This window comes from Microchirus variegatus (genome assembly GCF_963457635.1).
Source record: "Microchirus variegatus genome assembly, chromosome: 4".
Lineage (NCBI taxonomy): Eukaryota > Metazoa > Chordata > Actinopteri > Pleuronectiformes > Soleidae > Microchirus > Microchirus variegatus.
In genome coordinates, this window is record NC_139805.1 from 25,944,772 (window position 1) to 26,088,950 (window position 144,179).

The 144,179-nt window shown below is 41.0% G+C and overlaps 1 protein-coding gene across 1 annotated transcript; it reads right to left on the bottom strand.

Annotated features, from left to right (window-relative positions):
• Positions 1-6,615: 6,615 nt before the first annotated feature.
• LOC310926157 (uncharacterized protein) lies at positions 6,616-110,595 on the bottom strand (the record flags this gene model as incomplete). Its single annotated transcript, XM_083888258.1, has 6 exons — positions 6,616-6,931; positions 25,919-26,122; positions 32,290-32,495; positions 89,899-89,946; positions 99,986-100,107; positions 110,538-110,595. The coding sequence occupies 6 exons, from the start codon at positions 110,593-110,595 to the stop codon at positions 6,616-6,618; spliced, it is 954 nt and encodes a 317-aa protein (XP_083744384.1).
• Between the last annotated feature and the right edge of the window lie 33,584 nt (positions 110,596-144,179).

Sequence of the window (144,179 nt, forward strand, 5' to 3'; positions counted from 1 at the left end):
CCTCTTGCCCGAGCAACATTTCTTCTCAGAGCTAATTAAATCTGGAAATAAATTAGCAACATGACGCTCCAAATATTAATTCCTGCTAGAAGATGACTTCACTTTCTAATGAAATTAATTAGCTGCACTGGACCCTCAATCAGATGCCAGGCGCTGTCCGTGAGCATAGACCTCATGTAATCTAGCGCTCGGCTCGGGGCCCGAGGGCAGAAATTTACAATTGTAATGAACACTCTTTAACTGTGTGTCTCTCTTAATATACCAAATGAACATGTAGATCTATTTATGCCAAGGGCTGCCTCATTTATAAAGGAGAGGTAAGACCAGCTAGTTAAAACTTTCTCTCTCTCTCGCTGTGTTTCTTTATTTTTTTAATATATATATATATTTTTTTTTTTCTTTCCCAGGAAGAATGTGCAGAGCGAAAGAGCACAGAACCACATCGCTGCCAAAAGCAATGCCAGGACCAGCTTCAGCAGCCTGTAAGGTTCCACAGGCTGTGCCTGTGCGTATGCCAGCCTATTACAGAAGACCCTCGTGAATTCACCCCCCTACTCTCTCCTGGCAGCGTTAGGGGACGACGATGTCCACGCACTAACATGCATTTTCGAGTCCTCGCCGTCCCCCGTCGCGGATGCATACAGGAATAATTTTACTGTATATTCTGGGGGCAGCGTTGTAAAACAAACTTCATTATCGACCATCACAGCTCTGTACAAACAGACGGCTCCAAAAATCTGCACCAAAAAAAAAAAAAAAAGGATTTAGGATCAGGATTATAAAGATAAGATCAAGATGACATTTTAATGAGTCCCCAAAGGGAAGAAAGCATAAATGTGAAATAATTATGGCTTAATCCAAAAATTGCCCTATGATAATTGCTGTAAAATTACTGTTCAGGTCAGAGGTGTAATTTAAATTCAGGAAGGAGTCTTTATTGTTTTGTATCTTTCATAAAATGATGTGTTGACACAGAGGGTGTGAACAGCTGGGTATACCTAATGTACTCAACAAAAATATAAACACACAAACTTGAAATGGTGAACAAAAATAGAATGTCATGACATTTGCTCAGATTCTTGATGCATTTGTTTATGGAATGATTTGTTTTGCTCAAACTCAGTAGTCCAGTGTCACTTGGCCTCTCCTATTGACTACAATCTCAGATTGAGTATTTCAACTCACAAGAGTCATGGAGCATGGCAGAGTGGTGGTCAATATGCGTGACCAGTACACAGACACTCCTTATGGTCTGGTCAAAAAAAGGGCACACCAAAATGTGGACTTTGACAAATCATGAGGGAGCATGCCATTGTCATGCTGAGTGCTGGGTTGAGCGTTACAGCTGCGGCAACACAACTGAATGACGCCGTATTCACCAGACATCGTCACCTATGGAACACCTTTGGGATGTTCTGGATAGACAAGTTCCCCAGAACCGGCCGCCAACTTCAAGTGGCTCTGCAGGAGAAACGGGACAACATCCTCCAGGCCACAATCGACAAATTGTGAATTTGGACCATTGACCCCCATTGTGTTCTTCCTGTCATTATTCCAGGACTTTTGAAATTGATCCTAATGCTCATAATTAAAGCCACTTTATTGATAAAGTTGTACTGATATTTTTGGATAGTTACTCTGTTTTGTCACATAACAATAACTACAAGTTTTTCTTTGTGTGTTTACATTTTTGTTGAGTGTAGATTATCTCAAGGCACTGTGCGTAATGATATTATCACAATACGCTTGTTGTGTGAATAAAAGAGGTCAAGTGTGGGACAGTTAAAGGGATAGGGATGCATGGGGACCCAAGGAAAACCAGATTTTAAACACTTAGCATAACGTGTGCAGCCTTTTATGAATGGAAAACCAAGTTTACTTCTCCTTTTTTTAACCGCTCACCCTCACACCAAAGTACAGGGAGATTACTAAACGAATCATCAACTATTTTGATAATGGATTCATCGATTTGAAGCTTTTTTCATGATTAAAACAAGATTTCTAATTGTTTTAGCTTCTTAAATGTGAATATTTGCTTCATTTCTTTGGTCCATGTGACAAAGAAATCATTAAAACTGAATATTTTTGGTTTGTGGACAATAGAAGTCATCGGAGAACATCGTCATTTCCAGGTTTGACAAACACTGATCAAGCGATGACTATCAGCAGCTCTATCCAAAACACTTCAACTACATATATCTTCTGTTCACGTAAATCTGAATTCTGTGAATGATACTAACCAGAAAAATCAGTTTACAGCACCATATTTTCAAATGAAAACACCATTATTTGGCATTTTAACGGTACATAACGGTATCTCACAAATCTGCAAGACGTTTTATTGCCATATTGATATTTTGTCCCACCCCTAATTGACACACATCAGCAAAAAAAAAAATCCACAGCACTAACCTGAAAAGACTGTGCGCCACAACGTGTCCACTTGCTTGTTTGCAGACTGTTTTATTTGCAGTAATTAAGTCGGGACAAGTCTCGTGCTCACTGACAATGATCAATACGCTGCACTCTCCATTATTCAGGAGCTGCTCAGCACATCAGCCGTCTGACACACACACACGCAGACGACTGTATCTACTGTACAGTAGGTGCTCGGTTCTCCACACTCAGATTCTTGTTACAGCCTAATGGAGAAGAGCAACATGAAGTGTGTGAACCTTCATATCGGTCGGACGACAGAAGAAGCTGCGGCCTTTGTGTTTGAGTGTGTTTTCTCACTCACAACAAAAACAGAAAAAAAACAACAACAAAAAAAACGCCTGTATGTGATGCCTTTAAAATTGAGATAATTGTGTTTACTGGGCACAGACGTGACAAAATACACACACAAAAAAAGCGCTTCTCTTTTGATTCTGTCAGTTTTTCAATAATTAATGCTCTCCTCTGGCAATTTTGATCCAATAATATGTAAATACAGTCTCATCCCATTATGCAGAGCATTGATGAATGTGACAAAATTCCAAGAGATGACAGTCCGGCTCACGCAGTCGAGGGCAAACATCACAATACGCTAACGACCCGACGCTCGCTTTTAATGTCGCGCCATCTGAGACTTTAGAGAATTTGAAATTAAAGGTACAGTCGGCTGGCACGACAAAGCGGAGCCCCCCCCCCTCATCTGGGTGGAACACTCACATCAGTCACGATGCAGCCGTGATGCGGCCCGAGCTTAAAGCTAGTTATAGCTCACATCAAAGCAGCGCCAGCATGCCCAACAGCTACTCCTGCCATTTGGATCACACTGAATCCCATCCTTTTGGTTCCATGTTTCAAACTCTCCTCTCTCCATGCTTAAACACCATTAAAATGGAAAAAAAATAAATATTGTGCATCAGCTGTGGACTTCGTTAGTTCACAGATGCATCCTTGTTATCTTGAATGCGTAAACAAGCGCCGCGCGAGTACAGTATCTGCTCCTCTGAATTGTCAAATCTCCGGCGCAGAGCGCTCCGACACAGTGGTCAAAAACATGGACGCAATTAGGACACAGAAATGTCTTATATCAGCGAAACAGTGCAGCGGCCTTAAAAACAGAATGATCTTTACTTGCAAACGTGCTTATTTCAGGTGGTTTCAATTTCTTCTGCACTCTTAGAAATAAGGGTTCCAAAAGGGTCCTTCTACAAGGGCTAACTAAGGTTCTACCTGGAACCATTTGCTTTCCCGAAGAAAGGGTTTCTCAAGGGTTCTTGGTAACACTGGTGGTTCCAGTAAGAACCATTTTGATCCAGAGAACCCTTTAAAACGAAAGTTACGTATGTAACTACGGTTCTATGAATCCTGGATGACCGCCAGAGGCGGTGCTTTAGCACTGGAATATCTCCATCTCGCGCATGCGCAGGTCGAGTGTTTATACCAACAAAGTCACCCATGACCCCTGATGACGCCGGCTAGCCTATATCTTCCGGTGACATCAGAGGATCTGTTCCTGCAGAATCTTCTCGCGAAACCACGAGGATTCTGAGTGGCAGAACGCTCTGGCGGTCATCCAGGATTCATAGAACCGTAGTTACATACGTAACTTTCGTTCTATTTCATCCTTACTGACCGCCAGAGGCGGTGCTTTAGCACTGGATGACCATAACAACAAAGTCACGAGGAATACCAGTACGTACCTCAGTGAGAGTAAAGGGTAGAGGCGGCAACGGGGCCGCACCCAGTGGGTGGGGGTGGCCACATTCACCCTATAGAATCTGGAGAGGGTAGCTGGTGATGCCCACCAGGGGCACGCCGTGCAGAGCCGCCCATGATGTAGCGACAGCCCTAATAGAGTGGCACCTCCCCCGGATGGCAGGGGATAACCACCGTGTTTGTACACCTGAGTGATGCCGTCCATAATTCTGTGTGAGAGTCGCTGTTTGGAGGGAGCGCGGCCTTTATTAGGCGCCGTAGTAGAGAAACAGCTGTTCTGACCGTCTCAAGCTCGCGGTCGAAGTTATATAGACTCTTAAGGCCTGGACAGGCCACGGCCGTCCTGACCTTTTTTCCCCTGCTGGGAGGATAAACTGTGCCAGGTTTGACGATGACAGAACCTGGGGAAGAAAAGCCCGTATTCGGCCACAGAGTGACCCCTGAGCCATCAGTTCGACCTCAGACATGAGTCCCTCACAGAGAGAGCATGTAGCTCCTCAACACTCCTTACTACAGTGATGGTGAGGAGAAAGGCAGTCTTCAGCTCAGGGCCTCAAGGGGGGGGGGGTGCGGTTGCAGCACCAGGGGCAGACCCCAAGCCAGAATTCTCTGTACCCTTGGTAGTTGTAGCCTTGAGGCTTCCTTTAAGGAAAGGGACACGAGTCTGTGGCACTCCACGGTGTTGTCATCGACCTGAGTGTGTCAAGAGGAAAAGACCGCCACATAAGCCCTCCCGTCCGCCATTCGGGAGTGGCTGTAGGAACGACAGAATTGTTGTAGTTGTATAGTAGACGGGGTCCTCGCCCCTGTCGGAACACCAGGCAGATGGTTTACACCTGTTCACATACTGCATTTGGGTAGAAAGCTCCATAGTTTTCAGCGTGGTACATTGGGCTGTGTCTGAACACTCTGCCAAGAGGTCGTGCCCTGCAGTGGCCGACCCAGAGCTGGAGGCAATGAGGGTCAGGATGCCAGACCTGGCCCCCTAAATGAGACAGGAGATCCAACCTGTCGGGGAGACGCCGCGGTGAGCTGCAGCAGAGCCTGAGCAGCAGAGGAAAAACGTGTCATCCCTGGCCAGAAAAGGGGGGGGGGGGCACCAGTAGCAGGTTGTGGCCCTGCTGGAGGACCCTCTGCAGTGTTTGAGGAATCAGTGGCTCTGTGTGAAGGCATAGATAAGAGCTTCTGGGCGATCGTGGGCGAGGGCATCCTCGCGGTTGAGAAGGGCTGGCCTTCTCTGTCAAGGAGAACCAGAGGGGGGCAATGGGTCGACTCCTCTGTGGCAAAGAGATCCACCTCTGCCCTGCCGAAAACATCCCAGATATTAAATACCACCTCTACATCAGAGTGTGTGCAATTATGTCAGAGAGATGGTTGAGACATTGTCTGACCGTACTAGCACATGCCTCTACTGAAGGAACTGAAGAAAAAGCTGCAGTGCCATGTGCACTGCCCGTAGCTGTGAGGAATACATATGTGTGACAGTCTCCTGAAGGGATGTAATGGAGCCCATGGGCGTGCCCTGAAGAAGAAACAATCTCACCCTCCGTGGGGCCAGAGCAGGCCGAGGTGGCAGGAGGCCAAGGAGGCAGCGTTGTGATGCCTTAAGCTTCCTGTGCTGGTGCCACTTGGCATACAAGTGGAAAACTGTTCGGCCACCTCTGAAGGGGGCGTAGTGACAGTGGACCTAAGGGAGCCACAAGCTGTTAGCTTGCCTAAGAGGCGCATATACTGGGCGTAGCGCAAGCAGCGGCCCTTCTGAAGAGGAGAAGGAGGCTGAGGATGTCGTCCACACGCCGAGGTGACGGACAGGACTTCATGGCAACGGCATCCAGAGTCAACCCCCTAGAAAAGTGTACTCTGAGAGGGTACCAAGCAGCTCATTGTGAAAATCACTCTGAGGATCTTCATGCCCTGCGACTGCAGGGGTGAGAGGGCTGCTGCCACACACCTGGCAAACACCAGTGGTGAAGGGAGAGGCCGAACGGGAGCAGTGAGCACCCCGGACTGATAATGGTGGCCCTGAGAGCAAGCTGCAGAAAATGCCTGGTGCTATTGGGACGTGAAGTACGCGTCCTTCAGGTCCATTGAGGTAAACCATTCCCCTGTAAAAGCCAGTACGCAGAAAATGCAGTACTGAGTATGTGGAACTTCGTGACCTTCAGGAACCGGTTGTCCCCTCAAGTTGAGTGATAGGGCGGAGTCCATCGTCTTTCTTTTCCACGAGAAAGTAAGTTGAGTAGAACCCCCTGGTGACAGGGGTTTTTTCTGCCTGGTCACGTATAATGGTCATCTTGACCAGGCTGTAGGTTGGGGGTGTCGGAACTGAGATTTGTACTCGTAGGGTTAAGGTGGAATCACCTAAGTGCCTGTGGTGAAAGCAGCCCAGTAGCTGAGCTGCTGCTGGAAAAAAGAAGCCGATAATCAGCCCCAGACTCTCCCCTGAGCTAGCCACTGGCGGCGAGTCTAAACAGTGGGGGATCTGGGCTGGTTCACGCCTGAAGAGGCACTGGCGGGAGCCGGCTGAGCCTGCGGGGCCATGCGAATGGTGGCACCCATGGAGTTATACCCGCCACTGCTGGCTGGGGAGCGGGAGCTCACCCCAGAGATGTGCGAGGCAGCATCTTGGGGAACCACATTGGCCCCATAGTTGGTGAACTCGGTGGCTGAAGCCGCCACGGAGAGCACATCTTCCTCCGGTTCGACCGTGGCAGCGGGGAAGCGGAAAAATCCTCGTCCACTGCACCGGTCCCAGAACTGGACAGCTATGAAGAGGGTCTTCCTGCAGAGAGGCCATACAGGTCGTGTAGGAGTGGTCACCAAGCATGGTGACAGTTGGCGTCTGTAGAGTGGAAAAAACAACAGATGCTGGGAGAGGGAGCGAGAGCACTGCCTTCGCCAGCATAGGTCAGCTTGCTGCGCCAATACGGACTGTCACCACCGAGCAGACGCAGCTCGATGTGGCTGTTACTGACGGTAAGTAGTATACACCTGTGATGGGAGAGGGAGCGAGCACACTGCCTTCACCAACAGGTGTCGCACAGCCGAATACAGTTAGGATTAGTGGACACTTCTGCTACCTGGAGGGCAACAGCACCCGCCTATGCTGGGAGTGGGAGCGAGAGCACTGCCCTCACCAGCAAAAGGTCGGCTTGCTGCGCCGAATACAAACCATCCCCGCCTAGCAACACAGCTCAAGATGTGGCTGTTACTAGAGGTAGTAGTATACACCTGCGATGGGAAAGGGAGTGAAACACACCGCCTTCACAACAGGTATCTAATACAGTTAGCCTTAGTGGAACACGTCCGCTAACTACAGGGGACTAGAATGAAGAGTACAACCAACGGTGTATCATCATCATCATCAACACAGTAAAAACCCAAAGCAAAAGCGGTACTCACTGTACAGTTACTCCCAGATAACTGTAGTACAGATGTCAGGAGAGGGAGCGAATACACTGGCTTCACCGACATATGTATAATGTACCGATTACACATACGCAAGGTCAAGCAAGCAGTGCTGACACTAGCGCCCGTAACTAAGAACCACAGATGTCAGGGGAGAGAGAGCACACACACTGTCTTCACCGACACAGGAGAGTAAAAAAGAGAGACAGTACACATCGTACAGTTACTCATACATACAGCAGAAGTACGAAGTTGGAAGAGGGAGCGAGTACACTGGCTTCACAAACATACCACCACAACGAGAGGTGGGCCGGGTACAACCAGCTGTGTACCGATTACACAGACTCTAGGTCAAGCTTCTACGGATATAGCAGAAATACAGATGTCAGGAGAGGGAGCGAGTACGCTGGCTTCACTGACATTTGAGGCTACAACTGGAGGTGGGTACAAACAGCGGTGTAGCGATTACGCAGACGCTAGGTCAAGCAAGCAATGTTGACCGCCAGCGCAACAACCAAAATGTCGGGAGAGAGAGCGCACAAGCTGTCTTTACCAACACATGAAAGAAAAAACAAAGCGCAAAACGGTACTCACTGTACAGTTACTCACAGATAACAGTAGTACAGATGTCAGGAGAGGGAGCGAGTACACTGGCTTCACTGACATGTATAATGTACAGATTACGCAGACGCTAAGTTAAGCAGCAGTGCTGACACTAGTGCCTGTAATTAAAAAACACAAATGTCGAAGAGAGAGCGCACACGCTGTCTGCGCCGACACATGACAGTAAAAAGGAGAGAGGCAGTACACGTTGTACTGTTACTCATAGATACAGCATAAGTACGGATGTCGGGAGAGGGAGCGAGTACACAGGCTTCACCAACATACAACTACAACGAAAGGCGGGTACAACCCATTGTGTGGCGATTACACAAACTTTGTGTCAAGCCTCTGCAGGTATAGCAGGTACAGATGTCGGGAGAGGGAGCGAGTACGCTGGCTTCACCGACATATAGAGTACAACCGAAGGTGGGTACAACCGGCGGTGTAGCGATTAAAGCAGTGGTGACCGCTAGCTAGAGACGCCAATGTCGGGAGAGAGCGCACACGCTGTCTTCATAACATGGAAAAGTACAGATAAAAAACGGTACAAGCTGTACAATTACTCACATATATAGTATAAGTACAGATTTCGGGAGAGGGAGCGAGTACGCTGGCTTCACCGACATAAAGTACAACCGAAGGTGGGTACAACCGGCGGTGTAGCGATTAAAGCAATGCTGACCGCTAGCTAGAGACGCCAATGTCGCTGTCTTCATAACATGCGAAAAGTACGGATAAAAAACGGTACAAGTTGTACAATTACTCACATATATAGCATAAGTACAGATGTCGGGAGAGGAAGCAAGTACACTTTCATCACCGACATAGGATTACAACTGTAGGTGGGTACAACCGGCGGGTGTAGCGATTACACAGACGCTTGGTCAAGCAGGCGCCCTTAACAAGAAACGCAAATGTCGAGAGAGCGCACACGCTGTCTTCATAACATGGTAAAGTACAGATAAAAAGCGGTACAAGTTGTACAATTACTCACAGATATAGGAGAAGTACAGACGTGGGGAGAGGAAGCGAGTACACTTTCTTCACCAACATATGACCGCAACGAAGCGGGCTTACGATCAGCTGTGTACCGATTATACAGCCGCTAGGTCGAGCAGACAATGCTAACTGCTAGCGCCCGTAATTAACACACATAAATGTCGGGAGAGAGCGAGCACAACGCCTTCACCGACTTAATTTTACAGAGAAGACATATTCTCAAAGGAGGCGAAAGACGCCTGGTATACTCAGCCAGTTGTAGCGTCGGCTGATCCGACTTCTATTTCGGGGTGTTCACGGCGAACCGTGACGAACCTCCCGTCTTCGCTCGTCGCAGCCCTTGGAGGGCGAGCAGCTCGCAGCTCCGACAGATTGTCACAAGGCTACCAGCGACGGAACGGCAATGGAAGCTAGAATTTCGCTGACATGCGTCTACCTGCGAAAGCGAGAAGAAAAAAGGAACAGATCCTCTGATGTCACCGGAAGATATAGGCTAGCCGGCGTCATCAGGGGTCATGGGTGACTTTGTTGGTATAAACACTCGACCTGCGCATGCGCGAGATGGAGATATTCCAGTGCTAAAGCACCGCCTCTGGCGGTCAGTAAGGATGAAATAGAACCCCTTTCCTGAATAAAGGGTTTTAAAAGGGTTCTTGGTGGAACCTTTATAAAAAGGGTTCTCCTATGAGGACATTCCGAAGAACCTTATATGGTTCTACTTAGCACTTTTATTTCAAAGAGTGTACTCTTAGACCTCAAAGCTCTAATCACACTGCCATTCTTTCATCAGTGTGAGAACAACAAGGTATCACACAGCGAGTGTTTACTTGATCATGAGAGGGTAACTTTTCTAATTAGGCTCTATGCGTTTGGCCAGAAAATGTATTTGAGAATGTATATCTGTCTATAAATCTATAAATTCTGTCCATCTGTCAATCACATCACTGTCCAAAGGGAGGTTTTGGCTCAGAGTTTGGTTGAGAAACGCAAGAAATGAGAAAGTAACGTGGCCATCGCCTCCTCAAAAACAGGCACATTGACACGCTGAACAGGTACTGTACTACTGTACTACTGTACTAGCTCCTATACATTCAGTGATGATCCATGCTGTTGTCTTTCATCTGTGCATAATCTGTCCCTTTATAGAAGGAGATGGCGACCGTGGATGAGATCAGTTCAGATCAGATCAACGCAAGAACCCGGTAACTAGTAACTTTGGTCCGTGTTGAGAGACTGAAGAGCTTCACACATATCCACTCTAAGAAATAAGGGTTCCAAAAATGTTCTTCTACAAGGGCTGAGGTTCTACCTGGAACCATTTGTTTTTCAAGGGTTCTTGGTAACACTGGTGGTTCCAGTAAGAACCAGTTTGATCCAGAGAACACTTTGGAACCCCTTTCCTGAATAAGGGGTTTTAAGAGGGTTCTTGGTATCACTAAGGGCTCCGGGTGGAACTTTTATAAAAGGTTCTTTTTTTATATAAATATTTTTTGGGGCTTTTTATTGCCTTTAATTGATAGTTGTTAGTGGCGATAGACAGGAAATGGGGAGGCAGACATGCAGGAAAGGGCCGTCCGACGCGGGATTCGAACCGAGGCTGCCTGCAGTGAGGACTATAGCCTCAACGCCTCCCGCCTCTATACGCTGCCCCTAAAAGGTTCTACGTGGAACAAAAAAGGGTTCTCCTATGAGGACAAGCCGAAGAACCTTACATTTTATTTCTAAGAGTGAAATAATAAAGAAAACTGGAAAAGCCATAGTTGGAAATGCTCACTTCATAACTAAGTATCCTTCTGTGGAGATTTGGGACCAGGCCATTCTTTCCTAGTTTCACTGTACCGTTCATACTAAACAAGGGTCCAGGTCAGTCTACTATTCCACACATTTCTCACCTGGAGTATGTCTTTGTTTTGTATGTACTTGTGTGTATCCTGTCCTGTTTCCATGATTACCATCTCCTTCGTAGTCTTTTTTGACCAAAACAACCACCCAGTAGACTGGAAAGTGTATGGAAAGGCACTGAACTGCAGGGGCTTTGCGTTAGTCGATTTAGGGTCAACATGAACCTCTGCTGTATTTGGCAGAAGAAGAATTGGACTTTCCTCGGACCCTCGCACACCTCTGCAGACATGTAAAGCTTGATCTGAGCCTCAGATATACTGTACTTTACCCTTGATCCGATGTAGAACTTCTTGAAACCTCTTCAACAGACCATGACCGTGATTAACTTTAAAGGTCATTTCCAAAAGCTTTCAGGAACCATGTGAAGAAACCTGGTTGAATGTTTGAATGTGATTGTACTCGGGAGTTGAAGACTCTACTCTACGGCAGCCTTGCTCAGTGACCCGAAAAAATATGCGCTATGCTTTGCTAACCCCCTGACAGCGTACGGGAGTCATCCGCACATGTACCTAGCAGATAAAACAAGCCGTCTGCGAACAATAACACATCAAGATTCCCTTAAATGAGTCTTAACATGTCTCTGGCTGCACCTTCCGTGACCTACCTCAGACAGGAAAGGTTAATCCATGACAGGGTTAAAAACCTATCTAACCTCTCCGGTCACATAACATCCCAATTACTTTAACAATCTCACAGTGAGTGAGGGAGGGAGAGAGGTGAAGAGAGAGAGGGAAAATACAACAGATAAAAGTCTGTCTCGGAGTAAAAGATAAGTTCTTATCTTAATCTAATGACTCCGAGGCCTTAATTTGTCAGAACGCGCTCGACTGCAAGAGAGGGAAGAAAAAGCCAGTTACTTGTACACAGTGTTAATAAGCGACATCTCTCAAGTGTCGCTGGAGAAAGGATCATCGGTGGCAACGGGAGAGATGCGTCGTAGATGGAGGTTTTTTTTGTTTTTTTTCTTCTTCCTTTTTTTTTTATTTCTGCTAACAGTTGCTAATTAGCACCTCATCACCCTCCAAGTAGCTCCATACTGTGGAGACGCCAGGCACCAAGTATTTATAACCCGACTCCAGTGACGGAGGAGATAAACAGCTCCATGTGGCCACTGGCCAGATCAGCCGCTCGGTTATGAAGCGATTCATAGTCGCCTTATTCAACGAAGCAGGGATTCGTGAGGGAAAATGGTGTCGTTTAAGACTCATTTTGTGTGAACTTTGGGGTCGTAAATTAACATTTCAGTAACAAATTAGCAAAATGACATAATTATAATAAGAATACATTTATACAGTGCTTTTAACAAATGCTCAAAGACATTGTTTTGTCGGTTGGTCGTCACATTTCTAATGGAATATGAATATGAATTAAAGCTGTAGTAGGTAAGATCTCTAGAAATATAGTTATAGGTGCCATATGTAAGAATGTGGCCAAAAACAGTTACTACATTCAAATTCAAAATACCGAGGTTTTTGAGGTTTTGTTTTTTGACTTAACTGGCAACCCGTGGTTGCTCGGCAGCTGAGACTCTACTGACTGCAATGATGGTAGACGGCGGTAGGTGGCGCCACATGCCAAAACATGATTTGCAGTCTGCAAAATGTTTTTTTTTTAGTTGGATCTGTAAAATTAATGTGTTTTTCCCAAATAATTTACAGTCAAGTATGAAAGTGTGAAACGGGGAAGATCATAGGAACATGCCCTTAGTTTTAAAGATCTTAGCATTTAACATAACAATTTCTTTCTTTCAACTTTGTCATTTTAGCTTTGAATGATAAAAATGTTTATTCAAATTTGAAAAAAGTTGCTTTGCAACATTCACATGGGCAGATTATTATGGATAATTCATGAAGAAGCCTTGATTTATATGCTACAATGGAAGTTTTAATGCTATTTACCACGAGTTATGGAAATGAATATTATTGGAAATATTTGATCCTATAATCATGTGTGTTGATCAGCGTTGCCTAGTTTTGGTGGATTGCGGAATGTACTTTATTATAAGGACAGCAAAACGTGGTAGATTTTCCCAAACCTGACAACAGAGTCTAGTTCTTTCTCCTATTTCTTGAATTACATTATTAAAAAAAAGGGTTATTATGAAATTACAGATCAATATCTCCACACCTTTAAGTCACAATTAAATATCAATATCATCATAATGTCTTTGAAATATTTGTTTTTACTCAAACCACTGCTGCGTTAACCCTCCCGCTATTGCTATGTGTGTTTTCATTTACTGCATGGATAGATCTGTTGAACCTGGCAGTGTTAGCGACATGCTTTGCTAGCGGAGCTACACGGCACCAGACTGACGTAAATGACACACACACACACACACACACACACACACACACACACATACAACAACATGCCTCTCGAGCTGCAGTGTCTTTGATGAGACAAAGAAAATAGAATGTGTGCGCTGCGTGAGAGCAAATCTCAATAGATTAATTTGAAGTGTTCACTGAATTGTGATTCCTTTTAATTAATGATAGAATTAACTGCTTTGTTAATGCGCTCCTGGAGGAAATGAGCTGCTGGCAAAGTCTGCAGCAAACAAAAGGAGGACACATCTCTCTTGACATTTACACAAGTGTAACTTTGCCAGTGTCAGAGTGCAGCCGCTCATGTTGAGGGAAATTTGTCTTGAAGGAATGTTTTTTCCGGCACTGTTCACATTAAAAAAAAAAAAAAAAAAATCTGATATGAATATTTTGAAAAGGGAGACGTGAGAATGATGTCTTTGAGCAGACTAACAGCATTTCTGCTCATCTCTATGAACAGCTGAATACAGGTACATTAAAGGAAGCTGATGACACTAAAATGCCTGTTTTGTTGTGTTTCTGATCAATAATTTCACAATAATCTTGCTTTACATAATTATAATGTAACTAAAGTAATCCTCGAGAGAACTTGATTTCTGCACCTCATTTGGACTCAGTTTAGTTCACTTTTTTATTCTTGTGTTTTTAATTGGTATTTTCATGCTTTGATTTGTGTTTCACATTTTTCTTTTTTTACCGTCTACTTTTAACGCTGTGTGTGTGTGAGGCTTTTATTTTGTAAAGCACTTTGATCAACTGTGGGTTATAATAATAAAGTGCATCACATTACATTTACAGCCTTGAATAAAAGTGGCCAGTGACAGCAGACTTTGATTTTGGACGTTCAGAGAGACAGAGCGCCTCCTATTGACTGTTCTACTAAGCAAATACGCGCACACGTGCCTTCTCTCATTGACAACAACTGCATATGCAAAGAAACTAGTGCTGTCAAACGTTGACGCGTCAACTGCGTTTAACTGCGTCAATGTTAACGCACAACGCGTTTCCATGACGACTGACCGGAAAAAGATGCGCGTGACGTCATGTTTACATGACTCCGGATTGTTAAAATGAGTCTCTAAAGTAACGCTAAACTTTAAAAAACAGAGGCACACATACGCAGTACACAGGTACGCTGGTTATTTGTAGCACTGCTCTTTTTCTTTTAATAAACAGACCGCTCCAGTTCGACTGTAGGCGTGGTAACCGGCGCTAAAAGGAGCTAATGCAGCTAACGAGGTAACGGAGCTAACTGGTAAACAGTGCCTGGACTCCAGTGTCGCGGCACGTAGACATGACATCATGCGTGTCTTTTTCCGGTCAGTAGTCATGGAAACTTGACGCGCGTTAACCTTTTGCACAGCACTAAAATAAACCTAATGAATCAACAATAACACAATGAGGGCCTTGGGTCATTTGTCATCATCTGGTGGAAGGAGCTCAAGACAATGAGTAAACTAAATGTTATTATTTAAAAACCTGCAAATAGGACTCAACAATAAACTGTTTCAATCAGCGATCCAGTAAACGCCAAGTTTAAAGGGGCTATATGTAAGATAGGCAACTAGAGTTTGAAAATGGTACTGCAATCAAAATAAAAAATACTGGAAAGTGTTGTCCCAGTCCGCATCTTCAACAGTTTGAGGATCAAAATACCACAAAAAGTATAAATCTGCTTTACACCCCGGTTTTGCCATTCTCTATCACACCAATTCACACGCCGCCAGCGCCAGAAATCAAACCCACAACCTTCAAGTTGAAAGACAACTCTCTCTCTACCGATGAGCCACCGTCGCCCCCGTGAGGATGTACACTTGTAGTGTGTAATATAGATCTTAAATTGTGAATAACGGCTGTTCAATTGTCATCAGTGACGCCAGTGTTTCATTTTAACATATTTATGACTCAATAAAGTAGATTTCTTACATACAGTGTCTTTAAAGTCGCTCCGACACCTTTCCTCACTTAATATTGAACATTTGCTTAAAGCCGTTTGCCTGTTTTGCAACACATCTCCGACATGTCGAGTCTCATGGAGTATTTGTTCTGAGTGGATTCTGTGTTTAAGAGATTTTTTTCTTTTTTGACAGCGTTCTGCTCGGCGGATGATTTTGTGCTCGGTAAAGAAACGGAGACAGAAAATCATTGCGATTTCACAAACGCTGATATTGGAAGTGGAATTGAGTGAGTGCTACATGCTACATCTCTGCAGCGGCTTTTAACACATACTAAATTACTCTCGGTGTCCACGCCCATACTCGATATAAATCCATCAAAGCTGAGAGTATGTGGTGGTTCTAGGTCTGTGTGAGATGATAATACTTTATATTTTTTCAGCCAGTCATTCAGGAAATTTAATGGAGAATTGAAAATGCATCTCTCGACTGAGTTCTGATGTGCATCCAAGTGGAAGAGCAGACAATAGTGCTCTTTAAAAGGGCGTGTGACCAATGTAGCTCCAGAATACATTTAAAGCTGTGGTAGGCAGTTCAGTTGTTCAGGTTTAAAGGGAGAGTTCAGGTTTGTGTAAAGACTAAGTCGAGCTTAGTATGAGATTAGACTGCGGGTGTTTGCCTAGACTTCCATGGGATATTGACACTGACCAATATAATATGGTTCGCCAAGGGAAGGGTGCCAAAAAATCAATTTCTCGGCACATAGGCGAGAGGAGCTGGTAATCGAACTTCTTAAAATAAGTTGGAACAATAACTTCCATCACACAAATAGACAAGCAAGTGTAAAATGTTGTGCATATTTCTAACGACGACGACTCTTGTGCAGCCAGGAAGGATGACAATCCGGAGGAGCTTTATTTTAGCTGGTGTCCGTGCTAGCATTGTAGGCATCTTATAATGGAAACACAAAAAAATACATCCAGTTTCATACCAATCCTCACCGTTCCACTCAGTAAAAACACAACTACAGTTTACGTAGACTCCACCGCCCACCCACTCACACAGAGTGAGAGAAATAAGTAGCGTTTTCTGATTTGTTGTATTTCTGTCTTTTAACATAGCATTGCAGAACAAAATTGGAGCTGCATGGGGAAGGAAACAGCAGCAGCTGTGATTGTACACGCAGGCAAAAACTCAGGCAGCTGTTTAGTGAGTGCTTTATTGCTGCTGACAAGGCACGCACTTAGTTGTGAATTAGGTGAGCTTTTTTTAATTAAAGGTGCAGTACGTAATGTGGGGTTATTAGCAACAAATTGAACATACTAAACAATAGGCTACGTGGACAATGGAACTTTTGCCTAGCATCCGTGGCTTCCGGTACACTGGACTGCTTCCGGTAGATCGTGTGGTAATTGTGATTTCCCAGAGATGCTAGTGAAGTTTTACGTCGTAGTCAATTTTATTCATTACATTGGCGGATTTCGGATACAAGAGAGATCGCTTAAAAAAGTCAGAACGGCAGCCCTACATGGTTGTGTACCCCTTTGTAAAAAATTGTCTCGGTACAATAGTATGATAAACTTTCATAGGTTTCCGGTGGATGTGTGTGTCCGCTAATTTTGACTAATAAAATTGACTCTACGACTTAGCACTCCACTAGCGTCTCCGGGAAATCACAACGACAACACAATCTACCGGAAGCAGTCCAGCGTACTGGAAGCCATGGTTGCTCGGCGGAAGATCCATTGTGCACGTAGCCTATTAAGTGTATCGTCACTTTAAAAAAAATTATCATAGTCTTAGAATAAGGCATTAATAACTACTTTAGGATGGAGGCGTGTGCCACCATGTTAGCTTTGGTTCAGACTTTTCCTTTCGCATTTGAAGATGGCTCAACTGACAGGAGGAGCAGGAGGAAACCGTGTTGGTGCAAAATGTCACCTTGTAAGAGGAGTTCTACCTCCACTGACCCTCCATAAAATACTACTAATAATAATAATACTACAATCTAAACACTTAACAGCTGCATATTGTGTTTAAGAGCAGGGCACTGGGGCAGCCATACGGGCATAATATCAGTTAGCAGGCGACTTTTTGCGCTGGCCTGTCAGGCATGATGTACGCAGTGGAGCGGTATCTTCTCCACCAGAGCTCAGATAGTTTTGATATTTTTATTAGCATGTCCTCAATCATAAATCACCACCGCTGAAGTGAGGCCGATACCTTCTCTTTGCACTTCATCAGATTACAGGTGGAAGACAAAGTTATCGGACACCTCGCCACATGTCTCGCATTGAGAGCCACCGCCACAGTTTGTCCCATGTTTTTGCGCATACAGACTCAAATTCTGCTTAAATCCAAACATTAGAATACAATATACATACAATTATGTAAAATGCCTTCACCCCCATACTACGGTGGCGGGGAATCAAGAGCAGCACTCCGTCCTTCATGTGCTTTTATCAAAGATGAAGACGAAAAGCACTCGGACAGGCGGTGAGTACTTTCTTGCAGTGTCAGGATGTGATGTCGCTTTAAATAACCTCAGAGGACATCATTTTTTTTGTTATTGGGCATCTTGTGATGTTATCTCCTCAAAGGAGATGCATTAATGCATTGTTTAAGCGCAAGGTTGTGTCCATTTGCATCACAATAGGATCTTTTTTTTTGTTACTCCTCAAGAACAGTGGCCTCGACTGCTGTTGAGTCGTTCTGCAGCCACACACATTTTCATGTCATACTAAGTTGCCAGTGTGTGCAAAACTGTCAGAGTCTCTTAAAGGCTCTGGATGCTATGTGTAATCCCTTTAACACAAGGCCGGGCAGATCTCCTGATCATTGTTGTAATGGCGAAGCTCATGCCACCCTACATCCTGTGAGCTTGCACAAGGCAGCTGGTAATTCGTTTAATTTATTCAACTCGACCCGCGGTGGATCAGGGCCACGTCGCGCTCTTGTTGTGCCGACGGCCCCCGAACACGCGGGCAGATGCTCACGCAGCCTTTGCCCTACAGATGCAAATCTCAAGGTCAGACGAGGCTCGGTTAGGACGACACCTGCCTGTAAGAACACGTGTAGAACTGTTGTTTATAACCGATCAACGGCGAATAAATCTACCCCGCTTTTAACTAATGGCCATAGTCTCACACAGGGGAGGCATCGACTAAAGTGCTTCTCATTCACTTTGAATGGAGCAGTGGTGCCAAACTGCATTATGGATCCATTGCTTCGCTTTGTTTGCGTTGTGTGCGTCAGAGGTTGACAAATGTTCAACTGTCCGAGCAGCAGCAGCAGCAGCACGACCAAATCACGCCACGTAGAGCTGAAATGATGAATCAATTATTAATCGATTACTAAAATAATCGTCAACTATTTTGATAATCGATAATCGGTTTGAAGCTTTCTTTCATGATTTAAACAAGATTTCTGATTGTTTTAGCTTCTTAAATGTGAATATTTTCTTTGTTTCTTTGCCCCACATAAACAAAGAAATCAATAAAACTGAATCATTTTGGTTTGTGGACAAAACAAGACGTTCGAGAACATCGTAATTTCCAGGTTTGACAAACATTGATCAACGTTTTTTAAAATTTTCTGAACTAAACGATTCATCGAGAAAATAATCGACAGATTAATCGATTACCAAAATAATCGTTAGTTGCAGCTCTAACGTCATGCACATACACCGACAGGTGACAGCCAATCAAATGCTTTTACGCTAAAACACGACACAGGGGCTCTTGTACAAGATAGTAGTTTTCCTCGTTGCCAATGTATTATTTGTCGCCGTCTAGTCTACGTGTCCAAAATGTGCTGCACTGTACTGTGTGAATGTTTGAATGGCTGAACAGTGTAAAGCAGCTTTGAGTGGTCATCAAGACGAGCACTACTCTGTTCAACGTCGATAACTCCCTCCAGCACCAGATGTTAAGCAAGCATTAAAGCAGTGTGTACATGAATAAAGCATACCTTTGTCTGCACTTTCAAAGGTACAATCAGAAGGTCCAAGTGAACTCTGACTGAGAGCTCCAAGAACACATAGTCACCACCTATTCCTCCATGTATGCTGCTAGCATGCTGACATTATTGCTTGTCCAGCCCTCAACTTATAAAATGTTTTTGAACATCTGTAATCCACTCTCCTGCACTTAAGTCCAGAGAGGAAATAAGCATTTGTAGCATGCAAGAACACAGAATCTGGTCTACTACTGCCTTATTCTGTAAATGTGTGTGACTGAAGTAAATCTGAACCTAGAATTTGAACATAAATTAATAAAATAACACATCTGCACATGGAGGCAGCAGTGGATAAATACAGGAGCTGCACAGGATAATATCAAAGTAACACAAAAGGTACCTTTTTTTGGTATCATTGCTGATTCAATGGCACTCAACCCTATTTTTGTTGTGGTAAGAACAAAGGCTGTCGTAGTTTGTTTAATATGTAAATACTATCTGCATTTCGTTTAATCCTCCTCCACAGGTAGGCAACTCTAAAGCAGATCTCCCATCACTCACAACCTGGGACATTTGGCACTCTGACACAGGGGTTCAAACCTGTGTGCTGGTGCTTCAAAGCGAAATATCTGGATCACATACGTCTGAAGCCCTGCAGGTGCATTCAAACTGAATCTGAGCAGAGCGGGAAGCTTCATCTTTCCTGATGGACACGGCTACTCATTATGAGGTGGACTTTGTCTAATGAGCTTTGATTTCATAAAGACCTCAGCTGGAGTCAAACCTAATATGAGTGTTTCTAAACACGTTTGGTTCAGGTTTGAAATCAACTACTTTTTTGCCAATAATTGTGTTGCTTCAATGGTCCAACCTCTCACATCCTCCTCCTGCAGGTTAACGTCTATATGTTTAAAAGGAATGTTTTATAATATGGAATGTAACTGTAAATGGAAAATGTGAAGTTGTACTTTCCAATTGCAACTTGCCCTTTAGACATATTATGCTTTGTACTACAACCCAATGCAGGACTATGCCTTTCACACACAAGATTTGAATCTTTTAAACTGAAAAAAGATTTGCAACTAAAAACTACAAAGCAATTTAAGGAAGTTAATAGAACTAAATAACAACTAAAAAGAGTATAAATTTGTTTCGGTAATATGAATTACTGTAGATATTTTAAGGCCGATTGCTCTGACTTAAAACCCTCTTACAACCAAGGGTTTAAGGGAGAGGAACTGGCAACCCTCCAGTTACGAGCCAAGTTCCCATTCCGGTTGTCCATGGGCTGCTGAAACACTGAATACATTAATAGTGTTAAATTCAATTAAACAAATCAATGCTAACAGGCTAAAATGGAAAATGATAACATATAAACAAACCTTAAAGCTACCCGGCTAACAGAAAATGCTCACTTGTTTACAGCAAAAGCTAGCATGCTAACAGAACACTCAATGGACACAAAACATCAGATTGCATGTTTGTTTCTTTTGTTATGTTTTCCTTAATTTTCCTTTGGAAATGTCTGGAATGATGTCACAAAGTGCTCAAAATTTTTTTTTTTTTACCAAGGTTACACACTAAGAAATCAAAGTATGAGACTGTACCTAAAAATGTACAAATGCTTTGTCGCTCCAGCACTGTACCCTATCTCAGTGTGTACCAATCAGTACATTTTTGTACCAGGACATAAAGGTACAGTGCTCGTACCCTTACTGGAGCGACAAAGCATTTGTACCTTTTTAGGTACAGTCTCGTACTTTGATTTCTTAGTGTGTACATGGTTAAAAAGAACATCGTTTTATCATATGTGCTGGATGGCGTCACGCTCATATCGTGGGCATCTGCCGCTCAGATGGTGGAGTAGGTGGGCCATTAATTACAGGAGTGGCGTCCAACCTTCAGATCCTGTTCTCCACATAACAAAGTGTCCTTGAGCAAAAAATGCTTTGGGCCCAAATTGTTCTCTTCAATAATTGTAATGTAAACAAGTGTGTTTTGTCCTGTCAGACAGGATGATGAGGACAGAAGAAGACACCAGGGCCTGTCAGCACTCAGATGCTGCTGTGTCGCAGGACGGTCATGTAACCTTTCAGTTTGCCATTTGCAGCGATGCCCTGTCGGCGGGGTATAGATGTAAGAGGAGCCACTGGAGGGGTGCACTCTCTCTCTTTCTACTTGCCCACCTGCCTGTCTTACCACAGTCTGCTACGCCATGTGGAGCCCCAGATGTTGTCAGCAGAATAATCCACACTCATACACTCATGAAAGTGTCCATCTGGCCCCTCATGCACACATTAAGCCCTGGAACCACACAGGCACGGGGACACTGGGAAGTCTCTGCAGGCCTTGGTACTCTGGCATTTACCAGATACAGCAGTGAGATAGATACGGCTGCTGAGTGGGGAGTTGCTAATTCTACGGAAAATGATGACTTTTCTGACCATTAGATTTAGGATACAAGTCAAGCTTGAGCTGAAATTGTACTGCGTTATAGATTCAAAACAAGATGAAGCATTATCACGTGAAATATCATCTAAATGTTCACTTTAGACAACTAAATTTAATTTGTTTCCAATTGCAATTTGATTTGAGAACACTTCATTTTCACCACTGTCCTGTCAAGGGTCACATGGCGGGGTCATGGCTAGCACTGTTGCCTTGCAGCTGGTTTGCGACCCAGTCCGAGATTCTATGTCTTCGTATGTTGGCTTTGCGATGGACTGGTGACTTGTGCAGGGTGTACCCCACCTTTCACCCTATGACAGCTGGGATTGGCACCAGTGGCCCTCACGTGGAGGATAAAGTGGTAGACAAAGAATTAATTCTGTCCATTCTGTCTCAGCCAACTTCTTTCTGTATTTCTGCTACTTGCTTGGTATATTTTGACCCAAGACTGAAACACTTGCAATGGTATCAAACACCCTAACATAAAGTCTCGATAAAAGACTGCTTGAATGCTTAAATATTCAATCATCCATTTTCTACCACTTTATCCTCCACTAAAGGGTCACAGGGAAGCCAATCCCAGCTGACATGACAGGAAAGGCGGGGTACACCCTGAACAGGTTGCCAGAGTCCATCTCAGGACCAACAACATACAGAGACGAGATCTCTTGCTGCGGGGCAACAGTGCTATAGCCACTACTCTGCTGTGACCCGAGTTGAGGATGCGACAACGGTTCGGTGTACGGACGACATAAGCTCTATAAGCGAGAGGTGAAACAGAGATGGACCGGAGAGGATCGTCCTACACAGGTCGTTCTCAGAAAGATCAGACTCAGGAGTATCTTTTTACATGAGCTGAGCCTCGGGCTCATGCAGATAAACAGGAGAAGCATCAACAACAAGGCCTGTGTTTGTTCTACGATTTCATGCTGTGAAAAAGGTCCATTACGCCGGTTTTATTCAAGAGCTGCTCGAGCATCACATGCACATGTATGAGTTAAACTCATTGACAGCTTGCTACTGATTTGAGAGACAAAAACACAACAAAACAACAAAACTGGTGGATGCTTTTGTACAATACTGCTTCTGAAAGAAAAATCCTTTTGGACTGAAATTAATTCAACACAGACATCAGACTGAGGCCTGCCCCAGTTTTTATTTGTTTCCACAAACAGTACAAAACCTTTAATACTGGTTTATAGTATAATTATTCAGTCATTTCAACATATTTATACACATATATATATATATACATATACATATACATATACATATATATATATATACATATACATATATATATATATATATACATATATATATATATATATATATATATATACACATATACATATATATATATATATATATACACATATACATATATATATACACACAAAAAAGTATCCTATACTCAATACCATATTGAGACCATATTCAATCAAGTTGTATTTGACCTAACAACCTTCATACCGGTCAGTTTTTTACAGCACATTTGGAAATAAAGTCCTAATTTTTAGCTTCTCTAACTCGGAGGAGTTAACAATTACCCATTGTCTGAGCCCTGGTTGCATTATGGGTAGTTGAATTGTAACTAACAGCCAGATATGGACTTATGGACCATGGATGCTGTTGATGGATATTGTACAATATTCACCTTGGTGAACGTTACTGGAAAACGAAGCAACATTTACTAAAATGTAAAAAACAATGTTTATTTGCGCTTTGATCACTGAATCAAATAACGAACAAGTCGTTGAATGGGAAGCTTAAAAAGGCTCCGAATCAGATTATTGTTTGCAATCAAATAAAGTCATAAATAAAGGTTATTTAATGAATTTGTTTCAGTAATGTGTTATTATTCAAACATAATGTGAAGGCCTTAGAGTCTTGAAAACACATCAGTATTTTCTTTTTATAATGGAGACTAAAGCAAAGCGATATCAGCAACAGCCAAATTGTTATTATTTTAAACATCAGTGTCTGCACAGAACATGCATTTGTCAGTGTGGCTGATCACCTGTGTCATATAATAGTGCTAATGCCATACATGCTCATCAGTCAACCGGCTGTATATTAAAGGTGCAGAACATTTAGGTGATGTTGTTTTCACTTAAAATGAAATAATTATGCTTAATTATAAGTGTGCAATCACCTGATTGTATGAATTGTTTTTTATCAGTCTTTATACCACTCGTGAAGCCGCCATTTTGGACCACCGTGTTTTTACAAATGCCCACGATGTACAAACTAAAGGTCGTTTTGATGCTTGTTGAAGGTTCTCCAACACACATGAAAGGGAAGAGAGAGGTGAGGCAGATATTCAAATGCGACAAGCGACTTCACCACTAAATCACACACTGTATCTTTAATCCACAGCTTTAAATAGTTTATTTGAAATGCTGTAAGTTTGAGGTTTAGTGGGTGTCGAAATTGTCAACACTAAAATAAAACACTGTCTTTAAATAAATGTTCCAGTTTCTGGAGCTCAACTGTATAATTTCCTGTACTTGGATTAAACATGAGAAACACAGCTAGGTCTGCTGCGAACGAAACTTAAGACATGTTTAGCGTGCTGAAAAAAGCACTGTAAATGCAAACTGAAAGCTGTTCCATATGAAAATAGTCCACACACGATATGATTTTAATGCGACATGAAAGCTACTTGTTGGCACGTCCTCCGTATGATAACGGTTTTTATGTTTTCAGAACTCGTGTGTCTCACCGGGAAGCTTTTCTCTCATTTTCTGCAGCAGCAGCAGCAGCAGCAGCAGCAGCGGTGGGACAGACGTTGCTCTCGCCCCCGTCCTCGTCACCACTTCACAGGCTATTCAATTAGCAGGAGAAGCATGGGAGATGGAGCCATAATGGAGCTGATGAGATGCACAAGGACAGGTGACACTAATCAGAGCGGCGCCCCATTGTCTCTGTGTGGGCATCATTAAGGAAAGAGAGTGATTTCAGCTTCTCTCTTTTCTTTTTTTTCTTTTTGCTCTCTGAGCCTGATCACACTCATGAAAGCTGTGTGCATTCTCCTCCTTATCGGCAATTTGTAATATGAGAGAATACGTTTGCTTAATAAAGTGCAAAGTTTTGACATTGCAGCAAAAACAAGAGCATTTAATATCTTGAAAATATGTGATTTGCTAAAAAAACCAACATATTTTACTTTACAAGGGCACAGCCATCTTAGCTGGTGAAGTCACCAGAATGGTATTCAGCTCTGTTCTTTGTTAACTTGTAGAAGTTCAATATGTGAGGAGAGAAAATGAGACGGCAAAAACAAAAGAACCAAAGTGTGGTCCTGTCCTTTTGTCTGTGGATGCTCAGATGAGTTTAACCACACCAAGTGGAGTGCTGCTAAATGACTGCGAGGCTAATGCTGCGTTCAAACCAGACGTGGCGCAAACAAAGTCACTGCACAGACGCAAGTAGATGTAAATGTCACGTCGACCACGCAGCGATGCACCACACATCAATCACTCCAACGCTTGAGTTGAACATTTTCAGTTTTGGCGACACGACGCTATGACCAATTAATGTCACGATTCTCCGGATGATGTCATGTACTTGCCGGCAGCTAGACTCTGCTCAAAATGGAGTGTGTGGGCACCCGGGGCTCTATGACACAAGTTGCCATATGTACAGGGACTAAAAACAAAAAGGAACGCAACATAACACTGTGGCTACTAGCTGCTACTGTAGCCAGTATTTGCCGTTAGCTGCTACTGTGGTCGGACGCAAACTTTAAGCATGCTAAAGTGCTAAATTCATACAACACTTGTGACACAATCTCCGTCTTCAATAGCCGCTTACATCAAACCACAATGCCACAGCGTTTGGCTAGTAATAGTAGCTGCTAACTGCTACATTAGCTGCTAACAGCAAACACAGATCCAAAGGCATTTGGCTAAAATAGGAGCTAGGAGTTGAATTAGCCATTTATCAAGCCTAAATCAACAACTTCTACTCACAAAGAGAGCCAAACCATTCAAAGATGGAGTTCTACTAGCAAAAAAGTGAAATGCTTGTCCTAAGACGAAAATAAAATGAACCACAGTCGTATTATTCACTGGTTCATCTCCATTTAAAATGTAAAATCTCATTAATGCTACACAGATATACTGACATGACTTCTTGAATGGCTGTGAGACACAGCTAATACGCAGGATTCCCTCTGGCCCCGTGTTCCGTAAACTCCGGGCAGTGGTTTAGAAAAGGCCGAGACACCCACTCTTCAACACGTCCACTTTCCTTGTGTCCACTTGACTGGTTGAGGCCGCTGATGGTGCATGACCTGCTGTTGCCGAAGCGGCGTTAGAGTGATCCCAGCGGCCCGGGTGAACTCCGTCTTCCTCGGAGCTCCTGGCCTGGACTGTGAAGGAGCTGTGCTCTGCCTGCCGGTAACGACTGCTGAGGTAACTCGACAGACATCTGAGATTAAACAAAAACATCAGGGTACAACCGTTAGGAGGGAACCGTCTGCTTTATCCAACATTTTTCATACAAGTCCAATAGTCACTAAACAAGACTCACCTAATAAACTCTGTGCCTTCTTAAAGCCTGCCCCAAACTGGAGGCCAGATATTGATCCTGATCTGGCCCTACCAACAATCGCTGGGTGCCAATTTTAGGTTGATTTGAACAGATTATCTGGCCTAATTATCCTGTAGTGTAAGGGGCTGACAGTTGTGATTTTAACATCTTTGAAAAATTCAATTCAATTTTATTTGTAAAGCGCCAAATCATAACATGCATTATTATCTCACGACTCTGTAGACAACTTCATGCAGAGCAGAGAAACCCAACAATTCACACGAGCAAGCACTAGCCTACTTTTTCCAATTACATAAGCAGAAGCAGAATTGTTAATACAAATTATACTGATATCCACTATTAATTATAGCATAATAATAATGGTGATGGTATGATAATTATGATAATAATGATAATAATAATAATAATAATAGCCTCAACACTGGATATGGATCCTGCAATCTTCAAGATGAGGACACAGCAAGAGAGAGCGAGAGGAAATTGTTGATACAAATTATACTGATATCGACTTTTAATTATAGCATAATAATAATGGTTATGATATATATGATATATATGATAATAATAGCCTCGAAACTAGATCTGGATCCTGCAACCATCAAGATGAGGACAGAGAGCGAGAAAGAAAGGAAAGACAAACTCAGGAGAGAAATATCAAGGTTAATGACATAATAAAGTCACTTTACACAATTATTGACTATTATTTTATGTTTGACCTCACAGAAGTGTCCAAACAGAAGACCAAAGAAAACAAGATGCTCAGTATCTGCACATGTATTCTTCCATCTATAATATTGAATAATACATTATACCTCACTGATTCAACATCATTCAACTGTTTACAACACAAAATCCCTCTCCCGACAGAGTGACTGACTGAATGCATAACCTCAGTCCACAAAATAAACCTCTACTGAGGCAAATCAATGCCTTGGATCAAAATTGAAGCATTCTGCTTGTTTACAACATCTATCATTTGTTCTTATCCAGTGTGATCAGAGCAATTTTCCCTCCCTTAATATAGGTTTGATGGGATAAAGAAAAAGCTCAATTCTCAGAGAATTGGAAAAGGCATTTCTTTTTCAGGCCTTTGTGGTAACTAAACTGTCAACAGATAAGAGAGTCCATAGTATCAACTTGTGGGTAATTTATCTTACAATTGTGCCATTGTTCTTCTCACTTGCAGCAGCTTGTAAATATTGTTTGAGGCCTTTGCTAAAATGTCACAGTTAAAAGGCTTTTCTTCTTCTTCTTCTTCTCCTCAGAAGGGAAATGTGAAGCACAAACACCTGAACGTGCACGTATTTTCAGTTCAGTTCTGTTGCTGCTTCAAAACAAAGCCCTTTTGCTTGCTTGTGTGGACTCACATCTGCACATCAAGTCCGACAAGCGACTCGTCCTCAGGCATTTCCACAAACTGCTGCAGACAGCAGCGTGAGGTGAGAGAGCAGTGTAGGCCACTTTGTATCATGTCAGCGCTCGCGGTTAGACGCCATCTCCACAGTGTCCCTTGTCACCAATCACATCCTTTTAAACCACCCAGGGAGCTTGACACCCCCCCACACACACACCCGCGCGCGCACACACACATATATGCACACACACTCCCTTATCTGTCAATGCTGCTTAAATAATGTAATTAATGACTTAATTAACATTTCCATAATCTATTTTAATAAATCTAACACGGCATAATGAGAGTTTCTAACCTCCAGGCAATGGCATATAAAAATTCACAGAGCAGAGCAGCGTGGTCAGGGCAGCGTCTCAGCATTCTGGCTGCTGCCATGACAGTACAGCAAGGAGAGGCTGCATATTGTGTGAAGGGATGTGCTTCTGTGAATATATCCAAGTCACAGGTTTCTTCTAGACGTTCAAAATGTTGAAAAGAAGCCATGAATGTATAAATGTGTCCTTTCACTTTTCACATTGTTGTTTTCTTAGTAGTAGGCTTGGCAGTTAGGCTAAAACCAACGTAAACAGCTGTAGAGAAGATCTACCTGCTGTTTACAGCTTGAACTTGAACAGTCATGTGATACTTTTTTTGGGTAGTGAGGACCATAGATGGCATAACTGAGTGTCTTTCCATAGCCTAGTTGAGCCCAGCGGAGTTTGATTTGTCCAACTATAGAATCTTCTAAAAAAAAAGGGAACCAATCACTATTTTTTCGCTCTAGTTTCCTCGAGAGGTGAGCTTTTGAACACATCCAACATGGCTGCAACCAAGGGTATCTTTCAATTTGGCTGTTCTTTCCATTTTGGTTGTAGGTCTGTTGTCCACAGAGACATTTTGATCTACGTCCGTTGGTCGCACCTTGGTTGGTCTTGGAAGTGGGAGGTGACTGCACCCTCTCTAGATGTCTATATTTCAGTCTTCAAATAAAATCTCCAAGATTCATTTGGAATGTCATCCCTGGCAAAGCCTGAGCAGGATCTACTAAGACTACAACATTTGATTTTATGGGGCACAAATGCACATTACTACAACATATGAGTGGACACCAGCTTGATTGATAGCTTGTGCCATCCGATAGGTTCCTAGTTGCAGGGCAGCCTCTGTAAACATTCAATAACTGACACAGCGGGAGTCAAATCACTTCAAAATGGGACCTTTTTTTACAACTGGAAGACTATGTTCATTTCTTATATACGGTGTCTATGGTATGGACACAGATTACTTGCCTGGTTGCATTTTTCTTCAAAAACATGGAAGGGTTGGAAAAATACCACCCCCACCCCGCTTCTACCATTCAACAGACATTACAGGATGTTACATCAAGTGCCAGCATTTATAAATGATCACAAGTAAACACACACAAGTCCAAGCGATAAACTGTCTACTTGTTTATCTTTGTCGCAAAGCCCAATCCCACAGACGAGCAGGGTGTAAGGTTGGTTGAGAGATGGGGGGGGTTGTGCCTCAAAAGAACTTCACCCCCCAGGGCTGAAGAGTGACTCAGATTCACCCTGACAGAGGGCAGCAGGAGGTTGGCACATCCCGGGCTGCAGAGGCACCATGGGGCACAATTCTGCGAGGCCCACCAATCTCTAATAAGGGCACCCACCAACCGTTCTCCTCTACCACTAATAATGTCCGCTTCGATTGGCAGCAAACCCGCTTGGTAGAGGAGACACCTCTGATTTAAGCCAATTAATGTGCAGTATTTATGGTATATAATGACGGCAAGTGTTGCATATAACACAAAGTACTTAACGTGAGGCATAAAGTACAAATACTGACATGGGATTGTGCTGAGAACCTTCCTGGGAACTGTATGATGTCTAATATGTTTACTTGTCTTTTCTTGTGTCACTTCTGTGAATCTGGACAAAGGGTTTTAAACACCAAAGCCACAAAATAACACATCATAATGTTCTGTTGGAGGCAGCAGTGGGTTAAAAACTAATGTAAAATTCCCTGATTTTCTCTGAGGACTATGGTTAGGGAGAGTGCACGGTTTACAAAGTGACATAAACATCAGTTTCTAGAGGGAAAAAGCTGTCTAACAGCGAGATAAATTGGTGAACACAAGACATCATAGCATTAAGCTGACATAAATTTGACCTAGTAAGCCTTTGGTTATGTGGCTAAAATGTTTTTTCTTCTCACCGCCATGTTTTACTGAGCTTGTGTGTCTATAACTTTAAGCTTTAAAACGACATAATAACAATCATACTTTATGATTCATAGACATTGACAAGGCAACCGTTAGAGTGACAACACGATTGAACTCCTTTCAACTCTTAAGAGCGAGCGAGTACCTGCAGCCCAACATCTGCCAAGAAAGCATCTCATCCGCTGTAGCTCCTCAACGTGTTGTAAACAAACCAATTTCCTGTCATAAAGTTACAGCTCATTACTAGTGTGCATAAGGGCTTCAACAGCATAATGATGCAGAAGCACATTACCAGTGAAACCATATTTATTAATTACCAGTCCACTCGCCACATTCCTCGCAAAAGGCGGTTAATGGGGAAAAAAAAAAAGTTACGAGACTTGTTGAGTTAATTACAAACAGCTTCTCATTTTAGTTAAGATAAATAGTGGAGGAAGGAGACACACGGAACACAATGGTTTTTTCATTGACCATTCACTTGAAAAAATAGGAGTAGGCATGGGACAATGTGAAAATATATGTTCACAACTATTCAGACCAAAGTAATTGAAAATGATGAGATTTCTTGGTTAGGCCTGGGTCATATTATGTGTCTTCATGTCTGTAGAGCTCTGCTATGGTTATTGGGATGTACAGTAAATGGCATCATTGTGCGGAGCATGAAACATGACAGGGATGTTACCATCATATTTTATCCACAGTAACATTTCATATTCATAATTGGAAAGGTGTAAAACATTTTTAGACAACAACTACAAATATTTAAATAACACAATTAGTGCTGGGCACGTTAACGGCATCAACGTTAATGCATGATGCGTTTCCATGACGACTGACCGGAAAAAGACGCGTGTGACGTCATGTTTTTAACGTGGCTCCAGATTGTTAAAATGAGTCTCTAAAGTAACGCTAAACTTTAAAAACAGAGGCACACATACGCAGTACACAGGTACGCTGGTTATTTGTAGAGCTGCTCTTTTCATTTAATAAACAGTCCACTCCGGTTCAACTGTAGGCGCGCTAATGGTGCAAAAGGAGCTAACGCAGCTAACGGAGATAACTGGTAAACTGTGCCTGGACTCCAGTACCGCGGCATGAAACACTGCGTTACTTTAGACACTCATTTTAACAATTGGGAGTCACTGAAACATGACGTCCCGCACGTCTTTTTCCAGTCACGCCGTTGACGTGCCCAGCACTAAGGACAATATAATAATTTTCTCTGGGTTCTCCAGTTTCCTCCCACAGTCCAACAACATGCAATGTGGGCAATATCGGAATTAGGTAAATTGGTCACTCTAAATTGACCATTGGTGTGAATGTGACAGTGAATGGTTGTTTGTCTCTTTGTGACCCTGCCATGGACTGGTGATCTGTCCACATTGTGACCCCGCCTATCGCCCTACGTCAGTTAAGATTGGCACAGCTCCCCCCTGCGACACCCATGTGGACGATAAAGTGGTAGAAGATGGATGGAGGGATAAATGTTCCCATTTAGAGGAAAATAGATGACAAAACACATAGCAGTGGTAGACAATTGGTATCGTCCAATAAGTTCATGGTTGTGACATGTGTAAAATTCTGTCACGTCATGGTTGCACTCAAATTCGCAAATCTAAAATGTTTTGCAAGCGAAAAGACTACGTCCCCCTTTTTAATGACATTAGGACAGAACCGGGCTGCTGAGAGAACGCAGGGACATCGCTCTTTCGTCTGCGGCTGACGTCATAACAGACGCAGCCCAGCTTTGATGATTTCGGGGGAGATCTCTCTCTTCCAGCCACCAACGCCCTCAAGCTGCCCCCAGATCTGTTTCCAGTGATGTGCAGCCTGAATGAGTCACTGCTATAGGCAATCGCAGATTACATAACCTGGTTTTTTTGTAATCCGATTACAAATACATTACCTGTATTTGTAATCGGATTACAGTCCCCGCCATGTGCTGCTTTCTCATCACAAAGTAGATATTGTTTATGCCAGGAATCTAATGTTTTATTTACAAGGTGGATGTTAATAAAAACAGGCTGTTCATTTACTAATGGTTGAAGGAACCACAGGCATTGTTCCAATTAGCAATATCAAAATGGGAAAGAGGACTAAATGAAAACAAGAAGGGTGGCGGGTGTCGGGGGGTCGAACAACAACATGTTTTCAGAGATGATTATCTGGGTGACACAGACACTCGCCGCTACGTCTTGTTTTGAAACGCACATAAAAGTGAAATATTTCCTGAAAATGTTATTTGCATTTGGATAATGAAAACACATCCAGGACCAGAACCATTATCATCATTTTCATTATTGTACTCATTAGTATTCTGACTGTGCTGTGCAAAGATCGGACCAAGGGCACCGTGACTCTTAAAAAGTACACGAAGGTTAATAAGTACAGGGGTAAAAAAAAAAAAAAAAAAAATGAAATACTTACTTGATTAGCATGATCTCTGTGAGCAGACCAAAACAAGCTGCTGCTATTTTAAAGGAGCTGGGAGGAGGAGGGCTGATGAAGGCGGTCATCATGCAGTGAACTACATAAGGCACCAGACCCAGCAACACCAACACGGTGATCAGCACCAGCCACGTCTGCCACTGGAAGCCGACCGACCACCACGGAGAACTCCACTGGAGCTGGTACTGGATCAAGAGAGAGAAACAGGGACATGGATGTCTGATGCAATCATACTTCATCATCATACTGTTGATTTTTAGAATCAGGAATCATTTATTCATCCAATTTGACACATTTGAAACACAATAAAGTCCATAAATAACATCCACAAACCTTTAGCTAGCACCAAATATGTCACAATCTACATTTGTCCATTAGATAAAAAAGATTCTGTCTCAATCACCAGTTTCAAGTTTTTTCTTCAACACAGCCTTTAGTCCATTTGAAAAAAATTAATAAATAATTAATGTCCTATTCAGAGTCAAATAAACCATAAAACATGATGTGTGATTGTGAAGATGATACTCAATCGATAGCCTGGTGTCTTGAAGACCGTAGACACCGTTTAATAATGCACCTACATACAACAACCAGGTCGACCTGCATCACAACATCATGATACGTTGAAACATAGGCCTGACTCAACTTCTCCTTCTCCCGTTTTGGTGTATTTGTGTAACAGTGCCACATACAGGCCTGGCATATGTACTACAGTACAGTGCTGAAAGCATTTTGGGGCGTTTCCTATTCATTTCCTACAACTATGCAGTGTTCACGGAGAACTTTTAAAAAACCCAACAGAAGAAAAAGATCTTAAGAAGACATATATAGGTAATATCTTCTGTTTCCATATGGATAAGACCTCAATCTACACATTCCTTTAAAGTTGTGACAAGTTCTTGCCAGGAGTTTGTCCCCATTTCTTTGACCTTGCAAATGTGAACCTTCTGGCCTAATCTCAAGCAAGCGTCCATGGTTACCATGTTCTTTGTTGACCGAAACAAGAGTGCGCCATCAACTGGACTGAAAAATTTTGTGCTACAGGCAGCATATGCAGTTAGTGCATGTGGTCCATGACAACATTTACATTACACGGACTGTGACCTTGACTGAAGACGGTAACAAGGGCGTCATTATTTGTGATTGTCTGACTACTTTAGATGTTAGTTAAAACAATAAACTGCTGTGTTTTAAGTGCTGCAGACTCTTGACACACACACACACACACACACACTGCATGTTGGGGTTTTGTTGCTTCCCTCATGGAAGTCTTGGTAATTGTAGCTGGATCCATTATCGGAGAGAGTAAACAAACCCATTATGTCGGAACAACCTCACACCTGTTATGTACATTCAGTCCTCTTTAGCTCAGACTTGGCACTTCAAACAGTTAAATAGAACAAACAAAAAATACATACGTAAACACACATATCAACAGCAAAGGCAGACATGAAAATGCACACATCGGCCCACATTTAAAAACACAGCATAAATGAATGCACCCCAGTCATTAAGTCAGCATGCAAACACTGCCTTAAATCCTTGCCAAATATCGCTTTGCTCTGGAGACAAACCAAACCACTTGAACAGCGTTTGATTAGTGTCTGGAATTCATCTGCAAATGCGCACTTGCCTTGTCCTCTTTCATGGCTGCTATTCATTAATTAGATTCTTTGTGCAACTGAGCTATCCTCAGTGTTTAAGGTTACATCAGGCCCCAGTAAGTGGCTGCCTGATAACAGAATGCATCCATCTTCATTACTCAGCCCTTTCTGTCGAGGCCTGCTCCTCCACAACTGAGCTATGTCAGTAGGTTCTAAGCAACTGATCCATTTCATTGCATTCGGATCCTGAACTTTTGCCTCCTTTGATTTTAGTCACTCTGATTAAATTACTGGGTTGAGGTTTCCAATTCATATCGGGTACTTTGTGGTCTTTTGTCCCTCGAGGTGGATCAGTGGTGTAGTCGGATGAAAACCAGGCACCTTTTTTTTTTCTGTCTTCAGATCACAAGCTCTTTTCACCAATGCACAGTGTCGGATAAACATAACATCTAATTAATTTGCAGCTCCTCAAAAGAAAATGGTGGAAGATGTTGATCAGTGTGGTTCCAAATCCTTAAATAGACAGCATCTTCAAAGGTCTTTTTTGTTCTCCTCCACAAAACAAAGATATTCAGTTTTATCCGTCACTTAAAAGCAAAAGAAAGCAGAACATTTGGAGGGCTAGTTCAGGTCAACCAGTGGCGGTTGCTGATCTTTGAAAGAGGGCATCCTAATTTAAGACCTCTGCACTGGGAACCTGTCTGTGACATGGACACTGTCAGCAGGGACACAAGGAAAATCAGAATTCAACCACAGCATTTACTGACTGGAAAATGGACTGTGTTGCCCTTTTGTACACTGCACACTCCTGCAAATCACCAATTCTAGATTGTGGCACACAGGAGATGTTGACCACCACTGTCTTCATCAGTAACTTCAGATGTGTTATGTTGAGCCTTTAGCGTTTGAATCCTTTAATTTGATTTTCCAATAAGGTACAAACTTAACAAACAAGACAGCAGTTGACCAGCAGCTCCTGTGTCCCCATAAGCTAAAAACGCTGATTTATTTGTATGGAGTTTGGTGCAGGAGAGTGAGAGGTTAACAAACTTCAGTTTCTCACCAGAAAAGTTGTCTCAGAGCAAGATAAAGCAGCAACTATATTCTTAGGATATTGTGGACTTAAGCTGGCAGACATTTTATGAGGTGAGCTTGTTGCTAAATTGCTAAAATATGGGTGAATTTCAGGCTAGAGTCACAGAATCATCGGGAACGTCTCAATAACCCTGAACTTAAATGACCAAAAAAAATGACCTTACATTTATTTTGTCAATTAAAAGATGATTATTAAGCAATAGTTGCCTTAGTTTGAGCAAAAGGAGCCATATTAGTTTTTAAATGAATACAGTTGATTAAAGCAAAAAATGTTAACTATTCTCGGATGATTTCCAACATGTCTCTTGACAGTCTACAGCTGCAGATCACATTCAGGTCATTACATTATTAAAAACTAATCTATTTCAATTAATTTGGAACATGGCAACTAAGAATTCAGAAATGATTACATCTGAAATTAGATTCTTCTCAAATTAATTATTAAATGAATGGCATACATAATCGAAAAGCTACTGTTGCATTAATGAATCTTCTTTTTGCGTCCGGTTGCGTAATGCAAACCATGTTTCCCGTGTTCCTGCTGCAAGCAGAGACTTTTTTTAATTTTTTTAGAGAAGCTTATTCCATCCTTTCTGCCAAAGAAAGCCCAGACATTAAGATAAATGTCTTCACAAACCAAAACACCTGTTTTCAATCTGAGAGGAAATATGAATACACTCCACTCCCCTGGTAACAACAGCGTTGCCACACAGTGAAGGCCTTCTTTTGTTATTAGAGAACATGAGCCTGATAACAGTGGTCAGTGCTTATGGCTTTTTTTTGGGGGGCGACAGAAAGCAATTGGACACTCTTTTGGTGACAATCCTGAAAAGGTGCTTTTAAATGAAGCGGTTAGCGTCACATCCATCAGCGACGTCTCCGCTTTTAGTCCTTTCAAGGTCAAAGCCCGGTTGAATCGGGTTAAAAGCAGCTTGAGATGTGTAGAGCATTCCCTTGGCCAAATTAATTATCTGTGAAGAAGCTGAGTGATGTAACCACGAGGAGACCATCGCATCTGTCTTATCTCCGTGTTCCTTTTGCGTGGAAGCAGATTTTTTAAGTATTTTGGAGGCAAATGATTCAGAGGAAAGGAAAGGAGACGCCAGTGATCCGTCTGTTCCTAGAAAAAACATGATTAAAGATGCACTATATGAGGCTATGTATCACAGAGCCTGGCACACTCACCTGCCCCTTTTCAGGAAGCAACACTGTCTCATCAGAAATTACATTTGCTCTCAGCCTAATCTTAAATTCAAATAACACATGGTAATCCAAACACCACGAACCGAGAGGAAGAGCTATAACTTATAAAGTCAACACTCCATACATTAACCACCGGTTAAAAATCACAGTGTGTTAATTACATCTTGATGTTTTATGACTGTGACCTTTAAACGCTGTACCGATCAATCAATACAGGGAAAGGATGACTACTGGGAATATTTAGATCCACAGATTGTGAAAGTAGGGCACTGTTTATCCAAACACAATCATTATTAATCGCCGGACAGTCAACCCAAATACATTTTGCATATTTGCCACACATTATAGAATAACACATACACACTTGTCCAGTGTGGAGATAATTCATTAGCTGTCACATAAGCACAGGAAAAAGGGATGAGGAAAAAAGTATAGCATTGTGGTCATAAAGTCGTTATCAGACGTCTTTGACCTTTCATTTAAATGACTGATATAAAATCAAACACAGGCAATAATTAGAGAAAGGTCTGAGTATTTTTGTCCACTCGCTCATTATCAACATCACCATTAACAAAATGCTAAATGCTTTTCTCGTCTTAATGACCTCTCAAAGCCGCTTCACACCACAGTTTTGCCATTCACCCATTGACGCACACTTTTCATACGGCACATTTATGTGCAGCACATTTTCTCTCACATCTTTCAAACCCATTCACACGCTGCAAGAACAGCTATCAGGAGCAACGTGGGGTTAAGTGACTTGGAGGCAGGAAGTGTAATTATTACATGTCATTTAGCAGACGCTAAGTGCATTTCAACATGGTATTTTTTTTTCGTTGTCGTCATAGACTTAGACGAGGTAGAGTCGAAAGAGATGTGTTTTTAGTCAGCAGTGGAAGATGTGGAGGCTTTCTGCTGTCCAGATGTCGATGGGGAGCTCATGCCACCATTTGGGTAATGCTGGATTCACAGGTTTTACTGCATGACAGTGGGCAGGTCTGACGATCGGTGCTGGAGGTCGCTATCAGAAGTCAGAGCAGTGTCTCTCATGGCTGACTATGTAACAAGAGTTGCTAATGTCGATGAAGTGATGGTTATGTGACGTTTGCCATGCATTGCTAAGTGCACTTGTTGTATGGTGTATTGCATGTCGTCTGATGTCATGATGTCTTGAATGAGCCTGTCAGGCCCACATTTCTGAGGCCCAGTGGTGAGGGGCTCATTACTGCCACTCGCAGGTCAGTCATGTTGGTCAGTGTGAGAGAAATCTGAATTCGGATTGTATTTGTTTTAGTGCTGTCAAACATTAACGTGTCAGCAGCGTTTAACGGCGTCAACGTTAACGCAAGTTAATGCACGACGTGTTTCCAAAACAACTGACTGGAAAAAGATGCGCGTGACGTCATGTTTACGTGACTCCTGATTGTTAAAATGAGTCTGTAAAGTAATGCTAAACTTTAAAAACAGAGGCACACATACGCACTACACAGACCGCTCCAGTTCGACTGTAGGCACGCTTATGGCGCTAAAAGGAGCTAATGCAGCTAACGGAGCTATCTGGTAAACGGTGCTTGGACTCCGGTTTCGCGTCATGTAAACATGATGTCATGCGCGTCTTTTTCCGGTCAGTTGTCATGGAAACATGTCTTGCGTTAACCTATTGCGCAGCACTAATTTGTTTACAGTTAAAACATGCTGCTGCCAGTAAGCCTGCTAGCCCGTTGCTAGCAGGCTTTTTTGACAAGGTGGTTAATTACCATTTTGTTGAAAATATTATTTACAGTATGTTTGATGGTTTACGGACAAAGATATGATACCATGCTAGGTCGAAATAACAAATGCTACAAGCTAACAAGTCAAAAGCTAAGAGCCACTCTGGATGCTAAACATTTGACAAAGAGCTGCTTATGCTTTAGCTTAACCATTGTCAAACAACATATCCTACAGGACTTTGTTGTTAAGAGTTAAATATATTAACTTTAAAAGAGCGTTCTAGCATGTATGTCACTATGGAGATACACACACAGATATATTATACAGCTTATCATACTTGTTTTACCTCATGCTGTATGTATGTATACTTTTCAGTGTGTAGATATGGGAAATTGGTCTAAACACTGCTATGTTACATTCACAAAAAACTTCATTGTTTGGTAGCTTATTTGCATGTTTTTACAATCTTGCGTCAAGGTTTTTGGAAAAGCAAAGGAAACAATCACAACCACCCAGGCTCTCAAAGCTCGACAGAGACAGGGAAGCCACAGCCAGAGTTGGTTTGTGAGGTACGATGACATGCACAGTTCAGGAGGAGGTTTACCCAACAGTCAAATTCCCCTTCAGATGTCAACACAACGTTATAATTACATTCCTGAGGTTTCAGTGCAGTTTCCTGTGTGGTTTGGGTTGGAGTTTTTCAAATATTACTGTTTATCTGCAGTGAAATTTGGAAACAAACTAATTTGCCATTAGTAAAAGTGGCTGCTAAAATATGCGCCAACCACATATTTTTTTTTAAGGAATGATAATGTAGCATACGTGTACCTGCTTCAGTAGAGATCTGTTTTGATTTTCCCTAAAATGCCTCAGTCCTCAGTAACCTTTGACTGATTATTGGTGTATTGACTAACTTAATTTGATATCCTGAGTTCGGGTGCAACACAAATTAAGTGCATAATACGGAAATGCCAAGAGGCTAGCTCCTCACACAGTCTCCTGTGTACCTGCTGCTTGTTTGCTAACAACACGAATGAAGTTCTACTTAGAAGGACCAGACCAGAAAGTCTATTAACTTATTGAGATTAAAAGCCTGATGCCTTCCCACTCACACATCCGTCCTCCTCCTCCTCCCCCTCCTGCCCGACATCACACCTCCAAAGGAGAAAGGTGATTGATGAGAGCCATCAGGCAGCCTGGAATCTCGTCTCTCATTAGACTCCTTATGCATCGAAGCTGTTCCAACACACGCCAGGAAAGCAAGGCGGGGGGGGAGGGAGGGCGAGGTGGTGTCCATGCACCGACTTTTTAAGAAGATAAGTACTCACCCTAAAATATTTACCTTGTACATTAATCTCTGGGAAATTAATTTGCCATTATACCTTCGAGTAGAGAATTTTTATTTTTTTTAATTGAGAAGTGAGCTTTCCACTCCCTACTCTTCATGCTCAGTGATCTCTCTCTCTCTCTCTTTTGACTCACTCGTGGGACTGCTTAGAAATTAATGTCCCAGAGGGAGCACTGTTTGGACAGTCAGGGTGGATCCTATCATCGACCACTGGGGCTCTCTCTCTCCGGGAGGGTTACCGTAGAGAAAATGGTGCTGCATATTGCACTAATGCAGACATGCTCAATCACATTAATGGAAGTGCAGGGCAATATTATGTACTAATTGCCAATGGATAGCAGCATTACTATAATGCGTTGGTGAATGTATGTCTGCACACCCCCGAGTGGGGTCCTTTCTATTCAGATAAATATCCTCATTATACCTGAGACAATAACCAAGATTAACAGTCACAAACAACGTCCTATATCAAAAACAGTTCCACTTCTGCTGTGGCAGAGTCCTGATTAGCTCGTGGGCTGCACGTTTCTGAGCAGACTGAAAATGTTTTCAAGCCTTTGGATCAATTAAACTAACAAAACAATGCACTGCAAATAAGAAATGATATTTGTCCTTAAGTGGTCGGTGAAAGAGAATTGGCCATTTGCGAGCCACATCCGCAGTGTAGATGGTAATGCTAGGCAAGGCGGGGGGAAAGGAAATGCTAAACCTGCCTGTGTGGTATTAAGCTCTTATGACATAGATTATTTACCCTTGGTAACAGACGTTGCTCAGTTGGGAAGCAGCGTTACATCTTTCCAGGAAATTAAGCCCATGTTGTGAGAAAGGATGTTTCAGCGTATGTTTCCAATCTCACTTGAAATTGCCATTTCACAGAAATTGTCAGTGCGTCCCAAATGTTTACATGTGGTGGCTGCAAATGTGACTCACGCGCTTTAGATACAGATCTTCTTTATTACTTTTTGTAGCTGAATTCTACAAATTTCACCCAAATACCCCTCCACGCAGACCCATATGCAGCTGATTTCATTCATTATGCAATGGTCTTGTCTCTCATGTGTAGTAATGATATAATGTCTGTAGTTATATCCTGCATTTGCGTTAGATCCATATATTTTTTTTACCCATTGGATTCAATAGGTAAACACTGCAACAGTGTAAAAAAGATCAATGCCCGTCCCTTGTTTCCATGGATCACTGAATACCTATTGTATTGGGTCCAATACTTTTACAATTAAATCTGTACCAGCACCTTGAATACGGCACCAGTACCCATTGGTACATTTTTCGGTACTTCACTCTCTTTGTAATAACATAAACTTTAGTTTCAAAGGTTTAAGCTGTGAAACGACTCAATTTGATTAGAACAATGGTTCCCAAATGTTTCAAGTCAAAAACCAACAGAATGGTACCATTATTGGTAGTACCCACATAATTTGGTACCATATAAATAGTACTAGGTTTAGCATCTTTAAGCCCAATTTATACTCCTGCGTAACCTACGCAGAGCCCTCCGTCGTCTCCGACACAAAATATCCGTCACTCCGTCAAGGGACAACGGAGACGGCAAGAGCTGCGATTGGTCCTCAGGACAGGCCGAGCGAAGCTGCTCTGTGCCGGCTCACAGTGCGCACCGAGTGTCCACAGAGGCGGAGCTGATCACCACCGACGACGTCGCTGCCAAACTATAAATACTTCATATCTTAATACACAACCCACATGTTTAGACTCTAAATGGCCAATTTCTCGCCTCAAATTATCTTAAAACTGCGTTCCGTGACACAGAAAAGTGAAAAACGGCCACCGTTTCAACAACAACAGTCTTTCTCTCTCTGACGCCATTGCTCACTGTAGCCAAAAGCACAACAACCTTGCGCAGCGACCCTTACTGGGCGGGAAATTGCAGCACGTATATCTGTCTACGACGCAGAAGTATGAAGGCTCGAGGGGTCTCCGTGGTTACGCAGTCGGATAACGCATAACGCAGTCGGAGAAGTATAATGTGGCCTTTAGTCTCAGTCTTTGAGCACAGGATCATGTGTAGCTGTCAAATGCATATGCAACATCCTAAGTGTGCATTTTTATTTTAGCAGGCAGCATTTTTTAAACTGACTCAAATGTTAGCTTAATTAAAACAGAATGTGCCTGTGAGAACAGGAAGACTGACGTGAATACCAAGTGTCACTTGGTGGATGGTCCATTTCAGTGTCATGGCTCCTTGTGGGAAAGTGAAACACGGTATGGGTTGATGTGCGTCTGTGTGTGTGTGGGAGAGAGGGGAAAGACAGACAATGCATTGTGCAAAAGAGTTTGTGTCTGAGAAGCGGCTGCAACGAGGCGAGTTTGTCTGTGACGGTTGGGGTTTTGGTCATCTGCCATCGGATAAGATATCCTGACAAGGCAATCAGAGAGAAACAAATTCTGCAGCCACACGGGTTCAACTCTGTCGTTCTTCACCCTGATGAGCTTTTGAAAAATGGAGTGCAGTTGAAATTGGTTTTGTATGGGAGGCTTCATATCTGTCTCTTGTCAGGATTATTGCCACCTGTCTTCATTGGCTGCAAAGGTCTGTTAATTAATCTGCCTTCTCCTTCTTTGTGGTCAGAGAGGAGGGGGGAGGCTGCTGAACAGAATGCCGTCCTTCCTTCCCAAGCACTAGTCTGTCAGGTGTACTAATCCAAATAAATACTCATGTAATTTAAGATAAGAGGACTGCGATGTTAGGCAGCATCTCTAATCAGTATCATTAAAATACTACATCATGTCTCTCCTCTCTAATTTTATGAGTGAAGTACTTTAATTGGATATTTAATTTAATTCAGTTAATGAAAGTCCTGGGAAATGTTGTTTGAGGGACACTGATATCTCTCGTGATCAATGGAGCTGCAAATAGAGCTTTTCAGATATCCTCTTCTGAGATCACATGTCTGTCTCCATGAGTGCTACTGATCGGAGCAGAATATTAATGGAAACAACTGCAAAATGACTCCTTTCAAATACATGCATATGTAGACTGAAGTGCCTTTTATTAGATACACCATGCTCAGACAGTGGGACAACCTTTTTGCTTTGAGAGCTGGCTTAGTTCTGTGTGATATACATAAGTTACTGGAAACGTTCCTTGGAGATTTAGGTCTGTACTGACATTATAGCATCAAGCATTTCACGTAGATTTGTTGACTAAAAAAATACACGATACAACTCTCTAGTTCCACCACATGCCTGGGGGGGATCTACTGGATTGATATCTGGTGACTGTGGAGGCCATTTGAGTTCAAAGAACTAATTGCCGAGGTTGGGATGATTTCTGCTGGAGGTAGCCATCAGAAGATGGGTACATGAAGGGACAGCAACAATAGCAGCAGACTAAACTGTTGACATACAGCAGAACGCATCCATGATTTCATGTCACCATTTCACCAAATTTCTGACCCTTCCATCTGAATGTGACGGGAGAAATCGATACTCCTGAGACCGGGCAACAATTTTCCAGTCCTATATTGCCCCGATTTTGCTGAGCCTTTTCCAAATAGCTCCAGTTTCTTGTTCTTCGCTGACAGCACTGGCACCTGTTGTGTCGTTCTTATTCTGCTGCATCAGAGTTGGAGGTCAAGTTGTGTCATCAGAGATGGTCTTCTTCATACCTTGGTTGTAACAAGTGGTTATTTGAGTGTCTTGGTTCATTCTCCTCTGACCTCTGGCAACTGTCTACTCTGTCATACTCTAACCAGCCGTGTCTACATGCTCAAATGCGTTGAGTTGGTGCCTTGTGATTATATATCTGCCTTCAGAAGGGGTCGAATAGGTGTATCTAATATAGTGGCTGGTGTATGCAGTGAGATGGGTTCTATAGGGACGTGATCCCTGATAAAAACGTGTCAGCTGATATTAGCAAAGGTAAGTGGAAGCATGCAGGTAGCAGCCCCAGCATTGATAATTTTGACATGGATAGATTAATATGCCACTGGATACAGATGCTGAGCTTATCAGAGTGTGAGTGCTATTAAACAACCGTCAGCTGTGAAGCTGCAAATGAGCAGGAGCAAACTGATTTACTAAACTGAGAAACTGCGAAACCAGAGGCAAGGAAAAAACAGCTCAATGGACTTCGCCTTTCCTTTCTTTTGTTGCAACAAGGCCCAATCACAATCCCGCAGGAACTCGCCATTGGCCTCAGCCACTGCAAAGTGTCAAATTGATCAAGTGCTAGCAGGGATCGTCTGCTGCAGAGTGTCTGCACCTGTGCATTCCTCTAAGTGTCGAGATCCCAGCGATTCCTGACGTGAAGTTTGAACTTGGCCTGCTGTTTGCAGCTCAGACGTACCCAGACATGCCCGGCTGAGAGCGGCTTGTGTTGTACACACACTCCTGTCACTCTCCGTCGTTTGCCTGGAATGTAAACTACCAGTGTCACACTGCCATTATACACCAGGACGGCACATTTTCTGTTGCAGTGCAGGTGCAGTTTGGGGTGCAGCTCTTAAGTGCTGTGCCAAGTTACAGCATGCAACTGATATATGAGAACAATAGCTCATTGGACTCGACTCCGCGCACAATAAAGTTTTTCTTTTCCTTCACAAGTTTGAACAAAGGAAGTCATCAGATAATGTTTATGACATATTTCCCCTGTGAATGCATGCCAGAGTACCTTTAATCAACAGCACTTTACATATGTTTGATTAAAGTAAAAAATGAGCTGTTGTTTCTCCAAGGACATCTTTTTATGTGAAGAATACTTTTTCATTTAGCAGATGCTTGAGTGCAGAACAGTGTTGTTGCCGCCCACAGGTATAATCAACCAGAAAATTAATAATCATTCTGCAGGACTACAATAAATCATCATGCTTTGGACAATTAATAATGGAGGCTTGGAAGCTTGTCTGATTACAATAGTTATGATGCATATCATCAAGATTTAAATTTAACATTTCACAATGGAATTTCAGACACCAGTGCACATTACTGATGTTTAAATTTGGTGCTGGGGCGGGTCATGGGGGGTTGGAGTGATGCTGTGTATCTTCATTTACAACTCAATCAAAACTGCTATTGCTCTTTTGTGGCTATAAGTTTACAGTCCACGCAACTTCTGATGAGCTCATAAGCACATTACAAACTGCACGTGTAAGCTCAATTTGCCTGACTCCAATGACTACGATTGGACATGTTTACGGTTGAAGAACAACATTTTAAATGGCCAGGCTTGAAAAGGGTGCTTGGATCAAGCTCCACATTAGTCTTCAAACAAACCAGTTTCAGGCAGAGTAGAGGACTGGTCAGTGGTCATGTCAAAATCAATCAAGTAAATCTCAATGTCCGTTTCTCTTCAGTTGCTGTAGTTGAAATATTTGATATCTTTGTCTGTTGTTGTATGTGAGCGTCCTAAAAAGATAGATAGATAGATCGATCTATAGATGCTGTATCTAGCTAGCTGCTATCAGACAGATACCAGTAGCTAGCAGTTAGTGCTAGCATTAGCCCATGGTATGGATGTTGCAAATTAGCCTTTTTAGAGGGTCGCATTCCGTGTTCTTGGTTTGTTAAATCCACAAAATAGAAGCAATGTGTACATTTAACAGGATTATTCACTTCAATTACTGCTGATTGATGTGGTTGAGATGTAAATAGGCAGATTGGCAAAGAACCTGTCTGATCAGATGTCATAGCAACAAGTCGTCCTGAACATCACACTATGCTTTCACCTGTTGACAAATAAACAACTGCAGTTATCATTCATTGTCGACCGCTTTATCGTCCACATGAGGGTCACAGGACAGCTGGAGCCAACCCCAGCTGACATAAGGCGAAAAGTCGGGTCTACACCACCATGTGGTGGACTATAGCAATCAACACAAAAAAAAACAATCCCATCTTTTCCAATGCAACCACATAAATTATTAAAATAAGTTCCTGCAGTTGACAAACTACCAGCATGACCCGAGTATGAACCTGAGCTTCCCACAACTTCTCTGAAAACGCCAAGGTTTCCAGTATCATCGCAGCCCAGGTGTGCAGACGTGTTCCACACTGTGAGGATCACTAACACCGGGTCCACTCAGTTTTGACATCCAGCTTTCAAGAGTCAGAGAAGAAAAGCATGAGGGTCCCATACCTGAGCGGGGTAGTCAGCTCATGGAGTGGACATAAACTTCCCCCAACTGACATGTGGTGTGAAGAGGATTAGTTCAAAGCACTCAGCCTTGGCTGACTCACACTTTGTGGAATCACAAAGTAATCTGGAGGCACATTCACTTAGGAGGCAGCTTGATGATCCCGGGCCAGTGATTTATTCATCTTCGGCACGTTGCGAGGCTATAAGAATTTGTCAAGTTAGAATCCTAATTAAAACTGTTAATCACAGATTCCTGTTTGTTCAGCACTCGAGTGAAATGAAAAATGTGATCAAATTATTCATTGCTCCCTTTCAGACAGGTAAGTCAGCATCGCCCCGAGTGTCAGTGTGCTGCGAAAGTTTACCAGGGCGTGTGGAGACTTTCACTCCTGACTTTTTAATTTACTTGATATATAGAAAATTATAAGTTGACATCAACAATTTAACCACCTGATCAGTTTGGATTTATCTATTTATGCAGATCAGCATAAGTTGAGACATTTACGAAATCAGCTCCAGGCAGTGGAAAGTAGTTTATGCAGTGAAGTGGATCAAAGTGAAGGCTGTAGCTTTAATACACAAAGGTAAAGCAACTAATATTCAATACTGCTCACATACATTTTCCATCTAACAGACTCTCCTAAAAGTTTGAACATTTTTGTAAAATACATCCAACTATTGACCTTATTCTGAATTAAATATCAGCAATGTCTCACTTCAGGGGTTGTGTTTGGTGGAGGACGTGGAGGCTGAACTAAAATGCAGCCTAAAAATGAAGGGTCTTTAACCTATGGGAGCTGTTTTTCCCCCTGAAGAATTTTACATATTTTTTGGATGTCTTCCAATACAGTGATTGAGGAATAATTATACTGTATGGTCATTACAGCGTTGTTAAAACAACAAATCTACGACTGCCATTACTGTACCATTACTCAACTGGCCTGATTTTAAAGAATGTTCTTGGATGTCGTTTGTCATTGTTGGCTGACGTTATCTCCTTTCAAAACATCTTCCCTGGCATGCAACGAATGCACGTCAACAGTGAAACAAATTAATGGCATGAAATTGTAAAGTAAATGTCGGTGCATCCTCACCATTCCCATTAAGTGTGACATGATGAAGACAAGCTGCTCTTTTACTTTTTGGCCCGTGTTCTTATACTGAATAAAACAAAACAGAAATACCAAGGCACGACACAGAAGAAGATTTGCATGAAAAGTATGCACTTATAGACGTTAAACTTAAACATCCATTCCATTCTGTCATCACCAGTGCACAAGAGCATGTCTGGATTTTTGAAAAGACATTTCATTTCTTTCAGTAAAAGCATTCTCAAAGTCATTTCATACAGTTCATACAACCTGTTTGATGGAAGGTTTATAAACGCTCCCAGCTGTGTGCATATCTGAGTGCATATCTGAATATTTTTAATGGTGCATCATCAACAACACACATTTTGATTGGTCAGATGTGAACCCATCAGAAGCGGAGATACTAAAAGATGCTTTATAACTCAGAAAAAATGACTGGATACCAGTTTATGATCACAGGGAATTCATATTGATGCTTTTTTGATATAGTGTGATATATAGTGACTTGGACTTTGGGATTTTTTTGCTCTATTTTCTCCTGTAAACCGCATCAAGCCTTTTTGTAATTTTTTTATAAAGCACTTAGTCTCAACTCCTGTTGTTTATAGTGGGCTTTATAAATACAACTTGAATAGGTGTGCAAACAGCCTTTATAGAGTTCTACATAGGCCAATAATGACTCACAACTATATATTACCACCACATAATATAGATCCAATGTTCCCAACTTCATAATGTCAATATCCCTTTAAATAACACCTTTATACTTCAATACAATACATCTTGTTACCACTAGCCATTTTGTTCACACTGCATGCAGAGTTGGCACCGTCCAATTCACAGTATATGACCTCATTCAGGTTAAGGTAATGAGAAAATGCTGTTTACATGTCAGTGTTTTCATTAGAGCATTGTTTTTTTATTGGGTTTGTATAGGAATGTTCATGTATTGCTAGTCCATGTAAACATAATCAATGCATAACCGCGCTGCCAAGGAAGTGTAAGCACACGCAGCCTTGGCAGCACATCCTACAATGTTGACAGAACAAGTAAATCTTGCATGTGTTGTGCTTTGGCTGTGACCTCGACATGTACCGCGGTCCAGTCCTGATCAAACTGACTCAACCCCTCCAGGAAAAGCCCTTCATTGTTTTAGTTTTCATTATGGGAAGGGAAACCAGCGAGCAACGGGGAGCCTGGAGAAAGGGCCGAGCAACACAAATGGTTGTATCGCTGCCTGCTGTGAAGACCCTATTAAAAACAACGTGGACACCAGCAGGCCGTCAATCTAAAGGCCACTAGTGGACCTCTTTGATGTACAGTAGCTGCCTGATAGCAACTTCAAAAATGGATGAAATATTACATCAGACAGATGTAATAGACAAAAGAGTGGGCTCTGCGCAGTGTTAGAGAAACATCTCCACCTCGTCTTAGAGAAAAGGCTCATTTATAAATTCTGCTCTTTAATAAATATTTGAGTTATGGCTTGAACATGTATTTGATGCTCATGTGCGGCTAATCAAACTGTTCATTAAAGTGCAACGGGAGACACATATGGAACACAACACACACAACTCATCGCATCAACACGAGGCATCTGTAGAGGGGCAAAAATGAGATGAACAGAATGAAATGAATAGAATGATATTTAAAATGTTTTATTTTTTTTTTATGATTTGTCATGAAACTAAATATTGTATTTTGTTTCTGAAAGATGTTACATTCAAGCTTTTCCCAGACAAACCAAGACAATGTGTGGGCAATTGGGTTCAGATAGTGCAACTCTAATATTAAAAACAGAACAAGTGGCTCCATGGGAATGAAAACTGCAAATTTGTCATCATTTAACCATGAATGAGACTTGCAACAAAAGAGGTTCTCGCTGTGTTCCATTTACATCGGAACTTGGAACTGGGAGTGACAAAGTTGGCAACACAAAGGTATGTCGCTGCAGGTATTGTTGACAAAACAAGCATAGCAACATATTAAAAAATTAAACTGTGAAACAAATACGACAGAAGTGTTGTTGGCGTAAATATACGTCGCAGTGTATGTGCGGGGTTGTCGGGGTTGGTGAGTTTGCTCCGAGTTGGAAATTCTGAGTTCAAACTATGACTCAAATTGAAATAGAATGCACCAATTATGTTCATTTAATCATTATTTTTCTGCTGGGTTTATTAGTGGTAGGTAGTTGCCTGGCCTTAAGGTGCATTACCACCACCTACTGGACTGGAGTGTGGATCGGGGAAAAGAAAAGAAAGAAGAGTCGAAGTCTGCTTCCACATAATGGATGTGCCATTATGTGAACTAAATGCAATTCTAAACTAATAAGAGTTTGTAATGCCTGATTGTTTTCATCTAATCAGGTGTTGGTGAATCGGAACCAAATCAATTCAGGAAAATCAGTAGCAATGCCCGGCCCAAGTAAACAGAGTGACTTTGGTAAGATTTTGTAATTAAATGTCTTTCCCAGTGACAGTATGGACTGGAAGAACTAGGTGATTGATTCCCCGATCTTCCTGTTGGGAGTTGATTACTTTGCCACTGAGCACAGAAGCCGTGTTTTCCTGATCATATTGCCATCCTTCGCTTTTTTTAGTGCAATAATTCATAGTATATGAAAAATAAGGAAAACTACAAGGTACTACAAGGAACAAACGAAGGGAGGAAATATTCACGTTAAAAGCTGAGCTGAATTCAATCGTCTGAATGATTTTATTTTCAAAAATGTTCCTCCACATGAATTAATGTATAAAATCAGTCAAAGCAGCTGTCGCTCAAATCCACTTCATCTGTGGCAAATATCCGACCGCTGTCAGCTGAAGGTTTTCCTGCCATTATTCTCCTGTGCGACAGCCGCAGTAGGTGAGTGGGCCCAACTCTAAAGGCCCATCCAGACATAAATGCAGAGCACCGGTGACCTTTAATTTCATTCAGACTGTGTACAAATGACTTCAGCGTAGCCCACTTAAGGAAAAAAAAAAAGCCAGTGAAAGAAAGTCTTTGCAAGATTGTAGCTACTTCGGGTTTCGGCACACTGGCATTATCTACTCCCGAGCTTTAATGACTTCCTGCCGAGAGGAGCCACGGTGAGAGGCTTGGCAGTCAAGACTAAGAATAGCATTAGACACAAGGTTATCTGGGCATTACACTCACTGTAACATGCAATTAACTCTACTCCTCCATTTTCATTACACAAGTATTCATTAATGTCAATTTAATTTTATGCATTGTTCTACATGACCAAAGCCTGATTACGAGGCCCTTGCTCTCCAATATCCCATGTTAACTGGTGCCGGCTTCACTCGCAGCCCGACTAATTGCAATTTAGCCCCAGACAGCACCTCCCTCTTTAGGCTCTCCTTTAATGGAGCAACTGATTCACAGACAGGTAACGATTGGAAAGACAAAGTGCTTCTCTGCCGCTGAATAGAAAACAAATGCTCTGCTGCTAAGCTGTTTTCTTTGTGATAGCACTGAGGTCTGCCCTTTGTATTCAGAGAGGGACAAGAGGTAATACGTTTCCTTAAATCCTATTTGTCTTCAAATTCTATCTCCACGCGGACGTACGAGGACCTTATTAAAATCACACGGGGACGCTCTGAACAGCGGGAGCATCTTACTGACAGATAACAATTTGGCAACATCAAGATTACAGCACTGTTTTTCAAGATTCTCATTAAAAACTATTTGAAAATATTCAAGGACAAAAATGAAGCACAACTGTTGGCTGTTGTTGTTGAATGTTACTTAAACCGAAGCCACTTTTTATTCTTCCTCTGGGTCATTGTTGGGTTGAGCCTCCTTTATCTTAGAAAATGACGGCCTCACCAGCTCAAGGTAACATAATATGGTCACATAAAGCAGAGAATGCCATCAGAGTGATGTAAAGAAATGACAATGAAGGCCAAATGAAAGCATTGCTCTTCTCTCGCTTGCAGGTGTTATACAGAACAAACCAGAACAGACCAGTGGCCTGTTTACGCTAAATCTTTTCAATCTTCGGAACAGAAGGAACTTGGAAAGGTAGCATGGACTTTGTTGCTGTGTTGTGTTGCAGTGGTATAATAAAGCTGGGTTTGCAGAGGGGTTTATGTCCTAATGCTAAAGTGGCCAAGGTTAGCCCCGATTGGAAAAGTGGAGTGGAATAGTTTGGTTATTTAAAAAAAAAAAAAAAAATCTAAATTCTGTGAATGATAATTTGCTTGTCAAATAATATATCAAATTAGGTTTCAAATATGTTGAATTATTACTATCCATTATATAAAACGACACCAGCGCCGGTCAAAAACGACATAAGAATCTCGTTAGCCCAAGAGGAAACATTAGCAACCCGGGCTGCACCTGCTGCCCCAATATCAACTTTATATTGTCATTACAGGTCAATTTTGTGTTTGCAGTTTACATTTCAGCCAACTCGAGGCTCAAGGGCCACATCCAATCAATTACATCTGGCCCTCCACTCAATTTTAGCTATTTAGCTAACTCTGGTATAGACCTGGTTCTGTACACTAACTAAACTAATATGAAGTTGTTTTTGGACAGACGAGATGCTCTGTGGCCCCCAGGTCATTTGAGTTTGAGACTCCTGCTTTTACATTAACATTTAGCATGTTAGCTTAATGCAGCATGAGCAAAAAATTTGCATTTAACTTAAAGTTTGAGTACGACATTCAGGGAAATTTAATTTATTACCCATAGATATGTTGTATACATGTATAAACAATTTAGAATAAGCCTTTTTATGTACTTTTGGCAAGGGTCTTGCTTTGTGGCGGCCAATACCTTTGCGCTGCTATGTTATTGACCTCCACCAGGATGTATATGTTTTCGCCGGAGTTTGTTTGTTTGTCTGTCTGTCTGTTAGTGACCAACATAACTCGAAAAGTCATGGATGGATTTGGATTGGACCAGGAACAACTTTTTGGCGTGATCCGTACATCTGCGCACCGGCAGGGTGTATTTTGTAGGCACTGAGCTGCCTAGCGATGGAAAAGCACTCTCTGAGTGCTTTTCTATTTTTTGTATATGAAGGCCCTTTAAAATTTAGATGAGGATGCTGGGGAAATAGTTAATCTATTCTGCTGTATTGTATCGAGAACTTAAGGTGGAGATTCCAATCAACCAGATAGCGCTAGATGAAATGTCAGGCAAAATGAAGAACTAATTAGTATTCATCCTCTGAGGACTCATGTGAGTAAACCAAATATAATGGAAATCCATTCAGTCCATCGCGGAGATATTTCACTGCGGGAAATGTTGGACTGAGGGACGGGGCAGAGTGACATCAATATCCCCAGAGCCATGTTGGTGGCGTGGTTTAAAAAGAGGCGGCGTCTGACCTTTTGGGTCCATCCATCTGATGGTAATTAGGTGCTACAATCTAAGTGTCTATGAAAGTCTTAACACAACAACTGTTCAGGCTTTGGCTTCCATTCTCCCTCCTCCACAGCGTCTCTCACAGCAGGCAGCAGCGAGGCGTCTGTGTGATCGCTCAGTGTTTCACTCAGGAAATGTGTCTCGTACAAAAAATACATTATAAACCACAAGGTGTTTTATTTTAATATACCTGACATGAAACACATGATTACAGAGAGCAAATTTGAGGTTCACCCTGGGCCAATTGGACTTGTCTTTCATGCACTGATTCACATCAAAGACTCTCAGGCAAAATCTCCTGGAGGCTTACCGTATATGATCAAAGCACTTTCCTCTTTGTAAAGTCTATTTTTTTATACTCGTTATATGTAACCATACAAATCGGATGCATAATTGTGGGGGTAAAAGACATTCTAATTCTCCCAGAAGCATGTTTTGTGCACAAAACAAGGCACGGTAATGTAAGATAATGATTAATGTACTTCATTGTTGATTGACCATTGAAAGGACTCCTCTTTTATTCCTCTGTTTGACAGACTCTGTAAGTGGTAGGGCAGCAATTATTGTTCATTTCTGGACCAGGAATAATCACGGCCTTGAAAAGAAAATTAGATAATAAGAATATAAAGTGTGAAAGGAGAGAAACAGATGAGTGGAGTCTTCAGTCCCAATCAAAGAAGATGTGATTAGCACAGCCGAAAGGATTAGAACATTTTGTTTGAATATAACAGATATAATTACGTTCATGCGAAGTGAAATCGTGTCATAACAATATATCAGAATGAGGTGAGATATGTTTGGATTATGAGTGTGATGTTTTTCTCTTTCTGTCTCTTTTCCTCAGAGTGAATGTGGTTCATGCATTATACTGTTGTTATTGTTGTTACTTTTATAACAGCAAAAAATATATATATGAAAATTATGATAATGAGATTAATGTTTCATTAGCGCTTGCATCAACATACGACAATAAACGGGGAGGAAAAAAACACTTTGATGATTCAATCTATGACGTGTGGAACAGCTCCCACTGACCTGACCAGACCCTGTGAGCTAATCAACAGGAGAGCTCTCCATGAGCTCTGGTAAATTTGCCGCCGCCTCGTTCTTCTCATTATGCCACATTCCTCTCATTGTACATGTGGCTCCATTTAATTTAACGTTAACACTTCACATTCCTGCCTCCTCCAGAACTGCTTTATGGCGAATTAATGCAGAGCAACAGCTACAATCAGAGTCTGAAGATAAAAAGCAGCTTCTCCACCTCTGATGGATACAAACATGATGACTGTCAAGATTGAAGAAGCTTAATTAGGTGCTTTGAATGTAATGGCTTTTGCGAGGGCTGCTGCAGATGATCTTGACTGTCTTTGTGTGTGTACTTTTTAAAGTGTGTTAAGGCCACATTATACTTCTCCGACTGCGTATGCGTTATCCGTCTGCGTCACCACGGAGACGCCTCGAGCATTTATACTTCTGCGTCGTGGTGACGGACACTCGCTGCAATTTCCCGCCCGATCAGTAGGGGTCGCTGCGCAAGGTTGTTGTGCTTCTGGCTACAGTGAGCAATGGCGTCCGAGAAAGAAAGAGAGAGAAAGACTGTTGTTGTTGAAACAGTGGCCGTTTCTCACTTTTCTGTGTGACGGAACGCAGTTTTAAGATAATTTGAGGCGAGAAATTGGCCATTTAGAGTCTAAACATGTGCTGTGTGTGTATAGATATGACGTATTTATAGTTCGGCAGCGGCGTTATCGGCGGGGATCAGCTCCGCCTCTGTCAGGACGCCCGGAGCGCACTGAGAGCCGGCACAGAGCAGCTTAGCTCAGCCTGTCCTGAGGACCAATCGTAGCTCTTGCCGTCTCCGTAGTCCCTTGACGGAGTGACGGACACTTAAAAAATATTTCGTGCAGACGGAGACGACGCAGAGGCTCTTCGACAGTCTCTGCGTCGACGCAGAGTCTCTACGTAGCCTACGCAGAGCACTTTACGCAGAAGTATAAATTGGGCTTTAGATCCACGGTTCTCGAACAATGGGGTTTTAGCTACTAGAAGTAATTGGAGTAATCAGAAATCCTTGCTGTACAGGATATATAGGATAGTGGTGGGCAAGAGATATCGTCTAAAGGCCTTAGTATTAGAGCTGGAACTGAGGATTATTTTCATAATCGATTAATCTGACGATTATTTTCACGATTAATCGATTAATTGTTTGGTCCATAAAATGGCAGAAAATGCTAAAAAACGTTGATCAGTGTTTGTCAAACCAGGAAATGACGATGTTCTCGAATGTCTTGTTTTGTGAATAAATCAGACATAAGTTGCGTTACCAGCGTGAAGCCTATGCGTCCAGACCAGATTTTAAAACCACACACAAAGAGCGCATTGGGTGTGTGTGGACAGCAAACTGAATTTCCGCCCCACCAGTAGGTGGAGTATTGCACCCCGCTCACCAAACAGAAAATAAATTTCAAGAACAGAAGAAGTAGTTGCCAAGGATAATCATTCGAGCGTAGGAATGCGTCCCATTCCATGCGTCCAGACTTGTACCGCCACCCAATGGTGAAGTCAGATACTACAGTACCCTCGCGAGTATACAAGAGATGTATGGACTTGGGTGCATATAGTCAATGGGGACGCAGGATTTCTATGATATCTTGAGAACGTTTTTGCAGGTATATCTCACCATTCGACAGCCTTTTTTTGTGAATCCCTTTTCAAACTGCTCACTCTCGCACACCAAGGTCCATAGAGAAAATCAGCATATGTAACTAGTAGGGACTCAGGTGGCTGCTGCTCTACTGCTGCTTGTTTTGGTAGGTTTGTGACACTTAAGTGAACCTGAAGAAAGGTTCCTAAAAACAGCTAAAAACACAACCTTTTTCTATGGACTTTGGTGCAAGGGAGTGAATGGTTTAATACATTGATTCTCAAAGTGTGGCCCGGGGGCCATTGGCGGCCCGCAGAAACATTTCTGGCGGTCCGCAATGAATTACAGTTGATAGTTTTAATCCAGGAGGTACTAAGCTTGTTAAATGTTTATTGGACATTACGGGATACAGAGTGTAAACAAAAATACTGGGTATTTACCTGGTTTCTATATGGTGAATTTTAGTGTATTATTGGGTAATAAGCAGGTAGCTACAGCCCCCAATTACTAGCTTTTTACCCAGTAAATATATGGTAACAAAAATGTGTTACATGGTATTAACCTGTAATTAGAAAGTAAGAACAATGGCCAAAATACTGGGTAATTACCCAGTAAATTATAAAGCGTTATTATATTAATGCTTAAATTACATTAATGCTTAAATTACATTATATTAAAGCGTATATTACTTAATGCTAAACTGTAGAACTGCAATCTGGTCATTAAAATTATTACAAATGGGATTTCTTTCTGTTTTTTTCTCTTTTTTTTTCCTTTGGCGGCCCTCAGTCCAATGTTGGGTTCCTAAATTGGCCCTCAGGTATCAAAACTTTGAGAACCCCTGGTTTAAAACAACACAATCTTCTGTTCCGACAAAGATGTAACTGTAAAACCCAATAATGTCACTCATGACATTATGATGTCTGTGCTACCACGAGAAATGACAGCGAGCCAGCTCTTACGATATCATTCACACTGTGACAAAAACGATGTTTCCCGTGTTTCCACATTTCTCACTCCTCCTCTCCGATGGTGTGCAGTGTGACCTCGAAAACAAAGCGAATTTAGCAGACGTAAGCACTTTAATCATGGCTGCAAATGTTGATTCAGGAGGAAAGAAAAAAAGTAAATCTCTCCTCGCTACTCATTCCATTCTGTCAACGGATGTCGCGCCATCGTCACCCTGACTGATCGGCGGGGATCGAGTAACAGCTTTGTTCACCCCCCCCCCCCCGACTCCTCCAACTTCTAATTTCTTTTTGTCTTTTAATTAAAACCCAGTCCTTCTTCACCTCCGGCTGTAGTGTAAAGCAGTTTAAGGAAAATGAATGAAGTTGAGCCCGGTGGGGGTGTCAGAGCACTGCTCATTCTCACTCCTCATAAGAATCCAACTGTCGAGAACGAAAACGCTCCCAAAAAACGATTCAGGGCCGCACATTTTCAAACATGAAACAGTGAATACATAGATAAGATGTTTTGTTATTGTTGTATTACAAATTCACAATATTAAACACAGATGCCACTAAAAACGTCCTGGGTAATGAGGCATTTTTCCACCCCAGTCCTACTTTATCCAACATTTGGAAACATCTGGATAAAACAAAACATTTTTCTAAAAATATACATAAAGTATATATTTTCAATTTTAAACTATAAATAATGTACAACTGGTTGCCTTCAAATATGATTCAGTCATCATTTTCAGGTGGTTTGAAATGTGATTCTGTCGTGCCAATCACCCAATAACACAGCTACATTTATGTTGTGAGAGCAGTAAGCAAATAATATTACAGCACACGCTCAGATATTGATATATAGGTCCTCACATGCATATCAAACAACCATGAGCAGTTCAAACAGCTGCAAGCGAGACACAACTAAGCTGTGTGCGCACAGTACAGCCACCACACACTCACAAGTAAAATCCACTCGCAAGAATGAACCTGATTTTTGAATGTTTGGGGAAGGAGGGCACTGGCCCTCTTATGAAGTGACTATAATTGCAGTTTTAAGCCTAATTATTTGTGTTATAGCAAAATCTGTTGTTTGAATAAACCAGGTATTATCTGAAATTAAAGGTAATAACTGTATTTTACGCATGAATAGTATTCATTTCCGGTATATTGTCGCTCTCTTTTGAGAAGTACAAACATCTCAAAAGAAAACTTTTCATGAGTCCAATTGAGGAGATATACTGGGATATAAGACCAATAATATTATTTCGAAGCCATATCACCCACACTTAATTACGACTAGAACAAAACATGCAGCAGTCTCTCAACATATGCTGCATACTGACGATGTATAATTAACATACATATGGACATAATATTTCTGATGATGTTAACGGTAGACCGCACTCTCTGCGTCTCACTTCTCCGGGCCTGAAGTGTTGAGTCGGCTCGTCTGATTGTCCACTGAGAGTTGTTTACATTTCTTCCAAAGCTCCATTTAGTTTCTCCCTGACAAGGTGGAATAAGTGACTTGGCCATGATGGATGGAGGCACCTGTCCTAATGGTGGCTCAAACTGTGCCCACTAGTGCACAATACATTGATAAATTGACAACAGTTGGGACATGCTCTGCTAGCGAGGAGAATGAGGCTACCAGGACATCCGGCTGCTCGCCGTGTTCCCACGTCAGCATTACGGTGCGCCTCGCGATACGGAGGTCCCCGAACAGCTGCATGAGAGGAATGTAACGCTCAGAGGGGAATTGCACGATTAATGTTTGATCTTTGTTGCAGCCACAGAGGGAAGACGGCATAAGATTCAAAGGTCTACGAATCCACCGTGTAGCTTAGAATTCCTTATTTTGAGAAAACCCATCTCTGTTTTGTAATGAAGAAAGCCTGATTGGATCATCAGTTGATTTCCTTTTTTTTTGCAGTGATGAATCCTGCCTTTAATGCTACATCTAACAACAGCGCGTAACTGCATTATAGGGATAGTTAATTACGGTGTGGAGTTGTATGAGGTACATTGTCTTACATATAGACTGTGACACCCATAAGTGGGATGTCAAAACAGTCGGAGACAGACTAACAAATCACTACTACACTACTAACAGAGGAAGAGGGAGCGATGGGAACCCACAAGCAACAGATTTTGTGGTTAACTCTTGGTAAATCATGGACTCAGACTAGATTTACCAAGACCTAATCTGACACTAACCCTTCCAAGGACTACAATGCTATCTATCAAAGCCAGATTGCGTCCATTTGTTTCCCGCCAGACTTTCAGTGACTCTCTGGAGTAAGATTAAGGGAAGTTAATAAGGACATTGAAGATGTCAGGATACTGCTGGTCTGGAATAATGTCCTTTCTGGCCGTTTCCAAAAGCACACAGGGGTATTTTACAGACCAGATATATCCAGTCTGTCAAGTTTTGTGATATATTGGTTGATCTCCATGGATTTACACTGCTGCCTCATTTCATCCAAAGTGTGCTGGCAGCCATGTTTTCACTGAAAATGCTGACTTTGTGTCAGTCTTACAGTCACAGTTCCACCCTGTAAGCACTGGAACAGGCGCTAAAAGCAGACTGAATTTACATTTGTTGTGATGACAGAAACACGACTTAAAGAAAGCTATGTTCCTCTTTTTCTTTCCTTCTTGTTTAATTTGCTAATATCTTAAGCCAGAACAACTCAGTAAGTTGATAAAATGCCAGCTTGCTGCATTGGCACCCAAGTGGCAAAAAATAAATGTATACAATTAAAAAAAAAAAGTGTAAACATGTCAACGAACAAACAATAGCTCCATTTTCCCAGTAAAGGATCTTCATTCTTCACACATAAAACAAAACTGTTTCCATTCAGGACTTAAATTCCCCTAATAATGACTTACAAACTGCAAACGGTTGTTATAAAATCTCCAGATAGTTATGTAATCTTTAATGCTGACTATCCCTCACATGACACATACTGCAGTTGATAATGAGCGTCAGTTACCTTTAATGAGACTCATAAAGCTTCCTTTGGCATCCTCCCTGCTGTCTTTTTTTGCCTTTGTGTGATATGGAGTCCATAACAATCAGCACCGCCCTAATTATTTCTGGCACTCCAAACTTGCTCTGAAGGAGAAAAGACCAATTTGAGGCCTTTAAAATGCCTTAACCTTCTTGTTAAAGAGCCAATTAGCCAGCATATCTACCCATGAAGCCTGCCGTTACACTATTTCTGTCACTTCGTTGGAGAGAAACCCATTTTACACAATTAATGAGGATACTTTACAGCTTGCATTCTCAAAGCCTATAAGCTCTGCCATTGTCTGTGCCAGTTTGTCTCTCAAAACCTCCTGCATGTATGTCAGCGCACAACAACGTGGACCCAGTTTTAAAGTGTGTTCGGTCTAATTAGTACATAAACAACAGAACTTTGAACATAAATTCATACGCTGTAAAAGCGTTTTCCACTAAACAGGCTGAGGCGAGGAAAAGTCATGAAATAAGAAGGGTCAGTCGCCTATCACCCCGAAAATCAGCCCCGACTATCACCCCTTCATACTGACAGAGTAACTTCTGCAAATCTAAATGAAGTAATGAAGCTATTTGGGGAGCCTGACTCTGCAATTACCTCACATCTGTAAGAGTTTACTCGGGTTACACTGGTGATTAGTCAGACTCCCCAGGCCTTGTGTGATCAAATCCAGATGTGTTTGTTTACAGCTGTGGGAGCAAACACATATCTGTGTAATGAACAACAACAAAAAAAAGAGAGAATAATTTCACACAGCAAATGGACCCCGTAACTGATCTGATATATATCCTATAGAGTTTGATACAAAAGCAGCACACACACGGAGAACAAAACCACGTGTAACGTGCATGTGTTTGTCATTGGTCTCCTGAACATGAATGTCATAAACGCCCTCATAATAAAGCTGTTGTCTATTTGCGGGTGTGAAGACACGTGTTCCGTCTTGTCACATGCGTCGCTGCAACCTTCTGTGCTATGGAATACTTCAGTTAACACATGGCGCCGCACATTTTATACGTCTTATATTAAAAATATTCATATTTGACAGGCTGTGTAGTTTTTTTTGGTCAAAATAATACCATTATTTTACTGTTAAATGGATACTTCAGTTCTTTTTCAGCGTGGTTGCCCAGATCTATTCCTGAGACACAGATGCTCACTCTCACTGAGAAGATAGCTGCCAGGAGGACTGGGAGAAAAAAAAAAAAAAAAACGTTTTTAGCTAGTCAACAATAGACTCACCAAGTAAAATCAATACTCATTTATGTCTGTGATTTTTGAGTCGAGTTGCCACTTTTTTTTAACCATTTGACACACTTGTGTTGCTTTGTTAACTCCCTGCACCAAAGTCCAAATTTAACATGATCCACTGCTGCCTCCATCAGTTAATTCAGATGGAATATTTGATGACTTTGGAGTTTAACATCCTCTGTCCAGATTTATTTAAGTGATACAAACTTACCAAATGAGGCAGCAGTAGACCAGCATCTCCTGTGTCCCAGAGCTTAAAAAAAAAAAAACGTTGATTTCTCTGTGGACTTTGGTGCAGGAAAAGGCTGTCTAACAGTGAGATAAAGCTGCAAATATATTCTTAAGATACCATCAATTTAAGCAGACATAGATTAGTTTCCCTGATGCAAAAGTGAACTAGTGCTTTATCTCACCATTCGGCAGCCTTTTCTGGCTGGAAACTTGGAAGTTTGTAAATTGTTCTGCACCGAAGTCCATCGAGAAAATCTGCGTTTGATATGATGATGGCATACCATAATATGACTTTAAATTCATATTGCCCAACCCTACTAAAAAGTTGGACTCTTTTTTTTCTACTTGACTGGCCCCCTCCTGACCACATTACATGCTCGGTGCCCCCCAGGTTGCTATAAAAGCTATTTAAACTTAAATGTTAGTCAACTGTTGGATAACTAAAATACAATACGCCTATATTTACACCTGGGCAGAGCTCTAAGCAAAAAATATTTTCCAAAAGTGATTTTACTGCCTTGCTGTACATTGCTTTCCACATTAAAAATATATATACATGTACAATATGAAAAGTTTAATTCCCAGAGTTTCTCATAGAGTTGCACGTTATTGTTGAAATTATACTTCTTCTAATATACTTTTTCAGTAAGGTTTAAAATAACTGCAGACAGCTGTCCAATGTAAATGTGTGGATGTGAATTTCGTATGTGTGAAATCAAGAAAAAGAGAATACTTGTGCTTTTTTGTGGAGGTGGTGTCTGCGTGTGCACATCCCCTCTGAGACTAAAATCATGTATAAGCCTATTAGTGGGCTTCCTTGACTTTTGTCACTTTCTGTGTATTGTCATCAGAATCAAAATCAGAATCAGGATACTTTATTCATCACTGAGGGGAATCATCAGCTCAGGCATTTTGAAGGGAAGCATTAATTCATCCTCCATGTTTATCCTTCCTTTCACTTCATCAAGCAACATAACCTTACATTAAATGTATGGTTTAAGCTCCTGCAATTAAAAAGCAAATGCAACAAAAGAAAAGTATTCGAATTTGAAATGGAAAAAGAAATGCAGTAAAAGAAAACAAACAAGCATCATATGCATGAGTGGGGTGTCCCAGCCTGGTTAACCAGCACTGAATCAATCAAAGCTGGAGTGGAGGCGATCGCCTATCTTACTACTAATAGCTGCAGGGCAGAAGTTGCACAGCACAGAGCTGGACGTAAAAAAAAACAACAACAATAAAGGTTGATCTATTTTCTTGTTTGGAAGTAATATGAGTTCCTACATACCTTCTTGTGATTTAAATCAAGGTCATTAACTGTGATGTGTTGGAGGATGCAGAAATTGGGACATTAATCCTGAGGAAATAGTTATCTGCCTTGAAGAGGTGTGATCGGAATGCAATGGGTCTGGATAGTAGTGGGTGAAAAATGTGACAAGTCTATGTCACCAGACATTATCTTCCACAACTTTTGCACATAACTCCTGAACTATTCAAGATGTCGTCAAGGGAGGAAAATCTAGGACCATTCCTCTTGTTCCCATGAGCCTCATTTCCTCGGCTATTTATTGTTCATTGCTGAAATTGTCCTCGTGCTGTGGGCCTACTTTTCAAGAAGAGAGACACATAAACAACAAGCTTTACTTGTGTTTTAAGATAAGATTAATGGTGCTATCACAGTATGCATGAAAGCCGTGGAGCAGGCTTGTATAAGAGGCGATTATTTTAAATTTACCCTCTTTTATTTTATCATATTAATCTCCATGTTTCCTCCTCTGCTCCCATTTTTGATTTGTTGCTTATGGTGTTTGCTATAAATACAAAACTTCCTCTACATTCCCTGCTGTCTTGATAGATTTAACATCAATTTCATCAGTTCAGCAGATTGATGTCACACTCAACCTCAGATAGCCTGAGGCCTCACTTTTTATTTTTCACCGTTTCACTTATTTATGTATTTGTTGTCATTTGCTTCATTTTTTTTCAACACTTCCTGCATGAGCTAGCATAGCTTTACAGATGCACCCTCAACTTTATATGGTTTGTAACGTGTTCAAATGGCTCTGTGAGCTAACATGCCAGCAGCAGGCAGTTTGTTTGGACTACAAACTAGCTTGCGCTAAGCTAATGTCACACAGGAAATATTTCAACAGATACAATTTTTTATTGGATAGAAATAGAACAATTCTGAAATTTTAAGGTAATTAAAGAGCAATTAGTTGTTGTTTTAGTTAGGTAGTATATGACCTAAAATGAAAAGGCCGTTTTAATTTTAGCATCATGAGAGGACAACAGGACAACTGCTTCCATACTGTGTTCGGCTTCGCTAAATTCTATAATTTGTCGCTAAACACTTTTGTTAACCTTTGCCGACACCAACTTTGGCTGACAGCTTAACGGAAATAGTCGTGCTGGTTTATTGAAAACTAGAAAGATACCATGAATATTTTAGCTACCAAGGTATCATGACCAATAATGCAAGTCATCTTGAAGGAAACGGAGCTGAAGATTTTGTTTAATATATTAGCATAAACTGCTTAACTAATGGTTAGTTAATAAGCTGTCTCCTTGCTCTGCCAAAGACTCTTCTTGTTAAGTAAATTGATAATAAACCAATTTAATAAAGCTGATGCTAGTTTCCTTCTCTCTTTATTGACTATTATGCACGGGAGCATCACTTACAATTCCCACTAAAATATAAGCCATAGCCTTAACCTATGGTCAGTTGTCATTATGGGGAAACTTTTTAATGTAACATTATCTGACATTTTTATCTACCAAGATACAGGTTTATACCATGACCAGTAATGAGTTACTAAGTTATCTTGAAGGAAATGCGCCTTTAGCTTGTTAGCTAAATGCACCATACATTTTATTTAATCTCTTTGCAGCATAAACTGCTAAACTATTGGTTAGTAAAAAGGATTGAGTGTTGAATAAACTGCCGCCTTCATTCGCTGTCAAAGTAATTTTTTGGTTAACTGAAGGTAACAAGCTCACATGCTTTTTGAATGAATGTATCGACAATGCTAAAAAAAGGTAAATTATAATTGCTAACCAGCAAACCCTAGGAGGAATTAGCAAGTTTATTTTACACAAATTTGACATTGTAATTTACCACATGAGCTGTAATAATTTGTTTTTTAATTACTTGAGGATGACTTGACCAGTTAATAGAAACACCGTGTCCCTCAACCTCCTTGTAGTTGTGATCAAGGCGATGTTGACATGGGAATCCCTTCTCCAGTTACTGGAGAGCTACTGCTCAGATAACTAGAAACTCACTAAAGACAAAGTTATTTATGAGGCATCTCAGTAACTATTTCTTGACTAACCCTAACCAAATAAAAACGACCTTTCTTGTTTCTGCTTTAAACAAAATCACATGTTGATTAACATTCAGCCTTTCCAGCTTCTTGCTCTATTATAAAGGAGAGTAAGATGTTCTGTACGAGTATTAATTAGACTGGTGCACCTGCAGCATGTGGCAAAGGTGAATCCCTTTGTAGGGAATTGGTTTGGTGAATAATGTCTCACAGGTTTAAAAACTCTGAAAAGCTCTTCATGTTGTAACATCTTTACTCTACACATTTTACAGCCTTTATACCAGAGGATTCTGACCTGTAATCGGGTTTAGATTTAGCTTAACTAATCTCCTTTGGTCAAAAACCGAGTTTTGACATCAAGAGAAATCCAATTTCGTACAAACATATCTGGATCTGATCTCTTCGGTCATTTGCATAATCTGTATGAGATTGGATGATTCACCTTTTACATGTTCACAGATGGGATCACAAAAGACTGAACCGATGCATCGGTACACATTTCAAATTTTCCTCCCCCTTTTTTTTCCAACATTCTTAAGTGTCTTTTGATAAAGTCTTAATTTCCTTACTACATCATTATTAGCTTTTGATACCAACGTGCCATCTGGTAAATGTTAAAGCACAAGCAGATAAGAATTCATAATGAATATGGCTGACTCCGTGACAGATTGTAATAAAGGAGAGGGGCTGTGACAATTATCGCAGAGACAGAGCGTGAGGGCATTTGACAATGTGGCAGGCCTGCACTTGCTAATTGCAAAGCTGCTTGTTACGTCTCCACATTCTCACCGACCGTCAGAGTTCCTTTATATGCAATCACATGTTTTTTTCTTAAATGTTTCCACACCTAAAATCTGACTCTCCCTCGCAGTCTGTGTATTTTATCTGAATAGATTTACCACTTTAAATGGGGGGTTTAGCCATATATAACAGAGGACCTATAACACTTTCCCCACCTACACATGGTGAGAATGAATCCAAATCATTCTATTTCACAGTCGTGTCAACTCCTCCCCAGCACCACCTGTCATCAGGATATTTTGCAGCAACATCAGAGGAAACACTTTGGGAGATTGTGAGAGCTGTGAGCTTTCATCAGTGTCCCTTAATTAAATCTCCCTCTCCCTAGGCTGTTCCATGATCTCTGTAAAAAAACACACCTAATTAAAGAAGAACAACCAAATCAGGTTCTGCCTCAGTAAGTTTGTTTATTAAAATGGCATTAGAAAAAAAAATTGAAATATTGTTTTAGTACGACTAAAATCACATTAAAAAAACTAAATTAAAATATTAATTAGACTGAAATTGCACCCAGATCATGTGATTGGGAGTTGAATTATAATTGCATTATTCTATATTGTTTTATCTTTTATCTAATTGAAACTCTTTCTCAATTCCTCAGTATGTCATGTATGTCTACAATAGAAATTGACAAAGGTGACTTGACCTCTGGTCTAAGGGCTCTACATGTGTTCTATCAAACATCTTTCATTCCTATTCATACGTTGCAACACGAGGTAATATGTCTTTTCCAAGGTCACATCATGTATGTAGTCAAATGCTGAAGGAGCCACACATCAATCCTACAGCCTTCTAGTTGAAAAACGACAGTACCACTACCACCGTCACCCTGGGATAAGCTAGTGTGACAATATACACTACAACACTGACAGTTGCAGTAGCTTAAACTGGGCAACTTTGCTAGCACAATTAACTACCAAGTGGCAACCACTTGGGACATCACCCAAGAGTGCTTTCACACCTATAGTTCGATTGTTTTGTAGCAAACAGACGTGGCTACGGTTTGCTTTTACATATGCATTGTTCTAAACCAACCTAAATACACCGCAAAGACCATCGGCACCGGAACCAGACTAACCCCGCTTTCCACTGGGCACAAAAACTTGCCTCTGACCCACCCGGTGGAAATTCGGAGTAATCCCGTATCTCATCTCATACCCATAATGCATTAAACTAAACTACATACCGTCTCGTCCAATTTTGTTTGGTTGCTTTCACAAAAAAGGAACCGCCCAAGGTAGTAGAGCGGATAAAGTGTTCTGAGACCGCTCCTTCAGGCAGGTCTTGGACCGGTTGATTTGGTGCGCACCAAAGTACCGAGATTACAACCACCCCTATGCAAACGAACTGAACCACAGCGTTTGGTGCGCACCAAATGCTGTAGGTGTGAAAGCACCCCAAAGGAACGCAAATGCCAGTTTGGAAACATTGTGATTTGGCTACATTTTTGCAAACTGAAGTTCACAGGTGTCATCTGCTTTATTTTCTATTTTTTTCTGTAAATGGGAATGCAATTTAATTAAATAAAACCCCATCATGTAATATTTAAGACCAATAACTCCTCCACAAAATATTTACTTGTGTTAACCAGCAAACCAGTAGACCAGTGGTTTACTTTTCAGACCAATTGCTACCTGGGAAAATATTAGCTCTCGGTTTGAGAACCATGGCAGTACATCCATTTTGTACGGACCGCCTATGATAATTGCCCAGGTAACTAGCATGTTAGCAGTTAGCTATAGTAGTAGCGGTAGCAGAGTCACACATAATTTCCCCTTTAGGACTTGTATAGTGGGACAAAGTCAGTAATGTAATGGCATAGTCGAGCTATAACACTAGCAAGAACTTAACTGTTGATGCAAACATAATGTCAGTGGCTGGTTTGTGCAAAATTCCTCAGCGCAGGCTAAAACTCATATGTCATTAGTAAATTACACAGGTGCCAGAATGAGTTTATCATCTTGAGAGTGAAAAGCTTCATAATAACCTAAGGAGGTGCTTCTAAAACGCTGCTATCTTTTAAGCTAAATGAACGTGCCACACTGATACGAGATTATCCAGCTTTGGAGCAGACACTGTTGCCCTGAGGCCTGCAGCCAGTTTATGATGCACCATTTTATTCCCCCTCTCTAATCTTTCCAAACTCAACAAGCACAAAGTAAGAGAGAGAGAGAGAGAGAGAGAGAGAGAGAGAGAGAGAGAGAGAGAGAGAGAGAGAGAGAGAGAGAGAGAGAGAGAGAGAATGTGTTGCATGGCTGCAAAAATGTTAACACTGAAATTGAAAAAGAGTGGTTGACAAAAATGGAAGTTTGGGGTTTAGCAGGCAAAAACTGAATTTTCACAGCTAAATTATTCTTATTTCTTACATGGGAAAATAAATGAAATAGATAATTCCTCATCAGTATTTTGTGTTTGCTGTTCTCTTGAAACAACATTCAGAGATGGGAATTCCATTTTAAGGAATCTTCACACTTAATTTTATAATTGATCAATCCGCTCATTATTTTTTCAATTAATGAGTTGTTCTATCCTCAAAGCAGACCCCAATTTAACAGCTTCAGAGTTATTATAATGGTTAAATTGGGGGCTGTCTCCACTTCCCCCCTAATATCTGTTAGAAAACCAGTCAGGCAAGATCCACCTCAGACCTCAGAATCAGGAGGTTTCAATGTCCTCAAATTTCTTGTTTTGTCCAGATATAGAAGTTAATCAATTTGGAGGCAAAGTGTAGCAAAGAAAACTGTGCAAATATATGCAATTAAAAAAGATGAAATCACAGCTATTTAGTACAAAAAACCCCAACATTTTAATGAATTATATTAATTATTGAAGCCCTAATACATACCTTATTATTTAACGACTTGATTCTATTGTAAGCTGTTTCTAATTAACTGACCCTTATCTCTGCAGATGATTCACTCCAGGCCTGATTTGTGTGGGAGAAAGTGTCAGGAGGTGTGTGATTAAACCCTGGGGCTTCCTTTAAAAAGTAAATAAACGGACAAATAAATAAATTTTTGATGAGGGCAAGAACAGGCTAATGTAAATCCTGCTGCTGCTGCACTTCCTAGCAAAGCTAGCAATAAATAAGTGTTAACTCAGCCTCCTCTGAGGGATAATGGAGAAGTAGTCTATAGGAAATGGGGAAAATAAAAATATACATTAAAAATAAATAAATAAAAATCACAAGTAAAAAAAAAAAAGAAAGACTTCTGGCTCCTACATAGAAAATATTTTTGACATTACGTTCGCTATGTTGTCATGATCGAAAAAATAAACAAACCAAACTTGTATATTATACAAACAAAAGAGTCTAAATTTATCTTTGAATCTAAAGTAAATATCACAAAACCAAGCATTTGGAGTCACAGCAGTTTCATGCAGCCGTGCTATGATGACTCCGCCCACATTGAAGAGGTAATGTAGAAATAGAGAGAGCCGTGCTGGAATTGTATAGTGGAAAAAAGCACCATAAGTGTAACTTCAATGGGTAAAATAACACAAATACAACAGCATTTGTTTTAATTTGGAACTCGACGATAAGTTCCTATTAACGCTGTTTTTTTGGTGTGTATCTTCGTCATTACCTTGTTTATGAAGCCTTGAATTTTCGAAACAAACAGTTCAGCCATTGCTGAGAACGCTGTGTTTTATTGTAATCTCGGGCTCAGTGAGATCTCTGAAAATCCCGTTATAGTTACGTAAACATCGGTTCTCCTGAACAGCCGATCGTCCTGCTCCGGGCACTAGTCCGGGCACATCCGGTTACGTACATTGAACCGCAGAAGAAGGATAACGTCCCGAGCAACAGTGTCTTCTGACTCTGGGTCTGACTCTGGGTCAAAGTCATAAAAGGGACTGCGGCGGGGAGTCGTGAAGAAACTATTTTTAAACACTGTTAAAACAATGTTTTGATAATGAGTAGCAGTGCATCCGCCGTTCCAGAGGGGGGCGCTACTGAATAGTACTGGCCAATCACAAGACTCTGTCTTCTGGGGGTGAGAGTTCAATCTGAAACATCGCGGCTGACGAACAGCGTCAGAAAAGAGGATTTCAATCAGCTCGTTTACAGCAACTAGGAGGTTTTTGACCATAAAAACAAGTTAATGTATGTAAGTAGACCTCCATAACTAACATTTATGTGCAACAGGACCACTCTATGTGACCTTTAAACAAGTAAAATTTGATGGCTTTTGGTTTTGTTACACAGCTTCAAAATAAAAAGTGGAGATAAACACTATTTATCTTAATATATCTAGATTTCTTGAATATGTTACAATGGTTTTGAACCCACTCTATCGGGAGGTGGGGCCTGAAGCAGTCACTCAGGTTACTTTTGCTTCAAGCCAACACAGAGCTATCGTTACTAGATCATTCATAGAACAGACTCCATTCATTAGGCCTGTACAGGTGTTGTTGTGTGTTGTGTTCATTTCCTGCGTCTGTATCTGCTCCCTCTCTAACACGAGTCAGCTGGAAGCTTCATAAGAGTAGATGAGAAGATTAACAAAGTGACGGTCCTCAGTATCTGAGAACGTGTCTCACGAACAAATGTTGGCTTAACAGTCGATAATTCACTCTTCAGCCTGCGGAGGCCCAGGTGCGTATTTCTCTGAGCGATGAGCGAGCAACTCAAACACTGTCACATGAAGAGAGATCATCACATATTTAATCAGGATTATGAGCGAAAGAGTGGAACAGGTGACTGTGAGGGAGCACAGGACGTTTTCAGGTCAAACTGATGCTAAATGAACGATTTAGCATCAATGTGACACGTATTTGGAAGTTGTTTTTAACATCATTACAGATGAAACAATATAATATGTCCAAGATAAACAGGAATGGTAGAAACTGGCAATAATTAGCTATCGAGATTGCCAACATGCAGTCCTAGTGATTTATTGTGAAGTGCGTCTTTTCAGTCATTCCAGGACCTCACAATTTACAATAATCATTTTCACATTTACACTCGGCCAGTAAGTAATAGACTAGACTTTAATGTTCTGCTGCTATAGTCTACAAATCACTAAATAGTTTAGGTCCAGAATACATTAACGGCATATTAAAAGAATATAAACCTTATAGGGCTCAAAGGTCTCGTTTAGACTGCAGCCCAAATCAGATTTGTAAGCATATCTGATCAGAATCTGATCTTCCTGACCAACTGCTCAAATTATATATTATTAAGTTATAAGTAATAGTAATAAGTGATCAGATCTGTTCTGCATGTGTCCATATTGGCATGGTCAAGTTTAGTATTTTCACGTGGGTTTATACAGTCACAGGCCACGCCAAGTAGTCGAAAGTAGTAGAAAACTTTTATATTTAAGTGCCTGTTTTTTTTTAAACTATTGTCAATCTTTTAATTGTCAACCTTCAATTACCTTCTATCTCTCTGGATCTATATAATAGAAATAAAAAAACTTTTTTTAAAGTAATCAAGTGTTACAATTATCACAATAATATTGAAATTTCTACTTATTTTAGTAACAAAAACAATGGCACAAAATTTAGATGTAATACAAATAAAGTATGTAAATACTGTGCATCATCATTACATAACTAATAATGTTTTGTTGTTTTCATAACTGCAAATGAAACGGCAGATTTACAGCATGAATACTCAACAAATCACGCTCAACAAATGTCATATTTAAAGCATACAGTAATCCACGTGTGTCAAACTTTGCCAAAAGTCAAACAAACAAACAGCATAAGCTCCAATTTACAGTGTGCACCTGAGCCTGTAAGTGAGCGTGTCAGTGTCTTGCGCTCGCACCTGTAAGTCGTCCACTATGTGACTGTGTCTGTGCCGCTTCTTCTCTGCTGCAGTTATAGGAGTTAATGAGAGCAGCTCGACAATGTGAGACTACCTGGAGCCTGAGGGCCTGTCGGGGAGCGACTAAACCATTAGCCTTTTGCCCTGGGGTGAAGAAAAAAAAAAAAAAACACTCTGCTAAAAAGTTGAGAGTTCTGCAAAAACACCATTTTATAACCAAAGTCTCCAGTTTACGCAAACGCCCTGACACACACTGTTGATACACTTTAGCCTCTGTCATTGCTGATGGAGACCTGGAGATCAGATGTACACGCGTCCTATTCTGTATGGATCAATGTCAGACTGACTGAAAATGTGTCGGAGTGGCACGATACACAAACTCAAGTATCTGCTCATACTGATATCAGTCATTTTAGACCTTTTAAAGTTTCCTCTGCCACAAAGAAGTAAAAAACAGCCCATAAAATAACTATTGCTTTTGATGATTTCTATTTACATTTTTATTAGATTTTGAGTATTATGATCTCATCCCTGTGATTTGGATTGATTTTGGAAATATGACTTGAGTTTTTGTTTTCGGGAGATCAAAATCACAAATATAAATACTGGAGAATTGCAATACTTATCAATTTGTATTCGTATCAATCATACCTGGTTGGAAACACTTTCCAGGATCAAATTCAAACACCTTTCAAGGTCCATTTTCAATCAATTTATCACCTTACTTACATGTGTGATAAAGACATATTTATACCTATACATACATACTCAAAAAAACATTTACTTTTTACATTTTGTAGTATAGAAATAGTAATATTGATTAACTAATTTGCTGTTTAGTCCATAAAACACAAGTAAATGTTAAGAAATATTGATCTGTTTTTCCCAAAACCTCAAAGTAATGATGTTCTCAAATGTGTTGTTTTGTCCACAAACAAAGTATTCGGTTTTAATTATTTTTGTAGCAAAATAAACCAGAAAATAACCACATTAAAGAAGCTGAAAGCCAGAGAGCTTGTTTTAATTATGAAAAAAACAAAAAAAACACTCTCTATATCACTATATCATGATGAAGTATCTGTGAGGACTTTTCCTGGTTTTAAAGGCTGTTGCATTGATAAACATCACATTTATTGTATTGAATAAATTGATGGAATACAATACATTTTAAAAATGTAATATTATTATATATTGATATGTAAAAAAAAAGCTAACTTGTTTGTGTTACAGCAATTTTTCACGACTTTATATGCAATTTAATTGTTTATTGTTAGCGTAATTATCCTTCATTTAACATTAAAAAAGCCAAAGAAATAAAGCAGGTATTATAAACATATAACATTAATTATATCTAATTAGTCAGGATTATTTTATTTATCTTATTAGTAAACTATTTAGTGAAGAAAAAAAAGTAACATTGAAATTTCAACCGGTTTTTAAGCACTTTTCAAACTTTGAAACCACAAAATAAAAACTGTTATCACGGCTAAAGCAAATGATCCCGGCTCTACTGTACACTAACACCACACATGCACAGGCTTTTGGAGAAAAGCAGTGAGAGTTGATGTGGACAAGAGTAATGAGTGTGTGCACCTGTAACATGATTCTGTCTTTAGAAGGAGAGCAGAGGATGAGACAGAGGGAGGGAGGAGGGGGGGGGAGTGTCCCTCCCTTCCGTCCTCCCAGTTGGACACCGCTGTTGTGCTGCTCATTGTCTTTGTGTCACGGGTCAAGAAGATAAATCCTCCTCGTGCTCGGGTTTTACAAACAGCCTCAGAAAAATGATAGTCCTGGGAGCATATTTTTGGCATCATATAAATAAGAAATGGAGAAAGAAAGAGAGAAGAAGAAGAAGAGGGAGAAATTTTACTCCTGAATTAATTATCCAGGTTTGTGTAAAGGCCTCGAAGGAAACCAAACCATTTCCGTAAAAGTTATTTGCTATTTATTTCTCTAGTAATAGTGTAAATAATTATGTTTAACATGCTTCAGATATAAAGGCTTTATAAAGTATGACTTTTCATTATGTCAACATTTATGTACTGTAATATACATAAGAAATTGTGAACAATAAGGCTGCAATGATTTATCAATTGTTATTTAAATCCTTAATAATTAGGTATTAATCTGTGTACTGGTGACTTTTCTAAAACTAAAACCAGGGAAAAAATGGGAATATGTTCTAGTTTCTCTGCTGCTGTGTGACACTGAACTGAATTTTTTGGCTAGTTTTGGCTATTTTAAAGTTTGGGAAACACTGATCAGTATTTTTCAAAATTGTCTGCATTTAATGGACTAAACTTGTGAAATAATCAAGAAAATAATAAGCAGATTTATTGATCGTAACAATAATTGTTAGTTGCAGCTTTTGTGATAAACCTAGATTGCATTAAATATGCATAATAAATACATATATGTGTAGTTGAATGTAAATAAAATACAACTAACTAAAAATATAATTATATGACATAAACTGATACAAAGACAAAATAATATGGGGTACATAGTTGCCTATGAACAACTTTGAGTCAAAAACAAGAATGTTTTCATATCATGCTCTCTGTATACGTTTCGGTGGTTCTCAAGGACTGGGACCCACAAATTGGTCGCTGAGCAAGGTTTTTTGGGTCCTCAAACTAAATTTGCTGAATATTTTAAACATCTTAGTTCAGATATATGTGTATACTATCTCCTAAATAACATGGATAAAAGGAAGTTTTAGCTCATTTATGCACAAATTTGTGCTCTTGTCTCGATGGTTTGCCATCTTTGAAAAATGGGTACACAAATAGAAATGGGGATTGAAATGCAGTTAAGATTGACTGTAAACTTAGCAATACTAAACTAAAAAAATCTATACTGTTGGTTGGAGTTCAAGTTAACTTTCGCAAAAATCTTGAATCCACAAAGGCCAAAAATATCAGTGGATCATCGCCACACTGTGGGTTCTGTTGAGTTTAGTACAATTACTTTAAAACACGTGAAACATCTGCAGATATGGAGGTGATTTATGACACGAGCAGCGAGCGGTTGAGAGAAGCACAAAGGGAGATTGTTTGAAGATTATAGTGATGAAATAGTCAAATTTATTATCTTGACAGCTGGATATTCCAATTTCTTTGCCGCTGAGCCATGTAGATTTTCCAGAGTGCAAACACGTTTAAGTACTTCTTCAGAGTCAATTAAATCAGATACTAGTTAAATTACCATTTTTATTAACCTGCAGGTTCAGATTTTTTTTTTTTTCCTGTAATTTTAATCACTATTGAAAGTCTATTAAAACAGCTTCCCTATGAAGACAGTAAGTAAGAGGTCATTTTGAGAGCGGCAGAATTAATCACCCCATGTCACTTCAAATCTACCTTTCAATTCACTTTAAAGCCGGCTCTGAGATTTACACGTGCATGGAGGAATAATCTGTGGTGAGTTGAAGGAGTGGTGAGTGGTGACCGTCCAAAGAGTTTGGTCGTTGGACAGTTAAATATCCAACGTACTACGACTACAGAAATTCTTAATTTTTGAGTTGAAATGAATGTAGAATGTAAATTTTAAAAAATATATAAAAAATCTTCATTCTAAAGCTTCTTTAAACATATTAAAGTGTTTAGTTGTCTTATTCATGTTACTGCAGCCACACAGTTGGTGTAGTGGTTTGCAATCTTGCCTTTTGCAGCAAGAAGACTTGGGTTCGAAACCCGGTTGCAACAAAGGGGTTTGCATGTTCTCCTTGTGTGGGGGGGTTTTCTCTGGGTTCTCCAGTTCCGGTTTCCTCCCACAGTCCCAAAACATGCAATATGGGTAAATTGGAGACTCTAAGTCAGGGGTATCAATCTCGCGGCCCTACACTTCTTTCAAAATGATAATGAAAACTGGCCCAAACTGACCAACGGTGAACAATATATTTATCACAATTTTATTTAATTTTTTTTAAAATAATTATTTGATTCTGTTCTGATTCCTGCCTTTTTTTGTGTTTTTTTTTTTAAACTATATATCAAAACAAACACTTTTACTTTGAAATGTTGTGCAATACAACCCTTAATATTGTTTAAATGCAACATCATGATGGCTTGGCAAGATATAATTTTAATAGTGCCAATTGGTGGACTTTTTTTTGGCCCCCCCACCTGAACAAACTAGAAGTTCACTGGGCCCCCAGGTCATTTTGAGTATGAGGCCCCTGCTCTAAATTGACTGTAGGTGAGAGTGGATGGCTGTTGGTCTCAATGTAGCCCAAGAGGTAGAAGCAGATAAAGCGTAGAGGATAAAGTGGTAGAAAATGGATGGACGGATGTCACAACAGATGTTAGATATATATAGATATAGATTTATTTTTGAATTCCGCAAATTAAATGTACATTAAAAAAATAATAGCTGTACAGGACACTCACATAAATGGTCTGCATTTCTATAACGCTTGATGAATCGTGCCATTCACTCATTCATACAGTCCATCTACTGTACGTGCAGTGCATTTTCTAGCACTCATCATTCTTATCCATCCACTTGCAGCCAAGGGCACGTCATGAAGTAGACAAGCATAGCCGGGAATCGAACCCACAACCCTCAGTTGATTACTATTTTTATACAGTATTAATCAGTAGAGCGCAAGTTTGTTTACTGGGGGAAACAAACGTTTGGAAGTTTGGTGAAGATTTTGTTAAAAATGAGGCGTTAAATGAGTAGTTTCTCACCCCCCTCCCTCCCAAAACCTGTGGCATCTTCCCCCCCCCCCCCACCACTGTGGGTGTGGAGGGGGCCAGCCTCTGGAGTGTGGACGGTAAATAATCCGCCAAGAGAACATTAACCTTTAGTTGTGGTGTTAAGATGGAACCTCAATTAACAAGAGTAAATAATCCTTGTGATTACTTTTAGCCGCCCTTTATCTCATACATAACCTCATTAAATGGACCATTCAAACATAAAACCACAACTAATCAAGAGCTTTGCTCAGGCATCGCAGTGTGGCTGTGTGGGATTTTCAAACACACACCCACACGCACACACTTAGATTAAAGACACTTAATGGATAATAAAGAGTTTTTGTTTTGCGATAACTTTCTCACGATTCAGTGAATTAATTGCAGAATGATTTTAAAGTAGTTATTAAAGGCACTAAATAATAAAAATGAAAAACTGATAGCGATTCTAATGAAAGTAGTTAAGTAGGCTTGGAACAATATATATATAAAAATCTCATTACAATTATCCTGATCAAAATAAATGTGCTTTAAACATTGTGATATAAATATAAGATACATATATTCGGTAGAAATAGATTTTATATTAACAGCTTTTTAGAGCAATTTCCATAGTAGATATTATTTCAAAATGTCATTAAATATTCAATTTCAGCTTCTAGTTTGACCGGTGCTGATGTAAAAACACCAGAAAATGCACATCCTGAACCTCTAAAGCCCTCCCTGAACTGTTCTTATTGGTTTCGAGTTGAGCTTACTCGAGGTCTCACTGAGCAGTAATATCAGATTTGGTTTCATTGTGTTTGCAGGTTTTGAAATGGATTTAAATAGACCATATAGGAAATTGACTCCATTTAATCTGGACACTGAAATGTAGACCGTGTAATCAGTTCTCGTTCACATGTGGGCCAAGATAAGACTGGTTTTTATTTGTGTGTAAATCTATCCAGAGAGGCCTCATTCTTGGCTGTGGCTCTGGTATAAGCCATGCCTCCCAGCTATGAGTGTGTGTGTGTGTGTGTGTGTGTGTGTGTGTGTGCGTGCGTGCGTGCGTGCGTGCGTGCGTGCGTGTGTGTGTGTACTGTATTTGTGTGGACATAACTGGTCCTTCTCCTGCGTCCCCACCCTCTGCCTCGGGATCCTTGTGTAATTGAGAGACGATCTGGGCATCGCACACAAAGAACGGTCACACCGCCTCAGGAAGTGAGCACAATAATCTTTGTAACAAGGCGAGGAAGCCTCTTTCTCGCTCTCTCATGGTGGAAGTAAGGAAATGTGACTCAAAAGGAGATAATATAATTCCTTAAGTGTTTTGTTCACTTGCAAACAAAAGAAAAAAACAAAAACAACAAAAAAACTTAAATCTAAACAGCTAAGAGCGACAGTCGGGTCTGTGTGTGAACAGGGCACTCTTTGTTTCAGCAAAAGTTGCAGTGTAACACAATACGTGCGTGTGTGCGTGTATTCCTCATCCACTGCTGCTGCTTTAGCCTGGTACATGAGGACGAAATCTTCAATTGTGACTTGTCACCTGAGCCTTTAATTACTGCCTCTGCGCGGACATTATGTGCATACAAATGTTGCATTGGATGAGCGGATGACAGGGAGTTCATTTGGAAGACGACAACAAAAAACCATTTGTTCCCGCCGAAAACGGCACGCGCGGCGTGACAAACTACGCGACGCTCTTATGAATAATTCTGAAAATTCTGTGCAATCAAGTTTTAAGGATATCGTAAATCCTGTTTAAATGGCCTCATTCATTACGCTGCAGAGATGGGAGGGACGCTAATAAAGTGATGCGTCTGAAATTGTCAGCGACTCCGTGCGTCCGCGCTGGGAGATGCCCCGCGCTGATGTATGGCGCGACTGACTGTGTGGTGATGGAAATGTCGACGCGGCCTCGTTAGCATTCTGCTGTAAGCCTCGGGCAGCGGTGTCAGATTCTCTCAGAATTTACAGCTCAGTTTGGAAGCAGAAGAGTATACGTGTGTGTGTGACGACGGTGTGGGGGGGGGGGGGGGGGCATTATGATGACAATACTGATCGTCAGTAGCAAACGTCTGCTCCAAGGAAAATGTTGATTAATGAACAGCAACGTATGTGAGGTTAGCGTCAGTTAGTCCACCCTTTCCTGCGCTGTCTTTTAATGTACATCTTAATAATCCAGTGTGTAAAATTTAAGAGGGTTTATTGATTATACTACCCAGGCAGCCCATAACCAAGCGGAAAGAGAACTTGGCTTGTGACCGATGGGTTACCCGTTCGGGGTCCCCTCTAAGTCAAGGGTCGAGGTACCCAATCCCCATTGCTCATTGTTAATTGGACACTCTACACTGACCCCAGCCACAGAGGCCACAACCAGTGAACTCCTAGTGCCGGTCCTACGCCTGGATAAATGGGAGGGTTGTGTCAGGAAGGGCGCTCTGGTGTGAAAAATCTCTGCCAAATCAAATATGTGGATCAGCCACTAAAGAGGGAGCAGCCAAAAGACAAAAAAAATGGCAAAAGCTGATTATACTATACATAAGTATGTTTTATTAGATTTTAAATGCTTTAAAATAAAAAATTGGTTGAATAAAACCATTTATATGTACTTTAAGCTGGAGCATTGCTTTATGGAGGCCACTATATCACCATCTTTCTACATGCGCATGAATGGACAAACTAGCCAAAATGTGCATTCTGCGTTGTGCAAAACTGAACCAAAAATTCACCCTTCCTCGCATGTGAAGGCCACTATAGTTCTCTGACACACTTGGGAAACCATTAGATGACACTAATTCCCTCACACTGGACAATTAATGTCTTAAGTTATCTTCTGTAGTTAGCTGTAGGCGACTAGCTAACTAGAGAGAAGACAACCATGACCTGGATGACTGAGAACCTACACAGACAATGACTTAATTTGTCTCAACTGTTCAATATAGTTACATCTGACACCATGACAGGCTTTATGAAGAGGTTACACAAGCAAATTGTTACGATTCCACCTGCACCTTCTCCTCAATTTTATTATTAGTGTTGTTTTTGTGGCTGCTGCTCTTTCCCCTCTCCTCTGACTCTGCAGGGGGCGTGGCTGACCCAGTTCCCAGACACCGGTGATCGTTTGCACCTGCGCGGCTCCTCCTCACCTGCACCAGATGTCTAATCAGCGGGGCTTAAAGGCGGAGCCATTTCTCCTCACCGGTGTCAGATCGTTTTCGAACATACATGGGTAAAGTCATGCTACCAGCTCTCTCGCTGTACTTACCTCACAAGATTACTTACCCGTTCGTCTCCGCTCCAGGTCGTCACGTCTCCTGCTGGTCTTCAACTCCCTGGCTGTTCCGGTCTCCCTATTCTCCTGGGATCTCCTGTGCCACGTTCGTGAGTTGTTTCCACTCTGGATTTCCACCGACCTGCCGAGTCACCCCCGCAGTAGCTGCAAGGACAATTTTCCTCCTTTCTCTCCATCTATCCCCTATCGCTTCCCACTTTTGGGAAGTCGTTTTATGTTATACGTTTGTTAATAAATTTATATTGTTTTGAAATAGCCACCTCCGTCTCCGTCTGCTTTCGGGTCCACGCCACTTAATCATTACATAACGATCTGACCAACATGGACCCGGCGGACTTTGACGCATTAAAACAGGCTATTTCCGCCCAGGGCGCACTCATCGGGCGCCATAGTCAGATGCTTGCCGAAATCTCCCTTTCACTCCGCGAACTTTCGGCTAATGCTGCTAGGTCGGCTAACCCTCCCGTAGCCTCCGCCACGTCCGTTTCCGCTAGCGCGGAGCGGGTAGTTGCGGCTAGTAGCGCTAACTTAGCCACTTCCGCTAGTTCGCCGCGGGAACCTTTTGTCCCCATTCCCGAACGATTCTCCGGGGAGATTGGTAAATGCACAAGCTTCCTTTTTCAATGCTCGCTAGTCTTTAGCCTTCAACCACGCACCTACCCCGATGACAACGCCAAGATAGCCTTCGTGGTAAATTTGTTGTCGGGGCGAGCCGCACAGTGGGCAACGGCCACGCTATCGCACGCAGCTCCCGCTTCCGTTAGCTACTCGTCGTTCACCACTCAGTTGTGCAAGGTTTTCGATCACTCTCCTCGGGAGTCCGACATCTCCACCAAATTAATCAACACTGAACAGGGCAATTCATCGGTGGCCGATTTTTCTATTCAGTTCCGCATTCACGCTGCGGAGAGTTCGTGGAACGACGCGGCGCTGCGCGCTATGTTCGTTAGGAATCTGAATAGAGAAATACGCGATGAACTAGCAACACGGAACGACGCCCACGATTTAGATTCACTTATTGCCTTGTGTATCATGCTCGACAACCGCATCCAGGAGAGGGATCGAGAGAGAACGGCGAGTAGCCGGCGCGTCACTAGCCACTCACGTCCCCACAATCCGGTTCCCATTCCTCTGCCTCCTTTTTCTACCTTTCCTGGTTCACCTGAACCGATGCAGCTGGGGCGTACTCGACTCACCTCCGCGGAGCGGACGGTGAGGGTGAGAAGCGGGGCCTGCCTCTACTGCGGCGAACTGGGCCATCAACGGGCAAACTGTCCAGTCCGGCCAAAAGACTAAGTCCGCCAACACACGCAGGAGTGTTGGCGGGCGGTGCCGTTTCCTGTCCCGCAAAGAAGCGCGTGATCCTCCCTGGTCAACTCCGGTGGGACCAGAAGTCGGTCACGCTTCCCTGTCTGGTCGATTCAGGCGCGGACGACTGTTTCCTGGACTTAGACACTGCCCTCCAGGCCGGGATCCCCACGATCCCGCTCGAGACTCCGAAGGAGATCCACGACCTCGACGGCAAGATCCTGGCCACAGTCACTCATCGCACCAGACCCATCGCCCTGGTCCTGTCCGGCAACCACCACGAGCTGCTTCAATTGTTCCTGATTCCTTCGTCTTCCTCCCCGATCGTGCTGGGCCTGCCCTGGTTGGCGCTCCACAATCCCCGGTTCGACTGGTCGTCTGGGCAACTCTCCAGCTGGAGCGTTCCATGTCACTCCCGCTGCCTCCGCTCAGCACTGCCCGCTCCTTCGACCTCTCCGGTTCCGGTTCCCAAGCCACCAGACCTTTCCACGATTCCGGCGGCGTACCACGACCTCGGGGAGGTGTTCTCCAAGGACTTGGCTCTCTCTCTTCCTCCCCATCGACCATACGACTGCGGCATTGACCTGCTTCCGGGGTCCACATTACCTTCCCGACGGCTGTATAATCTATCCCAGACCGAACGCTCATGCATGGAGGAATACGTCAACCAGTCTCTGGCCGCTGGCCTCATTCGTCCCTCTTCATCCCCTGTCGGAGCCGGTTTCTTCTTTGTCCAGAAGAAGGATGGTACCCTGCGGCCTTGTATCGACTATCGTGGTCTCAATGAGATCACGGTCCACAACAAATATGCTCTGCCGCTTATGGACGCTGCCTTCAGTCCCCTGTGCAAGGCTAAAGTTTTCTCCAAACTCGACCTTCGCAACGCGTACCATCTGGTTCGTATCAGGGAGGGAGACGAGTGGAAGACCGCCTTCAACACGCCTATGGGTCATTTTGAATACCTGGTCATGCCGTTTGGATTAACGAACGCTCCAGCAGTCTTTCAGCACCTAGTCAACGACATTCTGCGTGACATGCTGGACAAATTCCTGTTCGTGTATTTGGATGACATCCTCATCTTCTCGGAGTCCGAGCAGGAACACGTCCAGCATGTCCGCATGGTGCTGCAAAGACTGCTGGAGAACAAACTATATGCCAAGGCAGAGAAGTGCGTCTTCCACGCATCATCAGTTCCTTTCCTTGGGTTTATTATCGACCAGGGTAAACTTTCTCCAGACCCGGCCAAGATCAGCGCGGTGAGGGACTGGCCGACCCCCTCCAACCGGAAGCAGCTGCAGCGGTTCCTAGGGTTCGCGAACTTCTACCGGCGATTCATCCGGGACTACAGCAAGGTGGCGGGACCCCTCACTCGACTCACCTCTCCGCTGCAATCATTCTGCTGGTCCGATGACGCCGAGAATTCCTTCCAGAGACTCAAGGTACTGTTCACGTCCGCACCAATCCTCTCCCACCCTGACTCTTCCCTACAGTTTGTCGTCGAGGTCGACGCCTCCGACACTGGAGTTGGAGCCGTTCTTTCGCAACGCTCGCCTGCCGACCAAAAACTGCACCCATGCGCTTTCTTCAGCCGACGCCTTTCCCCTGCCGAGGCGAACTATGACGTGGGGAACAGGGAGCTGCTGGCGGTCGTGTTGGCACTCCAGGAATGGCGACATTGGTTGGAAGGTGCGTCTTTTCCATTTATCGTTTGGACAGACCATAAAAATTTAGCTTATTTACGAGACGCTAAACGTCTCAACTCCAGACAGGCACGTTGGGCCCTGTTCCTGGGGAGATTTGTGTTTACCCTCACCTTCCGACCTGGGTCAAGGAACGTTAAACCAGACGCATTATCTCGACTATTTTCACCTGATCCACCTTCTCTGTCTCCCGAGCCAATCATTCCCCCAGCCTGCATCGTGGGAGCTGCTTCCTGGCCGGTGGAGGAGAGGGTCCGTCTGGCCCAACGAGAGGAACCAGACCCAGGAAACGGTCCTCCCAACCGGCTCTTCGTCCCGGGCGCGGCACGATCTGAGGTATTACAGTGGGCACATGGCTCTAAGCTCACATGTCATCCCGGCCACAATCGCACTCTCCGGTTCCTCCGCCAGCGATTTTGGTGGTCCTCCATGCCTCAGGACACTGCCGAGTTCATCCGAGCCTGTCCCGTCTGTGCCCGAGGGAAGACCTCGAACCGCCCTCCAGCTGGTCTCCTGCAGCCGCTCTCCATCCCACGTCGTCCCTGGTCCCACATTGCGGTGGACTTCGTTACCGGTCTACCACCGTCTCGCCTAAACACCACGGTCCTGACGGTGGTGGACCGGTTTTCGAAGTCCGTCCACTACATACCGCTCACCAAGCTCCCAACTGCCATCGAGACGGGGGACCTCCTAGTCGAACACGTCTTCAGACTCCACGGGTTCCCGCAGGACATCGTCTCAGACAGAGGGCCTCAGTTCGCTTCCCAGGTCTGGAAGGCGTTCTGCTCGGCGCTGGGGGCGTCCACCAGCCTCACGTCCGGGTATCACCCCCAGTCTAACGGCCAAACAGAGCGGGCCAACCAAAGTATGGAGAGTGCCCTCCGTTGTGTCGCCGCCCGCCACCCCGCCTCCTGGAGTTCCATGCTTCCATGGGTGGAATACGCGCACAATTCCCTGGTCTCCGCATCTACCGGCATCTCCCCATTCATGGCGACCCTGGGCTACCAACCACCCCTCTTCGACTTCCAGGAGGAGGAGGTCGCCGTCCCTTCTGTCCAGACCTACCTTCGCCGGTGCCACGCGGTGTGGAGACAGGTCCGGTCATCCCTTCAACGATCTTCCATCCAGAGCCAGAGGCAGGCCAATCGCCACCGCATCCCGGCTCCAGACTATCGCCCAGGACAAAAGGTATGGCTGTCCTCTAAAGACCTTCCCCTGCAGGTCGAGTCCCGGAAGTTGGCACCTCGTTTCATTGGGCCGTTCATCATCGAGCGGATGGTCAACAGGTCCGCCGCCCGCCTGAAGCTTCCTAGAGCTTTACGAATCCACCCGACCTTCCACGTCTCACTCCTAAAACCAGTGGAGGAGTCGGACCTGGTCCCACCCTCCAACCCTCCTCCTCCACCCAGGTTTATCGACGGGGGGGAGGCCTACACAGCCAGGCGTATCCTGGACAGCCGACGCAGGGGCCGGGGTCACCAGTACCTCGTCGACTGGAAGGGGTACGGCCCGGAGGAGAGATCTTGGGTCCCACGCCATTTCATCCTGGACAAAGACTTGCTGAGGGACTTCCATCGGACCCACCCGGATAAGCCTGGCCTAGCGCCAGGAGGCGCTCTTTGAGGGGGAGGTACTGTTACGATTCCACCTGCACCTTCTCCTCAATTTTATTATTAGTGTTGTTTTTGTGGCTGCTGCTCTTTCCCCTCTCCTCTGACTCTGCAGGGGGCGTGGCTGACCCAGTTCCCAGACACCGGTGATCGTTTGCACCTGCGCGGCTCCTCCTCACCTGCACCAGATGTCTAATCAGCGGGGCTTAAAGGCGGAGCCATTTCTCCTCACCGGTGTCAGATCGTTTTCGAACATACATGGGTAAAGTCATGCTACCAGCTCTCTCGCTGTACTTACCTCACAAGATTACTTACCCGTTCGTCTCCGCTCCAGGTCGTCACGTCTCCTGCTGGTCTTCAACTCCCTGGCTGTTCCGGTCTCCCTATTCTCCTGGGATCTCCTGTGCCACGTTCGTGAGTTGTTTCCACTCTGGATTTCCACCGACCTGCCGAGTCACCCCCGCAGTAGCTGCAAGGACAATTTTCCTCCTTTCTCTCCATCTATCCCCTATCGCTTCCCACTTTTGGGAAGTCGTTTTATGTTATACGTTTGTTAATAAATTTATATTGTTTTGAAATAGCCACCTCCGTCTCCGTCTGCTTTCGGGTCCACGCCACTTAATCATTACACAAATATCATTATAATGAGAACACTATTAAATATATGCCATAATGTTTAAATAAAAACTAAGTAAAGTGTGTTTAAAGATGCAAAGGATACAATTTTGGTGTAAATTGTTGTGTTGACTTCAGTACTAGCAAAACATGCACCTACTCAAAGACTAGCATGCTATTGCTAGTGTTTTCACACTTACTTACAGAGCTTTAAGGCTCATTTATCTCAAGCCATCTGTCTGTGCTTTACCTTTATTTAGCTCATATCTGTATTCCATAATACAGATGCATATTTATCCTTATTTGTGCACATCTTCTGAAAACTTCGAAAATAGCTTAGCTTGAAGTATGCTATTGCTAGCTTTCCCACCCTTACTGACCCTAACTTTGATTCTATCTCTGTTTTACCTTCAGATAAGTCCACATGGCAGTTTCATGGTCATAAGATGGGATGGAAATATTAAAAACTGGATGGATTCATGGAGCTAATGCTTTCCATGTTGGACCTACTGCACATATCAAAAGAAAAAGAGATTTGAAACCAATAGAAACGACGTAAACAAAATAAATAACAGACAGATTTGTATTTTGTTTTGCTGCCACCATGAATGCTGCCCAGGCCTGGTGAATTTGAGACAGTAAGTTAAGTTAAATGAAGACAGGCTTTCAAATGTTCCTGCAAGACCACATTCACTCTCACATCCTTCTTTAGAATCTGTCTCTTTCCTGGAGCACTCTCCTAAGAAGGGGAGAAAATGTGAATTACAACTAAGCTACTTAACCACAATGAATTAAGGCCTAACATTTGAAAATTTGATACTGAAATTACTGTCATTATGGTGCATTACGTCTGAGTATAATGATTGCTTTGGCGCTGTTTGAAGACAAAGAAAGACTCTGGAGGGAAGAGCAGTCACAGGAAAAGTTGATTTCGTGGCCGTTAATGATATGTGAACTTCAAACCTTAATTTTAGCAGCAATCATTTCCTGCCATTTCACAACTCATCCTTTGTTAGCTACCTAAGTAGTAACGCCATCTGCAAATGATTGCTTTTTTTCTGTCTTGGACAAAGAGCCATACCCACACACAGAGAAACAGGCTTGTTTTTGATTTGCAAAACATGTGCTTCAGTGTAGGAATAAATAAGTGGGAAGAATGCACACTCTATTTTTAATCTTTTGCCACAGATTTATGGATTTGATGGGTTTGGAGAGACGTAAACATATCAAATCTGCAAGCATCTTGTTGCAAAAGCAGGAAATTAGTAAGATATACTGTCCTCATTGTGATGTGTGTTTTGCCTCTGCTGTGTTTTTGTGGGGAGAAGATTTGCACCAAATGTCTGAGAGTGTTGACAAAGAGATGAACTGCATACCAAGAGCGAGGACCACACAGTCAGTGTGACCACATTTTCCTCACAGTCACATTATCAAAAGTACCAAAAAAAAAAGACATTTGGGAAAATGGGACAGACTTTGACTTCATTTCTTTGTTTTTGTGGGGGGGCAATGCAGGGATGTTTAAAGGTTTTAAACAATGTGGTGAAAGACTGGAGCTGTTATTAATTCTCCATCAATTTTTGTTTGGTTCCCTGAGAGCTAATTAAAGGGGGAGTTAATTGAATCACACACAAGAAGCTTTCTAAACAAATGAATTGTGTTTAGGGATGGATGGCAGTAACACAAAGGAGAACTTGGAGATTAAATGAAAAGGTTGAATTTACCAAAGTCTGTTTTATGTACTGCCAAATATGGTTTATTTACTTTTTCCTTTGTGAATTAAAGGATTGGTGGTCATCTCATCGTCTGAGTGGGGCAACTATTTTTTGTTAATTAATCAAAGATTTTATTGTATTACGTATAGGATAAGTTTATTTTTCACTAAATTTGACCTTTTTGAAAGTTAGCTAGGACATTTTCTAGCTGACAGATCTACAGCTAACGCCGGGGAATCCACTGCATGCGTGTTTCGTCGCGTGTTGGCTCTGTTCCGCTGTTGCTGCGATCTGTCCACCAGCTCCGGACAGCACGAGACAGGGATTTCTCGCTGTACATATTGTGGGTGTAGTTAAGCCAAATAGGATATGGTGTCTACACCATAGTCCAGTGTGTTCACTCATAGACATATTCCTTAGCACCTTTCCCTATTCTTAACAATCACAAATAAATGCCAAAAATGCAAACCCTAACCCTAAAACCAAGTCTTAACGCTGAAAAAGCCATTTTAAGTGATGACAGAAGGTGAGGACCAGACAAACGTCCTCACTGCCTATGGTCTAGAAGTGTTTTGGTCCTCACAAAGACATCCATACAGGAACACAGACACACACTACCTCAAGGCTGCGTTTCATTGTCCTGGAAAAGCCATGAGGAGGAATTCCTTTCATGTGTCATCTCCTGTCACAGCTCCGTCCAGACAGAAGCTTAGTGACATACAAGAGGCCTCAGCAGAACGTCCTGCTTTTAGTCAAATGAAGAACCTGGCAGCTGCTGTATTCATCAAAATCAACGGATAATCTCCTGACAATATAAAATCAAGTCATGATTAAAAAAAAAAATTCTCCTAAAGAGGGGGATGGGAGTGTGAAACAGGCACCTTTAAGGAGACACTGCGTCAGGAGATTTAAAGTTGCATGAATCATGTAGAAATCATGCATGCATTTCATTTTTCACTGAGGTTTATATGCATCTGTGTGGAATAAAACAAGCAAACCACAGGAAGCTTCTAGTTCCTGTTCTTGACAATGACAAAGCAGAATTCTTTCAAACACCAACACGCTCATGATTAGTTTCTCGCTCACTGTACAATGGGAGTTGAGGTCTGGACAAATAATGCAGAAAGTGGACTTTCTAAAAGAGTAACATCCAATTACATGCAGTGCTACAGGCCCCTAAACTGCACTTTTCCTTGTTGCTGCATAATTCCTGCCTATATGAGGTTTGAATTTTTACTTCCTGTTAGTTGTGCAACTGTGGTCGCTGGATTATTTGCGTTTAATGATGAGTAAACACAACCAGCATCAAGGCAATCAGAGATGGCAGACTTCACCCCATTCACGCAACAAGCCTCTGGCAGCCTCTGTTGGTCATATTTGCAAGTGCAAGTGCGGAGCACAAACCAACCAACAAACAGACAAATAGACACACATAGCCACTAAAAAAAATACTTCACTCCCACTGCGTGGGGTGATATTCTCATGGTGCTAATGAGGTAACTAATTTCATAGTAAAGGGCAAACGACAGCTTTAATCATATAACACTTGGCTATTTTCAGGACTTAGCAGTCCTAACAATAGCAACAGCAGTAGTTCAAATTCTTCCCTCACTTACCGCACATCCAGAAACTGTCCTCCATTTCTAATAAAATATCACAACATTGGAAGAATCTCACCAAAACACCAACATTTTGCAAGTTTACTTATTTTTTCAGAAACGATTCACAACGTTAGCCCGGATGAACCCAACCGAGTCGGCTGATGTTGACAGCGGAGTCGGTTGATTTCACTCTGCAAGGACACCATGTTGACCAACTTCAATACTAGGTCTATCCAATTATTTACAGAGAGGTGACGACACCCTTTCCAGACTCATACTCTATCTCAAATGAGATTGTAATGCAGTCTTGCAAGAATAAACTGTAATGAAGCCTTAATTTCAGCTTGTGCCTAAGCAAGCACGCATTTTCTTTGGAAATCACTTTTCTGTTGTTACACAATGGCTTCGACAGTCATCAGGTGAGAAGCAGCTACTGATAGCAGGGGCCATTGTTGAACACACAGTCTTGTCCTCCTGATCCTGGCCCTGTGTTGGATGAGGACTAATCAGAGACGAGGAAGGGAGCTGGGAATCTCTTTCTCCTCCACAACTCCTGAACCAACCAACCCAACATCCCCTCCGTGCTCCAATCGAGGCAGAGAGCGGAGGCCATTAGGCAGCTCTGGACCTCCTTTTCTTTATAATTACACCCTCCTGGATTGACTGCGCACCAGCTAGCCCTCTACTATTTGCAGTAATTAGTCCAGAATGTGAGTTGTCAACATGCAAAAATCGTGCCAGTAGGCCCACAATGCCACAGCCACCCCCACTGAGTTCAACAACAGGCACCTAACCTCGGCCACTGGAATGCATTAACTTATACCCTTTCTCTCTCCCTCTCTACCGCCCTCACTCTCTTCCCCCCTTCGGCGACTCATGTCAAATCCAGGTCCCTCAGAACAAAATCTTAATAATTAACTGGCATAATTTTAACATGATTGCTTGTGACACACCTACTCTGGTAATTATTGCTTTGAGGCCATGTGCTAATGAAATTAATGCATTCATTGCCCTAACAAATTAGCATAACTCATACAAACGGCCCACATTTGAGACCCTGTATGCAAAGAAGGGGGAAACAGCAGGCAGGAAAAACACATCATCATAATCAACAACAACAACAACAATAACAACAAGAATAAGGTAGAAAATGAAACGACTGGCACATCAAACTGGAGATTGTGTGACGAACAATACTTGCTCAAAGTCTTAATAGCTAAAGCCTCTTAATGTTAACCAAGGGTGATTGCAGTAATGCATTACAGAGTGATAGCAGTGCAGGACCAAATGATTATCACTATCATCATTATAGTCATTGCTGATCTACATATACATCTCTCTGTGGACAAATATTAAATGGCTGTGCCGCCGCAGACATTAAAATGTTATTATACTGATGCATTAACTCACTGCAGCAGAGTTCATATCAATATACAGTAGAGGCTTCCCAACAATCATTTTCTAAATGGCACAGCTGCCACTTGCAGCAATCACCAGTCCTGCCACTAACTCCTGTCCACGGCTGTTTGGTCTCTCAGTGGGATGTCTCTCGGACATTTACTGCTCGCCATTAATAATTGATAGCGATGTCATTGGTATAATGGATGAAGACAAGTGCAACAGTGAGTTGGAGAAGCTGCAAAAAGTGCCAGAAATGTCCCCTCGTAGGTAAGAGAAGAGCAGAGGTGGTTGTAACTAACAAATGTGTTTGCCTGCAGCCAAACTGTGGCAGGGAAACTGAAAATGGCTTCAATTTTAACAACACTGACTTACATTATTATGGTCTGGGGAGAGCAACCAGCAGGTTGGCATGACAGCTGCTAGTAGTGTTTCCACAAGTTCCCTTGAAATATTGAGAGGAGTTAAATCAGTAAACTAGTACCACGCAGTTATTAAAGGTCAAGTATTTGGCACAATACAATAGTTCAGGATGTTTTGGGGCTGAAATTGACGGTACATTATCGCAGAGTTCCTTTTAACTTGAAGTTCAAATTGTAAATACCAAACAAAACAAGACCTTTGTTTGAGAGGCCCAAAAATGAAAAAGTGAAAAAAGCTAGAGTTAGGGAGTGAAAGCTAATATGCTAATTGTATTAGCAGTGCATTACAGTTGTAATTCCAATTTGTCTATTTGTCCAGCAAGTTCACAACATTGTTAGCATCAACTTTAAGATGGAAGCTGTGTTTTTTTTCTTCTTTAGCACTTTCTTGTGTCAAAATTAATAAAATGTAAACATGATAATGTATTTTGGTGTCCGTGAAATTGTTGCTATGGAATTTTTTATGAAATACCTTGTAGTGTAATCAGATGACATTAGCTTGCTAATTAGCAACATAGTTGCTAGTTCCGCTTATTACAAGCGACTTTTGGCTTGCTTTTCTGTAAAGTCGCTTGCAAATATTGGGAGTTGCAGGTTGTGGGGTCTTTATCGTCTTGTTGCTAAAGTGTAGGTGCATATTTGGGCTTGTTCCCAGCTCCATGAGTTGTCAAGCAGATAGGTTTGCTTTCAACAAGTCTCATAGCAACAACTGGACATCTCATCATCATCACTCTGCAGCAGTGTGTGTGACAGTGAAACTCTGTCCTCTATAAAAGACAACATCGCACATCGCGGAGTCAATGTTTTTGACCCCAACTGAATGACCAGAAATTCCTTGATGAATAAAACAATCAAAGGCTTCATTGAACTTTCATCAGTGCATGTTTTGTCCGTGTGTGTTTTCATGATTTCATGTTTAAAACATCTTAAAATCCAGAAAGGTCGTTGTCAGAGTTACTGTGACATCCCCCCCCCCCCCCCCCCTCCTGTACAGCGTGTATCACTTCCATACATGCACACACCAGAGCAGACGGCCGAGCAAAGCTGGCGAGAAAACAATGAATAAAACACTCTGTCGACAGCTTGTGCTGCTTTGACCCACGGTGCAAGCATGAATACATACAACACATCAACAGCACACTTCCTAATCTGAGATGGTTAGTGATGTGGCGGCCTTATCCTGCATGTAACCCCATCTGTGATGACACATCAGCTCCACCGTTTCATACAAATAAACCCGCAAATACGAGACAAAATGTGTTGATGAAAAATTTGCATTGGGAATGTAGCTGAGGAAAGCGCGATTAATTTCTGCTCATGAAACGAATACAGATTTCGCCATTACACCGCGTCTATCAGTTGCCAAATATTGTAATATTTTCCCCCTCCTCAGACACAGCGAGTGTTCTGCTGCAATAATAAGGAATAAAAGACAGCTTAGATCTCATAAGCAACACAACTGCTGCTAAATCAGCTAAATCACAGAGCAAAACAAAGACCTGATTGCTCATTAGTATTATGGATCTGCTCCGTTTAAATCTGATTTGTGAGATGCAGCTATTGCTTAATGACTTAAATGCTGTTGGTTGAAATGTTCGCTACCTACATTTCACACCGGGAAGATTAAAAGATAGAGACATCAGCAAATATGTCACTTTACAAACACACACACACTCGTACCTTGGCTTTGCAGAGGATACATCTCAGTCTATCTTCAGTCCCTTGTCCCTGGAAGAAAGACATATTTAATTTTCTGTTTAACCACAGAAAACAACATTTCTGTCTCACGATGCACAATAAAATAATTATGTTTTCATTGGAAAAGAACATTTCATTTTTGACACAAAACTCCACTGCACATAATACAGATCTAATTACAGCATCATACACGTTTGTATATATACGGGGGCCTTAAGGTGCAAATCATAACACAGGAGTGAAACTAAATTAAAACAGTTAACCTTAGTGATTGATAAAACATCAACAAAACAAAAATTCACACAACAGAAACTCAAAAACAAAACCAGAAACGTTACTAAAATAAGAAAGAAAGAAAACCAACCAAAAAGAAAACTTCACAATTAATATAAAGGAACATATCAGGAAGAATCAACAACAGAAAAATCAACAGAAATTAAAAACCTATAAAACACACAAAAGAACAGTGTTGTGTTCTTTTCTTTATGTACTGCCCAGTAATCACCAGTTAAACATACACAACTACATGTTGTTTTAATGCAAACACTAAATGCACAACTTGACATGACAGAGCAGCACATGAAACAAAACACACAGGCCAATAATCTCAGAGCTGCCGCTAACGGACTGAAGACGCTAATAACACAAAAGACATTTGTACAAACACTAAGTGCCAAGTCCACTGCTAATACGCAAGGCATTCAGGAGCACATTTTGATAGATGTTAATGGCATATAATTATAGAACACTGCTATTAGGCAATGTGATTTTATAGAGGGCCGTTTCCCCTGGTGCTGTGGCCTGATCGCTGTGAGTGTTGAACTAATGAATGTAAACCAACGACAGGGTACAAGTGTGTCTGTAATGTCTGTGCATGTGTGTAATTAAAGGGAAATGCAGACGCACAGGGAAGCTAACATACACACACATCATCATCATCACAGTGCAAACTACATCCAAAACACATCAGCCTACATATAAACTCTCATCGTGTTTGTCATGCGTTTACCTCACCCCAGTGATTTTCAAACTGTTTATACCATGTAACACCAAAATATTGAGCTCTCAATGTAACACCACTATCACCAACATTAAAATACAGTGGCTTAAATAGGCTGAGCAAAAACTACATACGTTTCACAGGAGGCAGATTTATTCCATCCGTCCATTCATCCATCTTCTACTGGGTTATTCTCCACACGAGAGATCCAATTTGACTAATCCCCAGATCTGGATGTTTTTGGACTGTGGGAGGAAATCAGAGAACCCGGAGAAAACCCACGCACACGGGGTAGAACATGCTAACTCCAAGCAGAAATGCCCTTGTTCCGTCCAAGTTATGAAACCCTGGTCTTCTTGCTTGAAAAGGGTGCTCAGTCAGCTCCACTCTGATCATATACCCTGGTAGTTCTGATTTTCCTTAAAGTACTACCAGAGGAAGCTTACGTAACACCGTTTGAGAACCATGGCTCTACGCAAAAGACTGAGATGGATGGATGGAACGTTTTGTCCGTACTTTGTCCGATTTAAATTTAGTGGTCTTACATTCCACTACCACATCTGTTAGTTTTTCTGTCTATTTTGGATCAAACACAATGAAATAACTCCTTCAGTGGTTGCCATGACTTAGTACAGATGGAAATGAAGTATAATTATATGATCTGAGAACAATACCGGATAAGATATAACTCATCTTACTGCAGAATTGTAACAAATAAATAAAGCTCAAGTAAATGCATAGTTGAATGTCTATTATGCAATATTTTTGTCCTTTCCAGGCATCATCCTCAAGTTCATTTTTGCCAAGGAACTTCTGGTAAATTTCAAGTCATTCCGAGATACTTTTTGTTTTTGAGACTAAAGTCAGTTCACTGTCAAAGTGCATCAGGGCAAATGGATCATTTACTGAATTTCAAAAATTCATTAAAATTATTCCTTATGAGGTTTGCAAATAATTTCAACGGATCCCTGTTAGGGGCGATGCCGACTATTATGATGGTAAATTTCAAGTCATTTCAAGAAACGTTTTGTTTTCGAGACTAAAGTCAGCTTACTAACAATGTGCATCAGGGCAAAGAGATCATTTCCTGAAATTCAAAAATCATTAAAATTATTCCTTGAGAGGTTTGCAAATGTTTTCAACGGATCCTTGTTCAGGGCGATGCCGACTATCATGATGGTAAATTTCAAGTCATTCCGAGATACTTTTTGTTTTTTTGAAGAAAGTCAGCCCACTGTCAAAGTGCATCAGGGCAAATGGATCATTTCCTGAATTTCAAAAATTCATTAAAATTATTCCTTAAGAGGTTTGCAAATATTTCCAAGAGATCCCTGTTCAGGGCAATGTCGACTATTATGATGGTAAATTTCAAGTCATTCAGAGATATTTTTGTTTTTTTAAAGAAAGTCAGCTCAATAACAAAGTGCATCAGGGCAAAGAGATCATTTCCTGAAATTCCAAAATTGATTAAAATTATTCCTTGAGAGGTATGCAAATGTTTTCAACGGATTTTTGTTCAGGGCGATGCTGACTATTATGATGGTACATTTCAAGTTATTCCGAGATACTTTTTGTTTTTGAGACTAAAGTCAGCTCACTGTCAAAGTGCATCAGGGCAAATGGATCAGGCAATGTTCTTCCCAGAATGCCAAAAATAATGCATGATACTGTTAACTAATACACTTTAACGGTAAAGTGCTATAAAATAGGATTACATTAGAGTTCTGTTAAAAAAAAACGTAAATGAGCTGTAATTTCACTGATGTTTTGTAATATTAACAGTAAAGCACTGTTTATTGAAAAAAAAAAACACCTTAAAACTGTTGAAATTGTCCTGTAAATTCACAGAAAGGATTTACAGTGTGAAATTAACTTGCTAGTTAGCAAAAGTAGCTATAATGCTACCAGCGCACAGTGTCAGGTTCGTGTGGAAACTGGAATGCACTCTGCCTTGATTTCATTCCACTTCCAACCTCTGACTTTCCATGCAACTGGAACCCACTCGGATTATGTTTCAGATGGATGAGATTAATAATTTTCAAGAGCATGTTTGTTTTTAGTGTTTTTGCCGAATACCGTTTCCATTAGCCGAAACCCTAAAGAGTGAAAACAGATGTAAAGAATCTACAAAAAAGCTGATAACAAATTAATACCAATATTCTCCACATCCCAGCGTCCTCTGCTCTGTATCCTCTCAAGCCTGTTTTTTTGGCCTGGCCGGTGACTGAGACACACCAGGCTGCTCTCGGCTGGTGTTGCGGTGCGAGCCGTGCATCCTCCCATGCCCTTGTACTTTGTGCTGCGAGGGGCTTCACCCCTCCAGGAATGCGCTGCCTATAATGAGGGTCAGGGGTCATACAGTGCTGCCGCGCCTGGAGGCCGGGATCTCCTAGGCACACTCAGTCACTGACTCTGTCCCTATATTTAAATCCTGCCTCAGGACATGTTTTTTCAAAAGGGCATCTCCTAACTAGTTCCTGGTTACTAATTAGTTTTGTGCCATGCTATTTGTCTTTGGGAACCTGAATGAGGAGGGGACGAAGGGAGGGAGGGCATATGGTTTGCCTCAGTGCAGATGATAATCCCTCAGATATAGAGCTCTGAAGTTTGCATCCGACTTTGGAGAAGGTTAAATTTGCTTGTTTTGAGGCCTCGATTGAAGAAAAGACAACATGATTGGCTTGTTTCTTCTTTTGTTTTTGTTTTTGTCACAGCTCTACTTTCAGTGTAGAACAGATAACACTCAATAGTCTTTACGTCTACAGTTGTTTGATTCAAACTGAATTTGTATTCTTTTTAAACAATGTTTTACTTACTTTCTACTTTACTTTGTTTCTCATTAGTTGTACAATTATGGTTTTATTTCAATTCATTTAACTTCCCATGTTAATTATATTCTGTCACTGTCAGTATGTTTTCATGCACAATTAAGTCGAGCCACGTTTGTTGTAGATTAGCTGCACCGTTTAATTGGACTTCTGTCCTTCTGTCTCCGCGCACAAGAACTCGCGGGGGAATCGATTTATGGAATGAAGTGTGTCCACTAGGTGGCGATGTGCCCCTTTTAAGGCATTTTCCGGTTGACAGACCCGAAATAAGCTGGCAGCGAGTTGGTAAAGTATCATTCTGTGTCTTTCTATGATCCATTAACTGGACAATATTTAATTATTTAAGCTAACAGAGCATAAATTCAGTCTCCTCATTAGTCCAAATAATGCACCGATGTGGATTATGCCATCACTGTTGTCTTCTTCCTCTGTGTACGGGCTTCTTCAATTATTTCCCAGTGAAAGCCCAGGGGGGAGACAGTGGAACATGTACCAGTTTGGGTCCAGGTGAATGTTTACATGCAAGAGTAATTTGACTCCCACCCGCATTATCTGTCGCTGTGTGTTAATCCAGCTTTAAAAACAATTCTATTTAGTATCATCAGTCATACTAACAAGTCTGGGGGGTGGCGGGCTGCTGTTGAATCTGTGTAAACCCGACCATATACTGAATTTAAAAAAAACAGTGGAAATGAAGTGTGTTGTGCGCGCCGTTTAGCGACAACATCTGTGTTGCACTGTTGTTGTCTTGGAAATTAAATAACGACTTGGAATTTGCCCGTTCCTCTTTGTTCAAGCTGCTTTTAAGAGTGGTATCACTCCCCCCCCCCCCAGTCTTCCTCTCCCGCCCACCCCTCTCTCTCTCCCTCACTGGCAAGTCAAAATCATTATTGGATTACATTTTCTGGCTTCATAAAATGCGGTTAAGAGGCACTTTAGACATATGTGCATGACCTGCTTTCCAGAGATGGCTATCAGAGGAAAAGTGACAGGTCAATTGCTGATTTCTGTTCCGTAAAAGGGAGAGGGGGCTCCCCTCCCGAGCACTCTGAAAGGTCACACTCCCTCTCTCCCTCTGTCTGCGTCTCGCAGTTGTGTTTGAGTTGAAAGCGAGACTCAGTATGTGTGTATGTGTGTGTGTCTGTATATAATTGTATAGTGGGAAGACACACACTTAATGGAAGTGGCTCTTCACTCTGACAGCTGGGTGGTGCAGATGAAAGGTCTGATGTAGCCATGTTGTGTAGCACTTGTGGATCACAGTGACACGTGTTTCAACAGCAGACGCACTTTTATCTTTGATTATAATGTACGGTGATTGCGTGCCGCCACATACAGAGCAGACGCCTGTGTGTGTGTGTGTTCTGATACAGAATTAGATCTTCATGTGATTATTTGCAGCTCATGTGGAAGAAAAGCATACAGTAAGTGCAGGTGCTGTACTGTTAAAAAAATGCATTAGTGACACATATTAAAGGGATTTTCAGTTTATATGTTCTTTGGCGCCAGAGTCCAAACGTCTCTTGGGCAATTTAGTGTTATCACTTTCATGAAACTGCCTGAGATTTAAAAGATAACAGTGCAAAATGGCTGCAGCAGATTATGAGATGTCCTCACTTTCACACTATAGAATGGACCAAGATTCAAAATGTCTGTAAAGGCTCTTGTTCATCCAGGTGAAGAGGATTCTCCAGTTCTGATCAAGATTAAAATATTTGAACCTAAAATCTCAGTAATGCAACCTGACTGTTTGGTAAAATGTCAATGCTTTGAAGCAGATTTGCTGCTCATGCTTTTTCTATTATTACATTTTATCGAGTTTCTGAGGCCAAAAACGATTTATTTGAAGCCGCAAATGACAGTTTACCACTGTTTTCTCTGGGCTAAGGAGAATTTCCCATGACGGGTAAACTGATTAGGAGAAGGATAATATATCTATATATATATATATAAACTTGACAAGACGTGGAAATGCTGTTGAGCTGGCCAATGTGCAGTCCTAGTGACTTATTTTGCAGTGCCACAAGGGGGAGCCTGCAACAATGTTTTCAGTCACTGGTAGACAACGTTTAAATAGTTTAAATTGTTCGCTCTCCACACCAAACTCCATTGAGAAAATAAGCAATTTTACAGCAAATGACACGTTGTTGTTTTTCTCCATCACTAAGTTAAAATGTTATTTTCTGAGTTCTGAAATCCTTTGTTTGGATTTACAATATCATACCTAACAATTGAGGCCATAGTTTGTTGTCTCCACGATTGATCGATTGATTTTCTCGATGGAATTTGATATTGGAGACAGTTGAACATGTTCCTAAGATCTCGTAGCAGCTGGAGATTTTCTTTGGTGAGCCTTTTGCTAAGTGGCTAAAAAGGTTGCTTTTTTCATTCCTAGCCACAGGATAAAAAAATAATGCATGAAAAAATCATCACCGTAGCAGTCGTTGCATATGTACGGCAAAAGTAGGATTGCAGCTTCTGTAATGCTGAAAATAAAGACTTCAAATTCAAGCAAAGCCTTTTAAATTTAAAAAAAGAAGTGAACAAAAGTATAATATGATTAAAAATGACAACATTTTGAATGTGCAGATATTAGCACAATATGTGTTCTGCCCTTGAGGTCTTACACAGAGTGCTATTTAGGTGTTAAAATGTGCACTCTAATATTTATTTCCACATCAACTCTTCAGCCTCTTCAGTTACTTTTTTTTGTGCATTTTTTCTGTGGAAATATTTTGGCATACTTACATAATTATATATTCTTTTCTGTTCTGGCAGCAACAGTAGCTGCTGCTGCTGCTGCAGCTAGGGAATAATGGTGGGAGAGTAAATAGCATGGAGAGCAATAAGCACTATGACAGAGACACACACCACCTACAGAAATGTACATTTCATTACCTGAGAGCTGTGACTACTCTACAGCAGAGAGTGCTGCATCAGTACAACTGCTGGTTCAAGCAGTGCTCCAGATGTTAATGGGTTATTTTGCAGTGGGTGACAGGTGTCAGGTGCATGATGGCTTTCTGGATTTCTGCCAGTCCATTATCAGGCACTTCTCACCATTTCAGCCTGTGTTTCAGCCGTATAACAATGACGCATTATCATTGTTAGCAACCCTCATTAAAACTAATTAGGGTTCGAGCACGACTGTGCAAGAACCCTATTGAAACTGAAAGAGTTATTATTATTAGGGTTCGAGCACGACTGTGCAAGAACCCTATTGAAACTGAAAGAGTTATTATTATTATTATTATTATTATTATTCTTCCGCCAAATGAATCGCCTTTTTGAGGCCTTTCCCATGCTCAAAAACTCACAGATTTTTGCGACCACGTCAGGCCTGGTGAAAATTTACGTATTTCAAAGGTTCGGTGAAAAAGCGTGGAAAATTGGAAGTGGGAGGGGCCTCAGAGTGACGCAAAAAAGTGCTAGTAGGTCATCTCCTGTCGGGTTAAACGAAAATGAACGAAACTCGGTACACATGTTCATTAGGTTGAGCTTTAAATAAAAGTCGATGACAAGCGTCCTGGGAATCCTACGGGAAGGCCGCCATCTTGGATTGAACGCGAAAACGGCGGCGTTTTTGGCGAATTTACACCATCGCTACAAAATCTATCTCCTCCTACAGTTTTTGAGCGATCACCTTCAAACTTGGGGAGGTCACTGTGGACCAGTTGAGGAACAGAAACAATTGGAAGGATTTTTAAAATATCGTATGGCGCACGAGATAGGGGGCGCTAAAGTTGGCGAAAATTCAGGTTTTTCGCCGCAGAGAACGAAACTCTTATAACTTTACAACGAAAGGTCCGATCGGAACCAAACTTGATGTGAGTGATGATGGGTGGTGTCTGAAGAAGACTATGAAGAAATGGTCCATTTTGAAAACAGCGCCTCCTGGTGGTGGCAGAAAACATACGAAAATTACACCAGCGCTACAAAATCTATCTCCTCCTACAGTTTTTGAGCGATCACCTTCAAACTTGGGGAGGTCACTGTGGACCAGTTGAGGAACAGAAACAATTGGAAGGATTTTTTAAATATCGCATGGCGCACGAGATAGGGGGCGCTAAAGTGAGTGAAGAACGAAACTCTTATAACTTTACAACGAAAGGTCCGATCCAAACCAAACTTGCTGTGGGTGATAACAGGCCAGGCCTGAAGACATTTATATGAAAATATTCAACTTTCAGCACCCCCTGGTGGCTAAAGGCCAACATTGTCCGATCTGCAAGAAAATTGAAATGTGAGGCAAGTGAACTTCCCTGAACACGTTTACGGACACGACTTTCACCCACAGGAAGTTGGCCATTTTAAACAGGAAGTGCCCTCTAACTTTGCTGTACATTTACCGATAAGCACAGAACTTAATATGTGAGACCAGGGACCTGTCCTGAACATGTCTATATAAAAATATTCAACTTTCAGCACCCCCTGGTGGCAGCAGATAGTATTACATGCACATGTCGCGATGGCTCCTCAGACCGACATGCGTGGGGACGCCGCTGAAAATAACTAGCCCCGCGAGCGGTGAATGAACGGGTTCGTGGGCGAGGCGAGCGAGGAGGCGTGGCACACGCCGACGAGCGCGCATCGGCTCGAACCCGTTCAGATCCGCTCGCGGGGCTAGTTATTTTTATTATTATTATTATTATTCCGGCAAATGAATCGCCTTTTTGAGGCCTTTCCCATGCCCAAAAACTCACAGATTTTTGCGACCACGTCAGGCCTGGTGAAAATTTACGTATTTCAAAGGTTCGGGGAAAAAGCGTGGAAAATTGGAAGTGGGAGGGGCTTCAGAGTGACGCAAAAAAGTGCTAGTAGGTCATCTCCTGTCAGGTTTAACGAAAATGAACGAAACTCGGTACACATGTTCATTAGGTTGAGCTTTAAATAAAAGTCGATGACAAGCGTCCTGGGAATCCTACGGGAAGGCCGCCATCTTGGATTGAAGGCGAAAACGGCGGCGTTTTTGGCGAATTTACACCATCGCTACAAAATCTATCTCCTCCTACAGTTTTTGAGCGATCACCTTCAAACTTGGGGAGATCACTGTGGACAAGTTGAGGAACAGAAACAATTGGAAGGATTTTTTAAATATCGTATGGCGCACGAGATAGGGGGCGCTAAAGTTGGCGAAAATTCAGGTTTTTCGCCGCAGAGAACGAAACTCTTATAACTTTACAACGAAAGGTCCGATCGGAACCAAACTTGATGTGAGTGATGATGGGTGGTGTCTGAAGAAGACTATGAAGAAATGGTCCATTTTGAAAACAGCGCCTCCTGGTGGTGGCAGAAAACATACGAAAATTACACCAGCGCTACAAAATCTATCTCCTCCTACAGTTTTTGAGCGATCACCTTCAAACTTGGGGAGGTCACTGTGGACCAGTTGAGGAACAGAAACAATTGGAAGGATTTTTTAAATATCGTATGGCGCACGAGATAGGGGGCGCTAAAGTGAGTGAAGAACGAAACTCTTATAACTTTACAACGAAAGGTCCGATCTGAATCAAACTTGCTGTGAGTGATAACAGGCCAGGCCTGAAGACATTTATATGAAAATATTCAACTTTCAGAGCCCCCTGGTGGCTAAAGGCCAACATTGTCCGATCTGCAAGAAAATTGAAATGTGAGGCAAGTGAACTTCCCTGAACACGTTTACGGACACGACTTTCACCCACAGGAAGTCGGCCATTTTAAACAGGAAGTGCCCTCTAACTTTGCTGTACATTTACCGATAAGCACAGAACTTAATATGTGAGACCAGGGACCTGTCCTGAACATGTCTATATAAAAATATTCAACTTTGAGCACCCCCTGGTGGCAGCAGATAGTATTACATGCACACGTCGCGATGGCTCCTCAGACCGACATGCGTGGGGACGCCGCTGAAAATAACTAGCCCCGCGAGCGGTGAATGAACGGGTTCGTGGGCGAGGCGAGCGAGGAGGCGTGGCACACGCCGACGAGCGCGCATCGGCTCGAACCCGTTCAGATCCGCTCGCGGGGCTAGTTATTTTCATTGGTATTGCTACTTGAAAGGTAGCTCATTACCTTGAGGCTAACAGCAACGTTTTGTCTCAATAAGGAATGCTCACATGGCTAACACATTTATTCACCGCTGTTTCCAAATCCAGCTATTTATGCCTTTCACATTCTGACAAAATGGAGGGTGAGGGAAAAGAAAAACTGCCAAGGATTCAAAAATATCGAGGATCCCTGCGTGGAAAGTTGCTCTTACCGTCTGGATCCATGTGGACAGACATGTGTGATGGGCGAGTAAGTTTTTGCAGTCACAGAAATTCCTGAGTGGGTCAGAGGCATGAAGTTCAACATCCCGGCATATGAAGCACTCTGGTGTCTCTGGAGAAGATGAAGAAGAGGATTTAGGATTTGTTTCTTTTATTTATCATTAAAATATCAGTGTATACACCCTATAATGCAATAATGGTCACTGCTGGACAGCCTTTTCCGACAGGACTGGACTGAAGTTTGTAAAACCTCAACTCCCCACACCAAACCCCATAGAGAAAATTAACGATTTTAAATTGGTTTCAAATCTCCCAGGAATCGCTGATCCACCGTTTCCGTAAGTAAAATTGTTATTTTCTGGCCGTAGTCGAGTAGTTCCTGCATCCCCATGAGCTAAAATATTGGATTTTATGTGTGGAATTTGGTATTAGAAACATGGCATTCCAAAATCTTAAGATACTGGAGATTTTCAAAAGGTGGGCCTTTTGTCCAGTGCCAAAAAAATAATCATGGTTTCCTTGTGTCCCTAATGGCAGTTATGAAAGATATGAACTTGCACATGAAAATCATGTGACACTTCGTTAAAAAATCGTTAAAAAAATCATAACAAAGGCTAACACCTGAATTACATTCACCTTTTTAGCAAATATTCCAACTTACACTTAGGCATTTTATGCCCCTTGTATAAAACGCTGCATTCCATTTATATCGGAACACAGTAGTCGGAACTAGGAGTGACATCACCCGCAAGTTGTGGGAAAACGCAACATATATTGGGCTAGCCATCGTTAGCTAGTTGATACCAACGCTCTACGGGATATTTTGCGAACATAAACAGCACAGCAACATCTCTAGATAGAAATTTAATTACTTTACTATGAAACAAATTCGTCAAAAGTGCTATTAACGGTATAATAATTGGTGTTTTTATGCTGGTAGAATGCTAATTCAGGATATGGGAGATTGCACTAATACAAACAGATCCATTTTGTTCAATAGCCCCCCCCACAATGTTACACACTGGACCTTTAATTCATATTAGCAGACGCACAGCCAGATGGCATCACTGACAATTACTGCAAGAATGCCAGTCGAACAAATGGTGACGAGGAAAAAGTTGAAATAGTGATGAAGATTTCACGACAATATAATGACAATTACCTCCAATAAATTTGATGAGTATATGAGAAATATCTGCAATCAAATATTGTAATAATCGTGACAGGCCGAGATTTGACACTGATAATTAGAAATAAAATGACGCTTATGTTTTAGCAAGTGACATATCCCAGAATGCAGTTGGGTGTCCACTTATGCTAATGCGATATGCTAATACTTCATGTTGATATCTTTATATTCCCTCAGGAAAGAATAAAAGATGTTGTTCAGCAACCACAAACACAAATGTAAAGTTCTTAAATTGCTGATGACATCAAAACTTAAAATGGCTGCTTCAAACTCCAGTGATTGAAGCAGTGAAATCATCCGCCCTGGTTCAGTGCGAGCGATGTGGAAAACATCCGCTGCTCATGTCGTCCTCGCCGCAGGGCTGAGCTGCGCGATGCCTCCATTCTTTCATGCTCCTTTGTGCTGCAAACACTGACTGTGATTCATCAGCAAACTTCATCAACATCTCCGTCAACCGAACGTCGGACAGTATCGCCGGCAGCCAGATTTGTTGAGTTTCATCCCATGAAAACATGGAGGGTTGAGCAGCTCGGGCAGCTGTCATGAGCGCGCAGGATAAAGTGCTGCATCAGAAGCGTCTGTCTCTTAAGGGGCTTCTGCTGAGCTGATTGCTTCAGGTGAAAAAAAAAAATCTCTCTTCAATCGAAACACCTTTTAATCAGTGGTTTAAATGTAAGCCATCAGAATCTGTGTAAGCAGATTTTATCACTGACCAGGCACTTACCTCTGTGCACATTAACATCTCACAGTAAAGCTGGAAAACATTGTGAAAACACAGCAACTTTTCTCTTTGAAATAAAATCAAGCCGTTTTTAGAGAAATCACATTTATGACTTCATTTTCAAACTTAAGGGAGAGTCCATAAAGTACAAACATTTAAAAATCAGTTGCTTCACCTCCTGTGTTTGGTCTAATAAGAAAATTTTTTATTAAACCGTTATTTTACTCCACCGGTGGGAGCGATTGAAAAGATTGGCTCACTGAATCGCCAAATTGGTGTCAGATTTCACTACCTGACCACGCCCCCTGCACTGCGCCCCACTATCCCTCACTCAGCCCACTTTTTGGCATTTTCCGATATTGGGCGGAGTTATCCTCAGAAGAGGAGTTTTAGTTACCCTCTAATGTCATCATCAGTTGTCAAGTTTCTCGTTAGATCCCCATGAAGACAGGATCCATTTACAGAGTGCCTTGAATGCATCTCTGTTTTTGGAACAAGTCTCCTTAAGGAAGGAATGATAATGATTATTGTATATTTTGAATTTGCTATCACTTTTATCTTGACAAACCCCAGGTTTCTGCTGATTTACTTTTGTTTTTCTCATTTTTCAGATAAACGCCTGCTGTCACTTGTTTTTACCACCACGTCTCCGACACCAGCCACTGGGAGTGGAAGTGGAAATCACTCTGCTGAGACTCTCTCCAAACACGAGTGTCAACCTTCATATGTTTGCTTGCTTTTTGTCTGTTTGACTAACAGGAAATCAGATTTAGTTGGTTTTCACTCATTGTCAAAATAACTCTTACTGTGTGTGTGTGTGGAGGAGTTTGAGGAGAAAATAATGAAGCCAAACAGACACATACCTATAGACTGTGACAGTCTAAGCTAACAGGCTCTCAGCACGTTTCAGCAGACCCAGACCAAGAATATTTCCAAAGTTGCTGCAACGACAGGTTCACCAATTATACCCACGAGTCATTTCTAACATTTCACTCCTCCAAATCGGTGCTGCTTTTTACGGTCATTATGGCAAGCCCCCGAGGCACTTGAGGGGATAAATAACGGATTCACTGCTGCTGCTTCTGCTGCTGTGAAAATAACTCCAGAACAACATTACAACAGAGATGTAAACATGAGCGGCGTCAATCGTCGGCGCGCTGACAAGTCTGCGTGATCTGTGACTCACGTAATTAACTGTCAGCAGCGTCAGTGTGTTTCACATGAAGGCGAATGTTCGACTAACGGGCTGAAGTCGCCCCTCTGTGCACGGGTTAACAGTAAACAAAACTTCCTGTGAGCAGCAGCGGCGGCGGCAGCAGCAGCAGCAGCGGTGGCTCCAGGCTGTGTTGTTTCCACAAATCTCTGATGATGTGCTGAAACAAAGTTTGTCAGTTGGAGGCGACACTGATCTGTCGCTATCACAGAGGAGAACGATGGAGAATCCTAAGTCCCCCCAAAGTGTTATATTTTTATCTTGCACACACGTAAAAAATATGTGTGTCTGTTCAGATCCTCACAGCAACAAATCCTGTCGCTGTTTGGGACAGTTTCTATAACTGCGATAAAAGCTCAAATCTGTTGAATGACTTGTACATAGACCTTTTTTTATGTTTTCACTGATGAACCTACTTGAATAGACTTAGGGAAACGTGATATTATCAGCAAAATACCGATATTGGCCGATGATGACGAATGACTAAAACAGCAGACTGAATAGGCTGCTAACTCCTTGACTTATTTTTTTTTTGCACTATAAATAACATTTATTCCTACATGAGTATGCAAAAATACTGTGTTCATTTCACTCCAGAAGAGACTTAATGACGTCTGCAGTTGGGCGCAGGGAAATTCAATTATTGGTTATCGGCCCAAGAACTCTCCGATATATCGGTATATTAGATATCGGTAAAAAGTCGAATGTCGTGAATCCTTAAATAGTGCTTGCAACACACTCAAAAAAGTTGGTTATTACAAGCAAGGTTATCATAGTTGAAAGGAAAATAATGAAATAACGAAAACTAAATAAAAAAATTTTCGTTTACTGAAATAAAAATTATAAAATAGAGCTTTTTTAAAAAAAAGATAACTAACCTTGATTGAAATGTGACTGTCGCAAAAATGTGGTTAGTTTTGTTTTTGTAAATCCATTTCATTTATAATCATTTTGGATTCATATGAAGTGTGTTTATTTTTTAGAAAGGTTATAGTTTCATTCATGATAAAAAAATATATTTTTGTTTACAATGTGGGACATAAGGCTGTGCAAGTTAAACATAACTTAATGTTGTTAGTAGATGAGTATGAGTTATTTATATTAATTCAAATGTATGTTGTTATGTCCATGTGTGTCTTTAGTTGTAATGTATTATGCACATTTCTTGTAGACTGTTATATTTGATTCAGGGATGGTTGTTAATTTGTCCTAATACATTCTTGTTGGATTTCTATCAGACAACACTTATGACCTTTTTGAATCTTGCACCTGGCTGACACTTCATATTACAAAAAAAACCCCACTAAAACTAATAAAAATTAAAATAAAACTAAGTATTTGGAAGAAAAAAAAAGAAGAAAAACAAAGTTAATGTTAACAAAGAGAAATTAAGTTTGTAAGTGAGAACACTGAATACAAAAAAAATATTTCCTCTGATCCTTTTGTCTGTTAAATTATAGCAAATTAACAAATTACAGATTTTACTTTTTATTGTGTTCTCAGAAAGTTTTTTTTTTTTTCTGGACCAGAAAATGGCAGCTAATTAAATTCTGTTTTCACATCAAAATGTCACATTAGGACAGTCTTGCTGTTCTATCTCAGACACAGGGTCGTCTAAAATAAATAGATTGAAAAATTAATAACTTTGCAGAACTTCCACTTTCCCTTCTATAGCTAGGGAAGAAAGTGATGAAATAAAGATGCCGTTGTGCCAACGGAAGAGGTCGAGCTGAGAGATGCTTATTTGAGCAGTCTGATAACGCTCTGCAGTCCTTTACAACCAGGGAAATGCCAGATTGGGATAATTTAATTGTCTGTTGCATTGCTAACGACCTCATTAACAAAAGAATGATGGGAAATCAGCATGGTCTGGGCGAGGAACCGCCTGTGTGACAACCATCTGGCTACAATGAGGGGGTGGGGTGGCTGGGAGAGCGGTGAGCCAACGCCAATACGTGGCCGACTGTCAGGCGAAAGGCGAGAGCACCTCTAGATGGAAGAGGGGGATTACAGTGTTGTGATGAGTTCACCTTGGGATTTTCCACTCATAACATGGTCCAAGTCACGAAATGAGATTATAGACAATGACGAGGAGTGAAAGTTAGACACGTCATTGTGAAACTGAGCAGCAGAACACGTTCCACTTTTTAGTTCCCAACATTTATTTCCTTCTCTTACCCTAAAGGGGTCATATTATGCAAAATCAACTTTTTAATCATTTTAATTCTTATACTTGGCCCTATAAGTCGGCAAAGTGTGAAAAAAGATGACTGGGCCATGTTTTTGTGGTCCTCCTCAGTCTAAGTACAGGAGATAAAATATGCGATGTTGACTTCCGCACTCATTGCTACGTCAATGAGACATTTCTGGAATTGTTGAGAGAGTGCAGGCGAGGGAAATAGTATCTAGAAGAGTGGAAGTCTGCGAAGTGTTCTATTCTTGGCTGCACAGCGCAGCACAGAGTTCTACACAAACTTCCAGTCTAAGAGGATTTACATTTTATATGTGACGGCAATGTGCCGTCTAGAGTCGGCAAATTATGGCTTTTCCAAATGCTAACTGCTGTTAGCAGCCGGAGCCTCAGTGACACTGACGTAGTTTCCTGTGTAATCGAGCGTTCTGAACAGGGATGTTTTGGCAGGGTGATTGAACTGCTGTGGTGCTTCATCCTTAAGGTATTTTGACCAAAGCATGTCACAGACATGTTCTTTAGGACACCAGGGAACTAGCTAAACTTGGAGAAATAGGGTATAATACGAGTCCTTTAAACTGATATGTGAGGAGGACAAAAATGTCAAAAAGTAAATTCACCTCAAAAGTGTTTGGACTCATATTCTTTAAATTATTCAATGTTTTGGCAAAGGAAATCACCCATGTCCAAAACAACACAGGAAGTGTACCAGATCTGGCTCTATCGTAACATCAGGGTGCCTTGCTTAGGGGAAACCCAGCCCCTGATCCGTCCAGTTATAAGCTCAATTCCTTTCCTCTTGACCACAGGCTGCCCATATGTACTTTATACACCCATATACTGTATAAACTTTAGGCAAGAGTCTTGTTTGTGGCAAACCATCCACCATTTTGACATTTTGAAGCTGAAAGGTTACAAGGACAATGAAGAACGATGGACATCCTTCAGGCCACCGTAGTTCTGTGATGCACTCGGCAAAGGGAAGGGGTGGGCAGAGGAGGAGTCCGCTGTCACACTCTGCAGTCTCACCTTTAGATGTCACTAATTCTAACATAATGGACCTTAAAAACGTCCCAAGTGACAGAAATAACATATTTTAGTGTGATAAAAAAATGTTGAGCGTAACACACTTTGTGTAGCAGACGTAATCATACTTTGTCACTGCGTACATTTTATCTTCAGAACAAACTACCTTCTCCACTGTCACAGTCACATCCATATTTTTGCACTGCCATTATCCTCTCAGGGAGTAAAATGTAAATTAAAAGTGTCTCCCTCCACTATTCAATCTTCATCAAATGCATCCGTTATCAAAATGGAGAGAAAGTGTCAGATATATGAAATAAGCCAACATTTCTCAAGCAACAATCATCAAATTATGTCAAGCGATGGAGTTTAAATCAGGCTTAAGAGACATTGACAAGTGGTCACTAAGCAACAGACGTCAAGACTTATTACTGACATGTACTGTTATAAGTTTGCTCAACTAAACTATGAATGTGTGACTGCGTGACTCAGAAATGCAGAAAGTACTGAACGTTTCGGTGAGCAAATCTTTCTGCTCTATTATAAAGTTCTAGCTCGACATCAGGCACGTTGTTTTCCATTACTTCATAGCACCTCGTCATAGAAAGGAGGCGTAAAATGGCGTGACATTGGTGAAAGAAACACACCAAACTAGTGACAGGCAAAGCAGTTTTTTCGGTGTAACTGAATCATTAGAATCAATTCATTAAAAAGATTTGTCCACAGAATCATTGAATACTTCCTGACAGACACTGAACAAAAATACAGCTGAACAGGTTGTGATTCAGCTCACGATCACAGGCTTTCAGCAGTACTGTCTCTCAATACACCTTGCTAAATGTTGGAGATTAACGCATGTTTCGTGATTTTTACGTCTTTTTAACTGATCTACAGTTGGGCCTCGACTACTACAGTGACGAAACACTCTGACCAATCAGTGGACGGCACTCTGACGACGTCACATTTTAAAATCGACTCAGTTCGCTTGGAACCTTGACAGAGCAGGTAATAAAAAAAACTACTACTGCTAGAACTGTATAATAGAAAAGTGCCATCTGATGTCACGGGTCATCACTTTGACAGTGTTTTTTTTTAAAGAAGTTCAGTTTCAACTTACATTTTTTAACTTCCCAGTGAAGTTAAACAGACGCTCCATCTGTTTAGTATTGCACTTTCATACAGGCAGGTGGAAACATGATTTTAAAAGTACGATTATAATCAAAAGCAGCAGAGGCAGAGATGATCTGACTTCAGTCTCAAGAATGGCTGAAGCCTAAAACACCCCTGATATGAATCAAGAATGACATCATCATGACGCTGCACTGGAAATCTCCCTCCTGAGCCGTGGCAGAGGATTTCTTGAGTAAAGTGATGCTGATCAGAGGTCAGAGTCGCTGACAGTCGAGTTAGCGGCTGCTTTCAGTTTACTTAAGTACGAATCGAAGCAGATTTACCTGGATTAAAAAAAGGTAAACTATGTTGTTTAATGCATCTTAAAATAAAGTCAAAGGCTCTAATGATACATGAACATTTTAGAACGTTGGGGTGTGGTGGGACAGTTTATTTCCTCGTGCCCATTATGGTAATGCAAACCTAGCCCTTGCAGTACTCACTGTGTCCACTATGCTGTGCTGTGTTGCCGTAACAATGTCACAATGTTACACAATGACGTGTAAGTGTCCTCACGCAGGGACAGATTGGATTCAAACTAATTAGCCACTTTATTTCTCACATTTGCCAAACTAAAGTTCCTCTTCCGTGACGAAACTTGGCCCCGTTGCCACGGCAACGCCTCCTGATCAGAAACTCTCCATTTTCACAACACGACATCATCGATGTGTGAAAGTGTTTTTATTACACCACTTGTTCACTTGACTGCGAGCAACTGAGCGGTCAATATTACTTTTTGTCATTTTCTTTGTGGCATTTGTCTTTACTTTCTTTTGTGTGAATATTGGCTCGACAGTGGTGTAGAACACACTGCTCATTTTTACATTTCTATAAAGTTCAGCAAGTGAAAAATGAAAATGGAAACAGAAGCAGAGTATTAACATTTGCAGATAAGCTCTTTTTTTTTAAAATGGCTACTTGTTGCAGGAGCTGTTTGCAGTTGCTTCCTTTTAATTTCACTTTCAAAGATGACGTCATTTGCAGAAGCTTTAAATAAAGTGTGGGGGGGAGGGGCTTGTTTGTGACAAGAAAACTTTAAACATCAACACTTTAAAGCACAATTGATGGAAAATATCAGATTGTTTTATTTTGTTTGTATCAGTCTCATAAAGAGAACATTATATGTACATTTACACTAAGAAACTCAACCAGAGTTTAGATGAAATTACAATTGCGTTGTACTATTCAACTAACACTACTTTATTAAGTACACCTGGTCAACTGCCTGGTAACAGGGTGATCGAAAGAGCCAATCACACGGCAGCATCTCAACACATTTACTCAACACGAGCTGTTCAAGTTCAAAGCGAGCGTCAGAATGAGGAAGAAAGGGTTTAAAAGAAGCGAAAGTGGTTTAAGTGACTCTGCAGCATATTTTGAGTATTTCAGAAACAGCTGATCGACCCGTTTCTCTTGACACAGAATCACCTCTAGGGTTTACAGTGAATGGTGCAAAAAATAAAAATAAATAAAAAATCCAGTGAGCAGCAATTCTATGCCTTGTTGATGCCAGAGGTCAGTGCAGAAAAATCCAAAAATGTGTTAAAAATGGTAGAAGGGCAACAGTAACTCAAATACTTGACACTTGTGACAACTTAAGTATATGAAGAAGATCATCTCTGAACACACAACACGTCAAACACTGATCTCTGTTGTCACTTCACTGAAGAGTGAACCTGAGTGGATACACTCCCTCTCTTGCCAGTCATCGCACTAAATGAAAATGAAACTAAAATACCCAGCATACATCATACGGGGATACAGTGTAATGTGGGCAGATAAGAACAAAATGAAAAGTGAATAAGCCATAATATCGGTGTATTTGTAAATGTGATGTTTGGTTTTGACTGCATTAATACTTTGATATAATAGTGTGTGAGATATACAAGAAAGAAATGGATATAGAAATACTAAATGCGCACAGAGGTGAATGAGATACTGTTTTTGTAATGTTTAGTGCAAAATGTTTGGGTTGAAATAAGCTCAGAGAATAAATGTTTAAAAACAATTACATTTTGTTATAGTAGCTCTCAGAAGAAAAGAGGTCACAGGGGAGTGTCTGCCATAGAATGTATAGAAAAAAGGATGTAGTTTTCAAAGCTAAGTCTAGTAAGTACGATGTAAGTTTCAGTTAGGCAACAAGGGGCGACTCTTCTACTAATGCCCTGTTTCCACCAGTGCGATTCAACTCGCCTCAGCACAGTTTGCAGTTTCCATGATAGTAGCGATAGCGATAGTACCTGGTATATGGTAATATGTTTAGTACCTGCTCTGGCAAAGCTTATGCGTGATGTTGTCACAGGAAGAGGCGTGAGCAAGACGTCCGACACAAGAATCAAGCGTAACTGTAGATCAGTAAATAAGACTTAAGTAATCCTAAAAATGTGGGTTAATCTCCAAAGATTACCAGGGAAATGTCTAAAATCTCATCACTTAACAGAGGAGCCTGGTGTGTCTGTGCTCGGGTCATGGAGGAAGTACTGAACAAATATTTTTATTTAACTGATTCTAATGATTCCCTTACACTGAAAACAACTGCTTTACAAGTCACTAGTTTGTGTGAGGTACTATATTGTAATGGAAACACAACGTAAACCGCGCCGAGTCGAGCTGGGACCATAGGTGGAAAAGGGACTTAATATAATGTCAGTAAACATTTTCCTGAGAAGTTAATGGTCTCAATCTGTAGTTTCAGGTGTTCTTCTTAAATAGAATAGGATGTCAAGTTTGTAAATTATTTTATGGCACAAATGAATGGGCACCAATAGGAGCATTTTGACCCATTTAAACCAATGTTTACCCATTGAAAATCTGTGATGAATGGGCTTTTTGACCTCTCCTCCTCTGTGGTGTCTGTGTGTTTTTAGTTCCAGCAACTTTTCCCAGGAGAGAGTTTAACATGTTTGACAGTGAGGCCTCACAGCAGTAACTATAGAACTATGGCATGTCCACACAAGAACAAGATCATTAGCCTGTACAGTGAAGAGCTCGCCGCTCGTACATCAACAGAACGTGAGGACAAACAAACTCACCGATGACAACACTTCTGCATGACTCTGCTGCTGAAAGTGGACGGTAGTCACTGCTCATGTTTTCCTCTTTGTTGTGGCTGAGAAGCACAACTTCTTTTTTCCCTCCCACTCTCTCTGTCTCTCTCTCTCCTTCTGAGTAATTCCAGATTCCAGCAGTTTCCTCCACTTCCTGTTCACATTCCACTGTTTTCTCCTGTCAGGGCTTACGCACACATGTTGGAGACAAATCAGCGCGTGGTGTCAAGGAGTTAAACGTCTCTACTTTGCATTTCCAGAAGCTGCTTCATCAGCCTGCGTCAGCTGATGGGGCTCTGCAACTGTTTTCTGTTTTTGAGGAAGTCGTGAGAGCGAGGGGCCAATCACAGCGTCAGGCTGGAGGAGCGTCACGACAGGAAGTCAAATCAGGCGTGGGGCAGAGAGAGGAAAAAAACAAACAAACAAAAAGACAAGCTTGGTGCTGGGTATACAACACGCTCACAAACTGACCAAGCGGTTTTTGTCGCTTCTTCTTCAGCCACATTTGTTTCTTTTCAGAATGAAAGAGAAGCAGCTGATGGAGAAAAAAATATATAGTGTCGCTATATATATGTCGCAATACTGCGTTTGCTCAAAGCTCAGCGTTGACTCACACTTTTTGGAAATTCCCCAACATGTCTTCCTGCACGTTAGAGTTGAGCAATTATCGGTGTCTTTATCAGTTGATGTTGTCATCTCTGTCTTCTAAACTAAATGTGTTCAAATGTGTCAAAATAAAACTTGGGATGCAGAGAATCACATAAATTCTATTTAAATGGACAAATTATATTAAAAAAAATAAACTTTGTAGAAATATTTCGGCCTAATATTGAGATTATTCACTGCATGCCAAACAGTCACATACTATTTAACGTAATTGTGTTTTTTCTCCACAATTAAAGCCATACAAATGTTTTGACGAAGGAATGAGTCTAAGGTATTTGCCATGACGAATTTTCCTGCAGTAATAACAGAATATTTTTGTGATTTTAAACTTTTAGAGCAGACCTGGGCACAATACGACTCCCGGGCCACCACATCCAGCCCTTTGGCAATCCCTGATCGGCCAATGTAATGATAATTGGACAAAAAGAAAATAATATAATTTATTTTGAAGCCAGATTTCTGTCTCAATTTACACACTGTTGGCTTCTTAGGGTGAATATAAGTTGTGTAACTATTAGAGCTGATTGATCAAAGGTCAAAGGTCAACAAAAGATGTCATAAAAATCAACCAAACAAGCAAAACTTTCCAACGCGTCTGAAAATCATCCACAAGGAACTATAAAACACTGCGTTGATGATGAAAAAAGTACCTCGATCACATGAAATTCAGAGGCCTTTCTAACACAATTCATTGATAGTTGCTGCCCTAATTCAGTCCGTCAACATTTTACTTGTCTTTAATGTCTTTCCCAGGTCAAAAACTAGGGTTGGCATTCAAAATTTTTAGCAATTTCAACTGATTTTTCAAAGATTTAGTGAGAGAAAATGCACATTTATGTGGATTTAAGACATAAGCAGTAGGTATGTGAAAGTCCAGAATATGTGTAAGTATAATAAAGTAAATAAATAGCGCCAGTAGCTGCTGATACATGGTTGCGTTGTTATTTTTTACATATATATATATACATATATAGTAATGTTTGTATCCGTTTCAGCTGTTTTTTTTTTTCCAGTGCAGAGAATCTGTTTCCATCATATTGATACAAGGTTAATGTGCTCATTCATGTTTACCCTATAACAATATGTCAACTTTTCCACCTGCCTCGAACGTAAAAAAAACTCAACCAGCAATATATCATGAATTTTTGAATTTTCCATGTTTCCATTCAGTTTTTTTTTTTTTAAATGCACATAAAACCAGGCTGATGGAAACAAACCTCATCATTTTGCTGAGTTCTTTTAAAACCACACATGTTTTTTCTGCACACACACAGACCCATATGTCTTTTTAAAGAATAAATCAAAGCACTCAACTCCAAATATATATATTAAAAAAAGAACTTTGTGGGGATGGAATAGGTCTACTCCACCTAATTAAATGGCACATCTCCTGCTATTCATGAAGAGCACTTATTAAAACAAGCATTCACATTCAATCCACTAGATGAATGACTGCACACCAAGTGCCATGAAACCCATTAAATTGCTTATTCAGGGGATGGATCGGGTCCAAACACACAATCAAAGGATTTGACTGGGATTATCTCAGATTAGAAACACTCAGGGACAAATGAGGAGATGACAGAAAATCATACATTGAAAGGATAAATTAGCAGGCGCATACCAGACCAAATTTGTGTTATGGAATAAAGAGCAAAGGTTGGAAAAGATTGAGTGCTAAAAAGCAAGGAATGGCTCTTTGGTTTTTTAGGCCAGTGATGCATGGCCAATGTAAACCACAGTAAAAAGCTTTTTTGATCTCACTCTAAAAACTGCCTGCCATGTAAATAACGTCCACAGCCGACACAGAAACAAGAGAGAAAACTAATAAATGGACAAAAAGTAACTGCTGAGAGATTTATCTGCTGGTTTATGACCTCGTGATGTGACTAAACAGTATTTCGCTTCACGTGAGTGTTGCTGTATGAGGTACCGACACATAATAAGCTATGGCTGGACTGTGTGTGGGAAGACACTCTATATTTGCCCATTAAAAAGTACCTTATGAAATATATTCCTGATAGACATACAATATCTTAATTACTGCTGGGCACGTTAACAGTGTTAACAGCGTCAACGTTAACGCGTGACACGTTTCCATGACGACTGACCGGAAAAAGACACGCGTGACGTCATGTTTACGTGACTCCTGATTGTTAAAATGAGTCTCTAAAGTAACGCTAAACTTAAAAACAGAGGCACTCATGCACAGTACACAGGTACGCTGGTTATTTGTAGCACTGCTGTTTTCATTTAATAAACAGACCGCTCCAGTTCGACTGTAGGTGCGCTAACTGGCACTAGAGGAGCTAACGGAGCTAACTGGTAAACGGTGCCTGGATCCAGTGTCACGGCACGTAAACATGGCGTCACACTAGTCCTTTTCCGGTCAGTCGTCATGGAAACGTATCATGTGCTGCCGTTAACGTGCCCAGCACTAATCTTAATACTATGTTTTTACACTTTATCGGGCCATTAGACTGCCTTTTCTGACTGGAAATGGAAACTCTCTCTGCCACACCAAAGTCCATAGAGAAAAATGTTATTTTTAGCTCTTCAGGACAAGATCTGCTGGTCTACTGCTGTCTTGTTTTGTTAAGATTTTGTTATGAAAGTCAATCCAAACTAAGGATTTCAAACGGAAATGCTTGTTTGGTACCAGCTTGGCACGGCACGTTTTTTGGTTGTTTTTTTTACGCTACAAAAATAGTAGCTACTCAACGTAGGCGGAGTCATCACAGCTGCATGAAACTTCTTCATTTTACACGCACAAACATTTTATGCATCTTTTAATTTCCGATGATTTTTTAAAGTACATAACTTTTACAGGTGTTTTATGAAGTAGCAAACCTAAACATTAACTCGTCAAACTCTCGTATATTTGAGCTTCTAGGGGGAAAAATATTGATCGCTATATAGCTCTGCCTTCGGCAATTCCTTTTATAAGGAAAAAGTGCAGCCCGACAGAATTTCAATCAACCCAACCAAGTCTTTAACCAAACATGAGAATTGTGAGCTTCGGTTTAAAATGTTAAAGAGCCTCTTTTCTGTACGGCAGACATTTCAGTTTCATCCTAATTTGAATATTTTAAAGCAAAGTAAAGCACGGCCTAGTGCTGATAAAACACTTTTCAGGGGGATAAATAATGTAGGCAGTGGCTCATGTTAGCATGTTCTTCTTTGCATATTTTAAACCCGATGAGGACAAATGTTCATTGGCATTAAACCCGGGATTTCACATCTTGTCACACGGCAATAAAATATGATATTTTTGATGGTTTTTGTGTGACCCTTGAACTCGACATAATCTCCTGTCATGCGCTCACTACCTGCAGTGTGCGCTCAGAGTTGAAAAGCTCAGTTCATGTCTGGTCTTTCATCCGTTTCATCGTCTTTAATGATGAATGATGTGACTTGGAGGGGTTTTGCGTGTGTGCGTGTAGGATCTCTCCTCTGTGAAGTTCATAAGTTCATGGACAATCTCTTAAACTCTTGGCTCTGTATGTGATATATATTTAATCTTTTTTGAAGTATGGCAAGAATCTAAAGAATGAATGATGATGCAGGTACATATGGTCAGCTGATTCCTTAATTCCTATTTCCCTAAATGGTCTGTATTTATATAGTGCTTTTCTAGTCTTGATGACCACTCGGGAGCCGGGAATTGAACACAAAACCTTCAAGACGACTTCCTTTACCACTGAGCTACCATCGCACCCAGGTTTTGAGCTTTCGCAGACACACAACTCAGTATCAGCACATAAACAATAAACCTCTCAAGTCATCTGCATGTGTTTTCATTTTCTGCATTCTTTACATAAAAAGGGAAATAAAAGCTCTTGTTGTTTTCGTTTGTAACTGACTACAATGCACAGAGAGCCAGGCCCTCTTCTTACGGCCAATTGTCATTAAAGCAGCACTATGCCAGATCATACAACAGCTCCAGAGTCATTGTGATGGTTAAATTGCTTGATAAGATAAAATGGAACATTATTAATCCCGAAGGAAATTCTTGTTCCAGGTTGTTCCAAATTTAAAAAAAATACAATAACAACGAAGTACAAAAATAACAATATAAGATAAGATCGCAAAAAGAACATCAAAAGTGAAATATAAGTGTTGCTGTTTGAGGAAAATAAGCCATGCAGGATCAAGACCGCCGTCCCGGAGTGCTCAGAATCAGGAGGACTTGCAGAGTCTCAGGTCTCGCAAGAAGCATGAATTAGCGGTAAGTTTCACTGTTTTAACAGTGAGGATAATGCGGTAAACAATGGATGGATGGTAACGGTGGTGTTATAAAAACATGTACTCCAAAACAGTAGGGGGAGGAGAAAAAGTGACCAGACTTGCAAAGTTTGATTTAAGGTTAAATTTGGACTAAACTTGGTAAAGGTAACATTAGTGATTAAAATTTCCGATATAGATCTTAAACGTTTACATTGTCTCTTAGTAGTTGTTTTAGCCCTGAGGAAATCAAAAAGGCCTGCAATTAAAGGGGGACAACTCCTCTGTGCACAGCCTCTGCTTAAATTCTATAATTCACTGCTAAATACTTGTGGTCGCTTCTGCAAACACCGACTGCAGAACATTGCTGCATCTTTGGCTGGCAGCTTACAGGAAATAGTCACACTGGCTTATTGAAAACCAGGAAGAGACTGTGCTTATAGTCAATTAGTGTCTTGATTTTTTCACCGCAAAGCCAATTTTACCACATTGTGAGCAATAAAGTTTAACCTCAACCTTCCGCCTAACATTTTCACCGCCGCGCTCCATTCTGTACAAACACTGCCACAAGATCATTATCTCTCTGGTAACAAAGATAAAAAAAATTCATTTTAATTTCAGTCTAACCCTTGTGACTTTACAGCTGCCACCACAGACACACGGTGCAGCAAATGCTCAAAGTCTCTGATCACTGCACTTGATCACTGCTCCAAGACGTCAGCTGCGATTCGGAGAATTTGTCATTGACTGCTGACAACTTTCCCTCTGTCGTCCAATTTTACTGCTCTAATTCACAGCAGAAGTTTGCGATTTGAATATGAACGAGGGCGCTTCGCAGACACATAACTCAGTATCACCACCTCATCAACAATAAACCTCTCAAGTTAACAACTGTGCACACAAAATAAAGTTTTTTCTTTTGGATAATTTAACATCTGAAGAGAGGGTCACGTGTTCAAGGTGGCAACCCTGTTTAAATATTCAAACTGGACCACGGTACAGCTCGTAGAGGTAGAGAGTTTTCACACCATTAGAGAAAGGGACACATGTAATTATGAAAATGAGATAAGGGAGAATCAAAATGACCTGAATGAAAAACGAGGGGAAAAAAGTCCTCCAGTGCAGAACTTGGTTTGATTGATTCGGAGCAGATGAGCCCAAGGCTCCACTGTTGGCAGCCTAGGGTTCATGCTGTAATGATAGCTTTATAATTAAGATTAAAGACCACAGAGCACAGACAAGACACTCGAGTGGTGTTGGGGGCTTCTCCAATGACACTGGGAATAATTGGAGAGAAGTATCTACAGTCTCTGCCTCCCCGAGGACGAGGAGACTGGGTTTCACAATATGCAAACACTGTGAATGACAAAGGAAAGGTGGTTTTAATATGACAGAATGTTCATTTGTAAAACTGAACAACGGCAGACTACGCGGCGGAGTAGCAGCTAGCACTGTTGCCTTGCAGCAAAGATGGTTGGGTTAGCAACATTTCTGTGCTGAGTTCTCTTCATGTGTGCGTGGGTTTGCTCCAGGTTCATGGTTGCATGTTTTGTTTGTTTTTTTTACTTTACACACACACACATTATCAATTTTATTCTGGTTGAGACATTTTTTGGATGTGCTGAGGCTTTTTAGATCTGGTAATCTTTAGCATTACCCACCCATAGCTGCAGCTCGTTGTGTTTAAGTAACTCTGCTAGCAACCCAGGTGTTTAAGTGCTACAAGCGGTGTTATTGGCAGGTGGTGGATTATTTATTAATATATATATATAATGTAAATATATATACATATATACATTTGTAAATATATATATACATACATACACATATATATATTTACATACACATATGTATGTACGCATGTATAATTTTTTTTAAAGTTGAAGAATTTAATGTTTCCTTTATCTCAGATATATCATCAATCCATCAAGTAATGCTATGACAATACAATGCATTTCTTACACATCACCTATAAATCACAATCATATAGTAACTGCACAAGCTGAAAAAAAAACCAGAAAGAAAATGATAGGTTGATTTATGTATTACTGTAGTGTATAATTTTTTTTAAATTGAAGCAAAACGCCATGTGTTAAACAACAGATTATGTGTGATTATGATGATTCACTCCTTACATGGGGCAGATTGGAGAGCCATCTGGGCGGCAGTGATGACAGAGACGGTCCGACTTCTGTTGTTAATGAGTTGGACGGCATGAAAAGAACAACCACCGACAGCGTGAGCAACTTTCTTCTTTTACTTTTAAAGTGATAGTTGTTTTGTTCTTTCTTTCTTTAAAGTGCGATTGTATGAGGTTCTGACTTTGTACTAACTGCAATCATGAGCCAAAAACCAGCCTGAGATATTAACGTACACACGGAGTGAAAACATGGGAAAGCAGAATGAAGCCACTTAAAGGTTCAGTGTGAATTATTCATGAGTGTTTATTGGCAAAAATGGAATATACTACCCATAAGTGTGTTTGTATAAGCGTGTATCACTTGAGCATAAACATACTTTGAATTGCATACAATCAGAATAAGCTTTTTATACGTACTTAAGGCAAGGGCCTTGTTTTACGGAGACTGCCATCTTGTTAACAAACCAGCCAGAGCCAGTGTGTTTTACATGTTGAAGTAGACGCATGTAATGCATGACATTCTTTTTGGTATGTAAAAGCTACTGTAGTTCTGTTTTGTACTTGGAAAAGGTATGGGGTGAACAGAGGAGGTTTTTTTTTTCTTTCAATCAATCAATCTGCATTCTCACCATTAGATGTCTCCACTGGCAATTACGTTTCCAATGAGCTGGTTCTCCACACAGGAGAAGCGCCAACTGATTATGAACTCACTCTTTTTGGGAGACAGACACTTCTTGTCCAACGCCTTTAAACGTTTCACATGGAAATCAAGAAGGAAGAACATCCTCCCACACGTGAGGACATCCTTTGTTGAATAACATTTTCAGTCAGACGCCTGATTCTTCAAAGTGGCCATCACTCCTCACCTTGGCTGACATCTCCAATCCGACGAGGGTGAAGTCAAGTCGCTTTGATGACTAATAATCATATCAAAGGTGCCATGTCATCCGGCAGATTTAAATAAGAGGGTTTTTTTTCTGTGAGCATTTGCATGCGTCTGTATGCCCGGGCTAAGAGGCTAATGTCATCAAGTACGGCACAGACGTGATTTAATGTAATCTGTCATGTCATATGCTAATGTTGTGTCCTCTCAGCAACATACAGCACGTTAGTGAGGGGAGATTTTGAGGAGCGTGACAGTAAGGAAGTGGTGAACAGTCAGAGACAACTGTGTGTGGGTGTGTGTGTTCTTGTATTTGTTATTTCTTTAGGACCTTTTCTGGCATGGACACTCAGTGTGTCTGAGTAAAACAGGCAACTGGACAACTCACAGAGTCCGAGTATACGTTGGGAAGAGAAAAACAAACAAGATGTACGTGAGATGGATTGTACTGTGGTTCTGTTTCATACCTGCTGTACATGCATTAATATTTTTTCAAATACTTCACAATATACTTATATATCTGGTGTAAAAGTTCATTTAAGATCAAGAAAAAATAGTAATAAAAGGAGAAGGGGGAAAAAATTGTAAGATAAGATTATAATTATTTCTGAAAAGTGGTGGTCATCATTTCATTTGAGGCTGTGATTATTTCCTATTCATTACATCAGATGTTATTTTTAATGTAGAGCCTTTGAGTCTCTAACTGGTCTTCTGCAGAATGTTGCATTATGGGTTGTCTGTGTCCTCAAGTGTTTTCAGGTAAAAGCATCGGCAGTCAGATGACTTTTATTGTACAAATGCCACATGGGTGTCCATCTAGGTTTTGGTTGATCACCTAAAATGGCTTCGGGGTAAAATGTAATTTTGCAAATGGATCACTGATACTCAGATATCATAATGAATCATAAACTCCTACAACGTGGAAGCATTTGGACATTCATCTGTTGCTTTTTGTGACCTTTTTCCTGATGGGGTTAACATTTTCTTTTCATAAAAAAAAAAAAAGTGATGCAATTTCATTTGTTTCACTGGCTCGCAGTACACAGACACACACACGCACACACACAGTGGAAAAGCTAAATTTGGTCACACGTGGCACCACTGCCAAAATACCAAACAATGGAAAATAAATTCATCGGCGGGAAATGTCAGGTAGGAAGCTGTGAGCGGGACTGTGGAGGTCTGACAAGACACAATTACACAGCGGCCTCCCACTGAGGACTGGGACGTGGTATTTTCATGTCGGTATGGTCTCTCAAACAAACCCACAGCAGCACGGCCGCACCCCACTTTGATCTGTGAGGAGGAGGCGTCTGATGCATCTCCTCTCTCACTGTTAGATAATGAATTGGACACAAAGATAACAATGAATACGTTCACTTTGAATATGCTAAAGGTGCTATTGACAATGTTAAGTGATATAACGACCATCAGTCGTTATATGAATAAAGTTGTGTCTATGGCTCGGACATGATGAGCTAATGCCCTTTCTATCATACACATGCTGGATTATCTAACATATATGATGTCATATATGTACAGAATACAACACTTTTTAAAATCTCTTCATTCATTGTCCATCGCTTTATCCTCCGCATGAGGGTTGCCAAGCCTGGAGCCGATCCCAGCGGACTGAAAATCATCAATCATTGGTTCAAGTTTTATGAAAAAAAAACAGCCAGAGAGACAGTTATGTACATGTATGTGGGCGTGTGTTGGAAACATGGGCCTACAATGTTTGTTAACTTAAAGATGTATGTGTGTACAGTGCCTTCAAATTAAAAAAAAACACAATTAAAAAAAATAATAGGAAAGGAATTGGGACAACATATAAAGTCTAAACAGAAAAAGCCCCAAACTGGGAATTGAGCTCAGCACCTTCTTGCTGTGAGGCAACAGTGCTAACCACTAACCCACCATGTAATTGAAGAATTGAAGAATAATAACAATGAGAAGCTAAAAAATCAATTATGAGCACTTGGTGACTTGTTAAAATACTCAAAAAGGAGAGAGAAGTAGAAGAAAAAACCTTCAATCCAACCTCATGTCCATAAATCAATGGCTGTTAATAATCAACACGCTTCCTTATCGTATGCACATTTATGCACCATCATACAATATATATAATTATATATTACCCCAAAATATAATTGGTTTGTACATTGCTGAAGTTCCATATACTTCTGTTCCATAGTCTCACTCCAATCACTGATATGCAAAACAGTGTATAAAAGTACTACACTGGAATATAAAGTTGTTGACTGTATCATATATACTATTTAATGTATCTCCTATATTGCCATCAGAATTCCCTTCGAATTCTGCATATGCAGAGATTCTCGTCTAATAATCTTTCTAATTATTCATACCCTGAAGACAGCCTGATAAATTGCCTGTGGTAATTAGAATGATTAAGTGAGAAGTGCAAAATGGTAATTTATCCTTGCGTGACAGAGTTAAGTAAACCTGGTTATAAAACCCTGCCTAATTAGCTGTCGTAAAGAAAATGGAGCAGAGTGGTAAACCGGTGAACAGGTAGTTAGGCTCTCCAGATGGCTCCCTCGGTCATTTCTCACCTTCACTAATTACATCTTTTTACATCCAAAATGTATTTAATTTATTTAGAAATATTGAGAAAACTTTTTTTTTTAATGTAAACTGAGAGAAATATAGAATAAACGGCTTAAAAAACAATCTTAAAGGTTACAATGTTTAAAGCAACGGAAAAACATTTAAATATATTTGTGATATAATAGTTTACTTTGTAAATAAACATATTGTAAAAGATCAGCATATGTTCTCTGTTGTATAACATTCACAAATGAATTAATTCAAATTAAAGCTGCAGTAGGGAGTTTCATCCACAGTTTCCTGTTGACCTCATGTTTCAGAACTCAGATTCTGTGCAGTTATTTAATAATAAAGATTTGGATTGTGAAATGTGGACAAATTAATGTTAACGGTCACAAATACAAATGTATTTTTGTCATAGAAAAAGTCATGGAAAACGGTTCCATTGTGTGTTGGTACCAAATGCAAGGTTCTGGAACAGAATTAAACATTCAGTGTTCATCTAATACATCAAATATTGTATTATATTCCAGTATGAAAAAATAAAATACCTCATAAACTCAGCTGTCCATTGTTATTTGTCCTCTAATTTGTGTCCTCTTAAATATCCCCATGTCATTCCTCTGCTCTCCTCTCATGCCGTTGATAGGACGTCACACAGTAACGCTGACAAACAACGTGAGGCGGCCGATGTTCGGCCCACGGAGACACAAGCACAATAACCTTTCCCAACATCGACCATCTCAGCACGAGTACGTCACGTCCTCAACAGCATTGCATGTGACACTACACTCCAGGGCAGATTTCTCCCAAACATGATTTTAGATGATTGAAAGCTTTTTGATTTGGAAGTGTATTCTCTTAAGCTAAGTGCTCTCAGAGACCATCAAGGAAATTTAATTGCCTCACTTAGAGAAAAAAAAGCAGGTTTTCTGACCCAAATGATATCAGATCTTAACGTCTCAATAGAAACACATGGAATTGGATGGTCAACTGGGCGCCTAATGTCATTGGGAAATGCAATTTTCTGATGGCATTTCCTAAGTCTGTCTCACCGAGAGCACAAGATTGATCAAAATCTTAATCAGCCATTTTCTGAAGTGGACCTTGGCTTTGGCTTTATGGTAGATTATGGAGCCAAACAACCATGAATGTTGACCTTATAAAAGAAAAGTTTCTATATTTGCAAAGCAGTCAGTCTGACGTGATTACCACGTCACAGCATGGTAGTACAAAGCCAATCACACGGCAGCAACTGAGTGCCTTTAGTCATGTAGACATGGCCAAGATGAGCAAAATGAGAAAGAAAGGTGACTATCGCTAGTGGACAAAAGTGAGCAGCAGTTCTCTGGCCTTTTTGATGCCAGAGGTCGGAGGAAGTGGTTTGAAATGATGGAAAGAAAGAAACTGTGACTCGCATAAACACCCATTACGACCAAGGTATGCAGAACAGCTCGTCAAACCTTGATGTTACAGCAGCAGAACACACTGCTGCCACTGTCTTGCGTGTAACTAATAAATTGGTTGGTGAGTTCGAAACTAAACAAACTTTGTTCTTGTAGTAGTGACAAAGCCTCCTGTTTTATGTCACGTGACTCAAGAAACTGTGGTTGCTGGATAATCTGTGTTTACTCTAAAAGATACCATGAGTAACCAACGTTTGCAACTACTTAGCGTGGGCTAATGCTAGCTAATAACCAACAACAGTGCGACCAACTCTAGTTCTTTAAAACTTTTGGCTTCTGAACTCCAGGAACTGTTTATATGATTGGCATGGTTGTTCTGCTGGAACGATAGGAGTTCATTTTCAAAGTAAAAAGTAACTTTTGGCTAAATTACCTTTTTTTTAAGTACCTTGTAGTTACATGCTTCAGATAGCTAGCTCTATGCTAACTCTGTTGAGCATTATCCAGGTGCTGAGACCTTCCCTGTGCGCTTTTTCCACAAAATGTCATTTGGTACATTCCCTTTCCGTCAAGACTGAACTTCATAACAGTGTGGCTTTTGTAAATTTCTTTTGTAAAAGTGTTCAAAAGTGCACTTAACAGAATCATTTTGATTCTAGTGCCTTTGCATGTAATCATAATGAAAAATTCATGTTCCTTTTGGAGTGAATGCTATTTCAGGGGACAGCAGGAGAGGGAATACTCAACAACCTTTAACCCATAGATTTAATTCGTTTTTGATTGATTTCACATTGAGGACATCCAATAAGTTTTTACCATTAAACGCTGCAACACAGTGTGTTTTTAATGAGTATTCCACAACAAAAGAGTAACAAGTATCTTCATATTTGCCTAAACCTAAGCACTGGTTACTATATGTGTTAGAACCTGTCCACATGTAGAACCAACAACTGATTGTAACTAACAAGTCAAAGCACAAAATAATCAGAAAATACACTAGTCCATCCCATCCTCTTTAAACAAGATGGAAAAAGAGTCAAGAGTCCGGCACAAGGCTGAAAAAGTTTCACAATGTTGAACCAGATCATAACAATTAGGCCATTGATGGTTCCAATACATATATAATTCACTCCATTTGGCCATATACATTCAGGGTTGTTGACATGCAACTAATTGAAAGATGCTCATTCCAACAAAGCACTCAAACACTCAGTGCCATTACTCTCCAGCTTCATTTGGCTCCAGAAAACAGGAGAATAATAGTAATGCTGCTGCTGCCCATTGAAAACATCACATTTACCGTTTTCATTTTCTGACTAATCTCTAGGACGGCACAACCAAGGTCTCTTTAAATTCAACTGCACTTTTGTTAGTAACTCATAAAAAAGAATTATATTTATATGTGTTTTTTTTATATATTTTAATCTATGCTGTTTACAGTCTTCCCTGCAGATGAAGATAAGCAGGGAAGTGCAATCTAAGCGAGTTTATCACAGATTGTCCTTGAGGCTTTGAAACCAGATCCATTTAGATTGTATGGCAGGGTAAAGGAATATGGCCTATAATATCTACAGAGAGCTTTGTAGATAAAGATCAAATGAAGAGGTCTTAGCAAAATAGCTCCAAACCTGGTGCTGATTATGATCCAATAATAGGGCACAAGGAACGTAAACCAAACTTAAATTAATTTTCCTGATACGTTTCAGACACCGTGGTACCATGAAAATGTATCTGAATTCTAAAATGTTTTTTTTTAATATATTTTTTAGTTGCAACTGATTATAGGGATATATAGAGAATAAGAAGAAGCATTAATGACGAGCCAGAACTGAAAGCAACATCTCTCAAAGGGAGATTGTTAGGTCCCTAAAATGTCAGTAAATATTGAAAAATGATGATTGGCGTTTCCCAAACCTCAAAATGACGATTAATGATGAGTTATTTGTTATATGGGGCAAATAAACAATATATAATACAATATGATACATATATAAATAGAGTAATATTCACATTTAAAATGCTGAATAAACTGAAAACTTATTTTCATCATTAAATAAAACCCTCTAAAACCGAATAATCAATTATGAAAATCAATGTTGCCCTACAAAAAAAGCTCACATGAATAAAAGAGGTCTAAAACTGAGACGAGAGAACTCCTCACACATTAAGAGCAAAAAAAAAACTGATATGGATAAATATCAAAATAAGGTGGAACTAATGCAAGAGGGTGTTTCTTTTAGAGCCATCCCAGGACTCTACAGACGACCACAGCGTTTGTTTGCATGTCGTAATGAACCGTCTTGATTCACCAAAACGAGCCGGAGCCACCTCCACACTGTGACAGCGGCGCTCACAGCTGCCTGGGAAATCAGATAAACTATTAGCAGATGAAACAGAGCCATCACTTCCGTCTTTGCTTTGAATCAGGAACTTGTTTGCCTCCGCACAACCTTCAGGAAACACGCGGCCAAGGTCTGGTACCGCGAAAAAGAAAAAAAAACGCCGCCAAGACACCGAGCGGTGCAATTAAGCCCCGCCGTGGCATGGGCAGCCGTTATGTATGAAATCAAATTACCTTCATTAAACTGCCAAGTTGGCTGAGGGGCGTCACTACCCACTGGTTCCTTCCCCACCCTCGTGCAGGAAGATGAATGACAAACCAGAAGAGGTGTAGCATGCTGATCTCCCTGTGGAGTTCTAATACAACATCCCCTCCCAAAATTTCCTAATGCATTCATGCTCATGGAAACCAATTCTGCTGCTTCCTCCACCACGTATGTTTTAATGTTGCAAAAATGAAACAAGCGTGGCTTTGAAAACAATATCGCGCCGCACGAGGTAATTAGCTCCCCCGACTTGACAAATGGACCAATACCTATGTGCGTACATGCTTTTAAGCGCCGCAAATGTTGCCTTCATGAATAGGCATTGTGCTGCGTCCCCAGCTGTAATACATATATTAATGGCTCTAACTATTAATGCCTCAACAATGGCTGCAGAGCATAAAGAGTACATCTAAACTGCAGCACACTGATAAATACAGATATGGGATCACAGTGCAAGATTATAGCCACACTGCAGACAGACTGAGACTTTTTTTTAAAAGGAAAAGCAAGACAATTTTATTTGCATAGCCTATGCTGCATTCCATTTACATCAGAACTTGTTAAACAGTTTTAATTGGTGACACGCAGGCAGTATAGAAAAATGGAACTTTGTGAACCCTGAGAACGACGCAGGTAGCAGTTAGCCACCAAGGGGCGACGATGTTGCAAAAAGAAGTCTGATTGAATGGAAGTTAACAGGAAAATTTACTTGATTTCTAAACTCGGTCAACATTTTTCTGAAGAGTTAATGGGCTCTATCACGAGTTACACTGCTTCATCAATACAGCATAATGCCAATTTCGTAAAAATTAGGTTCCCATTTAGAGGAAAATAGACAAAGCATGGCACGTATGAGTGGACACCAGAGTGACATTGACTCCCAGAGATGTCGAGCTTCCCTGGAAGTCGCATTTTTTCATCCATTTATCCAATCACCGTCCAACTCACGGCAGTGAAAAAAGCTATTCGGTGCGGTCTCATAGATATCAATTGAATGCAGGAATGTATGAGAAGTAAATCTCATCAAATTACTGAACAAACTTAGTCATGTAGTCGATTGCGTTTCAACACGGTAATGAAATGTAAATCCAACAATACATATGTGACTGTTTCATTTCTGAGCTGTCACAGAGCAATCTCCTCAGATCCATTAGGAGCCTGTTTGACGACTGTGTTGACGACTGAGTCACATTGTGAATCTCGCATTTGTTTGTGCAACCAGAAGACTACATCCATTTAAATAAACAGTCCAAGCCTTGAACAAGAGGTTTTTTAATGCTTGCAATATTTATAAGGTTGGTACTATACGCAGATTTGTTCATAGCCTTGATGTGGCAGTTAAAATCCAGCTCTAAAATCAATCACTACTCCAAAGGGTTTTAGTCTCCACTGATTAGGATTCAAGATGAGAACAGAAAAACTACAACTTGCTATCCATGACCTCATTTTCCACCACGGTGCATGTTGAACAGTGTTAGATTTACACTCTTTAAAAAAGGGGGGAGAAAATCCCTCCTCAAATGGTTATTTCTCATAGGAAAACAAGAATCAAGTTAACAGCAAAATGCAATTCTGTCTGGTTGCGCGCATAATCATTCGGCCTTATGTAAAATTGCCTGCAGAGGCACCGGGGGGAACTGATACTTGTGGTGACTGGCTATCAGAGGCAGCATCAGAGGTAAGTGATTCTATTTAGATAGATAATAAATATGCGGTCATGGGGAACCTATATCCAAAACCCACATAATGACTTTCTGCTGTGGCTGCAGGAGGAGGAGGAAGAGGAAGAGGGGGAGGTTGCCAATCAGTCTTTACAATATTTACAGCAATTTGCTCTCCTTCATCCTTCTCTCCGTGCTAATTCTATTTCCTCTTCATTACGGACACCATATTTTCGATGAGAGAGCGAAAGAGACAGAGTCGGAGAAAAGGAAAGGCCCCTTTTCCTGGTCTGCATGTCGCCTCAATTCTGGTATTTATCAATCACACAGAGGCTTTTAGGCTGGAGACACGCGGGTATCACATGGTGAAATCAGTCTTGAATTCCACTTAGCTGCTGTACTGACTGATTGGGGATTTAGCTTGAATGCTATTTCTGAGTGATGGTCATTTAACAGGTCAGAGGCATGTAAAAGGGAAATACATTAAGAAGTATGTTGAAAGGTGAATAAAAATATGAATATGAGACGATGTCCTTATATTCTCACGTATTTTTCTGAAGCACTGTGAGCCACTCACTCTGCCTGCACAAAAGCCTATAAGTGTGTAACTTCTAAAACACTGCTCGTATCCCACTCCTCAGATTCTGAAAGGACAACTCTGTTCTCTTTTAACACAGTTTTGACATCACTAACTCACTCTTGTTTTAGAGAACCAAGGAAGGAGAAAATTAAAAGAAAATAATTCTTAAATTATGTGCTTACGTTTCAAAAAAACAATAATTTCATCCAGAATTCAGAGCCTTTATTCTGAAAAAATATGACCTGAAAGATGAACAATTTAACCGACAATTATACTTATATTTGGTTTGAAAAATAAAAAGAAACACTGCATGTTTATGTTAGGCTCAAAGAAGAAGCTGTGATTCTCAAAGTTGAAATGATGCAAAATAACTATGAACAAATTAAAAAGGGAAAATATAGTTTGTTTAGATAATTATTTGACATTTTATTCTCAGCATCTCACACACAATGATTCAAGACTATTGTTAGCTTAGGGCAGCTTAAAAATGAATGTTTTTGGTTCTGAATGAAGATGACTTTTTAAGACACAAGCAACAGTCCGTGTCAAATTTTACTTACTTTTTTAAACGTATACATTTACTAAATGAGTCCTTTTTTGAACAAGATTGGACAACTTAGATTAGAATTTAAAAAAAAGAACAAAACAAAATCGGATTTTGCCTGACCTAAAGTTTCACTGCCGTCATATACCAGGGTCCGTGATATACAGTGACATAATACAGTGTTGTTTTGCAGTGACAATGGAGGGAACGCACTACTGTCGCCTCCATCGATCAAATCAAATGTGTAATTTTGTGATTTCAGTGTTTGAAAAACCTTGTTTGGATTTACCCCAGTGACTCAAACTTAAGAAACGAGGGAGCAGCAGCTAAAAGCACAGATTTCCTCTCTATGGACTTTGGTGTAGGGGATTGAGCAGCATTTCCAGTCAGCAAATGTTATCTAACAACAATATAAAGTGGCTAACATATTCTTATGATACTGTAGACTTAAGCAGGCGTAGATTTTATAAAGGTGAGCCTTTTGATAAGTGGCTAAAATCTTTTTTTTTTTTTTCCTTGTGTCCCTGCTGGCAACCATGTGAGAGCAATGGTCTGTGTTTCCAGCCACTGCCAAAAGAAGTTGAACTCTTGCTTTAAGAAATAGACTGAAGATAATACTCCATTTGCTGTTTTTTTAAATGCAAATTCGATTTGGAATCCTTGAAAATGGATACATTATGTATGAAAGACAACAATGCTTTATCCGATTTGAGTTACTGCTAAAAACACATTTTGTGCTTGTGCCACCTGGAGCTGGGCGCTGAATCAGTATATTATATCATCATCATCATATCAAAGTGGATATTGTCTAGGATTTTGGCAATGTCATAACACAGCCTACATTTGCCTTTCAGTTAATAGTACAGCTTTCGTTATTAGACTGAGTGAAATGAAACACGGATTCCTCTGCCTTCTCCATCATCATCATCATCATCATCATCATCTCTGAAAACCTTTAATATCAGATGAGAGCACCAATAGCAATCCCTAAAATCACTGTCGCACTAATGGTATCAAGGTTTTTCTATCTTTTAGTCAATATCACAGTCTAAATGCCACCCTGTCTCTGAACAGAGACTTATTATGGCTCGACTGTTTAGATAAAAACAATCCTACAGGCATAAAATGTGTCAGACCAGACACAAGCCACTGATGTTTCTGCAGAGGATCATGGAAAAACTGCATTACTCCAACAAAAGCTTATCTTCAATAACATTTGTAATATTCCAGTGACAGTAAATGTGGAATACAGACCTATAAAGTGTTATATATAAATGTTTTTATGTTACTGTGTTGACGCCGTTAACGCCAGTAATGCTGTTAACGGTGTCAACATTAGCCCATGACACGTTTCCATGATGACTGACTGGAAACAGACGCACGTGACGTCGTGATTGTTAAAATTAGTCTCTAAAGTAACGCTAAAGTTTAAAAACAGAGGCACACATATGCAGTTCACAGGTACGGTGGTTATTTGTAGGCGCTGCTCTTTTCGTTTAATAAACAGACCGCTCAAGTTCGATTGTAGGCGTGCTAACGGCGCTAAAGGAGCTAATGCAGCTAACTGCTATAATGGTGCCTGGACTCCAGAAAAAAAAAAACGTGTTACTTTAGAGACTCATTTTAACAATCTGGAGTCACGTAAACATAACGTCAAGTGGGTCACGAGGAAACGTTAACATGGCCAGCACTAGTTTAAAAAAGAAAATTTTGGGGGTGGAAATAAAGGCTCTGCTTATGGCTAATAACGTGAAAATCAAACGTCAACTTCATTAGACTTGCATTAAGCGAATTGCGTCAAGTGATGGTGACTTCTTCACAATCTTTTTTTTTTGCAGTAAAACAAATACTGTGTTGCCCTGCTGCTACTGTTGCTAATCAGTATCATCTGCAACGATAACTGCTGTCTAATCCATGCGATTATCACACATAATGTCAAACAGACCTGGGACCTGTGGTAATAGAAGATAATCGGATTAACTTCCTCTCTGAACTACACGTGGAGCTATTCTTGTGGTTTCTCTTGAAACACGATACATGGTACGATGGAGCCGTAACACACATAGAGCCTATCCTCTGTCATCTGCTAAATCAATGTGCTAACATCTTTCCACCTAATCAAGAAACAGGCGAAAGAAAATTAATTGACTCCTTTTAACAAAATTTTGATCCAGGAAGAAAAATATTCCATAATACTACAAAAAACTTTATTGGACACCAGGTGGCAATTTCAAATAGAAATTATGCAGGATTTTTTTTACACAAATTTAACAGCTCCAGTCATTGTGATGGTTAAATTGCTTGTGGGGAGAATGGGGGCCGTCTCCACCAGGCAGGCAAGATCAGAGCCGCTGATCCGGAGTCTTACGAAGTCTCACGAGAAACACAAATTGCTTCACGGCACTGCACACAATCCCTAACCAGGTACTGGCAATACAGCAATAGCAAGATTTTAGATGTTCATGATGGCAGAACTGGCAAAAGAAAGAAAGAAAACTGTTGTCAGAGGAAGTGTAATTTAGAAAAATGCCAAGAAGTGGGCTGAGAGCTGAGGGAGGGAGAGTGCAGTGCAGGTGGTTTTTCCTTCCAAAGTATGATTAAAAATCAGCTTCAATCCTGCCTGAACATCTGGCTGTGACACCAATGCACAGGGACGTCTACAAAATGGAAATTTAAAAACTGTCCAAGTCAAAGACCAAACTAGGTCAAATAATTTAACATTTAGAACAAAGCAAGCTTCTACAGCAGATTCAATAAATGAGAGTCATGTTAAGATATACGAGTGAACTCAATGGATACTTTTACCATAAAATAAAATAAATTAAATCACATGGAAAAGCCTCACAGGGCTAAATATCAACATTGGACTACTGTTTCAAAGTTACATCAGTTGGAGGGCTCACAAAAGAACGGAAATGTAGAACAGTGGTAAATATTATGAGGTAAGTAATTGATTAATTATTTTCCATTGAAATCAGCTGTATAATAACATACTTTCCATCCCTCTTACCTGATTTCCTCTGCTGTATTTAATACAGGCCTCTAGTCACATGTATCTAAAACAATCATTTGGCCTATAACATTTGTTCTTTCATGACTGACAATTGAATGTCAATAAAGTTATTAAAAAAAAAAAACCAATTACATGTGTTATTAATGCCTGGCTTTTCCCCCCACAGATATCAACTCTCAGGCTCTGTAGTTAAGGGGTTTAGTTACACTTTAAGAACACTTTAGAAATTAAAAAACATGAGGAACACCACACACTGCATAATAAATGAATAAATAGACAAATTAAGTCATGAATTGTTAAATATACTGCACGATTTAGTGTTTTCCCCACCACTATTAGTGACGGCCAAATAGCTATTCATGCATTACTAATGCATATTTTAATGTTTGTTGTTTTTGTTCCTCCACAAGTTGACATGAGATCATAACTTTAAATGGTCAAAATCCCCTCGTCGCTTTATTTTGGTCTCCACCGACTGCCATGAGGAAAAATAAAATAAAATAAAAATCAGTCTGTTTAGCTGCTAAATGCTCCATTATGTTCATCACCTAGTTGCTGCTCTGAGCAGTTGCCAGGCAACCGGCTGAAGCTAGACATGGCTACAGCTGTCAGCCAAAACAAATAGTCCACCATGTTGTTTATCCTGTTTTATTTTCCCCGTTTTAATCCAGTTTAACATGTTTCTGACTTAGTGATCGACATTATGTTCTGTCTCCGTGTGTAATCCTGGACAAATGGTCATGTTGTGATGTCTTGTATATATTTCTCAGTCTACTTTGTATACACAGTATTCAAGCTTTAAATTGTTGTGTTTTATTGTCTCTTTTGCTCATTCTTTGAAGTATTTTCATCCTGGTACTTTCTTAATCTTGATTTGATTGTGATGTTGGTTGTTTTGCACCAACATATCAAAGCACTTGGCAATACTGATTGTAATAAATATAAGCAGAATGTTGATAGTTTTAAACTGCTTCTGTGTCTTTCTCTTTTATATCATATCATTACAAGTCATTTCACATCTCAACTGATCTGGGACATGTGACCTCATAACAACTCAAGGAATCCTGGTTCGTGTCCGTGTCATTGATGACTCTAATAGGTTACGACAAATCAACTTTTTCCCCCCTTCTCTCATTAATTACACTCATTTATTTAGCGGACCATAACTCTATTTGCCAATGAAAATCGTATTCAAAAGACAAGAAAAATTAGCCAGTGGTCGGTGGATTGTTGGAAAAGGAAGAAAATGAGGTGTCTAACCCAAAGTGACATTTACAAATTACCTGTTAATTTCAACTGGGTTGAGGGATGATAGGACTGAATTACACTGACAGGAGGGTAACTGGGTAATGAGAGCCGAGTCTGTAGTGGCCAAATAAGTAACCTGCACTTAGAGGGAAAGTGGGTTTATTCCGCGTGAGTATTTTCTGCTCTTGTCTGAACTGTATTCTGTCCACACCCACCTGAGAGGCCCGTGCCCCCACGCACAATCTACTTTTGGTCCAATTAAGTGGAGGCTGGATGATGAATAGTTACAATCAGCCTTGTTTTAGAGGTTCATGCTCAGGAGGATACATGGAGAGAGAGAGAGAGAAAGTCCATGTGTCAGAGTGCAAGGTGAAGTGGTGAGACTTGTAACGGTGTCACCTTGCATCCGTCTCCCCCCCCCACCCCACTGATGTCTGCGAGAAAAGTGCTTCCCGCCGCTGCTCAGACAACAACATGGCACACAAACCGGTGTCCGTCTGTCCTCCCCCGACCCTCCCTCCCTCCTACGCCTGAAGCAAACATTACAGTGGGGGGGGGGGGGGAACAGAAACGAGTGGAAAACAGGTGACATTTGAATTGAATACCTCAATAATGGATGCCATCTTGCAGTAACCTCCATTTAGCTGGCAGAGCCGTACGGCGGCACAAAATCAAGACGGGATCCCTCAGGTCAGTGGAGACAGAGGACGTTGGTTAATGAGGCCTGGACTGAGCTGAAAGCATCATGCTGGATGCAAAGGGAGGGGGAAAATATGCCTGCACCTATTAGCAGTGAGGAGGATGTATGTTTCTTGATGTACTAGGACCTGCATACAGGGGTGATTCCAATAAGAAAAAAGAAATATTGGGTTAATCTTGCACCACACTTGAGGATTTTCAAATCTGACCACAGACACAATGAGTATTGTAACCAATTTTCAATGTTCTACATATGAGAAAGCACGGAGTAAACGATCCAGTCAGGACGCAGGGAACAGTTTCCAGGGATAGGGATCTCACAGAAACTGTTGGTGTTGTCAGTTAATAGTTGTTATGTGTGCGATGATTTGTGCTGAGAAATGCAAAAAAACTGTGGATGGAGTCATGCCTGGGACGACGGAATCAACTAGACTTGGTTCTAAACAAAAGTACTGGGGGAACTCGCTCTTATTGGGTATTACGGGGTCCTGCTCACACCCCAATTGCTGTTCAGTGTTTTTTAATATTTCATTTCATTTGCATTCTTTGTCTACCACTATATGAGGGTTGTGGAGCCAATCTCAGCTGATATAGGGCGATAGGTGACAAGCAACCACCAACTATCACTCTTACAATCACATATATGGTCAAAATTAGATTGTCCAGTTTATCTTTACATGTTTTTGGACTGTGGGAGGAAAGTCCACGCAGAAAGGCCCTCGGTCAGAAACCAGTCCAACTAAAAACAACACCCCAAAATTGCTACCAGGAGTCAAACTACTGATGAAATTCGTTCAGGCTAGTTCATTTTTGAACTGATGCAGGGACTGAGTTTTTGCTCCGACATCTATACATCTTAAAAAATGCAGATTTGTGGATGAAGACTCAACATGCTAGCAAACAAACAAGCTGAAATGGGGCGTATCGCCACCTAGCAGAGCAGAGGCAGACACGCATCATTAAATAAAGTGATTCCCCTCTAATGCTCTAGCGACAAGGACAGTGATCCAGCTGAACGCTGTAGTCCAGCTACTGTAGCCCTAGCTGCGTGGAAATGTAGCTACTCTGAAGGTCCCAGGAAAAAAGGGATAATTTCATCTCATTCAACTATTTCCTCCATCTTACTTGTTTGACTCAAACTCAAGCGCAAGGCCAAGTTCATATTGGATGTGTGTTTCAAAGTAAAAGCAATTCATTAATTTTTTTTCTTCCAGCAAAGGTTTATTGTGAAATATGTGGACGTGCAGCTTCACACTGAAAAGGCTTGGCGTTTACTTGAGTACATAGTGAGACGCACTCCCTCATCGGTTAATATTCCAAAACTTGTAATTAAGGTCACAGTTTAAAAAAAAAAAAATAAGTCCTTCACATTCATTGATTTTATTATAATTTATCTTAAGAGGCAGCTGTTCTTTTTTAATTAAACCCCCATTCATGCTTTATCTCCTGATGTTGGACATGTCATGGACATGTCATGTGTAATGCTATAAAACAGTGTCATAAATGTTTATAATTTGTACACTGATTTGTTCCGTTCAGCTTTCTTTAAAAAAACATGTACATCCAAAATGTCCATTACAAATCATCATTAAATAAATGCCTATAACACCTGCCCCACACTACATGATAATTGGCCAGATTTCAGTCCCAAACTGGCCCTGCTGAATATCTTGTGTTCCTTCTGATTTTAGACTGACTAAAACACATTACCTGGTCAAATAATCCTGTAGTGTGAGGGCTTAACAGACGTGATTTTTCCCACAAGTCTTCACTATTTCAAATCATTGAAATAGTGTATTAAAGTATTAAAAAATGTTGATATTTACGATGGAACAGTGATCGGGGGCTTGAGCAGAACCCCACAATCGCCAATGAGAGCGTGTTGATCTGGAAACGGGCGTTGTGTACTTTTGTGTAGTAGATTTAAGCTAATTATTTAAATGAAAAAGCATTATTGAATCCATAAATAAACCGGAAAACCAAAAATCCGGAAAACTCTCTCATTTACTTTTGATTTATGCTGACAGACAAATAGGGGCAAGAAAAAGCAATGAGGATATTTAAATATCCAGCTTTGGGCCTCAAACCATGCTGTGACGGCCCTGCCTGCATGCAAACTTAATGATGATTGTTAATTTTAAGCTGTCATGTTTTTCAGCTTTCTCTCTTTGGTCAGTACTTTAACTGCACACTTTGTATGTGTGTGTATGTGTGTGTGTGTAGGCAGAGAAGGAGGAAGGAAAAAGGAAGATAAGGTCAATTAGGACTGTGTGCTGCTTTGCCTGAAAAAGGTCACTGGAGTCTTCACAGCTCGCCTCCTGTTGTAAGATACTGACTGTAAAAACTCCTTAACAATCTCTGCTGCGGCTGTACCGAGCCACTCGACTCCACCCTGACCTCTTTAGAGAAAAGGCCGGCCCCGGCTCCTGCCTCACTTTCGTCTGACCGGAGAAAACTAATGAGTGAGAGGCTGTGGGTAAAAACCTAATGGGGCTCAGTAGTTTTTGCTCCGGGCTGACTGCTGAAAATGAACATTTAACCACAGCTCGAGTAATTGAAAAAATGACAAGTGGTACATGCAGGCCACCACCCCACACACACACATTTACAGCACCCAAATTATTCTGATTATTTGCCACCTCCAGATTAGAAGCACCTCTCCACACTGTCACTTACAGCAACAACCAGCAGCAGCGTCAGAATACGCAGAGATGTGGAAGTAACATCAATTAAAATGAGAATGCCAGCCTCTAGTTACGCCTGACACGGCGTAAAAGTAAGTGAGAGCGCAGGAGAGAACAGCAGAATCTTGATATTACGTATACACACTTTAGTGTTGGGGAAGTTTGCCGTGCAGCAGTGTTAATAATCTCTGAGGGACCTTCACAGGGGGTTGGGGGGGAAAAAAGAACACCAACACATATATGTCTGTCTGTTTGGAACTCACTAAATAAATAAAAATGAAATGCTTAACTTTGCTCACAGCTCCACCTGCTTGTCATTTATTGACATTGACACTTCTGAAAGTCGAGCTTGGTGTGTGTGTGTGTGTGTGTTCTTGTACGTGTTACCTGTTCAGGACCTTCTCTGGCATAAACACTGACCTTGTCAGGACCGGCAGTCTTCATGGAGACAAAAACCTGGTCCTAATGAGACAGAACCTACTTTCTAGATAAGATTAAGGCTAAGATGTGTGGTTAGACTAAGTTAAGGGCTTCAGCTAGTTACAGGTGAGTGTGCGAGTGTATTTAACAGGTATTACTCATGTTGTAGGGGCCCAAAACTGATTATACACAGTCACATTACGGGAACTTCTCTTTCCTCTGGGGACAAAAGCAAGTCCTCATAACAAAAGTTATTCCATTTTAAAGGTGAAGACATGTTAGGACGAGGTTAGGGTTAGGTTACAGTTAGAGTAAGTAAGAGAAATGAATGTAAGTGAATGTAATGTCCTCTGAGGAAAAAACTTCCACAGTAAAACTACTACAAAAATAAAGCTAAATATTATGCATTTAACTTCCATAAGTATGAAAATAAATCAACATATTTTGTATATAACATCAATAGCCTTTATCAGCTATGATACTCTTTGATACAAGCCAGAAAAACCAATGTTGCAACAAATGCAGCACTTTGATATTTGATAAAATGACATTCGAGTTTGAATAAACTGAACCATACATCAAAATTAGTCACAAGGTAAAGATTATCTGTTGCTGTATCTTCATTTCAAATATAAGATTTTTATAATACTTTAAATAGTATACTACTACTGTAACTAAGTGAGTGTGATGTGTTTTACTTAGTGAGGAGGGTGGTTAAATCCCTGAAATGGCATTTCCCAATATAAGACAAATTAAAACTAAATTATGATCAGAGACATAAAGCAGATTGAACACGAGCACTAACACCGTGATCCATCATATCGGACCAGCATTATCTTAAATGTCCAATGGCTATTCCACTTATGAATTTTATGTTTGATGGATGACGGCAATTAACGAAATTCAATCTCCAAAGAGTTCTCAGAAGTCCCCCCCCCCCCACCAACACACACACACACTTAAACACACACACATTTGTAAGAGGTAATGCCTTGTTTGGTGCCGTGCTCCAGTAGATTTACCATATCATTTGAATCACGCTCTCGCAGTTACACGGGAATTACTACGCTTTAGGAGCCTTTTTTTTTTTTTTTTTAAACATTATCTTGCGACATATCGGATTCCCTTGAACCCGTGAGTTATTTTAAAGACATGTGGACAGAGCTACATTTGTCATTAGCAGCAGCTAATGGAGGCAGTTTCATGTTTCACACCTCCACCAGATGAAAACATCAACATTTTCTCTGACATGAAACAAAAGGCCTTTGTTCTTCTTCTTCCTGCTGGAATGAAACCTCAGCATGCAGATGTGTGTGTGCATGTCACTGTCCGCAGACACCGGAGTCTGAATCTGAAAAATAATGCCTGATACTAATGCTTCTGTCACATCGTCCCGATTTCTAAACCAGACGCAAAGTGGTACCAAGTGCCACCTGAGTATTTTTGTATTTTCGCCTGACGCCATTGTCATTTTGATACAGTAGATGCATCGGTTGGGGGTAACTCACAAGACGCTGCGATATCGGTACTGGGGGGGGGGACGTCATATAATGCAGCTCTGTCATGTCTCTCGGCGCCGCTTTACAGACGAACAGGGTATCCTTCTCCTTTCATGTCTGAAAGAGACGCACCGGGCGGTGTATTTAGACGCTTAGAGCAGCTGCCCTGAGTGTCCATCCACACTTTAACCCTTAGAACTCAGAGCATTTCGGCTGCTTATTTCAATTACTGTGTCTTATATCCTTTTTTTCAGCACCACCTAGACAATATGATGCAAAAAAATTAGAATTTTCACCAACTATGGCAACACACCTGAGCAAAAAGTACTCAAAATATTTTAAATTGTATTTAAAGTATGTCACAGTTCAACGTGCACTTTGTTTTTTAAGAACAAAAAGTAAAGAAAAAACACACTATTTTGTGACTTCTGCACAATTGTCGCTACTTTATATCACAACTAAAAATGTGATATAAAATTAATCATAACTTTGACTCAACAACACATAAGAAATCTGATTATTGCTGTCCATTATTGCATGATAAGAGGCTTTAGTTTGGCTCAAGAACAATCTTTGAATAACTTCTGACACAATAATAATCAGGAGTTTTTTGTGTCTGTTATATTCCATTGGCTCAGAGGGAACTCAGCCTGATTGTGTGTTAAAAACCGTGTCACATCACAACAACCTGACGCTACAGCACTATCTACTGCCAACTGCCATCACTCTGCACCTGATACTGACAACTAAATTCAGACAGAAACTTTCACAACTGCATACAGGAATCATTCCACCTTTTTTTCCTGAAACGTAGAGGTCGTGCAGTTCCGCAGATGTACAGTATTTTTAATTAATAACCTCGACATTGCCTCTTTTCATTATTCCACTCTCATATTGACCTTCTTCCCGGAGCACTCCAGCTGTTTCTGCTCTCCACCCACTGCAGCCTTTTCCCCTGGCCTCTGTGGGGTCTTCATTACCACAGCATATAGATGCTGCTGCCCCGACTGCACACTGTAATGAGGGAGAACTTCCACACATGGACGCCATTTCAGTGCAGATTTACAGCCACTGATAGGGCTTCTTTTTTTTTTGTATGTACAGTAATGACATTGGGGTCAAGTGATTGGGTGTTGGGCCTGCAGCAATGTTCATCAAGATTATGTACAGCTGTCAGTTATTTAGGTGTAAAATGATCTGACATTATTTTCATTTTGACAGAAATTGAAGATGAAATATACTTTTTCGCGTAAAATCAAAAAAAATTATCTAATTTTAAGCCACATGAGCAGCTTGTCAATCCATCACTATGGTTGAAGACTGTATATCAATTTAATTAGTAACTGTGAATCGTTATTCAGGAAATTCACAGTCCAGCTACCCACGGATAAAGACTACAGACTGTGGCGATACTGACTTTTCTTTACCGACTACCAATGCGGTAAATGTCATATTTAGACTGCCAACAATTTAATTTCTTGGGAAGGAAGTTTTCCTTTAAAAAACATTAATAGACAACTTTTGTGCTAATTAGAGATGCACCGATTGCCATTTTTGGGGCCGATTCCGATTTTTCAAGAAGTTTGACCTGCCGATACCGATTTTAGCCGATTCCGATTAAATTTTTTTTAAACCACTTTACAACATACAGAAATATATATATTTTTGCATATTTTCTTATCTTCTTTTAACATTTTAACATAGAAATACAATCAGTTCACATCCAATATCCAACTTATCCAAAACGAATCACTACCTGTATGTGTAGTTTATTTAAGTTTAAACATATTTCACAACATAGTACTACACACAAATAAGTAAATTAACTAATGACCAAGAGCTCAGAGCTCACTCTCTCTTGCTCGCTCTCTCTCCCGCCCGTGCCAACAATGCCCCTCTCTCTCTGCTCACACAGGTTTAAATGACAAACAAACAAAGTGCTGATCAAAAGTTTTGTGCAAGTGATTTAAGGTCCTGACTCTTGTCCCAAATATGACAGGCTTCGTTCAGTGATTGAAACAAATATATAAACATGAATGAAACATGCAGAGCGCTCACTCGCAAAGCAGACAGCTGCGCCGCTGTTACACGTTGTGTAATCAAATACACCGGTATGGCCGTATATTAAAAATTCATATCGTAACGGGAAAAAAACGGTATTTGGTGGGAACCGGTATACCGCCCAGCCCTACACTCTACTACATGTGCGTGTAGTCGCGCGCACGTGTGTTGCTGATGCTGCGCGATGCGGGTTCATTTTGATCGGCTTATTAAAATCTGATATTCTGACTGATCGCCGGACACGTGAAAATCGGCCGATTCCGATCACTGGCCGATTAATCGGTGCATCCCTAGTGCTAATGCTATGCCAATCCCCAAAAGAAGACACCCAAACTTGCAAGGCCAAAAATGCCAAAATGAAGCAGACATGCGCTCCTACTGCCTAAATGAGTTCCTACTACTTCCCACAAGTCATTATATGCCTGCGTCATTTGACCCAAGTATAAATGAAGATTCAACACATTCCTACTGGTCAAAAAACTGTTTAAATCTGAATTAAACATGTTTCCTTTATCCTTTTTTTTGACCAGTGTGAATAAATCTGGACTAAAATTCAAGAATCTGCTTATTTGGATAGGAAAAAAAAATCACATTAAATGCATTTTCCTCCACACAGAAGAAAGAAGAGAGAAGTTATCTGATTTTTTCTGACACCTCCACGTATAATGATTTTGTTTTTTCGGGAGGGGGGAAGACAGTGGAGGGTAATCCTTGCATGGATATGAGACTCCATCGCGAGTCTGCTGAGAGGAAGAGATGCACACGTCGTCTTTCAGACGTAGCCCGCAGCTCCTGCAGCCGGGGCGTTGAGGGGTAAAGAAGAGGTAGAAGAAGACACTAACAAGATCATGCAATATTAATGAGGTGCTGAGATGTAGGACATGCAATGCAAATCGGCCACTGTGTATGTTTGCAGGGAAAAATAATATCATACATCAGCAGGAGGACTTGCATTCGGAACAGTGAGTAATTAGCGATTACACGCGGAAAAGGGACACGGTGGAGTGTGAGCACATATTAACTGAAAATAAGTTTGTTTTTGTCCTTTTAGATAGTAATTAGAACAGCTGCAGACAAACAAGCAAATATTCATGGGAAAGGAAAAGTTGTGAGTGTTGTTACAGTAAGTGGACTGTCCGATGATGTCAAGGTTTTGATATTTTCTCCAAAAAACAACTAAAGAAATTTCATAAAGCTGACTTGATACAAATATATCTTGGTAAAAAAAAATGCCTCCTTTGACTGTGTAGACTATTCATTTATTATTTATTGTAGCCATGAGACAAAACACCAAGATAATTTCAACATTATTGTGATAATGAAACCACATTAACATACATTTTTTTTGGGAAAGGGTTAGCGAACATATGCGATACAAATATCAGTCCATCGCTAATTTACCACGAAAAGAAACTGAAATTATTCAACAATAAATTGATGCTTTATGCCAAAAAAGGTTTTTGCATAATTTCCAGGCCCAAAAAATAAAAACCTTTTCACTTCGGTGAGTGCATTGACCTGGATTTTTCGATGCAAAAACCTTTTTTGGCATTATTAAGTATCCATTTTTATTGTGAGTAGTCTTCCCATGGTTTGAGGGACACCAGCAGCAGATCCTGCCAACTCTGTCTTCTAACTGAAACTGTAGTTTTTACAGATTTAAATGCATTTTATTTGCCTCACTTAGACTGTGAACAATCTGCAATATTAGATACTATTGTTCGGTTTTACATCAAATGATGTATAAGGCAAGAAATTAGTATTTCAGGTTTTATTTCCAGGTATTTACATCAATATATGTTGAACTTAGAGGATAGATAGCCTTGTTTGTAATGGAACACTAAATGTTTTGGGTGAACAAAAGTATACGAACAGATAGATTCAAATGAATAATGAATAATGAATATTTAGTGACAAATTCTTTGCTGTGTGTCATGATTTTCTTGGACATTTCTATTGCTCTACTTTAGTTGTCCTATCTGAAAGTAAGTCTGCAGCACTATCCGAGTAGTTTTACAAATACAAATACAGGGCAACACTGATCCCGATACAGGTAGTATCAGCATCGATGCATCCCTGGTGAAAAACCACTGGACACTGGACACCAGAGTGTCAGAATGAGGAGGAAAGGTGATTTAAGTGACTTTGAATGCGGTTGAACATGGCTGTAGGTCTCAGCATTTCAGAAACCACTGATCTGCTTGGATTTTCATGCACAACTATAGCTTGTGTTGAGAGTGAATAGTCCTCAAAATATAAAAGAAAATATTAATAGAGAATTCTAGAGGCGAATGGCCAGACTGGTTTCCAATGATAAAAAAAAGTCCCAGTAACTCAAATAACCACACATTATAACCAAGGGAAGAAGACAATGTGTGAACACACAGCATGCCAAACCTTAGAAGCGATGAACATCACCAGGAGATCACACCAGGTGTCACTCCTGCCACTTTATTAGCTGTCCTCTGGATATAATAAAGTGGCTGCAGAGAGTTTATTTATAACAATCCCTTCCTTCTGCAGTTTTAGGTTAGAGAGAATACCTCTGACTCCACTGTGGGCTCACCCCTGAGTGGTAGATGAATTTGGGTAGGGAGCTGGTTTAACTTGTGCCATTGGTGGAATGAATGGAAAACATCTGCTGAAGCTGACTTGACCAACAACCTACTTTCTACGAGGAAGACAAAGTGGGTCAACAATCCCGCTAATTGGTCCAACTCTTGGTCCATTTCTTCTTCGTTTGAAATATACAGGTGATCAAGATGATACATCCCCACAGACACACAGAGAGAGACACATTTAATGTGAAAACACCATTAAAACTGTTTAAAAAGATATTAATTCTTTAACAACATTAGGGAAAGCTGGTGGAAAGTGAAGCGCAGCAAGTCTTCTGCACCTGAATGCGACAGTCCCAGTGGGGGAAATGAGACCATCTGCCCCTCTGCAGGTGACTATCCCCGGATAGAGGATGGAGTTAAGCTGAGACAGCGAAAGAGAGCAGCAGGGTAAACTGTCCTGCTATGAAGCTGCTGTAGCAGGCAAATAACCGTAATGGGCCGGACGATAAAGCCTCCGTACAGCTGGCACCACCTCTCTGAAAACTACCACTGTTGTTTCCGGACCATCAGTGATAAATTTCACTTATAACTGACTGCGTGGTTGGCTGCAGGTTGTCCCTGCTGAATGACTTCCTCCTGAGCGTCTCACCAGGAGAGACATTGGTGGACATGGATTTGTCACAGGCCCGAAGACAAAAAAGGCAAATTGCCACATGCAGAGATGAGTCCATCACAAAGGAGTATCATTTTCACTGAGGATGAGGAGAAAATGAAACCTGCAGCCACCAGAATCAGGAACTGCATTATTGTTTTTTTTCCCTAAATGAGTATCTGATTACAGTGATGGACTGGCTAGATCCACAGTTATCAAACTGTGGTATGTGTAACACCAGCGGTACGCGAGCTTGGAGGAAAATCAGAAATACTGCTCTACCAAGTTATCTTATTTTGCGAATAAAGCTGTCTCCTGTCAAAAGTCGGTAGTTGACTTTGCTCGACCTGCAGTATTTACACCACTGTGTTAACGATGGAGATAATGTTACAATGACAGAATGAATGAAGAGAGAGCTCAGACTATGACATAATTTTCCCAAAGTAGCTTATTGGTTGTCTACACGAAAAAGGCAAGGATGTCGTTTTGAGATCATCACACTCTGGGAGCTGTTTTCCAAAAATTGAGACTGGTTAGCTACCAGTAGGAAAATTATTAATCTAATAAAATCTAAAATTTCCTTGATAAATCTTAGAGATTAACTACATTTTCAGGATTTTCAAGTCTTTTTAATTGATCTACAGTTCGGCATTGTTCGGTTTAATTTTTTTGTCAGACGTCTTGCTCATGCCTCTTCCTGTGACGACACTCTAACCAATCAGTGGCCGGCAGTCTGTTCAGCTCGCTTGGAACCTTGTCAGAGCAAGTGCTAAAAAAAGTACCAGGTACGATCAGGAATGGAGAAGCAAAAAAAAAAGCGCCGTGCTGAGGCGAGCCAGGACCAAGTGATGAAAAAGCAGCATTAGATATCTTCAAAATATGTTCACAAAAGTCCACAGAGAAAATTAGTGTTTTTAGCCCACAGGGACATAAGATCCTCCAATCTACTGCTACCACTTATTATACATTTTTGTCATTGAGGTAAAAATGAACAAATTATTTCAAACACCAAAGTTACAAAATGACACATTTGGATTTGGTGATGGAGGATAAATGGATCAACAAAAGTGAGCAGTTTCCAAAGTAACACACCTGGCAGAATAGCTGTCTAACAGCAAAGTTATTGACTTAAATTTGTGTAGATTTTATTTGGTGAACTTTTTCCAAAATGACCAAAATCTGTTTTCCCTTCCCTTTTCCCGACCAACAAGGGACAAAGTCAGCCTTAAATCCCATCTGTTTAATCATGGGAAAAATCTATTCTCTTCATATTTGAAAACTTAATTTCTTAAACTTAACTAATCATAAACTTAATTATTCTCATAAGAGCCATGAAAACTGAGGGAAAATGCCTTTTCTAAATCGATTTGAAGAAGCCATCACAGCCTCACCTCTCTGCATTTAGCTCAGTCACACATGGCTCCAACACCAAATGCTCATTATGCAAATAGGTAGCCTGAGGTAATGCAAAGCCAAACAGCTAAAACAAATGAGACATTACAACTTGAT